The sequence below is a fragment of the Capsella rubella genome, unplaced genomic scaffold (assembly GCF_000375325.1).
Source record: "Capsella rubella cultivar Monte Gargano unplaced genomic scaffold, Caprub1_0 scaffold_2, whole genome shotgun sequence".
NCBI classification, from domain to species: Eukaryota; Viridiplantae; Streptophyta; class Magnoliopsida; order Brassicales; family Brassicaceae; genus Capsella; species Capsella rubella.
The window spans coordinates 11,986,174-12,090,119 of NW_006238922.1; the positions used below are offsets into that span (position 1 = coordinate 11,986,174).

General features: G+C 35.0%; 28 protein-coding genes and 2 non-coding genes across 35 annotated transcripts; 18 read left to right on the plus strand and 12 right to left on the minus strand.

Annotated features, from left to right (window-relative positions):
- The first annotated feature begins 3,324 nt into the window (after positions 1-3,324).
- On the plus strand, positions 3,325-4,907 carry LOC17896318 (V-type proton ATPase subunit c2). Its single transcript, XM_006302857.2, has 3 exons — positions 3,325-3,441; positions 3,551-3,836; positions 4,551-4,907. Exons 1-3 carry the CDS (start codon positions 3,363-3,365, stop codon positions 4,681-4,683), a joined length of 498 nt encoding a protein of 165 aa, XP_006302919.1. The 5' UTR covers positions 3,325-3,362; the 3' UTR covers positions 4,684-4,907.
- Positions 4,908-6,429: 1,522 nt separating this feature from the next.
- On the minus strand, positions 6,430-10,283 carry LOC17896558 (probable LRR receptor-like serine/threonine-protein kinase At4g36180). Its single transcript, XM_006300602.2, has one exon. The coding sequence runs from the start codon at positions 10,089-10,091 to the stop codon at positions 6,660-6,662; it is 3,432 nt and encodes a 1,143-aa protein (XP_006300664.1). The 5' UTR covers positions 10,092-10,283; the 3' UTR covers positions 6,430-6,659.
- A 1,784-nt stretch (positions 10,284-12,067) lies between these two features.
- Positions 12,068-12,140, plus strand: TRNAE-CUC. Its single transcript has one exon. It is a non-coding gene; the product is annotated as a tRNA-Glu (tRNA).
- Positions 12,141-12,304: 164 nt separating this feature from the next.
- Positions 12,305-19,149, plus strand: LOC17895962 (5'-3' exoribonuclease 3). Its single transcript, XM_006300239.2, has 23 exons — positions 12,305-12,644; positions 12,878-12,980; positions 13,068-13,144; positions 13,370-13,561; positions 13,694-13,813; positions 13,951-14,013; positions 14,210-14,359; positions 14,466-14,630; positions 14,774-14,851; positions 14,961-15,047; positions 15,546-15,797; positions 15,913-16,008; positions 16,117-16,212; positions 16,295-16,365; positions 16,747-16,875; positions 16,960-17,036; positions 17,129-17,169; positions 17,258-17,332; positions 17,433-17,590; positions 17,721-17,825; positions 17,912-17,987; positions 18,101-18,222; positions 18,321-19,149. The coding sequence occupies exons 1-23, from the start codon at positions 12,441-12,443 to the stop codon at positions 18,856-18,858; spliced, it is 3,075 nt and encodes a 1,024-aa protein (XP_006300301.1). The 5' UTR covers positions 12,305-12,440; the 3' UTR covers positions 18,859-19,149.
- A 139-nt stretch (positions 19,150-19,288) lies between these two features.
- Positions 19,289-21,248, minus strand: LOC17895479. Its single transcript, XM_006302620.2, has 7 exons — positions 21,106-21,248; positions 20,723-20,870; positions 20,211-20,362; positions 19,952-20,061; positions 19,776-19,861; positions 19,581-19,685; positions 19,289-19,498 (listed from the first exon to the last, which is right to left on the minus strand). Exons 2-7 carry the CDS (start codon positions 20,830-20,832, stop codon positions 19,471-19,473), a joined length of 591 nt encoding a protein of 196 aa, XP_006302682.2. The 5' UTR covers positions 20,833-20,870; positions 21,106-21,248; the 3' UTR covers positions 19,289-19,470.
- Positions 21,249-21,428: 180 nt separating this feature from the next.
- LOC17896302 (endoglucanase 10) lies at positions 21,429-23,880 on the minus strand. Its single transcript, XM_006302072.2, has 6 exons — positions 23,420-23,880; positions 23,002-23,285; positions 22,476-22,910; positions 22,249-22,387; positions 22,003-22,169; positions 21,429-21,912 (listed from the first exon to the last, which is right to left on the minus strand). The coding sequence occupies exons 1-6, from the start codon at positions 23,637-23,639 to the stop codon at positions 21,580-21,582; spliced, it is 1,578 nt and encodes a 525-aa protein (XP_006302134.1). The 5' UTR covers positions 23,640-23,880; the 3' UTR covers positions 21,429-21,579.
- A 1,761-nt stretch (positions 23,881-25,641) lies between these two features.
- On the minus strand, positions 25,642-26,820 carry LOC17895896 (protein disulfide-isomerase LQY1, chloroplastic). The gene is made up of 5 exons (XM_006302887.2): positions 26,591-26,820; positions 26,426-26,509; positions 26,279-26,330; positions 25,969-26,125; positions 25,642-25,866 (listed from the first exon to the last, which is right to left on the minus strand). The coding sequence occupies exons 1-5, from the start codon at positions 26,741-26,743 to the stop codon at positions 25,845-25,847; spliced, it is 468 nt and encodes a 155-aa protein (XP_006302949.1). The 5' UTR covers positions 26,744-26,820; the 3' UTR covers positions 25,642-25,844.
- Positions 26,821-27,168: 348 nt separating this feature from the next.
- On the plus strand, positions 27,169-28,655 carry LOC17895830 (putative HVA22-like protein g). Of its 3 annotated transcripts, XM_023788377.1 has the most exons (7): positions 27,169-27,259; positions 27,400-27,446; positions 27,527-27,625; positions 27,731-27,787; positions 27,871-27,934; positions 28,020-28,226; positions 28,410-28,655. In XM_023788377.1, exons 3-7 carry the CDS (start codon positions 27,528-27,530, stop codon positions 28,482-28,484), a joined length of 501 nt encoding a protein of 166 aa, XP_023644145.1. In that variant the 5' UTR covers positions 27,169-27,259; positions 27,400-27,446; position 27,527; the 3' UTR covers positions 28,485-28,655. The 3 variants fall into 3 exon arrangements, with proteins under 3 accessions (XP_023644145.1, XP_023644143.1, XP_023644144.1); XM_023788375.1 differs by lacking the exon at positions 27,169-27,259 and having other exon boundaries at positions 27,329-27,442; XM_023788376.1 differs by lacking the exon at positions 27,169-27,259 and having other exon boundaries at positions 27,388-27,446.
- Positions 28,656-32,707: 4,052 nt separating this feature from the next.
- Positions 32,708-35,267, plus strand: LOC17896398. The gene is made up of 3 exons (XM_023788106.1): positions 32,708-33,399; positions 33,497-33,594; positions 34,476-35,267. The coding sequence occupies exons 1-3, from the start codon at positions 32,798-32,800 to the stop codon at positions 35,177-35,179; spliced, it is 1,404 nt and encodes a 467-aa protein (XP_023643874.1). The 5' UTR covers positions 32,708-32,797; the 3' UTR covers positions 35,180-35,267.
- A 2,561-nt stretch (positions 35,268-37,828) lies between these two features.
- LOC17894088 lies at positions 37,829-38,174 on the plus strand. The gene has a single exon (XM_006301232.2). The coding sequence runs from the start codon at positions 37,829-37,831 to the stop codon at positions 38,108-38,110; it is 282 nt and encodes a 93-aa protein (XP_006301294.1). The 3' UTR covers positions 38,111-38,174.
- A 183-nt stretch (positions 38,175-38,357) lies between these two features.
- Positions 38,358-39,149, minus strand: LOC17894136 (WEB family protein At1g75720). The gene is made up of 2 exons (XM_006300267.2): positions 39,014-39,149; positions 38,358-38,918 (listed from the first exon to the last, which is right to left on the minus strand). Exons 1-2 carry the CDS (start codon positions 39,137-39,139, stop codon positions 38,445-38,447), a joined length of 600 nt encoding a protein of 199 aa, XP_006300329.2. The 5' UTR covers positions 39,140-39,149; the 3' UTR covers positions 38,358-38,444.
- Positions 39,150-39,551: 402 nt separating this feature from the next.
- Positions 39,552-43,370, minus strand: LOC17894047. 3 transcript variants are annotated; one of them, XM_023787692.1, is made up of 11 exons: positions 42,945-43,370; positions 42,636-42,808; positions 42,456-42,516; positions 41,827-41,954; positions 41,418-41,710; positions 41,269-41,329; positions 41,133-41,187; positions 40,990-41,050; positions 40,495-40,897; positions 40,288-40,416; positions 39,552-40,185 (listed from the first exon to the last, which is right to left on the minus strand). In XM_023787692.1, exons 1-11 carry the CDS (start codon positions 42,997-42,999, stop codon positions 39,796-39,798), a joined length of 1,809 nt encoding a protein of 602 aa, XP_023643460.1. In that variant the 5' UTR covers positions 43,000-43,370; the 3' UTR covers positions 39,552-39,795. The 3 variants fall into 3 exon arrangements, with proteins under 3 accessions (XP_023643460.1, XP_023643459.1, XP_006302028.1); XM_023787691.1 differs by having other exon boundaries at positions 39,552-40,191; positions 42,945-43,369; XM_006301966.2 differs by having other exon boundaries at positions 39,552-40,191; positions 41,269-41,308; positions 42,945-43,368.
- Positions 43,371-45,387: 2,017 nt separating this feature from the next.
- TRNAT-CGU lies at positions 45,388-45,459 on the plus strand. Its single transcript has one exon. It is a non-coding gene; the product is annotated as a tRNA-Thr (tRNA).
- Positions 45,460-45,942: 483 nt separating this feature from the next.
- Positions 45,943-46,811, minus strand: LOC17895209 (gibberellin-regulated protein 1). The gene is made up of 3 exons (XM_006300511.2): positions 46,659-46,811; positions 46,522-46,561; positions 45,943-46,394 (listed from the first exon to the last, which is right to left on the minus strand). Exons 1-3 carry the CDS (start codon positions 46,731-46,733, stop codon positions 46,213-46,215), a joined length of 297 nt encoding a protein of 98 aa, XP_006300573.1. The 5' UTR covers positions 46,734-46,811; the 3' UTR covers positions 45,943-46,212.
- Positions 46,812-52,719: 5,908 nt separating this feature from the next.
- LOC17895785 (putative ER lumen protein-retaining receptor C28H8.4) lies at positions 52,720-54,780 on the minus strand. Its single transcript, XM_006302616.2, has 6 exons — positions 54,382-54,780; positions 53,934-54,133; positions 53,508-53,648; positions 53,356-53,436; positions 53,114-53,238; positions 52,720-53,007 (listed from the first exon to the last, which is right to left on the minus strand). Exons 1-6 carry the CDS (start codon positions 54,602-54,604, stop codon positions 52,959-52,961), a joined length of 819 nt encoding a protein of 272 aa, XP_006302678.1. The 5' UTR covers positions 54,605-54,780; the 3' UTR covers positions 52,720-52,958.
- Positions 54,781-56,523: 1,743 nt separating this feature from the next.
- On the minus strand, positions 56,524-57,681 carry LOC111832186 (F-box protein At3g07870-like). The gene has a single exon (XM_023788557.1). The coding sequence runs from the start codon at positions 57,679-57,681 to the stop codon at positions 56,524-56,526; it is 1,158 nt and encodes a 385-aa protein (XP_023644325.1).
- Positions 57,682-58,251: 570 nt separating this feature from the next.
- LOC17896299 lies at positions 58,252-59,447 on the plus strand. The gene is made up of 3 exons (XM_023788107.1): positions 58,252-58,627; positions 58,750-58,833; positions 58,930-59,447. Exons 1-3 carry the CDS (start codon positions 58,328-58,330, stop codon positions 59,266-59,268), a joined length of 723 nt encoding a protein of 240 aa, XP_023643875.1. The 5' UTR covers positions 58,252-58,327; the 3' UTR covers positions 59,269-59,447.
- Positions 59,448-59,664: 217 nt separating this feature from the next.
- On the minus strand, positions 59,665-62,302 carry LOC17894475 (tubulin beta-1 chain). Its single transcript, XM_006302194.2, has 3 exons — positions 61,712-62,302; positions 60,723-60,992; positions 59,665-60,641 (listed from the first exon to the last, which is right to left on the minus strand). Exons 1-3 carry the CDS (start codon positions 62,106-62,108, stop codon positions 59,962-59,964), a joined length of 1,347 nt encoding a protein of 448 aa, XP_006302256.1. The 5' UTR covers positions 62,109-62,302; the 3' UTR covers positions 59,665-59,961.
- Positions 62,303-63,713: 1,411 nt separating this feature from the next.
- LOC17895952 (monocopper oxidase-like protein SKS1) lies at positions 63,714-66,211 on the minus strand. The gene is made up of 8 exons (XM_006301028.1): positions 66,074-66,211; positions 65,864-65,973; positions 65,504-65,774; positions 65,102-65,204; positions 64,637-64,997; positions 64,173-64,538; positions 64,011-64,089; positions 63,714-63,923 (listed from the first exon to the last, which is right to left on the minus strand). The coding sequence occupies exons 1-8, from the start codon at positions 66,209-66,211 to the stop codon at positions 63,714-63,716; spliced, it is 1,638 nt and encodes a 545-aa protein (XP_006301090.1).
- A 1,469-nt stretch (positions 66,212-67,680) lies between these two features.
- LOC17895026 (thaumatin-like protein 1b) lies at positions 67,681-70,458 on the plus strand. The gene is made up of 3 exons (XM_006301825.2): positions 67,681-67,866; positions 67,961-68,663; positions 69,760-70,458. The coding sequence occupies exons 1-3, from the start codon at positions 67,809-67,811 to the stop codon at positions 69,998-70,000; spliced, it is 1,002 nt and encodes a 333-aa protein (XP_006301887.1). The 5' UTR covers positions 67,681-67,808; the 3' UTR covers positions 70,001-70,458.
- Positions 70,459-71,110: 652 nt separating this feature from the next.
- LOC17894408 lies at positions 71,111-72,830 on the plus strand. Of its 2 annotated transcripts, none has more exons than XM_023787054.1 (2): positions 71,111-71,748; positions 72,181-72,196. In XM_023787054.1, exon 1 carries the CDS (start codon positions 71,368-71,370, stop codon positions 71,746-71,748), a length of 381 nt encoding a protein of 126 aa, XP_023642822.1. In that variant the 5' UTR covers positions 71,111-71,367; the 3' UTR covers positions 72,181-72,196. The 2 variants fall into 2 exon arrangements, with proteins under 2 accessions (XP_023642822.1, XP_006301599.1); XM_006301537.2 differs by lacking the exon at positions 72,181-72,196 and adding an exon at positions 72,677-72,830 and having other exon boundaries at positions 71,112-71,748.
- Positions 72,831-72,969: 139 nt separating this feature from the next.
- LOC17894232 (receptor protein kinase CLAVATA1) lies at positions 72,970-76,483 on the minus strand. The gene is made up of 2 exons (XM_006300613.2): positions 73,619-76,483; positions 72,970-73,516 (listed from the first exon to the last, which is right to left on the minus strand). Exons 1-2 carry the CDS (start codon positions 76,236-76,238, stop codon positions 73,164-73,166), a joined length of 2,973 nt encoding a protein of 990 aa, XP_006300675.1. The 5' UTR covers positions 76,239-76,483; the 3' UTR covers positions 72,970-73,163.
- A 5,171-nt stretch (positions 76,484-81,654) lies between these two features.
- Positions 81,655-82,447, plus strand: LOC111831969 (defensin-like protein 14). Its single transcript, XM_023787813.1, has 2 exons — positions 81,655-81,829; positions 82,120-82,447. Exons 1-2 carry the CDS (start codon positions 81,766-81,768, stop codon positions 82,302-82,304), a joined length of 249 nt encoding a protein of 82 aa, XP_023643581.1. The 5' UTR covers positions 81,655-81,765; the 3' UTR covers positions 82,305-82,447.
- Positions 82,448-84,572: 2,125 nt separating this feature from the next.
- On the plus strand, positions 84,573-85,164 carry LOC17896057 (defensin-like protein 4). The gene is made up of 2 exons (XM_006303014.2): positions 84,573-84,710; positions 84,816-85,164. The coding sequence occupies exons 1-2, from the start codon at positions 84,647-84,649 to the stop codon at positions 84,992-84,994; spliced, it is 243 nt and encodes an 80-aa protein (XP_006303076.1). The 5' UTR covers positions 84,573-84,646; the 3' UTR covers positions 84,995-85,164.
- A 1,227-nt stretch (positions 85,165-86,391) lies between these two features.
- LOC17895216 (defensin-like protein 4) lies at positions 86,392-87,008 on the plus strand. The gene is made up of 2 exons (XM_006300862.2): positions 86,392-86,514; positions 86,607-87,008. The coding sequence occupies exons 1-2, from the start codon at positions 86,451-86,453 to the stop codon at positions 86,783-86,785; spliced, it is 243 nt and encodes an 80-aa protein (XP_006300924.1). The 5' UTR covers positions 86,392-86,450; the 3' UTR covers positions 86,786-87,008.
- A 2,347-nt stretch (positions 87,009-89,355) lies between these two features.
- Positions 89,356-89,945, plus strand: LOC17894270 (defensin-like protein 4). Its single transcript, XM_006303011.2, has 2 exons — positions 89,356-89,493; positions 89,592-89,945. Exons 1-2 carry the CDS (start codon positions 89,430-89,432, stop codon positions 89,768-89,770), a joined length of 243 nt encoding a protein of 80 aa, XP_006303073.1. The 5' UTR covers positions 89,356-89,429; the 3' UTR covers positions 89,771-89,945.
- A 1,845-nt stretch (positions 89,946-91,790) lies between these two features.
- On the plus strand, positions 91,791-92,421 carry LOC17895213 (defensin-like protein 4). The gene is made up of 2 exons (XM_006303008.2): positions 91,791-91,927; positions 92,035-92,421. The coding sequence occupies exons 1-2, from the start codon at positions 91,864-91,866 to the stop codon at positions 92,211-92,213; spliced, it is 243 nt and encodes an 80-aa protein (XP_006303070.1). The 5' UTR covers positions 91,791-91,863; the 3' UTR covers positions 92,214-92,421.
- A 1,715-nt stretch (positions 92,422-94,136) lies between these two features.
- Positions 94,137-94,701, plus strand: LOC17895393 (defensin-like protein 4). Its single transcript, XM_023787632.1, has 2 exons — positions 94,137-94,267; positions 94,367-94,701. The coding sequence occupies exons 1-2, from the start codon at positions 94,204-94,206 to the stop codon at positions 94,543-94,545; spliced, it is 243 nt and encodes an 80-aa protein (XP_023643400.1). The 5' UTR covers positions 94,137-94,203; the 3' UTR covers positions 94,546-94,701.
- A 1,812-nt stretch (positions 94,702-96,513) lies between these two features.
- LOC17895220 (defensin-like protein 4) lies at positions 96,514-97,074 on the plus strand. Its single transcript, XM_006303012.2, has 2 exons — positions 96,514-96,640; positions 96,740-97,074. Exons 1-2 carry the CDS (start codon positions 96,577-96,579, stop codon positions 96,916-96,918), a joined length of 243 nt encoding a protein of 80 aa, XP_006303074.1. The 5' UTR covers positions 96,514-96,576; the 3' UTR covers positions 96,919-97,074.
- A 1,748-nt stretch (positions 97,075-98,822) lies between these two features.
- LOC17895214 (defensin-like protein 13) lies at positions 98,823-99,367 on the plus strand. Its single transcript, XM_006301200.2, has 2 exons — positions 98,823-98,926; positions 99,032-99,367. Exons 1-2 carry the CDS (start codon positions 98,863-98,865, stop codon positions 99,208-99,210), a joined length of 243 nt encoding a protein of 80 aa, XP_006301262.1. The 5' UTR covers positions 98,823-98,862; the 3' UTR covers positions 99,211-99,367.
- Positions 99,368-103,946: the final 4,579 nt, after the last annotated feature.

The window sequence follows — 103,946 nt, forward strand, 5'->3', positions numbered from 1 at the left end:
TTAACAAGTCCCATGCGGATTCATTTAATTTGTGTCAAAGCCTGAAAAGTGATATTTTGCCATGTTTCATTTCTCTGTTTTTCTTAATTCCCAGTATTTCAATACTGAAAGTTATTTAATTAAAGTTGACTAAACTTATAAAAACCTGCGTAAAGTTTCCACAGTTCAAACTTATGTATTACCAGCTAGGTCAAATATTCCATTTTGTATTAATAAAACCGCGTTAGACAAAACTGTTATATGAAATTAAGATTCACTGAATCAAAAGCATAATTATTACTTAATAAACCTATGAGTTTTAGACATGTAAATGTAAAATTGGAATAGTTGGATCGGCACGATAGGGTTATCCCCAACGTTTTCAAAAAGGTTTCTTCTCTGATTTAAATTCCATATGCAACATTTTGTATAACTATTTACGAAGCCATATAAAGATTCCACCATCAAATATTATCACTTGCGAGAGGAATATATTTTAGTTATAGATGATTGTATATGTATATATTCACATCCATCAGTAAATAGTTAAGACCGAAGAGCATAAGCAAACAGTGATCTCATCTCAAGTAAAACAAATACTTAATACAGTATTTATTTCGGCTGAGTCAGTAACATTTTGGATACAATTAATTAGAATTATCAAGACGTGGTACCAACCTGAAATGAACTAATATTAAATGTTAATTGTCGTCGAAGGAACGGTTTCTATGATTGAATTGTTAACATTATACGTGAGGGGTTGAATAATTATAATATAATGTTATGTCAACATCAAACATTCCAATGATTAACATAATATATAATTAACCAATTAATAAGTCAATGTTCTGAATAATCTCCCAGGTGTAATTTTATTTTGATATTTTAACGAACTCTCCACCGTCACTAGAACAATTTCAATGAATCGTACATTATATAACAAAGTTTCTAATACACAAATACCACAACGTACGTATGACAAACAAATGCGTTGGGCGTGATTATAGAAATTAGAAAGTGTACCTTTTCAACTATAAGACCCGTGGTTTTATAAAATAAATATTTGATATTGAAAGAAGATTTTTATTCTCTGTCTCGTTGTTGGTCCAACTGTCCTTGATCAAGATAAATATTCAAAGCAGCAAAGAAGAGTTTTATAATAATCAAAGATCGCCAAAATGTATCTCTGAATAAATCAATATACTCGTCGAGAGAAAAAATTGTTTAATTAATGTTTTTTTTAACCCATTTGACAATTAGTGTATCGATCTAAAACATGTCCAAAAGCTGAGTTAAGTATATGTCTTTTGATCATATTACAAATACAAACTGTAAAGATATTAAGAATCTCTCCACTGGTATTACAGTTTATATGTTTTGTGCGTCCACATATATGTATCGAAGCGTATTGTTAACGTAACAGCTTACGTGTCAGATATCGTAGACTCACAAGTTTTTTTTTTTTTTTTTTAAATATAATATATGAGCATTCGAAAATCACCTTTGATATAAACAAATGGTTCCATTTAGCTAGTTTTAAAATTTGGTAGTATATACTATTTGATTTAATAATAATGTTTTCATTTTCTACAAATTTATTAAAATGTTATACTAATTATAAAAAAGTGACGATCGTGATTGCGAGTTGGACGAAGAAGATCAAATGATGCCAAGTTTAACAAAAAAAAAAAAAAGATCAAATGATGCCAAAAAGGGCAGACCAGAGAAATAGATAATGTAGCTCGATAGTCGATACCATAGTAATTAAAAATGAAACTTAGATATCACAGTAATTAATCAGAAAAAGCCAAATGTATAAGAAACATACTAGTTGGATCTCTTTTTATTTTTTTGTCATACTTAGCTAAGGTTTTACAAATGAAGTAAATACATAGGATAAAAAAATTAGAAGAAAAAAAAAAGATTTCAAGAGTCATGCAGAGAGATGAGGTATGGAACAAAAGGAATAATAAAGATTATGCATTTCTGTCTTTAATATTCATAATTAAAAAGCCGTCCACAAATTTTTTTGTTTCTCTCTTTTTCTTATTCTCTAATTCGTATATGAGCTGTATAATCTATATATATTTCATTTTTTTCTATATCCATCTATATACAAATTTATCGTATAATGAATTTGATGATAGTTTAGCCATGTGTGTGTTTGTGAATCTGTCCAAATAGTATCTTTTCAGGGAATGCATTCGTTTGATGGCTTAACATATTATATAGCAAAGAAATCCACGAAAGATTTGTAAATTAAGACAGAAAAGATTATACATTGTATGTGTATATTTATCCATCAAATTCAATGATTGACCTACCGTTGACAATTACATGACATTCATGAAACTATGAAAAGCCTCTCGTATATATATATATATATACATATGTTGACTCTCAAATGTTCATTGCTCTTTAGTTTTCTTGTTATTATTGACCGCAATATCTCAGTTTTATATAGACGTAAAAACGAATATCGATATTATGAAATCTAATGATTGAACGTCGCAGTTCCATGCACCAAAACTCTTTGCAAGCTGAGTCCCCTGATACATTCTTTTTTTTTTAAGTTGACATCGTGAATCTTATTATTTCCCTTATTATTTATTGAAAATTAGTTTTCGTTTTCAACACAACGAGGAAAAAATATGTATATCTTTAGACCGCCTGATCATTATATAACATTATCTGGAGTTTGTTTTTCTTGATTTCAAATGTTAATTTAAGTTAAGAACGTGACTTCAAGTCTTTAATGTGGAAAATAATGCATCAGTAGTCAAAATGTTAAAATATAGAACGATGATACATATTGATACAATAAAACTTTCCTGGTTAAGTATACACTAAGAGAGTAAAATATTATTTTGTGTTTCCAAAAGAGAGAGAGAAGAAAACTAAACTAGGTTGTGAAAACGTTTTCCTTAATTTAAGTTCTCTTAAATTTAAAAGACAACGAAATGCCTACTATATACCAAAATAATTGGTTAAGGGAAATAATAACCAATTCCTATGCACGTAGAGTTGCAAATGACCAAACTATGTACTTTCTAATATTTTGGATCGTCCATCTATCTTTTTTTTGTAAAGCTTTCTCGATGAATCTTTTGGCCTTAATGTGGTACAACATCAAGTCAGCAACATGTTCATGTAGTAGTCACGTACGTCTATCAAAACTAGAATCGCACATCTTCGTATGAAACTTGGAGGTTGTTCTAAGCCCACTTTGGGCCTTAGGCCTCTCATCTAAGCCCAATCAAGCAATTTTTAGTTATTTTAGTTTTTAACTCCCGTGAAAGATTAATTTCTCTCTCTCGCCCTTACAAACAAATAATAATTTGTGAAGAGATCTCATCAGAGCTACAATCATTTAACGAAGAGCCATGGCTTCAAGTTTTAGTGGCGATGAAACTGCTCCTTTCTTTGGGTTCCTCGGCGCTGCCGCCGCGCTCGTTTTCTCCTGTAAGAATCAGATCCTTCTCTCTCTCTCTTTGTCAATTTCACTAAATTGAATCACCCGTGGTTTTTGATCCGATTCGAAATCCAATCCGATACGATTTTGATGTTTCAGGTATGGGAGCAGCGTACGGGACGGCAAAGAGCGGCGTCGGAGTTGCGTCGATGGGAGTGATGAGACCTGAACTTGTTATGAAATCGATTGTGCCTGTGGTTATGGCTGGTGTGTTAGGTATTTATGGTCTCATCATCGCTGTCATCATCAGTACTGGGATTAACCCCAAGGCCAAGTCTTATTACCTTTTCGATGGCTATGCTCATCTCTCCTCTGGGCTAGCTTGTGGTCTCGCTGGTCTCTCTGCTGGTATGGCTATTGGAATTGTTGGCGATGCTGGTGTTAGGTAACAACTCAATCTCTTCAATTTCACGTGTAATTGCTTCTTCTGCATTTCCATCTTAAACTGTTCGATTTACGTGTTTACAAGTTTATGAGATAGTCTTAGGCAGGCTTGCTTTTGCTTGCTTTAACCGTTTGTTGTTTTACATCATAGAATAGGAAGGATAACTGAACTTCTTATGAAGTCTTGTTCCGTGATCGATCAATGGCTTGTTTACCCTTTTAGCTAGGAATTGTAGTTTTTTTTATGAATGGAACTGAAAGGAAGAGAATATCTTTGGTTGATAGTTTAGCTAGGACACATTTTTGTAATTTGTAAGACAGCTCTTGTGGACTAGAAATAGAGATTAGAGAGAAAAGTAAACATTTTTTGACCATTTGGTTTGTGAATACCTTTTGGCTCTAGCGGAGTTAGTAGTGCTTTACAACAGTTAGTTAGGGTTCTTTCTTGATTGTAAGCTGATTCAAAGATAAGATATACAGTTCCGTTACTTGACAATACTCATCCCAGTGAAAGTTCTTTATGATCTGATCTCATAAATTTATTTGACATTAGATGTGATGTTGGTTAAGAACTGCCTGGGTTGAATCTTTCAAGGAGTTTTGGGTAAATTTATCTAGTTAATATCAACAGTCTGCTAAACATAGGCGCTGCACCTGATGCTTCGTTAATTCAGAACTCTGTTTTGTTAAATTTCATGCATGTTATATTTTGCAGAGCAAATGCGCAACAACCAAAGCTCTTTGTGGGAATGATCTTGATTCTCATCTTTGCGGAAGCGCTTGCACTGTATGGTCTCATTGTCGGTATCATCCTCTCATCCCGAGCTGGTCAGTCTAGAGCTGAGTGAAAGCAGCAGAGACTTATTATTATTATCATTCCGCATATAGTCTTATGGTGAGTTTAATGTAATGTAATGTGTCGCTTCTCCTTTCAATTCCTTTTTTTCTTTCTCTGCATCAGAGTTGGGTTATTATTGGAAACGAGTTACTTGTATGAAAATTAAATCATATGACGTTGTACCAAAAACATTGATTTTTTCTTTTGCATCACAAATGCTTCAATTAAGTAATTGACTAGCACTAGCAATTAACATATACAGTATTTGTCTCTCTCAAAACTAATCAGCAATGATGTTGCTAAAAATTACTCAGCAAATGATTGTAGTAGCCTAAAACTCTAATAATCAGTCCATGTTCTTCTGAGTGTATGAGATTTTTAAATTTTGCTACATGAAACCTTGCCATTAACCGAGGAGTATATCGAACAAATTACGGATTCCCTCTGTAAATAATTATCTTACCATTTCGCTTCATATTTGTATATAAAATTTTGCATCGAACAACTATTTATAGTGCTATTATCCTAGTTATCATTAAGCGTCCAAGAATTACTACACAACTTTTTTTTGAATATATTAGTTAGGTTAGCTCATAAACAACGTATATAGGTTTCCGAATTCCTTAAGAGATAAGAGCAACATTATTGGTTAGATCTTAGCTAGATCTTAGATCTTTTCCTTCACATATCTTAGTCTAAGATCTAGCTAAAATCTAACCAATAATGTTGGTCTAAGAGGGAAGGTCCTCTTAAGAAAGTAATGATGGTGCATAAAATAATGGCAGTGGGTGCAAGAGAGAGCATTGCCAACACAAGCACAGTCAAAATTGTCATGACTCGTTATAAAGACAGCAGCAAAGAGAGAGAGGGCTCTGACATTTAATAATCCGATGAGTCGTTGTCCGCACAACCAAACATTCATTAAACTCTCTCACACAAATTTACAACTCCATTGCATTTATTCTCCTTCCCCTTCTTGATTACACCAATTATCTTCTTCACGACTACCATTCTTGTTTTAATTATCTTCATGAACAACGTATTTTCGGAAAATGTCATGGAAAAATAAATGTTATCTTCACGACTCTATATGCTTGATTTAATACATAAAGAGTTTTTTTTTTTTTTTTTTTTTTTATAACATGAGAAGGGTATAGAGTTCCTGAAATATATTCCTTGTAGAAGGAATCCAAAGACTGTAAGGCGGAGTTATCCATTGATTACACACACCTACCAAACATTAGAAGTTAAATAAATGAAAGAGAAGTAATGAGTTAACAAGCCAAAAGAAAAGAAATAAAAATGTACACTGGCTATGAACAGTGTAAAAGTCCGACGTCGCTTGAGGTTTCAGACAATATAGGCTCTGTTTTAAAAAAGCTTTTCGTCATCTGACGGCTTAACTTCGCTTTTCCCCAAACACAAGAATCCAAGCAACGGCTACTTTCATCTCACTAGGGAGACAACCACGTGTCACACACCCACTTGTCCAAACGTATTTGGCGCGAACTAAAACAGAACGAAGACACTGTGGAGGCCCCCACTTCTTCTCCTAACCCACTGACCAAATCACGGAAGACTGTCGGAAGAATACGCAATGCCCTTACCAAACGGCGCCGTAGGGTCGAGTTCAACACATTAATTTAGGTCTACTTGACTTACTACTACTAATCATATCTTGGACACTCACGTCATAACTAATTTTATATTGATATAATTTTCAGGAACATGAATTTTATTGAGGAAAACTTTTCAATATTAACACAAGAGATGACACATTGAACTGATTGACATGTCACTCTCTCGTTCCGTCGTGGAAAATTCATAGCTTTGACGACTTGAAACTAGATTGTGGTACCCGTGACATGTACAACACAAGAACAGTCACGGATCAATAAAAGTCAACATTAAAAAAAGAAAATGAATTATCCACAAAGGCAAAGAAATACAAATTAAATGATTAGAAAAAAAAATAAAAAAGCGATTTCAAGATGCGGCGGTGGCGGCGGCTGGAGGAGAAGTAGGTGAAGTAGGATCGGCGGACAAGGAAATCGCCGGACCGACTCTACACCCTTCGAGCATGAACACTACATCAGCCATTGACGGACGATCAACGACGTCTCCTCCGGTACACAACAACCCAACTTTGATCCCTAACAAGAACTCTTCCCACTCTGAACTTTCCGGGTCAAGCTCCAACAGACCCGGTTCAAGCAACTCCACGATTTGACCCTTTTGTAACTGTCTCTTTACCCATTTCACTATATCTTCATCCTCCGTGAACATCACTGCTTTTTTCCCCGTTAAGATCTCTAACAACACGATTCCGAAGCTGTACACGTCGCTCTCTTTACTTGTTTCCCCCGTTAATCCTGCTTCCGGTGCAATGTAGCCTAAAGACCCGACCGGAGTGGATGATGTTGACGGTTCTTCAGCCGGGGTCAATGCAGTCAATCTATCTAACCCGAACTCTGACAAATGTGCTTCGAAATCTGCGTCGAAGAGGACGTTTTGCGGTTTTAAATCGCCGTGAATGATTGTTAAAGAATGCAAGAAGGAGAGTCCTCTAGCGATTCCGAGGGCGATGAGATGACGCATTGGCCAGTTCAACACGTGTCCGTCTTGGTGTGATGCTTCTTGCAAAAGCGTGGACAGGTTTCCGTTGGGCATGTAGTCGTAAACAAGAAGTCTTAGATCGGGTGGTCCGCAGTAATAGCCTCTCAAGACCGTGATGTTCTTGTGCTTCACTCTACCTAAAGCCTCAGCTTGGTTACGGAACGTTGCGTCTGTTATCGAAGCACCGTCCATGAGTCTCCGAACCGATAGAACCATCCCGTCTCTAAACGTTGCCTTGAAAACCAACCCGTACCTTCCTCGACTCAATACGTTTTCTTCGTCGAATTGTCTCGTGGCTTCTAAAGTTTCAGCTAATGTGATCTTGTTGTTGAACATCACAAGTTTAGGTCCACCATTATTGTCTTCTCCTCTTGTCCCACCAGAACTAGCTCGGGATGTACGTGATGGTGTCCCTTTCTTGTCCCGACTTAAGCCCAATCTTAGTTTGTTACGCCATTTCCATAAACTGAACACATAACCACAACAACAGAGTAACAACAACAAAGCTCCAGCCACTGCTAGTGTCACTAGTATGATTAGCTTTCTCCTTCTTCTTCTCCGAACGTTTGAACATTCTACACGGAGCGGTTTGCCGCAGAGTCTCGGGTTATTGACAAAGCTGGACGGATTAGGAAAATGGGCAGCTAGAGCTGTCGGAATCTCCCCTTGTAAGCTGTTTCTTGATACGTTGAAGTAGCTCAGGGAATGAAGTCGAGAAAGACTAGATGGTATAGTCGAATTCAATCTGTTCGAAGAAAGATCCAACGCTGTTAGATTCACCAATCTTGATAAAGATTCCGGTATTCGACCCAATAAAGAATTCGAATTAAGTAGGAGAGATTCCAGAGACAAATCCTTAGAAATCTGATCAGGAATAGTCCCTGTCAAACTGTTGTGACTCAAATCAAGCTTCTTCAAACGAGACAATCTTGAAACATAAACCGGAATGTGACCCTTTAACCGGTTCCAACTGAGCTCAAGAACCTCAAGACTGGAGCAATTCCCAATCTCCGGCGGGATTGAACTAGAGATACGATTGTGAGACAGGGAAAGCACTTGTAACGACTTGAGAAATCCATAGGTGGAAGGGATATGTCCGGTAAATGAATTGGAACTTAGATTTAAGAACCGAAGACTAACCAAACTGCTAAAACCTTCCGGTACGACGCCGTCGAACGCGTTGCTTCCAAGAGCAGCCACTCGAAGATCCGGTAAACCAAATAGTTCGACTGGTAACTGACCGGATAGTCTCTGTTTACTTAAATCCAAGACCCGAAGCTTCATTAATCCGCTAACGCTAACCGGAATCCGACCCGTCAACCCGCATCCACTTAGGTTTAAAACACTCAAGCTCTTTAAATCACCCACATTGGCCGGAATTTCACCGGAAAATCTGTTGAAGCTGAGACTGAGGATACTGAGATTAGCTAGCTTCGTTATCTCCGACGGTATTGCTCCGGAGAGATGATTCTCGTTGAGAGTAAACGTTTCGAGTCCGTGTAACGTAAGAAGATCCGATGGAATCCGACCCGAGAACCCGTTTCTTCCGAGAGATATTGTTGTCAGGCTCCGTAACTGACTTAAAAAACCCGGAATCTGACCCGAGAACTTGTTTCCTTCGAAATCAACGACTCGCAGCGATCTGCAGTTTCCGATACTCGTCGGGATTTCACCAACGAAGGAATTGTTAGCTACTCTCAGCTCTTGAAGCGCCTCAAAGTTCCCAACTTTAGCCGGGAAACCGCCGGAGAACCCGTTACCAGATATATCCAAAACAACTAAAGAGGTCAAGTCAGTCAACCACGCGGGAAAATCGCCACTAATGCGATTCTCGTGAATGTCGAGAATCTCCAAATTAGGGTTCACGCAAGACGACGGCTTAGCTAATCCCGTGAAGTTATTAACTCCTAATTGAATGATTCGCATGGACGAATTGTAACCGTATGAGCCACAGAGAAGACTCGCCGGAACTGTTCCGGTAAGTGAGTTTTCCGATAATGAAATCACCTGGAGGCTTGGGATCTTCCCGAAAGTCGCCGGGATTAGACCGGTGAGGGAGTTTCCGGTTACGCTGAAGTGAATAAGCGACGAACAGTTGGATAATGCAGATGGTATTGTACCTTGTAACTGGTTTGAGTCTAGCCATAGATACTCCAGGTCTTGTAGTTGTCCCAATGTCGCCGGGATCTCACCGGAGAAACGGTTGAACGAGAGGTTGATGAGCTGGAGAGATGATTTCGCCGAGAAATTCGCCGGAATGTCACCGGATATTGCATTGGAAGACAAATCGACGTAACGGAGGCTCTTTGAGACTGTGACGCCGGAGATATCCCCGGTGAGTGAGTTATGAGCAGCGTTGAGGACTTGGAGATTCCTAAGATTCAATATCTCCGGTGGGAAGTCGCCGGAGAAGGAGTTGTAGTGGAGATAAAGCGCTCTAAGGAAGACGCAACGAGAGAGAGAAGAAGGGACGGCGCCGTTTATGTCGTTGGAGTGAAGACTGAGTTTGCGGAGCTGAGTCAACTCACCGAGTCGAGGACTGAGGTAGCCTGCAAGGCGGAGACGAGGAAGACGAAGCTCTCGTACACGGCCGGAGAAGCAAGAAACGCCGTGCCAGTCGCATGGAGCTGAGGGAGACGATTGGTTCCATGATTCGAGAGCTCCTAGAGGGTCGTGGAGTGAGAGTTTGAATGATGTGAGTGCTTGAATCTCTGATGAGACGGCGGAGGTGTGGTGGAATCTGGAGAAGAAGACGGAGGTGAAGAAGGTTAAGTGAAGGAAGAAAATGACCGTTGCGGCCATTAGAGAGGAGAAAGGAGAGATTTTTATTTGCAGAGAGGAATTTAGTTGTTTCGTTCTATAATATAAGAGAGGAGCGTAGGGAGGGAAGCTTGTAACGACATCGTTTTCGATTACACTATATGGAACACTTTGGGATGGTGTGTGATATTTTTTGTTGTTCCCCAAAAAGCAAATTATATATCAAGAAAGAAAATGTTTACAATGTTTTTGTTGACTGGTAAACAAAAAATTACCTACACCTATGAACTATGATAAATCGAACCGAGATAAAAGTGCCAATACTGAAAGAGATCTTGTCCTACATTAAGGCTACTGTCTTCAAGTCTCTAGCTCGAACTCACTTTCAACTTTCAAGCAAAGACACCGGTTAATCTCATTTGGACACGATTTCACTTATACTAAATTCGATAAACTAAGAGATATCTCACCAAGCTAGCATGAGAAATATCTTCAAAGCATATAAAGCATTATGAGAAAACAATATCTTACGTGGGTATGGTTTATACATGTGCGTGTATGACACAATATCTGCATTATGTTTGTAGCTACCAATGTTGTGACAAATGTTACGACCAACTCTGCATCTCTCACGCCCAGTAAAATCACAAACTACCAAATCGTACATATTTCTCACCAAGGTTTGCATCTTTTACTTATTGAATTTTTTATGTACCGTGTACTTTTATGATGATTAGATTATGCATATCAATCACCATATACTTTTATGATGATTAGATTGTGCATATCCAATCTTTCATACCTTGTTGAGTAATTATTAATGGTGGTAAATGGGTTAATTAATTAGAGCATGATTTTTCTTAACAAAATCTTAGGTTAAGGGCATCCTTAATGCATGAGTTTTAAAACAAATCTTAGGAACGACGATCTATTTCCCCCCGGAAACTTTCGTATACGACCAATTCCACCCAAACTTTCAGCCTCTTTCTATGTTTCTCTCGGAAAATAGTTCTACAATTATTTCTCCCCAGATATAAAGTTCGAAACTTATTTATCCACGGAATCAAAGTTCGAAACTGATTTATACATCGAGCTGGGTTATTGTTGGATTACTGTAGACCAATCTCGTTTTAACCAACAAAAAACAAAATTAAACCAATCATAAACCAATAACTTAAATCTTAACCCGATTAAAACCTCAAAAACAAAAAAAAATCCTCAAAACAAAATCTCCAAGACTGGTTTAATTTTGTTTTAATTTTGTTTAATTGGTTTAATTTTGTTTTTTGTTGGTTAAAACAAGACTGGTTTACAGTAAACCAACAATAACCCAGCTCGATGTGTAAATCAGTTTCGAACTTTGATTATGTGGATAAATAAGTTTCAAACTTTATATCTGAGGAGAAATAATTGTAGAACTATTTTTCGAGGGAAACATAGAGAGAGGCTGAAAGTTTGGGTGGAACTGGTCGTATACGAAAGTTCCTGGGGGGAAATAGATCGTCGTTCCCAAATCTTAAGATAAGATTTAAAACCCATGTATTGAGGATGATCTAAGAAACCACCCATAAACATGGTTTTAAGGTTTGTGTTTCAACCTATGGTTTTGGTTTCCGTAAACAGAAAGCAGCTCTGGTAATTTATGCAACAAAACATAGAAAACCAATTACACTATTAACTATAACCACACTGAGTGACACTATGAGACATATAGATAACGTAAAATAAAATGGAGCATGGAGGAAACCCGATAATGTGGACAAATAGATTATTAGAAAAATGTATCACCAAGATTTTGTTTTCTTTTAACTAGTTTCATAATAAACAAAATGATCTTATAATCCAAGAATCATAATTTCTGCCGTAATAGATGGACCACAAGAAGAAGACATAAAGCCGAAAAGAGACTGCATAGTTTAATCAAGTACGAGTTCGCTCTTCGTGTAGTGTATACTCTAATTATTTTTTGTTCACTGTTATTACAATAGATTCATTTTTGAGCTTAAGGTAACATAAATTCCGTTGTAGTCTAGCTGGTCAGGATACTCGGCTCTCACCCGAGAGACCCGGGTTCGAGTCCCGGCAACGGAGTTGTATTTTTTTACTTTTGTTGTCTCACTACTCAGTTTTGGGCTTGCGATAAAGTTTCCTTAGGAAATATAAAAGCCCCAAATTATAGGCCCAATAATTTCCTTACTAATCCGAATATCCGGTTTTGCTTTGTTCCAAAAAAAAAAGGAAAACAAGTAATGAATAACTTGTGAGTTGTGACCTTACCCGCCGTCGGCAGACACCGTTGGTTTGATTCATACTCTCTCTCTCTGCTTAGGTCTCTGAGTTTTTATATAATTCCTGGCGCCGGAGATTAATATCTTCGTCATCGGGTGAACAATGGGAGTTCCTTCGTTTTACCGGTGGTTGGCCGAGAAGTATCCGCTGTTAGTGGCGGATGTTATCGAGGAAGAGCCTGTTGAAATCGAAGGCATCAAGATACCTGTTGACACTAGTAAACCTAACCCTAACGGTCTCGAATACGATAATCTCTACCTCGACATGAACGGGATTATCCATCCTTGCTTCCACCCCGAAGATAGGGTAACGTTTCCTTTCGATTTTGTTTCATCCCGTTCACTGTTTTAATTTATTGTTTTTTTTTTTAGATAATTAGGTTTTCAAATTTGATTCTGCTTCATTCGTTAAACTGTGGCATCGATTGGATATGTTGGGGAGAGTGTTCGTGTGGAATGATGTTTTAAGTTAATAAAAGTTGTTGTATAGCTCTTTCTCTGCTTAAAGTCTGCTTTTTCTTCTTCTTTTTTTCATTGCAGCCATCTCCAACTACCTTTGAGGAGGTGTTTCAGTGTATGTTTGACTACATCGATAGGCTTTTCGTGATGGTACGCCCACGGAAGCTGCTTTATATGGCTATTGGTAAGTATTCTTTATCAGCCAACATAAAAATTTAGAAGAGTATGCTTAAAAGCTTAATACTTTGTGTATGTTTTGGTTGGGTCTTAGATGGTGTTGCTCCAAGAGCTAAAATGAATCAACAGCGGTCTAGACGGTTTAGATCCGCTAAAGATGCATCCGATGCAGTATGTTCCTTTTTACCCCATACTGGCATGGGGTTTCTACTGTGTAGTTCCTCAGCCAGAAAATTTTCGTATTGCTATTTACTTTCATCTAGACATGCTTCCAGTGTTGTATCGATGTTCTTGATTAGTTTCCTTATGTCTTATTTTCATTCCCTTAAACAAGTCCCCCAACTCGCTATACCATTCCGTTCTAATGGGTTTATGTTGACATTGCTAATCTTACAGGCTGCTGAAGAAGAACGGCTGCGAGAGGAATTTGAGAGGGAGGGTAGAAGGCTCCCTCCAAAAGTGGACTCTCAAGTGTTTGATTCTAATGTTATTACACCTGGAACAGAATTCATGGGTGTTCTGTCTATAGCGCTGCAATATTATGTACACCTTAGACTTAATCATGATGTTGGTTGGAAAAATATCAAGGTATCTGTGATGTTTATAGTTGTTTCTTCCCTACTAGTTCTTGAAATTTTCTCGTTCTTCACACATTTATTTAGACTTTCGTATTGAATTGAGTTTATGGCTAATTTTGCACCTAACTGTTGCACTGCAAAGGTTATCCTTTCAGACGCAAATGTTCCAGGTGAAGGGGAGCATAAAATTATGTCATACATTCGCCTTCAAAGAAATCTTCCTGGTTTTGACCCAAACACTCGGCATTGCTTGTATGGACTGGTATGATTCTTCATTTCATAACTTGTACTTGCACCAAAAACTATCCTAAGGTCTTAATTGCTTATCTATTGTCTTGGCCTTAGCTTTTGAGTGTGCTATTAACTTATGTGGCTCATTATCACTGCTTTCTTTGACAGGACGCTGACCTGATTATGTTGGGCTTGGCGACCCATGAAGTTCATTTTTCGATTCTTCGAGAGGTTTTTGATTTACTCTTCCGCATATTTTTTATATTCAGTTCTGTGTTGAAGGGATTTTTCATATTTCCTTCTGAACTAATAATAAAAGTGGGTAGAAAAAAATAGCGGAGGATACAAATGGAGTAAAAACTTAAATTTCTGTTTTCTTCCTGGGTATCTAAGCTGAGTTCTAAAATTTCATCCGACAACTTTTTAGGTAGTCTACACTCCTGGACAGCAGGATAAATGCTTCCTGTGTGGCCAAATGGGCCATATGGCTGCCAATTGTGAAGGAAAGGCAAAGAAGAGGGCAGGTGAATTTGATGAGAAAGGCGACGGAAATGATTTTGTCAAAAAGCCGTATCAGGTTGAAATTTATGACCAAGTTCATAACAAATGATCAGCAGGTTCTTGAGATACAGCCTTTTAGATGTGATATTATTGTCCACTCAAATCTTTGTTTTTTTTTTCAGTTCCTCCATATCTGGATTCTTAGAGAATACCTGGAGTTTGAGATGAGGATTCCCAACCCGCCATTTGAGATTGATCTAGAGCGCATTGTTGATGATTTTATCTTCATATGTTTCTTTGTGGGCAATGATTTCTTACCACATATGCCAACACTGGAGATTCGAGAGGTTTGTGTTGCCTAGATATGGATTTAATTATGATTTTTTTGTTTAAAGAACCTTCAATGGTAATAATCTGTTTAATGTCTAAGGCATTTGTCAACTCCATTTCTTGTTTGATGAAACGTTTCTGTAAATCTTCATTTCTCCAGGGTGCTATCAACTTGCTTATGGCTGTTTACAAGAAGGAATTTCGGTCACTTGACGGCTATTTAACTGATGGGTGCAAGGTACCTGTTCGCTGTTGATATTAGACTAGTTTACTCAAATATTTCCTAATCCATTTTCCCTTAGGTGACATATTTTTGACTTTTATTTTTTGCTGTTATCCCTCTCCAGCCAAATTTAAAGAGGGTGGAACAGTTTATTCAGGCTGTTGGATCGTACGAAGATAAGATATTTCAGAAAAGAGCCAGGCTGCATCAGGTACATAAACTTCTAAGAAAGTGTACTTCTTTTTGGCCTTGTAGTGAGGCACATTACCTGAATAGCTATTTATCTGCTATCAATATATCTGACTTTATGTTGGCACGAAAGTTCTTTTCCCACTCAATTGTAACCATCTTAAGTTATAAATTTTAAGTACTAGAAGTTATAGAGATGTTAATATATCACCATAGTCTTATAAAATTAATATAAGTGAATTTTCATGGTATAAATATTGGCATCTATGTGTATCTTCAAGTTTCATAGAGTGTACGTGAATCTTGTTTGCTTTGCTAGTATATTTAATTATTAAGTGATACATTATGGTAATTTGGAAACCCTTGACTAGATAAAACCTGCTGGATAAGTGGTGATGTTGTAACTTATTCCATTTAAATAGATGAATCCATATTTTTTTTGTATTTCGATAAGATATGGATAGAACTTATCTTTCTGTAGTGATGTATTGATGGTTCTTTTGGCTCTGGTTTATATTAGAGGCAAGCGGAAAGAGTAAAGCGAGATAAAGCTCAGACAAGAAGAATGGATGATGCAGCTCCTACAGTTCAACCAGATTCTCTTGTTCCGGTTGCACGATTTAGTGGTTCTCGACTTGCTTCTGCTCCTACACCTTCCCCATTTCAGTCGAATGATGGAATGTCTGCTCGGCATCAAAAAGTTCGACGCGTATCTTCAGGATCAAGTGTTGGTGCTGCTATTGTTGACGTCGAGAACAGTCTTGAGTCTGATGTATGTATTCTTGTACTGGAGATGCTTTATAAGATTTTAAATCCTTCACTGTCTAGTTGAGAGTGGATGACCTTATAGAATTGAACAATTATTTTAATTTATTAACTTATTTCAGGAACATGAGAACAAAGAAGAGCTAAAGACAAAACTCAAGGAGCTAATCCGTGAGAAATCAGATGCGTTCAACTCAGATACTACTGAAGAGGATAAGGTTCTTCCTAGTGAATTATGATCAGATTGACAATATATATTGGGAATTTCTTTGTTTTTCAATCTTTGGATATCTCTTCATTTCTGAAAGTAGTTTCCATTTGTATAGGTGAAGCTAGGAGAACCTGGATGGAGAGAAAGATATTATGAAGAGAAGTTCTCAGTAGTAACCCCAGAAGAAATGGAAAGAGTGCGGAAGGATGTTGTAAGTTTGAGAATGTTATATAATAAGTTTTGGTTTTACTCCTGGAGAGTTTCTTCTAATTATGAATCGTACTTTTTTACAGGTTTTGAAGTACACAGAAGGCCTTTGTTGGGTCATGCATTACTACATGGAAGGTGTTTGCTCCTGGCAGTGGTGAGTTCCTAGCCTCATATTTTTTCCCCGAGCAACTTCTCCTACTGATCTTTTTGGATTGCTTTCTTTGATGTGTTCTATTTCTATTAATGTTTAAGCTTTCCATTTGTAAGTGCCCTAAATTTTTGCTTGTTGAGTTGACTTTTGTTTTCTATCTAATTTCCTTTTAAACAGAACGCATGAGTAATTTGAAAGAAAAGTTGATGATTTGGTTTGCTTTAATAGTTATTTTGTATTTAGGATTGGTCTGATAGAGTTTACTATGGTATATCTATATTTTTAAAGTAGACACTATATTTGCTTTTTAGATTCGGAGGTCTTTATTGACTGAGAGGAGGTTTTAGCTGTCACTCCTGATATAATTGTACTTTTCTGCTTCAGGTTTTATCCTTACCATTATGCACCATTTGCTTCTGATCTGAAGGATTTGGGAGAGCTGGATATTAAGTTTGAACTAGGAACTCCTTTTAAGCCTTTCAATCAACTTCTTGGGGTGTTCCCAGCTGCAAGGTATTTACCTTGGGTATCAATGCTTTTTCTATATTATTGTTTCCTTTCTATGCTATATGTATAATCATTACTTCATTTGGTCAGTGCACATGCACTTCCAGAGCGCTACAGGACCTTGATGACTGATCCCAACTCTCCTATCATTGATTTTTACCCAACTGGTAATGCTTCCTTCCCTAAAGATTCCATCTTTTTCGGAGTGTTAACTGTTGTAACAAACTATATTTACATTGCTTTCTATTGTTTCTGTTAGATTTTGAAGTCGACATGAATGGAAAGCGTTTTTCGTGGCAGGTAGCCTCTCTGTCTTTCTTGATCGCTTCCTTATGTATTTGGAAACACTGTCACTATATTTTGAACGCACTTAACTTTTTCATCAAAGGGTATTGCTAAGCTGCCTTTCATTGATGAAAAGCGCCTACTAGAAGCTGTTTCCGAAGTGGAATTTACATTGACGGTATGTGGCCCTATACTTTATTTCTTAGTATGATTTCCGTCACATCAAGATGTGTGCTTCCAAAAGGATCGATTTGAAAGTGTTTTTCTCTGATCTGCAGGATGAAGAAAAGCGTAGAAACAGCAGGATGTGTGATATGCTTTTTATAGCAACGTCTCATCGCCTGGCTGAACTCATCTTTTCACTTGACAACCACTGTCGGCAATTAAGTTACAGGGAGAGAGTAGACTTTAAGGTTAAGATCAAACCTGAGCTCAGGTTTGTAAAACATAACTTTTTTTATATGTTTTTATGGTGGATGAGTATGAAGTACTTTGGTTGGTTGGATATCTCTATAAGGCCTACAAATATCAAATCTGTTTCCTGATATTCTTACAATTACTTGCAGTGATGGAATGAATGGCTACTTGACTCCGTGTTCAGGGGAGACTCACCCGCCAGTATTCAGGTCCCCAATGGAGGGTATGGAGGACATCTTAACCAACCAAGTCATGTGAGATCAGGGACCTAATTTTCAGAATATTCAAATATTAAATTTGATTAAACATGCAATACTGATTTAATTCTATTGCTTCTCAGATGTTGTATTTACAGACTTCCAGATGCACATGAACACATAACCAGGCCTCCTCCTGGTGTCATCTTCCCTAAGAAGGTAATTGATCTGTGACCGTCATATCATTGCTCAAGAAGAAACTTATTTTGTGTGACCTATATGGGTAAATCGTGTTGGTAGCTTAAGTTGGTTGTTTTCTCTCGTCTGTTCAGATTGTGGACATAGGAGACTTGAAACCCCCACCCGCTCTGTGGCACGAGGATAATGGAAGGAGACCGATGCATAATAATCATGGGATGCATAATAATCACGGGATGCATAATAATCAGGGGAGGTAATAAAATCATCAAACCATTAAAAAAGAGGGCATGTGTTTGAATTAATAGTGCTGGATATCAAATTTGTGATTTGTTTTTTTCCTCAATTTTGTAGGCAAAACCCACCTGGAAGTGTATCTGGGAGGCATCTGGGAGATGCAGCTCATCGTCTTGTCTCCAACAGCTTACAGATGGGAACAGACCGACATGGATATCATACTCCCACAGATGTACATGCTCAGCATCCTCCTGGTTACGGCTACAATCCTCCGCAGTATGTTCCACCAATACCTTACCAACATGGTGGCTATGTGGCTCCACCTGGCGTGCAAGGCTATGCTCAGCCGCCTCCTTACCAAAGTCGAGGAGGGTACCAACCTCGTGGACCCAGTGGGAGGTTCCCATCAGAGCCTTACCAGAGCCAATCACGGGGAGGTCACCATAACTCTAGAGGAGGAGGGTATTCTGGTAATCATCATAATCAACATCAACAACAATGGCATGGTCAAGGTGGCTCCGAGCATAATTCGCCACGAGGGTATGGTGGTCAACATCATCATCAACAAGGTGGTGACCGCGACCGCAGAGGAGGAAGAGGAAGAGGAAGCCACCATCATGATCAAGGCGGGAATATCCCTAGACATCGATACTAAGCAAAGTGGTAATATTCTCTCCTAACCGTATCAATCATCAGGTGTAGTTGAACTCGTTTCATACAGTTATAAACGGTTTGTTGTATCATTAGAATTGGGGGCTCTTGGACTTTTATTAATGGGAATAAGAGCAGCTGGGATACTATAGGTTACATTAGTTTTTTCATACCCTTTTGAACATTTTTATTTATTAACATTTGGTGTATCAGTTATATACAGATGCTTTGTATTGATTGTTTGTTTCTAAACGATTGTTTTATTCGGTTAAACTTCAACACATCTGCTTCTTTACTGGTTTGATCTTTAAATTTTCTCTCTGCAAAACGTTTCTGGCAAAGCATCATAGACTCATAATCGTTAGCTCCTTTAAAATAGGAAGACAGAAGAGCTTGTTCTAACTTATAAGCATGACTAACAATGACATCACAAATGATTGCATAACATTTTGATTATGATTAAAACGAATATTCAGATTCATAAATGAAGAGAAACAATAAGACATAAGTTTGATGAAAAAAAAAGTGTTAATATCATAGGATTCAATACAACAAAATTAGAGCATTGCTGCTTCTCCATTTTAAGCTTCTCTTGTTTTGGTATGTTCATATTTCCTCAGGAGAGTTTCCTCCTTTTTCGATCCCTGAAAATACAAAAGAGTTCTCTAAGCAAAGATGATGATGAGAGAATTAAGTAAAGGGATGCATAATAATAAACTAACTAACCTATCCGTAGGCAAAACTTCTTCAGAGTGCTTTTCGAGCCACTTAACGCATCCTGTGTTTTCCGGAAGTAGAGATCCAGCTATATGCAATACCTCTTCATCAAAACTGCACAATCATTTCGATTCAATTAACTAGGATTCAAATCACAAGTTTGATTTGACAAATCAGTAGAGTAGAGAAACTAAAAGTTTATACCTTTGGACTTGAAGGCGTAATATGGTTCCAAGCTTTAGTGCATGCCGTTTATGCGATCTGCTCACAAAACAACCTTCACCATCTTTCTGAACAGAGCAAAGTTTATAATCTGTTTTAAAAAGTTTCTCGAGAAAGAAAAAAAGTACATTCAAGATTTGTAAATCAGTTATACATACCACTCTAAACTTGAATTCTTCACGGATATCAAGGTCTGTTACAACTGCAGCAGAAAAACCAAGAACAACAACATGGATTGACTCAGGAGAAATCTTCACAATTTCCCCTTCTGCACAGGAAAAAAAGAAAAGAAATTAACGAACCATTATTGCTTCAAACACATTAGATCACTAACAAGAGCCTAAGCAGCAAATGAACCGATATAATAATAAAAAGTTGCAGAGGTGAATGGAAAAAAGTTGAAATGAGATCCTTTACCTACAAGACTCTTGGGCTTAGGGTCAAATAGGAGTAGTCTAGTGTTAACCCTCACACCAAAGTAAGGATGAAGTCCGGAAAGGATTTTAGCTTGTTTGCTTTTCACGGTAGCATCATAAGCCAATAGTACACCATCAAAGGTTTCAGTATACCTTCAGAACAAAGAGTGATACTCAAATCATAAAAAAAACAAATGATCACCAATAAACATTGCACCAAGAAAGCTCAATTCGATAAAGCGCTATTAATTGTCATCAAGAATGAAACTAATCTCACTAAGAAACAAAAAGCTTTGCACAAAAAAAAAGCTATATAAGGAACATCTTAAAAGATGTGCTAAACACCCAAAGTAACGCATTTGGTTATTTCCATCATGTAATGAATCAACTAGCAAAGCAACAACAGTGATGTATTGTAGTAAAAGTTAAGATTCACATCCTAAGAAAGCAAAATATTTGATGTCAAAGAAGAAAACTTGAAGATAGTGAAAAATGAGAAGGAAACGAACGAACTGGAAAAGAAGAGAACTGAGCTCGCGACAAATAGCTTGGAAAACGTTTCTGCTCTTCGAAGGATGAATGTAAACCATCAATTCCGCTTCTGAGAGCTTTAACCCCTCCATTGAAGATCCTATTCCTCTTGATTTTGTTTTCTTCAGTTCTGAGAATTCATAAAGGCCATCAAAAAATGAGCGGCGGGTCTATTGAGCTCGGTTTTAAGATGATGAGCTTAGGGCTTCTTAAAACTAAACATAAATCCAAAGTTTCAAACGAATATCTCAACGCAACTAAAAAATACAAGACTTCATGAGACGTTAAGCTCGATGGAAATCGAATTTGACACACAGGATATGATTGAAGTCTCGAGCAGAGGTGGATATAGAATCGAATCGAACCTGAGAGAGACGAAGCTGTACACCGTAACAATACCGGCGATTTGCAATTCTGAGCAGGAGCAGAGGACAAAACGATAAACTGAAAAAGATGCCTTCGTCTTCTTGAGGAGACTACTAGGGTTTTTGTCTCACGCGACAACAAAGGGTTTAAGTTCAGAACCCAATAAACCAACCATACCCAGTTCTTTGATTGAACCCGAATATTCCGGTTTAATAATCTAACCGGTGTATTAATTAGTGTGTGCATTATTGAGTTCTTCTTTTTGGGGTTAAATTGTCGCATGCCATCAATTAATGTATGTTGTGTATTTGTAGCTTTGATATTTTGATTAGAAAACTAAAACTGTTTATTTAACACTCATCAACATATCAACCAATACACAGCGTGAATAAACACACACACATTTAAAAAAAAAAAAAAAATACACGTAAAAATGAAGCAATGTGATTGCAATAAAGAGAAAAAAAATGCTCTCACTTCAACGACTGTAAAGCAGAAGAGGTAGTGACGAGACTAGACAAAAGACCAACGAGGAGTGCATTGTTGTAAGTGGTTGGCTCGTTCTGCATTGGGTTCTCTCGTGAGTCAGTGAACGTCTCGTTCAAGAAAGGCCCACCTACGAGTGCACCATATGCTATGTTTGGGTTTGGTTTCGTTGAGTTGAACCATTTGAACCCATCTAAACACCCTGTGGTTGCATCTGCGGGAATTGAAGCTCCTCTATGATGCACAAATTGTGGGTATTTGTCTCCATAACCAACCACGAAGCTTGTTCCTAGCGGATTCTTCCCTAGCATGTAATCAGCCTGCAGAGATAAACTCAGTGAGTCTTATTTTTTCAGTTGTTTGATTTAGTTGATATTTAGTTTTTCATATGTTGTTTCATTGTTTGGTACCTGTGATTTGGCGAAATCTCTGAGCTCTGTTGCTTTGAAGATTTTCCCATCGCAAGATATTTTATGGATTCGGGAAGTGAGCATGTAATCACTGAAAAGCGAAGCTAAGAATGCTGAGGACACGGACTGTTGCATCGAGTTCCATTCACTCACCCATATAAGACCACCTATTGAACAAGATCCAAGCTTTATAAGAAACTTAGTCAAAGAGACTTTATGTTCTATGCAAGTATATAGTGCTATTACCATTTGTTCTACTAGCTGTAGCTGTTGGAGACTTTGGTAAAAGCCCACACATGACAGATTTAGCTGTATCCCTGTAACTTCCAAGTCCCTTGCTTCCTGATAAATCCTTTTTAAAGAAGAGTAATCTTGATAACAGTACCTGCAATGATTAGGAAGCATAAATGTTATGCAACCAAAAAAAAATACAGAAATGCTTCAACAGTTTCTTCTTCTTCTTCCAATCTAACCTGTGTTCCTGCAAGCTTGTTGTCCCAACTAAACCAAGTTGGATTTCCAAAACTAGCAAATTCATTTCCATGTTTAGACACATAGTCAAGGTAAGTTTTGTCCTCTGTTGCGTGGTACAACCAACTAGCAGCCCATAATAACTCGTCCCCATATCCCGTGGAATTGTAAAACTTCTGAACCTCAGGTATGTTAACACTGTACGAGCCTCGTTTAGTGTCTGCGAAATCAAACAACTGCTTCGCATGCTTCAGAAGCGTGGCTGAATATTGAGGGTCACTATCCTTAAACACCAGAGACGCTGAAGCCATAGCTGCAGCAGTTTCCGCAGCAACCTCTGTCCCAGGAGTGTCTGCATCAATTTTAGTGAGTGGTCTCTTCTCTTTCATGTCCTCTGGTCTCTCCCAGCAAGGATGATCTACTTTTGGATCTCCCACCTACACATCACAATACTAACAAGTGAGAATCATTGCTTCCACAAGTTACATCCTCTGAGCTACAGTAACATAAATAGATAAAAGTCCAAACCTGGATATAGAGCACATTATCAGAAGGATGAGCTTTGATGAGATAGTCCGTAGTCCACCTCAGCGAGTCCTTAGCAGGATCTAATGAGTTCACAGCATCCATTTGATCACCATACTCAAGAATCGACCATGACAACACCGTGGCAGTGAAAGCCATTGGGAAACCAAACTTAATATGATCTCCAGCATCATATAATCCTTTGGAAAGATCAAGATCCGCTTCACTTCCATCTTTAAGACCTGAATCTCCTCTCCAAGAGATCTTATTGTTCACCAATTTACCAGCTACAGTCAAAAACATGCACCAAAAAAATCATATCATTAGAGCTACTAAAAATACCAATCAATAACTTGTGAGGAAAGTTAAAGTGATGAATCTGGAATTGGAAACACGATTATGAAGTAAAAGGAAGGATTACATTTCTGGATATCGAAGAACTGCAAAGCCATCTTGAGAGCGTCGGCGTATTTCTTATCAATGGCGCCGGGAGGACCAGGAACAGGACCAGCTCCTTCATCGTCACCGGATTTCTTCATTCTAGATTTGACGGTGTAAACGACGGCGAGCACAACAGAAGCTAACACAATAATGGCGATAAGCCAACCACACCAACCTCTAGACTTCGATTTCTCTCCCATTCTTATCGGAATTCAACAAGAGATTTGACTAGATCCGAGGTCAATGCAACTGCATTCACCGATTAAACTAGCTTCCCCGTAGATCTAATAGAAACAGTGTGTAGTAGTGTAGGTTTGATGAAGATGGAGCAAAAGGAAGGTGGAGAGAGGAGTCACTGACACACTTAAAACTCACAAATCTCTCTCTCTTTAGTTAAGTTGTTTAAAGTCGGTGGAGTATCAAGCGGGATTTCAGATCTGTTTATCTTATTTTTCCTTGCCTCTTTAAGATCTTCCCTTTAATTAATTTTTAAAAATGATTCTTGTTTTCATACATTAATCAAGGTTATATTATCATTATTAATGTATAATGTGATTAGTTTACGGCTTTACCCCATTTTGCTTTAGAGGAAGCGAATAAGCCGAGTCCAACTGTAGTCAATGTCACTGTCACAATTGTCGGTCGCTATATACTTGTCCACATTTATTTGCTTGTAACATTTAAAATATAATAAAATTAGTAGGCAAAATTTTCTGTTTAGAAAAAATTAGGTATCTAAAATCTTATATGAATGATTTTTTAAATATATGGTAGTAACAAGTTGAATAGGACCAAGTGGGGGCTAGTGGTGTTTCATTAATTTTTCCCATTTGTAGCTAATGAAGACAAAAGAGGAAAATTTGAGATTATTGGGCCTGGGCTTTACCAAGTATTTTAACTAGCCCGTTAGCGCGCCAACTCCGGAGAACGCCTAAATCCGGATTTTCCTCTAGGTTAGTCTAATATTAACAAGCTATTAAAAAGTTCCACACTTGCGTTTTTTTCTCTTCAGATTTGAGCTGAAATAAGAAATTGCGCTAAGATCTTTTTTATTTTGTTTTGCACTATAAAGTAACTGGTAATGTGTTAACGTCATTTTGATGAGTGTAACTGTGTTAGGTTTAAAGTCTTTGTCTTGTGTTTATCTTGTGATTAGTATGGCTGATGTCGTATTATTTATTTAGTCTCTGAATCACAGATGATGATAGCTAATGAACAACTACCAAAGCAAGATCGTTCGAGAAAGAGATGATGGACTCCGTTTCTTGACAAAAGCTGACTTGGTGGTTAAACAGATGCAATCAGGAAACAGACATGATAACGTCTTCGATAGAAAGACTTGGAATTACATACGCCATGAGTTCAACGAGCAGACGGGGCTTAACTTTGACAATACTTAGTTGAGAAACATCTTGACGTTCTGAGACAACGTTAAAATACCCTTAAATCATCCCATGTTCAAAACGCTTTTGTTGTCGAAGAAGATACAAGATGTGTCTTGGGGTTTGATTTGTGGGAAGAAGATTCCTGTGTAATTTTATTCTCTCTAGGTTCAAGCATTGTGTTTTATTGAAGGAAAGACTGGTTTTTCTCACACATAGATCACAGGTACAGTTAGGATCGGAGTGAACCAACTTAAATTTAGGACTGCCCCATTTATGAGCAGCTTTGCACTATATTTGGTGATGATTAATATTTCGTAGATGGTGGAGATATGCTCAGTCAAGTCACTTTGAGGTGTTGGAAGAAACCATGGCAAATCGATCCTCAGAGAATTTACCAACACCAAGTGTAGTTCAACGGAGCCATATTGATCAAGCAGCATTGGAAAAAATGACAGGTGCTTTGTGGGACATGGTAACTGCTTTCAGGTCAAGGATGGCTGATTCCGAAACCCATGAGGACAGATTCAGTATTACAAACTGTATTAATGTGCTTGACGAGATAGAGGACGTGGATGAAGGCGTCTACTTTGCAGCTTTAGACCTTTTTGAGAGCCCTGTTTTTAGAGAGACTTTCCTATCTCTAAGGTAACAAGTTACGGTTGACATGGTTACAGGGCAAATGCAGGAAACTTTCTCCTTCAGTTGCACTGGTAGGTTGACTTCAAACTATAAGTAGCTAAGCTCATTGTTCTTGCAAGTAAAGCAATAGATTGATGATAGATAGTTCAGGAGTTGTTCAGTCAATCTGTCATGTTACTTAATTACAACAGAAGAAACATTTGATTGATCTCTTTGATACAATATCCATGTTATGATTTCTCTCACATGTTTGGTGAACAAAACAGTATTGTACTTCTCTCACATGTTTGGTGAACAAAACAGTATTGTACAATGTAGACACACAATGAAGAAATGTGAGAAGGGAAGAAAAAGAGACCTGTTCTCTCTAGTGCAAGACATTTAGTCATCGTCCTTGAACTCCCTGACCATACGACAATAGAAGAGTATAAAAGTGTGAGTATCTCTACTAACAATGGAGCAACAAAAGAAAACAGAGTAGCTCTGAATTTATTAAGTGTAATACCTTCGATCAAGGTATCGAGGTTGAACACCAGAACCTTGACAAGTGGTACAAGTTAAGGCACCAGCACCATCACAGTTGATGCAGTTGGAGACTTCTTTCTCTCCTCCACCAAGCTCTACGGTCACACTACCACTTCCCACACACAATCTACATTTCTCTGCTCCATAAAATAAATTATATCTCTTCAGATGGCATTGTTCATATTAAACAGCACATCAATCAGTTTGCTCTTCTTATATAGTTCCCACCAAAATGATAAACAAAAACAACTTGACAGTATAAGAAAGAGTAAGAGAAGCAATTAACATACGAGCTCCAGTTCCATTGCAAGGGAAACAAGGTTGAGTGTTCTCTCGCTTAGCCTATGAAAGTTGTGTATAAAACGAAACAATGTTAAACTACAATTCACACCAATATATAGCATTCAAAATCGATTAAAGTCTTACTGAAGACTCACTGCATTGTCGATTTGATTCTCGTAGAACACGGGGATTCCGATTCCTAACGCGACGCTTGCTACGCCCACAGATATCGCGACTACCTATATATTACGAAAGCAAAACTGATAATCAAATTGAAGTTGTCAGAAAATAGAGAAAAGAGAGAGATGAGAATCAAATACCGTGTTTGGATCGAGTTCAGCTTTGATTCGGGGATAAGAAGATGTTGACGGCGACCGGAGATTCTTGGCGGAGAAAGAAGACGGAGTGAAATTGATGGGACGGTGGATGAAAGGAGAGTGAAGACGAGGCGGAGATGGAGCTGAAACTGGCATTTCGATATACTTGTCTTTGCTCGTGTAAAAAGCTATGGAGAACAATGGCTCAAGCGCGCGAAGATGAGAGGAGGAGGAAGAAGAAGAACCAGTGGTTTTGGGTCAATCTCAGCCATTAGTTGAATAATCCACTAGCGGCTAAGATTTGCTCACGTGGCTTTCTCCGATTTCAGTAAAAAGGAAATTTTCTTTTTTTCCAATTTAGTATTTATTTATTTATCTACTTTCGAAAAGACTACGAGATCGTAACCGTCAAATAAAAATCCAACGGCTGATAAAACTTAAAGTCGATGATATGTATCATCTGGAGCCCGCAACGCACTGTTTCAAGTTAAAAGTGACAAGGCAGAGAACAAAACACAAACATATCTATAAATTTGGTAGGAGAAAAAAGGATTCGCAAGTCACTATCCGATTCCGATACGATCATTACCGTTTTGCTTCTTCTCCTTTCCTACATCCTTTGCTTCTCCTTTCCCACAAGTCACTATCCCTAACCGTCGTCTCATTCATTAGGTATGTTTATATATAGTTCAATAATCGTTGTTGCATTCGGATATATATACTTCATCATATCATACAAACTTCAAGTGGTTGACAATATATAATTCTGATTAGGCAGATTCGTTTGTTTTCTTATGTATGTTTATGTTCAGGTTTGATCACAATGATTGGATCGTTTCTGACAAGAGGGCTTCTGTATGTAAACTCTATATGACTTTGATCTCTTCTTTTTTTCCGATAGAAAAAGTTAGTTGTATGAATATTTCTATTATTTGACAGAATGGTGTTTGGATATGCGTATCCTGCTTATGAGTGCTACAAAACGGTTGAACTCAACAAGCCTGAGATTGAACAACTTCAGTTCTGGTGCCAATATTGGTATTTATGACCATCTTCTCGTTTTGTTCTTTTCTTCATCTCTCTACCCTCCTTTTAGGTCCCTAAATCTTTCTTTGGCTTCCTTCTCTTACAACCTCTTTGCAGGATTATTGTAGCTGCTTTAACGATTCTCGAACGAGTTTGTGATGCTCTTGTTTCCTGGTATGTTGTTATTGGTTTTAGGTATATTAGTTAGTAAGAAACAAAGAGTTTCAATGTTGTGTATTTATGTTTTCATTGTGAAGGTTACCAATGTATAGCGAGGCAAAGTTGGCATTCTTCATTTATCTCTGGTTCCCGAAGACCAAAGTAAGGAAAAACATTGAGATAGAGAGATATAAATTATATAGTGGCTTTCTCTCTAATTTGATATCCTCTGTGTTTACCATTTCAGGGAACTACGTATGTGTACGATTCTTTCTTCAGGCCATACATCTCAAAGCATGAAAATGAAATTGACCGCAGCTTGGTTGAGGTACGAACTAGAGCTGGTGATATTGCAATGATATATCTCCAAAAGGCAATTAGCCATGGACAGACTAGATTCTTCGAGATCTTGCACTACATTACAGAACACTCTACACCAAAATCTCACTCTCAGGTAAATTAGTGAATTCATTTCACCTCTCTCTCTCTCTCTCTACGCATATATAATAATACGAATAATGATTGTTACTGGTGACTCCACGCATGCATGATCTTGTTCTACTCTTCTCTGACTCATTTTAAACACATGTGAGTTTAAAGTTCATTAAAAGGTCTACTTTTTCTAATTTGCTAATAGGAAAAGAAACAGACAACAACACCTGAAGTTGATAAACCAATTCTTCAGGTGAAAGAAGTTGAGGCCACTAAGTGAGGTAGAGGCGACTCATCCAATAGAATAACAGCTAAGACTGACTTGTTGAAGTACTAACTATGAATCATCTTCTTCCTTTCTTTACTGTATCATACATATGTATTAGTGTTAAATTCATATCTCAAATGTAAATTGCTTCGGAAAATAAATAAAGTTGTACTTTGTAATCAATTGAAGTATTTATAATGTGGCATAAGTACATGTACATAAACCCAAATGCTTCACACGCCTTTGATGGTGGTCCAATCACTTACCAAGTACATGTCTCCATTCTCTTTAATCTAGCGGGCCGGAACCCACAAAATATCTCAGTCCGTTGTGGATCAGGAGGTTAAATGGGACGGGTAGCGAAATGGTTTCATCCGCATACTTTATTTTAAAATTCAAAGAAACTATATATACTTGGTCTGAGTTGGTCACATTTTGTTACTCAAAAAGAAGAAAAAAATAATAAAGAAGAAGACTCTGCAAAGTAATTTATAAAACGAAAGGGGTTATACATAAAAATAATACATAACCATATATAGGACCACACACGGCTACGAGTTGTGTGACAACATATCATCATTTTTTATAGTGTTAAATGTTATAGCATCATTTTCCATAGTGTAATATGTTATATCATCACATGAATATTTTACACTTACGTACAAAATAACCAAATTGACCGGATAATACGTGTAAAAACGAATACAGAGATTCATAATGAGTTGTGTGTAGAAGACCAATAATTGAAGAAAGGATATGAAACCGAATGATTGATGAATCCACTATTAAAAAATATTAGGGACCATTTTTGAATGATAGTTGTTGTACATCTATCTACTTGCATTTATTGATATGAAGCTTAGCTTGTTGTTTATATGATCATCCAGTGTGAAACTAAAGAGTAGTGTCAGCAAAGAAAAAACTCATCTTCTTCTTATTTCTTTCACCACTTTGTTTCATTCTCATCATCAAGACATATCCCTGATGCGACATCCTAATTTGGACTCTACTTCTAACTATAAAGAGGCAACACAACAAACAATAATACAAATTTAGGTAGTAAAGACCAAAACCAACGCTCGTTTTCACGCATCTAATTTTTCTACAAGTTATTTGTTTACAGAATGAGTGTGTGGAAAGAAATACATTGCAGTTGTTACAAGTTTTCTAGTATTAAAATAGACCTCAATGCTTTTCGTATAATACTGTATATCACAATGTAGTTCACACTAAATTTCGTGACACTTCTTTAAGCATATGACTAATAGTTGTTTTACTGTCAAACTTTTACAGTAGAAGTTTTGCTTTATGAGATGGAGCATGATACAGTAAAGTACTTTCAAGGTGATGCTGCAAAACAGTAATGAATACAAACAATCTGTTTTAGCAAAATGTAATAACAAACTTTTTTTACATACTATATCCAAATGTATAAATACGACGAAAACTTTTAAGTTTTTTTTTAAAAAGTGTACTAACTATATATTTTTAGCTTTCTTATAATAATTTCTTTTTCCTTTATTTTATAAAAGACAAAGGATAAATTATTTGATACTAATGATATGAAGTTCATATTATGAACGTTTAAGTTTTCAATATTTTTGGGTGGGAGATGTAATAGCATAATCTAACTACAATCAGTACGTGAGGGGATCAGCTGCGGGGCTTGTTTTGATTCCTCACATAATTATGATTACATGAAATGGGGACACAAATTGTCTCCAGTTAAGGTTTTCATATATTTTAAACCATTTTGTCAAAGCAATTTTATACCCTAAATCACACGTGCACTTTATAACATGTACATGGTGGTAAACGAATAATAACACATTACTAAAGAGTAACACACCATTTTGTATCTAGAGAGATATACTCCATTCTTCTTGTGTTTTTCACAGAACTAAACTCTTACAAAATTTTCATGAAAAGATTCATAATTCACACTGTAATTGTATTATATTCAAAATATCGTGTACGTTGATCAACTACAACGAAGCTCTCTATGACTCTATCAATCTCTCTCTCTGTCGGTGTTTTAAAAATCTACAAGCATTCGTGGCTCAATATTTAATGTCATATTCAAAGCACTTGAATTTATACAACTTGGGAATTGGAAGGTTTCTCTTTACTGCAGATACAAGATGGGTAAATTACTAATATAAAACTTTTATAGTATCGATTTTTTTTTTGGAAGTTATAAATGAGTAAACATTTATTAATCACAAACCAATACTAACCAGCCACGTTTTGCAGTAGAGAGACTTTTTATTTTTAATATTTACTACTATACTATGCAAGCAGATGATTAAATTTTTCTGTCAGTCGAATAAATTCCATTGTCACCGGACTATAACAATTAGTATTTAAAACGTTACGTACGTAAAAACTTTAAAAACTTTAAAAACTTTTTCGTTTTCGTTTTTGAAATTCAAACTCGTTTTAAGAATCAATATATCCAACACCATTCTCAAACATCTCGCGCTCATTTTCTTCCTTTGTCTCTCAATGAAACCTATAAAAAATTGCAAAAAACACAATTTTGAAACGAAGAGCTTAGAATAATGACCTATGAATGCTTTGTTAAACCAAGTTTATAAGAGTGAAAAACAAAAACAAAAGAGAGGGACAAATGTGGAAACACGACAAATGAGAAGGCCAAAGCTATCTGCGTGATAAAAATCCAAGTATTGCGGCGAATGTGAAGGACTTTTAATCTTAATAGTATAGATTTTTACATCCGGTCAATGGTCAACCAGGTTGACTCAACCTTAAAAAACTATGTATATTATGATTGCTTCAGTTTTCACCTTGATTATGATTAATTTACTTTACGTTACTTATATTGATGACTGGTTTAATACTATGATTACTCATATTTATGTATTGTGTGCGATTGTGTGTGTTTAATACCACAACCTTAATATAGAGACAATGTGTTGTGGATTTCTCAAATTTTTACCATTTATTATACAATAAATTATTTATTTATTTAGTGCATTAAACCTTTTTATGATAATCAGTATTTATTAATAAATGAACTCACCACCCCCATACCTATTTACACAAACTTCAAGTAGTGCTAACTCCACCACTTTTTACTCTACTGAGATTAGTTTATGACATCCCCTAGCAAACTTAATACTTTGAGAAAGTAACAGTCTACCAGTCTTATCCAACAGTATCAATATCGTACAAATAACAAAGGAACGCATTGCATAAATCTCAAATACTTCACATTTGTACCAAAACATCATACATACTACAGAAAATGAATAAAACAAAAAAAATACAGCATAGTTTAGTTTATTTATAAGAAACTAGTAATAGCGAAAAAAGGCATTGAAAAATTCAACTCGAGACAAATAGAACATTTGGAATCCGTAATCACAGTTCCAAATACGAAGTTTCCAAAGACCTTGTCTCCTGTTTAACGTGTAATCCTAGTTTCTGTTTTAAACTATTGTCTTGACCATACATCCAAAACAATTATTTTTTAGATTAATGAACACAGATTAAGTATTTAAACTATATATACTTCATAGCCAATTGTTTTTATGTAGTAGCGTCTAATAAGAAAGCGATTTCAAACAAATCTATATAGTAAAATAAAGAGTAGAGAGATGCTTTTCTAGTTTTTCTTACGTGGCATATATGTATGCGTCGCTTACCAATGGAAGCTTCAGTGACGTTAACTACAAAGTCAGCCCCTTAAGTAGGTCAAACTGTTTAATTGCAGATTATACAGATAGATAGATGCATGCAGTTAAAGCACCTATTTTACAAAAAGCCAACCAAACTCGTCCAAACAAATTTAATTTCTAACTAATTTCTTATCACCAGAAAAATAACTCACTATTTCAAAATTCCATTGCATACTAAACACTGTTTTTTTCTTTTGAGGAAATAATATATACAAAATTAACTGCACTGCAAGCCTATACAACTAACAAAGCAACCAGATGCCAAAATTAATTACATAGATTTTTAATTTCTCTGACAAAATTAACTAGATATCTGAATATAGTTAATTTAAGTACCCTATTTTTTTTTAATTATAATCTTTAGTAAATTAAAATTCGAATTGAGAAGAAAGGGTAAGACAGTAAAACTGTAAAATAAAAGAGTTAAAGAAAGATATAGAGCCCACTACTTTAATCTTCCTTCCCTCCTTATTTACCCATCTTGGATCCATCTTCGATTTCAACACCTAAACAGAAAAAAAAAGCTTATAATTAAAGAAAGAAGCATAAAGAAGAGCACAAATAAAGAAACTCTCACATTCTCTCAAGAGTTTTTCTTTCTTTCTTTCTTTCTTTCTACTTACAATGGCTTTACTAACTTTCTTGCCGGAAAACGCAGAGCCTCCTCAAAAACACAACCCACCGTCGACCAAACGCAAGAAACGCGAGAATCCCACCGACCAAACTCAACCTCAGAAACAGAAACCTCACAAACCGCAGAAACCGAAGAAAGCAGTACTTCCGAAGCAGCCTTCTTCGTGGGACCAAATCAAGAACCTGTTGACTTGCAAGCAAATCGAAGGGTCAAGAGTCCATGATCCTTCCAAGAACTCTAACCAGCCTGGCCCGTCCATAACTACTAACTTATCTCCTTCCAAGCTCGGCTCCTCGTGCAGCTCCATATGTAGCTTCAGAGACGTGGCTCACGGCAACACTCGTGTGGTTCATAGAGCAGACCACTCTCCAGACGTAGCTAACTCAAGTACTGCTCCTGACTCGGAGACTCGGCTTCTGACTCGGAAACCTGGTCAACACGGTTCTTCTTCGTCTCGGTCTCTTACATCTGCCTCAACGAGATCTAACGCCAGCGGGAGTTACACGTCATCGTCAACGACTTCGTTTAGAGCCATGCAGTTCCGTAAACTCTCCGGATGTTACGAATGTCACATGATCGTTGACCCTAGCAGGTAAATGGCTACACAAATTAATGATGAGCAAACAAACTTAGTTGTTGTAATCTTATGTTTCAGTAAGTTCATTTGTTTTTGTTTATTAAAAATATAGGTATCCGATTACGCCTAGGGTTTGTGCTTGTTCCCAATGTGGAGAAGTTTTTCCCAAGCTTGAAAGCTTAGAACTTCATCAAGCTGTTCGTCACGCAGGTAAAGGGTTTTACTTTTTACTATTTTCTGTTTTTATAATTTACTAGTATTTAACTTTATCATTTTAGCTCAAAATATTTAATTACGCTCTAGCTTTTTGTCTTTTGGTGTGAGACTGAGTAGTCATATTTTTTTCAAGTTAACCCCTATACTATAATACTATCTAGTTGAGATTTCCTTAAATACAAAACTGCAATTTGCTTGGTAAGTAAAGATTATGTTCTGTAGCCGCTTGGAGAAATGAGATCTTAGTCCATGATTTGACTAGTGATTGATGCTATAATTATAACCTTAACTTGTTTGATTGAATTATTAGCACTAAGCCACTAACACATGTTTTGCGGTGAATTAGCACTTGGATTTATCGATAGATTTACCATAATGTTAAGCAAACGAACATGCTTACATTTTGTAGCTTAACTACTATTTGATCTATTTTAATGGAATCAAGATCTCAATGTTATTGTCGGTGATATCGATCAAATAAGTTAGGATGATTTGGCCTTATGTTGCAGATTGTTTTCGGGATAGAAATCAATACGTGTTTTTAGAGAAGATTACAAAAAGAGAATAGGAATATATAAAGCTGGAGAAACAATATATTCTATGGTATCCGTATATGTCGTTTTGCTTTGGAAAACACTTATCATGCTTGCCATGGGACCAAATTTTGTACTATAAAAAGAAACAGCTGTCTTCTCTGCTCTTAACTAAATTCATTGTCCCCCTGGTATTATTACGTGTCTTTATATCATTCGACAGTATCAGAATTACAACTCTGTCTTTAATGTCTCCAAACCAAAACTCAGATTTTTGTTTTGACTTGTGTAATAATAGTTCCCTGATTTGATGAGTAAAAAACGCTGCCGTTTTAATCGCAGTTTCGGAGTTAGGCCCGGAAGATTCGGGTCGAAACATAGTGGAGATCATATTCAAATCAAGCTGGCTTAAAAAGGACAGCCCCATCTGTCAGATCGAACGGATATTAAAAGTCCACAACACTCAGCGTACGATCCAACGGTTTGAAGACTGCCGAGACGCGGTGAAGGCGCGTGCTCTTCAAACCACCAGAAAAGACGCTCGTTGTGCCGCCGACGGTAACGAGCTTCTGCGTTTCCACTGCACCACTCTCACTTGCTCTCTCGGAGCTCGTGGCTCCTCTTCTCTCTGCTCTAACCTCCCTGGCTGTGGCGTATGCACCGTGATCCGCCATGGTTTCCAAGGAAAAGGAGCCGCCGCCGCAGCAACCGCTAACGCTGGCGGCGTGAGGACGACGGCGAGCAGCGGAAGAGCTGATGATTTGCTGAGGTGTAGCGATGACGCGAGGAGAGTGATGCTTGTGTGCCGTGTGATCGCTGGGAGAGTTAAACGCGTTGATTTACCGGCGGGGGAGGCTCATGCTACGGCGGAGAAGAAATCTCCGGTGGAGGATGGTTCGGCGGTTGGAGTTGCGTCGAGCGGAGGTGTGTTTGACTCGGTGGCGGTCAACGCTGGGGTATATTCGAACCTGGAGGAGCTTGTGGTTTATAACCCGAGAGCTATATTACCTTGCTTCGTGGTCATTTACAAAGTTTTAGAATCTTGAATTTGTAATTTTTAACTTAAGAAATAATGTTTGTTTTTAGTACTTCTAACTTTTAAATATAATAGGGAGCTGAGATTAGGTTAATTAATCATCAACCTGATAATCATAAAATCCCATCTTATATTATTGACTTATTTTTTAGTGTAATCCTTAGGGTTTTGAAGCTAATATGTTTGAGATTACATATTTTTATATCATTGAACTCATGATTAGGTTAAGAATTACTAGTAGAGTGGGTTAAAATGATGGTCATCATTAGTAATTATATATGGTGAATCTAATGTGTTATTCTTCTTCTCAAATTAGGCTTTTTGACCAGTAAATGTAACATTGTGTTAAGTATAGTAAAAATCATAGCTGGTGGGCATCAAATAGTGTGGGAGTGGCAGAGTGATATAATTGCTACCACATGCGTTATCAGTAAATTGTTTTATTCACCCGAGTTCTTTTGAGTTTTCCTTTTTATTTTATAGGGAAAGCTGATTTGATTTTGTATAGTTTTTAGCTGAGAGTGTATGCATTAGTAGTAAGGTGTTCAGATAAGTTCAAAATGAACCCATAAATAATAAAAAGGGGGTTGCAATGCACGCTGAGAGGGTGCACCATTGGAACTTTCCTCGTTGTCAGAAGCTGCTACATTGTTTATTTGTAAAATAACTCGATTTCTCCTTGAAGTTGCAAATGAAATCAGAGGAGGTTTAAAATATTGGAGTTATTGCAACAAATATGTGGAGCATAAGTTTCTTCGATTCAGAAGTTTTTCTATTAAAAGATGGATTTAAAGTTGATCCAACTGTAACGAGCAATGTTTAACAGTATACCAATTAAAACCACATCTAAGAGCATCCTCAATGCATAATCCTTAAAAGTGGATCTTATGTCTTTACTTCCAATTTTTGACCTTATATAAGGTACGTACCTTATAAATTTTGTTGAATTATGTATTAAATTTTAATCAAAATTAGCTTAAGGATCAACTTAAGGATCAGCATTGAGGATGGTCTAAGCATATGTCTTTTATATATATGCTGTAGTTTGTGTCTTTGTAAGAGGTTTGTTGAGGAGTACTGTTTGGAAATAATTTCAGATCCATCATTGAAAAGTAACCAGTCTGATTTATATGTAATAACTTCCTCAAAAACTCGGGTTTGATCAAAAGAAATAATCCCTCAAGAGAATTGAACACAAAAACTTGATTCAGAAGAGAATGCGAGGCTTGAAATTAACCAGTGTATGTATTCTGATGGGCTACAGAGCCGCATGAATGTTACCTTTATCTGTGACGTGCCAACACAAAATGGGCCTTCACGACATGTTAGCACTTACCCCATTAGTTTACCTTAAAAACACTTTTGAGCCCAAGGTGTTGTATATATCCTCCAGAGTCCATTACTCATATAGGTTCTTAACCAATTCAATTCGACCCAACTCTTTTTTTTGTTTTTAAAAAGTAGAAAGAGTTATATCCCCACACCCCCACACCCCCACACCCCCACACCCCCACACCCCCAGGTTCAGGTTGTATTAGATTTTAAAGAAGAAGTAAAGTACAAGACATAATCATAACCGTCATTAAACCTTATATTATAAAATAAATAAACCTAATCCAAACAATCATTTCACCAAAAGCCTCTTAATTCTTTTCTGTGCTAACTGCTCATTTATTTCCCTCATTACCTGCCTTTTAATATATGTTCTTTTTCTTTTGTTTCTTTCTTTGAATCAAAACTCTTGTTTTGTTCTTATGTACGAATTATGTTTACTGGTCCCAAAATTAGTCCATGGTACCCTAAAACTAGGTCAAAAGTCTCACTTGTAACCGCAGGACCACAAATCTCCTTTTTCTGAATATAATCACTAATTACAGCTTTAATTATGTATTCATTATACGGCAAATTCAACCTATGATTAATCGTACGTTGATTACTTCCTTTGTTTCTCCTCTTTTCATTGAAAGCTTTAAATCTAAAGAAAATTTCAGTCCAAGTCTATGTCACTACTATGTGGTATATTACGTTGGTATACTACTAAGTGTTGCTGATGTTGTACAAAACTTCAAGACAATATCAATACATTTGTAATGCAGCCACATTTACAAGAAAACACTTGATTTATATAAGTTATAGCCTCTGCACTAACTAATTAATGAAAATCAAAGGTTGCATATAATGGGCTCAAAAAAACTTATGCATATGCAAAATATGTTTTTGTTATCTGAGCAATGCGTAGCGGTAATTAATTCTAGCTATATATGAGAGTCTATGACACTGGTCGGAACCATTTGTTAATCTTTATTTTTGTTCACTCCTGAATCATTTAAAACAATAATTTGGAGACAAATAAAATCGGATAAAGAGCTAATTAAGATACTTAAGATGGGGGCCTACATATGTTCATAGGATAAAACACATCTCAAGAAATTCTTTGGTGGTTTAATCATTGAAACACTCTTCTTCCTGTTTTTCCTCCTTGACGAATCATTACAAATTTTACTTCGGGAATTTTTTTATTTTATAGCAAAATTCAATGCTAAGTTGTATATTAAACCATATATCAAAACTATGTGTACACGAGCTTTTCACCATTTATATAGACAAACCCTTCTCAAGATCCAAATTCATTTTAAACGACCAGTTCGATTTATCTTTCATGAAGCTCTTCCACGGGCTACGTAAGTTTCTCATGAGGCTCATCGATCTCACTATCCCTTCCTCCTCTCACCGGCGTAAGACCTCCGCTGGTCATTCCCGCGACAGAGAGAGGTTTGATCCGCCTAAGATTTCTTGTAGTAGTTCTTACTATTCGTCTCAAGTACACTACAGTGAAGCTATCGCAGATTGCATAGAGTTCTTCAACAAGTCGTCGGCTATGTCTTGTGATGGAAATCATCATGAAGCTCGTCATGTAGATCATGACTGCTTTTACGTTTAGTGATCAACATCTCAACACTCAAAACTCACTCTCTTCTATTTCTACCTTTTGCTTGAACATTTGATTCGAGGCTTTGCTTTTTTATTTGAGTTCTTTGTGATTTTGAGAAACTTATATTATGGTCATTTATATAATTATTCACATTTTTGACAACTGTTTTCTAGGTAAATTTCTACTCGAGATACAAAAGTTTAATTTTTATTTCAAAAATTAAGGAAAATATAAGAAGTATTTACGAAGCCATACATACATGAATACATGTATGTAACATTATTATGGAAAAAAACACACACACACAAACATAGCAAAAAAATTTTTTAGAAACCAAACTGTTTCATTGCAAAACCTTTTTCTTAGAAAATATCCCACCAATAAACAAAGGGATCAAACTCTTCTTCTTCTTCTTTGTCTTCGTCTTCTTCTCCTTCTTTTTCATCGAAGGATGTCTCTCAAGAAACATCTCCACCACAGAACCATTATTACCATTCGGGTTTGCGAATTTCACGTATCTCTTCTCACTCATCGATCTCAACGTCGGACTTCTGATTGGTTCATCATCAGCCCGAGGAACTAACACTTCGAATTTGGTTTTGAATACAGTCTCGTCGTTTCTTCTCTTATCTGGTTCCTCAGGATCTATTCTCAGCTTCTGGAGCTCTTGTTTTGTACGTTCAAGCTCTTCCTTAAGACAAAACAATGAGTTTCTCATTTTTTTGCTTTCTTCCTTTGCCCTTTTGAGATCATGTTTTGTCTCTTCAAGCTCTGTCTCAATCCCTGATGAATCTTCTTCCCATTTCTCATCCTGCATCTGAACATTTACTAATGGTTACTACAAGAATCAATCTCGAAATCAAAATAATCATATGGTCATTAATTAACTCGAATTTATTAAAAGAGACTTGCCACTTTGAGATGGTTGGAATAGACTTGGCTCGCTAAGACTCTTTCGCCAAACAAAGCAACAGCTTCTTTGACAGTTTTAAAAGGTGCCGTTGTGTCTATCTCTGCTCTCTTCACCGTCTCCATCATATATGTCTAGTTAGTGCCTAGCTCCCTGTGGTGAAGCAAAGAGTTACATAAGCTTGCTGCTTATAGCTATGTGACTTTGGGATTGAGTGAGAGACGGACGCAAAGCATATTATTTTCTTCATCTCCACTTCTTCATAATACTCTTTCTTTCTAATTGTTTTAATATGTAATAGTCTTTCACTCTTTTGTAATATATATTGTTAATAAAAATATTATTAAACTGATCATATGAAAAGACACTCTGGTTTATTCATTTTTTTCCTTTTCAATGTAATTAGCCTCGTTCAAATATCATGTAACATTCTCTAAAACCGCCAAAAAAAATTAATCAGATTTTTACTACATAAGTAATTGGAGCAATTCGCTTGCGGCACAAGAAACTTAATGCTGCACCTTAAAGAGATTTAAAAAAAAAAAAAAGAGTGACTGTCTCACTTTGAGAAAATTTGCTCCTTTAGACAACTCCTGGATCATTTACATAAAAAGACAATAAATGTTTTTTTCTCAAACGAGTGGGATTCAGTCATCTCTCACTGACAATCCTTGTATATCCGATTCCGGCGAGGACAGAAACAGATCTCTGTTTTTTTTTCCACTCAAACCATCTGTAAAAGCCTTAAGAGAACTATTTAACTATAAAGCAAAGCAAGGCAGCTTCACGACTGCTCGTTGCAGAGTAGTTGCAATTGTGTCCTTGTATCCTCATAGATATGTGGCATATGGTGTTCTTGTCTGTTCATCATCGTTCGTGAAGGATTGTTGTTATGGTGATGGCTTATTGACATTGCTGCAGCAGCAGCCATGAGACGATGTTGCTGTTGAGATACATTGTTGGTGTACCTTGGGGAGGAAGCAACTTGGAGAGGCTGTTGAATACTAGTCAGGTTCAAGGAGAGGTTTGGTTTACTGTATTGGTTTGATTGCATGGTGTTCCCATTTGTTGGTCTGTACTGAGCAGCCCATAGCTTTTTTTGAAGCTGTTGCTGCTGCTGCTGGTTTGCATTGTAAGCGATTTGGAATCGACTGGCTAGATATGGAGAAAGCTGCTGCACCTTACAAGATGAAATAATGTTCTTGTGTTACATTATGTTACTGAATCCATTAATCTTTGCTAGTGAGGAGAAAATTTGGGTCAGAGCATAAAAAACCTGATGGCTAGAAGTTGCAGGTGAGAGTTGGCTATTGTAAGCTGCTGAGAGATACTGTGGAAATGAGTTTGGAAGTGGGAAATGAGATTGTGTTGCTCCAGAAGATGCTAGAGTTAGGAAATCATAGCTCTGTCGTTAAAAGAGAAAAGAGATATAAGAATCAGAGAGAAAACGAATTAACCAAATAAGAACAGTGATGTATATTACCTGTTTCTGTGAAGTTTGTGGACCATTGAGATCAAGAGCAAGCTGAGTCCTGTCTTCTGGCATAGGTTTCGGGTTATGTGTCCTGTGTAGCTCGAGAAGACGTAGATGCGGGGTTTGGTACCTCTTCGCTGGAGATTCCTTTGTTTTAAAGTCACTAATGGTTTTCACCGGATCAGGGAGTCTGCGTTCTGACATTTCTGAAGATCTTTGCTCAATTTGGTTAAGTGTCGTGGGACTACTCTTACTGGTCTGTAATACTTTAATGAGACGGGAAATGTAAATGTGAGAGGCACATTTCTTCAACTTTCTTGGCTGGACTCTTAACGGTTCACTCAAGAGTGAAGCAGTCCTGGAAGGAGAAGCAGCTTGACCCATCCAGGGTGGAAGCTTTGTAGATGATGGTCTGATTTAAGAAAGAACAATCCGCATGTGTAAGAGAAGAAACCGAGCAGCACAAGAACAAATTAACATACAAGTTAAAAGGTTAGGAGTTACTTTGAAAGAACTTGAGCTCCTGAATGAACAGTTGAAGATAAGCCAGGCCACAGTGCAAGACCTTTTAGAAACACAAAAGTCAGTATTAGGAAAACGGTTCTTAAGTCAAGCTGTATATGTGATACAGAAGTAGTTTTTATTACCGTTGCTCTTATAGTCCATGTCACTAGTTGCAACCTTTGTTTCAAGGGTTTTTGCCTAGGAATTTCCAGTGTAATCAGTAAAACAATATGCATCTAAACTAAGAAAGTAAAATTCAGAAGGAATCAGAGCGCTTACAGGTTCATCAGTCACATTCACTGAGTTGATTTGCTTCAATCTATCAATAAAATCAAACATTCTGTATAGTTAGACAATTTAAACCACCAATCAGATTAAATAACTGACAAAATCAAAAGACAAAACTTAAACAGGAACTGGCTACAAACCCTGTTAGGCTGAGCTGGTTATCAGATTGCACCAATGGCTTTGCATCATCAGTCTGCTTAGTTTTGGCTGAAGAGAAAACTGAAACCGCCGGTTCACGCGATTCAGCTTTTGCATGGTTAGCTTCCACAACCAAAATAGAGTCAAGTTTGGTAGTTTCTTTCTCATGATCACTAGTCTTCCTATCAAAAGAGACAGTCTGAGTAAACATTCCAGCTAAACCGTATAAAGTCTCTGCAACCTCTTTCTCATCTTTCGAAATCATCATTGACTCATGAACAATAGCTTTTGCTTCCTAACAAAAAACAAAAAAAACAAAAAAACCATAACTCCATCTTTTAGTAAACTGTTCTTCTATATATGTCTTACAAAAAATTTGAAGTCATTAAATAAAAAAACAACCAAACCAACCATTTCTTGATTCTCCTTCTTTACTAACTCCTTGTTAAAAGAGTCACTACCGGTTTTGGACCGGTTAAGTCTCTTTGAGACAGAGGATGAGAACTTAGACACAGATTCAAGATTCCGCTTCTTCATGGCTGCAATTGAAAAGTGCACAAAAACAGATAAAAAGTGGTAAAAAAAAAAAGTTAGCAAAAACAACAAAAAAAGCAATTGCAGGTTTAGAATTCGAGATGAAAAAAGGAGAGTTCGTTCCACAATTGACAAAGACAAGCTAAAAAGAAAAGAAAGAAGATAGAGAAATAATAATAATATAAGTTGAAGATTGATGGCTTTTGATTTTTTATAAAGTAAGAAAAAAAGAAAGACATGTAAGCAGAATCTTGCGTCCATAATAAGAAAGTGAGAATGGGGAGAAAAAAAGCAAAAGAGTTTGCTTGAAAAATAATCCAAAATCTCCACACAGAGATTCAAAAGCCAAAAGAAAAATACCATAATCTTCCCAACTACTCAGCAAGCAACTGAGTTTTTTTACTGACACATTAGCAGGTCATTAAAGGAAACACACCAAAACATATTAAAAAAAACAAAACATTCGAGTTTTATTTTTAATATCATTGGGGTCACGAACAACGCACCTGAACGAAGCTTACGTGGTACAGAGGCATGATCCACACCATTAGTTGTGTCTTTCAAATTCTGAAGGATGAGAGAGAGAGAGAGAGAGAATTAAATGTGAAAAGACTTGAGAAAAAAGATGAGGAAATTAAGGGATAGTGGTGGAGAAAATTAAGTTTGCGTATTGATGTAGAAGTTACCTTTTTTGGAAGCTTAGATTTCTTCCTAGAAACCTCGTTTTCTAAATCTGAAGGATGATGATGATGATGATGATGGTGAAGAAACTTGTAGTCATAGCTCATCATCTCTCGTTTCGGTTTTTCATCAGCTAGTCCAAGTTTCTTCAACATTCCTTTCTTCGATTTTGCAGATCCTAAACGAAACAAAAAGTGAGACAAAAAAAAAAGAAACAAAAACAGAGCAAACGAACGACGACAAAAGAAAAAAAGATTGGATTTTTATTTCTTCTTTTGTTGGTTTCTGAAACACAAAAGATCAAATCTTTTTACCAGATTGTTTAGTGGTTCCTCCACGTCTCATCACATCTCGCCGACCCATTTCCATTCTTCTTTTCCAATTACTATCTCCACTCAAACCAGAGGTGAAGAAGAAGAAAGAAGAAAGAAGCTCAGACTCAGATTGAGAGAGAAGAACCAAAAAGAGAAAAAAACTCACTTGTTCCACATCTCTGCAAAAACAAAAGGAGAATTCACACACTTGGATTTTAAGATTACAGAAAGAAGAAAAGAGAGAAAAGTAAAAAAGAAAAGAAGGACGTTAAAGAGAGAAAAGTTGTAAAATCGTTTCTCGTGTCTCGAAGAATCAGGTTCTTCGTGAGAAAATAAAGAGATGAGACAAAAAGGCAACCAAAGAAGACTTAAAGATGAATAACCCCAAAACCAACACACAAAAAAAAAAAAAGGAAAGAAGGGATTTTTATTAAAGTTTGTACATTACAACCCGTGAATAAAATAAAAATAAAAAAGGTATTTTGTAATTAGTAAGAAAATAAAGAAGAAGAAAAGTTCATTAATTAATGGAGTCACTGTTCTTCATTCAAATCAAACATTGATATGTATGTAACTGACAGAAGAAGAATCAAATTATTAAAAATAAAGAAAAAAAACGTACAGAGTGTACGAATAATATCGGAAAATAAAAAGAACACAGAATGCATAGAAAATGTAAAAGAGATCAGTCCAAAACCTTTCTTCTTCCAATATTTGTAATAGCTCAAGCTCTGTGTATACTGTATAGTGAAGACGGATACACCGAAGCTGTCGTTTCGCTTTTTTATAAATGTCACAAATCACAAATGTGACACAAACCCCAAATAAAAAAACGCTCTGTTTGGTTATTATCTTCATCAGTGGTGATCCAACGGTATGTAGTTAAGGGAGGTAACGAGAGCCGTCCGATTGTAGTGACACGTAGTGAAACTATGAGAAGATCAATGTGTCAGACACGTCAGCACCCAGAGCTGACAAAATAAATAAAATGGTACAACAAAAGTATTATTATTATTATAATAGAGATCTCCATGGGTTTCCTATGGTATGATATATAATCCCGTACCACCCCCTTTGGATATTTTCTTTCTTTTGTTTCTGTGCCTAACAACAACCAATTGAAATTGGAGTATATGTAGAAAAAAAAAGTCAGTAAGTAAACAATACTCTAATCAATTTGACTTTTTCGAAATTTTTGTAACGTTTTCATTTATTAGTAAAAAGGTTTTAATTGAGATAGATGTGGTTTGATCAGATGACCAGTTAATTAATTAATTAATTATAAGTGGCTAAACGGCTAACCAGTTAAATTGGGTTTGTTGGACATCTAAATTCCCTTATGTTAATACACACACTAACTACACTACTATTGAAACTAGCTAGGTGGCTATTTATTTTCCATACGAAAGGACCAAAAGTACAATTACTTCAGAAAATTATTATTGTAAAAGTTGGAGAACCGGGTCTCCATAACGCAAACGTCTGGCTGTCTTCCATAAATACAAGAGAATGTCACGGCGTTTTTTACATAAAATCTCTTCTTCTTCTTTAATGATTGTATCTGTTGTCTCGTCCAATAAGAAACGGCATGGCTTTTTTCCTCTCCTCCTAACTAGAATTTTTAGACTTTTGGTATTGAAGTGTGATGTTGAGATCGAACTTACTAGAGAGTGTAAGATTTATCATTTCACCATCAGTCATCTCTCACACACTGAAATCGACAAGTCTGGTGACTTCTTCTTCTTCTTCTGCCAACTGTCTCTCTTTTCATCTCTACTGTCTACCAAAAAGATTTTTTTTCTTCTCTTTTTGCGATTCTTTTTTTCAAAAATCTTCAAGTTTACTTTTCGACTTTTTATAAGTTAGCAGAATGCGATTTTGGGAAAAAGGCCCATAAAATACGAGTTGAGTTTTAAGTGTAAGTGTGTGTACCTAAAATAATGTATCCCAAATCAAAAATTTGGTTCCAACAATAAGATCCACACATGTGTCAAACTAGGCCCATATAACGAACAATTGTCCAAGAAAATATGATAAACTTATGAATTTTAGAATATAATGGTCTCGAAAAATATTGGTACTCTTTTTCTGAGGGATGATAAAACTGATATTATTTCCAAAGGTACTCCCGATGACCTCCACCATCCAGTCACGTCGGCGAAGCCATGACAGGTTGTCGTAATTTTCGTACGTTCATGGCGGAATTAAAGCCGCAACATGCCGCCAGAGTTATAACTAAATCCTCAAGCTTCACTCATATTATATAAGCTAGTAACTTACTCAGTCTGATAGAGATACTAAACGAACAAAAACGTATAAAACGTGACAAGGGAATTTCACTAACATCAGCCAACCAAACGTGTCTGTATGCTGTCTCCCATTTCTTATGAGATTATTAATTATTAATAAATAAATAACATTAGGATTCTTCCAATATTCGAAGGCCTCCGTAGCATAGTGGTATTGCGTTCGCTTCGTAAGCGAAAGGCCGCGAGTTCGATCCTCGCCGGGGGCTTTATCTGTTTCCTTCTTTTTTTTTTTTTTTTACGAACTTAAATATGCACCTCTTCACATCTATGTGTGGCCCAAGTTTTGGAATATATATACAGTAGCTGTCGAATAAACAATATCGATGTTAACCAAAAATCTTTAACCAAAATTCCATCTAAAATGATTAATAATATGACATATGCTCTCGGTCCTCCACAAATGAAATTACATTCTGATTCTGGAGTACATGTATTTAGTTTACTCTATATATCGCTCTTCTCTAAACCCAAACTCATGTATATATATATGATGTAGAACGAAACGAAGCATTATTTTTACATGGTCGTGATAAAATGATATGATGTAGCAAAATAAACCAAACTAAGACCCTTTTACAGATAAATAAATAACATCAATACACAAGCTGTCCAAATAGTTATCATCTTGTATCCATATCTTTCCAAAAACCCGCTTAACATAGAAGAAGAAAAAGGATGGTATAAACAAATAACTCAACAAAAATAACATAATTTTATTGCAACATGAAATAATACAATGAGATTATTGCACGAATCGATATACAAAATAATAAAAAAAAAAAAACTCAAAAAACCAGGAAAAAAAACACTTACACCAAAGATAGACCAATTATAAATACAGTACACTCACTCACAACGACAACGTACGGTTCTCGTTTATTATTCGATCCACATAACAAAGACTAACAAAACGACATATATAGTCGCATTATCCGAAGAGCTTTAAGTTGTCCAGTTCCTTATGGGCACTTGCGGCGGCCACCGTGGGTGGTGAGGCTAGCGTAGCACAAGCACTTGTCGTAGTTTCCGTACGTGCCAGGTGGTACACAGTTGCACCTGGAGCAGCAAGTCCCGCACGCTCTGTGACACAGCCTCGGCCTCCTTGATAGCCTGCACCGTGCTTGACACGCTCCTCCACAATCTATACACAAATAAATTACACACGCACACAGATTTTTATTCATTTTACTACTCAAAATCATACGTTAGTAACTTCTTTGATATAAATTTTGATCTATATGGACAATATGTGGAATAAATGTAATTACCGATCTTCTTGGCGTAACCATCTTTTTTCTGTGAGGTTTCCTGCAAGAATATATTGTCGTATAACATGTGAGAAATATGTTTCTAAAAAAGAAAAAAATATCATACCGAGTAAATTTTGTGATGAAACAAGACGTACCAAATCAGCCTGAACGAGTTGAAGAACAAGAAGAGATATGAGTAGAGAAGCAATAAGGGCTTTTGAGATAGCCATAATTCTCGAAGGAGAGAATATGAGAACTTAGAGCTCAAGATGAATGTGTGTGTTTGTAGTTGTTGTGTCGAGATGAGAACTTGGAGGCTTCTATTTATAGCCCTCCTTAGGATGGGCAACCGACCCCATTGTTCGGTCTAGACTATTCTTTTTCATTTTCATTATTTCTTATTACTAAATAGTTTTCAGGAAAAATAATTGCTTTCTGAAGTTTCAGAATATAATTATGATAGCAAGTAAGCACTTTCCAAGAGTTGATGATGATGATGATGATCACAACCTAAAAAAATACACATACATAATTATTCAAGTCGAAACAAATATTTTCCATTAAATTCTTTTTTACTATTGATAGTATGACGAACATGGTTAATAGCAATATAGCATATAAGATATAATTTCTCTTTTTTCTCGAATGGGTCGGTTGGTGCGTATAAGAGTTTTGCGTACGCGGAGTCGAGAATATTGTGGTGGGGAAAACAAATATATAAGGATGTTATTATTATTAGTGGTCTTTGGTTTTAATTTGATCTAAATGCATTCGGTATATTTTCTTTTCCAGCGAATCTGTGATTAAATAATATCCAATGTTTTATGTGATACTCGTTAGATATATGTATTATTATTAGACTTCTTTTGATGTACATAAACCTAAACTCTATTATTGGTTTCGCTTGGGTTTGGTAAGTTTTGGTTTTAGTTCTACCAACGAATCTTAATACAACGACAATAATTTATTCGAACGATTTTGACTTTTTTTGACTTCCTTAGTGAGTATTTTTACGTTAGAGATTGTTAAATTATACATAACATAAAATTCATAAACTAATACGTTGACTGTATATACAATATACTTCCGGGTTTGAAGTAGTAATATAGATGTTCCTCTTTTTACGATGTATATGATTCACTGATTTATGAAAAACGTGGAAAACTATTTAGTTTTTTTTTTGTTTTTTTTTTTTTTTGCTAAGCTTAAAAATCGTTGAGTAATAATTTGTTTTGGTGAATCATATAACAAAATTTGTTGACATTTGAGAGAACACCACATATATATTTTTAGAAGTCCAAAAGTAATTAGGATTTTGGGGAATCCTACTAACAATAGTTTGTGGAAATTAAGAAACAAAAATAGAAGCAAAATGAAAGAAAGTGGAAGGACACAGTAATTGTAAGGAATTAGCTAATGATGGAAAATAATGAGTTAGAAGAGTTTTGATGAGGTTGATCAGACAAGAAGGATGAGAAGATGTAGACGTGAGTGGTCCTTTTTATGAAATACTCTTTTAACTTCATCATTCACAGCTTGCACTTCCTTCCTTCTTATGACCCACCTTTTCGTCTTTACATTATTTTCCTCTTTTCAATTTTAATTAAAAAAAATATAAAATCGATTTCTAGATCAATCGTTTATGTTTTGTCTCAACAATACCATTTTCTTATGGTCCACTCTCTGTATCTTTTTATTTTTCATTTTACATACTTTAGCACATACAATACCATCGGGAACCAGAGCTGATGGACTAAGTCTATTCTCCAACACCAATAGAGTTTAGAATATATATAGTTCATTTCTATTGTATGATTCGACGTTGTTATTCATTTAATCAAAGACCATGCATAGGTTTTGGAGGAATCGACGACATATATATATATAAGAAAAACAAAAAGGCTTTGGAGACACACGACATGATGTTGCAGTCTTACAGATGCAATTGGCCACTACGCTTGAATTATATTCTCAGTGTAATTTAAGGCCAAACAAATCTCTAAAACAACAAAAAGGTTTAGAATACATGGTTTCAGATTGTTGCATGCACTTAACCAGTGGACTACTTTTTTTTTGTTTTTGCTTTCTTAAAGGAATCTTTAGGACCAATATATTTATATACATGAATGATGCGGTCCAAAACAAACGCTATACTGAAAATAAAGCGAGCACAACTTCGTGTATTGCTGTACGTAGCTGGAAAATATACCTCATTTTATAAAGATCACTTGCTTTTCATTCTGCATTTCAACTAATTAGCGTCGACATAAAATAAAAATAAAATATCAATAGAAAATAATAAATGATTGAGACATAGGTAGAGAGACGTAGAGTAGATGTAAAAATGTGACAAGTTAGAAATTGAAATTTCGAAATAACAGAGAAACTGGGAAAAAGGTAAAGAAAGAGAGAGGTCACTGTCCTCACTGGTCGCCTGTCTTCAGTGTTTGGCTTTTTCACCAACCTTATCGAACTCCAATCCCATCCACACGCACACACGCAACACACTTTTACATAGAAAACATCTTTTCTTATGCATGAAAATGTCACTTCAGTTATAACACACATATGGTACTAGTCGTTTCATTGAACTCGTCTACGTTACGTCAAATCTCTATTTGCACCCAAACTTGGACTGTTTGAAGTGTACGATGATTATTAATTTTACTGTTTTCAATAAGCACATTCGTTTTCTTAAAACGAATAAAACCCAAAAAATGGATATACCGTATGCCGTATGGTTAATTAAGAAAAAAGTGAAAGAGAAGTGAGATTCTAACGACAGCTGTGAAGTGTTGTTTATTCACAAATTAATAGCTGTTATATAGCTAAACGCCAACCTTTTGATCTCTCTTTACTTTATTATGTTTTCAAGCCCAAAATCCATTTACAAATAGATATTTTTATACTAGTATATAAACTGTTTGATTGATATTGCTCGAATTACTACTATTCGATGATTGATATTGTACGAAGTTAATGTAATTTTTGTTTTATAATGTGATTTTGAAGGTTCAGAGATTGTAATCTAGTGATTCAAAATCATATAGTTGCTGTGTCATGATCCAGATTCAACTTTAATCATATGCATGTGTCGTAGTACGTAGTATAGTAGTGTTTTTACCAAAACTAATGTGATTTTGGTTATGATTCTTAAAACAATCATTAATACAAATAGATATGATCAAGATGGAAATATAAACAAATTGAAGAAATTGGATTTTGACGTTATTTTGTTACATATTTTGCCTCTTTATCGCTTGTTCGACAGACGAAACAGTAGTAAGACGAACTCTATGGAGTTTTAAGTCAGAAACTTGGATCCCTTAAAGCAGACATAGAGAATCCCACCGACCAAACGATTGTCCACATGTGTATTATGTTTGGATTGGCATCAAACTACATCTTCAGCCAACAATATCTAGATTAATATTCAATGACATTATTATACATGAAAGTGTAATATCTTTGGTAAATTATACAAAAAAAGAAAAGAAAATGGTGGAATATTAGGTGAGATGATTACAGAATCCAGCTGTAGCCGCCGCCAAAAGAGTCGAATCGATAATAAAATACAAATTTGGATAAGCTCAGACTTGAGAGACCTTTTCAGTTAAAAAACAACTCACAAATGAAGAGCTAATACATAGCCATAGAGAGAAAAGAACAAACAACTGCACCATCAATCATCATTTTGCTCTTTAATATTATTGTACGTATGTATTTCGTTTGTAGAAAAGAAAAAATCGAGAATAAAGAACTATTACACCAAAGAGATATGTGACATTCTGAACCAATATAAAGCATAGTCTATCTCTGTTCTGCCTGAAAACTTGTTTTTTTTTTTTTTCAGTACGAATAGTAACATCCGAATCATTTATGTAGTTGGTAGTTTCATGATATAGAAGAAATGCAGATGATTATTAACATAGATTCAAACTTACTTTTTAACCAAGTTATGAGCGTATAAATTTCTTGCAAAGTCTTCCTTAGCAATTGTTGGGTTTAGTCGTTTATGTGGTTGATGTACTGTATATATAACTTGGTTATACCATACCTGGGTATCAGAATGGTTGTTAAGAGTGTCACCTACCTTTTTGTTGTTTTGGCCAAAGTACAGATGGATTCTTCAGCAGACTAGCTAATCTTTCTAGCAGTACTGGTTTGAGTGTACAAGCACGAGGAACGTTTCCTTGTTTTCAATCTGTTCAGTCATCTTATCTCCGATATTCGCATCTGCAAGATTACTGTTAAGAGAAAAAAGCATATTGAAACGGCCCTTCATCTCACTTAACTGCAATACCATCGCCCAAAAAAGCGATAAAGAACCTGGCGCATGCTGTCTTGATGTTGTACTTTGTGTACTCGAAATTGTTGGGAAACGGCTTACTTGTTAACTTTTACTTATTTCTTGCTCTTAGAAGGCTGTGATTGGAAAATATAGTTGCAAGAAGAGGATTTTTTTCCATCATTGGGACATATAATTGGATCATCTAGCTTTTGCCTTAGGATATCTCTTGCCATTGTTTGAAGTTGAAATTTTCTGCAACAATAAGAAATGAGATCATTGTAGATTAATAGAACAAGATTCATGTTAAGCTATAAATCTGTTATAAAGTGATGCTCTGAAAATGTTTATCTCTGATAAAGGGTATTTACCTGAAAATGTGGCAGATGTGTGGTGTACTTCTTTGATGGGTGCAGTGGACGCAAAGCTAGAGCTGCCAAAATCTGTAATAAATTACAGAAAGCATCATAATTTTATTTAGTTTTCTATTTCTGAAGTACAAATAAACCTCAGTGAAACTAGATGAATATTACCTTCTTGTTCATAGTTCTAGCTTATAACTTGGATATCTTTGCCAACATCTCTTCCTCAAGTTATTTACTGCTTCCTTTTTTGTTCACAATTCTAGGACATCTTCCAATAGGCTGCATTGAATATAACCAAAAACGAATTATTATTGGCTGAGTGACAATTTATTGTTAGTGATACAATTTATTAGTGATACTGACCCTTTACGGCTTCCTATGGTAACATGAAGCATTTGCCTTTCAATACAATAAAAAAAACATTATGTAAGCAAAACAGACATAGCGGAAGATAAGAAGATAACAACTAAAATAACTAAAGCACAATACAAATCTACGTACCTGCAGAATTCCTTTAGTTGTGATGTCAAATGCAGCATAAATCTGTCATGTGCCATCGATACAAATCTACGTATCCCAACTCTCTCCAACCGAGAATAACAGTTAAACTGCTCCAATGTATTCCTTCACATAGTTTGCTGAATAATTGCGTCGATTATATTTTCAAATTTCATAGATTAAGGACTCCATAAACATACAAAAAAATATATCTAGTAATTAGGTACTACAATTGTTTGTCCAAATTCCAAAAACAAAAGTAGTACTACATAAACTTTACCATATATCTAGTAATTATTTAAAGTTACTGATATTAAATAATTATATTTATCATTTTCTTAAAGAATAATATAACTTTGGGTACTTCCTCATTATTTTTCTTGTTTTTTTTAACACTATTTTCTGGAGTTCCTTTATAATTAGGAATTTTGTGCAAATAAACCCTTTAAGTCGCCATTTTTTACAATTTTACTCTCAAATCCAAGAAAATGCAAGTTAATCATACAAAGTCAAAAATAAATACGCACTATAACCGTTTTCACTATTATCATATTCTAAAAAAATTTAGAAATAATATATCAGATTGAAGCCTTCGTGACTAGAATTTCAAATATATCTTTAGAATTTTCAAAAAATAAATATATATGACCCTAAAATCATTTAAAAAACAAATTTTTATCTGGTATAAGGGCTGTATTTCGTGTTATTCTTGACTTAGTATGATTGTTTTGCATTTTTTTGGATATAGAGAGTAGAGTTGCAAAACCAGACTTGAAAGGTTTATATGCACAAAACTCTTATTGTAAATATGTAACCTTTAAAACTATTAAATCAAATTTGATCAGTATATTTACGATGAGTTAATTAAATGATCAAATATAAATGTATATCCAAATATATATATTATATTTTCTAAAGTTAAGGTCTCTTTTTTTTTGTTCTAACATACTATATTTAATTTTTTGTAAAATACCCATAAAACAAGCAACTTAAATTTTAATTTTTCTAAGTTGTTTGAAGCATCAGTGCATTATATTTGGTTGCTACTGCCAACAATTTATGTAATAAATTAAAAGCTGAGAGGCTAACTTTAAATTAATATGTCAAAATCTCTAATCAATTCTCTTTTTTTCTTTACAAGTCCTCCAACAAAAGAAAAAAAAAATACATAAAGGGAAGAGAAAACAAAAAAGAGAGTAGAGAAGACTCAAAACGATTAGCATGCGCCATATGGAGCATTACTCCACAGTATCTTCTTCTTCTTCTTCTTCTTCTTCTTATTCTTCTCTCTTTTCCATCAAATTTTACACAACACCTGAAGGGAGACGAAGAACGAGCTGACCACCCATTAAACTGCCCAACACCAAAAAAAAATCGAATCTTAGAACACTAGAACAATGTCATTAGATCATCCATCATATACGCAATAACAAGCAAGCAAAAACATTTTATGATTTACCTCTTCACATAGTAGTAGCAGAAGTCGGCGAGAATAAAGGTTTGGACGATTTCAGAGAGGAGGACCATCATAGGCCAGAAACCATATCCTAAAGCAGTCAATAACCGCCCTCGAGTGTCCAAAACCTATACCATCGTCAATTTCTTCTTATTATTGTATATTACAATAAAGTTTGCAAAACTGCGTATATATGTATGAAGCTTTATAGTTAAGAGGCCAAAAAAAAACAAAGAAAAAAAAACCTGAAGGACCCAGTGTGCACAACTCAAGAACCTAGCTATCCCCAAAGCAAATACATAATGTGCTGTGAATGGCTCCACGATCTGAGACAAGACATGCGTTACTAGTTTAAGCTGGTGAAGGATAGAGACTGGTTTCAAGCTTTTCAATGTACCTTAGTGTTTTGCATGACTCTAAGTTGAGGAAGAACTGAAACAGCTTCAAGGTAAACGCAGAAGGCCCAAGAAATCTTGTTAAGTATATGGTGATGTGTTGATGGGTGAACGAGAACAGATAGAACAACACATGGAATAACCTGCAGCCATGTATATATAAGAAAAAAAGCTCAGAAATATAAATGGACAAAATACACTCTTCACAACTAGACAACATGTCACTACAATGAAACTCAAACTGATAGTAGCAAAGGAAATCTAGCAAAATGGTCTGTGTTCAGTAAGAAAAAAGTAGCTCTTTAGGTGATCTAATATGGAAACAAAATGTTACTACTTTAACACAAGTTGAGATTTCAAACAAAAAGAAAAAAGAATCAATATGAATGAAATTCCAAGAAAGGAACAATAAAGGATCAACAACTTACGACGTAGTAGATAGCAAAATTGTCTTTGTCTTCCATGTAACTAGCTTTGAGAGTAAAACGGATCATATAGATAACAAAAAGAGTAGTCACCAGTGTAGCCGAATCAAGCAACGTGTGAATATCAAACTCCATCACAAAACTACAATACAGTCTCACCGCCAAAAACAGAGCCGTTAGCTCTTGTGACTTCAAAGATAATCCTGCAAACACACACAAATAAAGATTACAAAATTACAAAATTAATCTAATCAGGTGTTCATCAAACAATTTAAATCTCATATACATCTACACGCAATCTAATTTAATATCTTCCTGGGAAGATGTATCAGACAAACCCTAACTTGAAATCAATTTCAGAATCACTCGTCCTAATCAAAGCCTAAACCAAGAAATCCAAAATATCAAAATCAAGAAATTTCGAAACTTTAGCATAGAAATCGATGATTACCAGCACAAGTCTTCTCCTTGGTGAGTTTGTAGATAAGGACGGAGATACCAAGGGCATGAACAGCCTCAGCAGCGACAAAGAGATTGTCGTGGTCATGAACAATCATCCTCAACAAAACCAGAGCAGTCATGGCAGAAACAACACCGAGAAAAGCTTTAACCTTTGGTGGTTGCCGGCGAACCCATGTCGTCACGGCGTGGATCGGCCTCTTCGCCGCCTTCATCTTTTTCGATTCGTTTCTTTTTCACTTTTCTTACCAAAAATAGAAACGGTGTAATCGAAACCTTTAGGACCAGATCTGTCTCTTTTCTAGGACCGGATTGATTATGTTGGACGATCAGGTGATTTTTATTACACTGTTTTTTTTTTGGATGTGGAGTGGGCAAATTGGTAACGCACCCACCCAGCAAAAAAGTTACTCTTTTTTTCTTCTTCTTCTTATTACAAAAGAAAACAAACAAAAAAAAAAGTCGAAAAGTTTAACACTTTGAGATGATGACACGTGCAAGGTTAAGTTTGTTTTAGGTGAAAATTAGATTCGTGGTAAGCCAACGACTGCATCTTCTCTTTGTATCCATTAATTTGTATTGAATCGTGTTTTTTCCCCTATGATTGTTAATATCACTAGAGAAAACGAAAATGTTTGGCTGTTACATTGGAAAGCTTTTGGCTTTTGAATCGTTTTTTATTTAATATATAGACTAATGTACGTACTTTCATTTTAGAATATTTGTTATGAATTTGTTAAGTGATTTAACTCGATTGTGTAGTATTGATCTATAATAATTATGTGTGTTTTGTGTAAAAATGTCTGGTTCTCCAAGTATGCATGTATTTAAAGATGTTTCATGATTCCATATAAATGAGTATACCTTTTTGTCATCTATTAAAAGAAGAAAGCAAAAAAGCTCAAAATCATGGGGAAACATGAATATATTTTTGGGACATTTTTAAAAATGTACTAAATTTTATACAAAATTTGACAACTACACTATGTATTATTGTTATTTGAAAACTATACTTTTTAATATTAAAATGGACGAAAATACCCTTTTATTTAATCACCAATATTAAATAAATTAATTAAAAAATAAAATTTTAGTTTTAAAAATACTTTTAAATTTTAAAATTAAAAACGTATTAATATTTTTAATAACTAATAATTATAATTCTATAATATATTTTTTAAAAGTAATAATTATATTAATTTTTTGGTCAATACAAATATATAAAAAAAAAAAGATGGCCAAATTTTACTTTATTAAAAAATATGTATTTTAAGATTATGTAATCAATAATATATATATATATATATTATTTGATAGACTTATTTTATTCAATGTTGATTTATTAATAAGGTTGATATTTTGAACTATTGATTTGTCTATTTACTTATGTTGACTTAATTTTTGTTGTTGTTGACTTATATTACAAGAGTCGACTTGTTATTTATTTAATTGATTTTTTACATTGTCAACTTTTTTAAACTGTTGATTTTTTAGGGTTAACTAGTTTAGATATTTAGTATATTAAAGTTAAAAACATTTAAATATCGTTTTCAAAATTTTCTATTAAATGAAAATTTATGAAAATTATTTTTATATTATACTTATTTAAAATTCGAATTAAATTTTAAATCCAAAAGTTTATAAATATTATAAATTCTTATTTAATTTTAATTATTGTTATTATTATCTATAATAAATTAATTTATAATTACTACAATAAATTTTAAATATTTGAATATTTAATTTATAACCAGTAATTTATTTTAAATGATATTCTTAAAAATAAATTATTATTATTTTCAGTTGTAGTTACTAATTAATATTAGCTATAATAAATATCTAAAATATTTTTTAAAAATTCGAACATAATTAATTAATTTCTAATAATTTTTTTAAAAGTAATATTGTAAAATATATTAATTTTGTTTTTTGGTTTTTGTATTATTAACTTTTAATTATTAATTAAGGGTAAAATAGTCATTTTTAATCATACATAAGATACATTTCAAATATTTAAAAGAGTTGGTGTAAAATTCAAATTTCTACTTAAAATTAGGATACAACTACAAAATAATCCTATATTTTTTTCTTTATAAGATAAATTAAAGCTTTGAATTAATCTCACAAGAACAATTTAGAGAGACAAAAGGACATCATTGTAATGACAAAGCTGTAACTCTCCGGATGATAAACCCCCAACGTCCTCCACTTCATTCTTGCTCGTGTAGTAAATATGTATCTCACTTGGAAACAGAACCTGGAAGATCACACAATCAGATTGTATATCATGAATCCTAATCGGAAACGTTGGATAGTAACGGGTGAATGTCTTTTCGAGCCCGATTCTGTGCGTTTTAGTCCAAGCAGATCCATTTGAGCCACTCATCATCCAAAGCTCCATGTTTGGTGCAAGAGAATTGTAGTCTGCTACCCAGATATTCCCTCTGATTCCACATAAGCTAAAACGGTGATCAGGGTTGTCTTCAAAACATGGCGGTGGAGGCAGAACAGAGAACTTCTCTTGTTCTAAAGAGAAAGACACGATCTGTGGAACATGTTTTGTTATCCAGTAAAGGAACCCATCAGCGTGAGATGGAGGGTACGGTTTTAGAAGATAAGGGCATTCTATTTCTTGTGGTTTCCATTGTGAGATCTTGAGATGATGATCGTAATTTGCTCCTGTGATTGTGAGAGTGAGTATCTCGAATTTGCAGATTGGGTGATAAGGAAGAAGAAATCTGATGATTTTGTATTGTAATGTTGAGGAAACAAAACCGAAGGAGATAACAAAAGGCGAAGAAGAAGAAGAAGAAGAAGAAGTGGAAGATTGTGGTATTTCTAGGAGTCTTTGGTTAATAGGGTCGAAAAGAAAATGTTCCTTGTCGATCAAGATACAGATAAACTGATGGTTAGAAGAGAAGACTCTGATTCTTTGTCCAAGGAAACGTTTTGTGATGGGTTTTAGTGTTTGCTCATTGTTGCGATAAGTCTCTGGAAGGAAGTCTATCAAAAAAGATTTGCGAGCGGTGAGAACGGCGTGAGCAACGTCGTTGGGTTTGGTGAAGAGGAAGAGTTTGAGATATACGGATTGGGATCCGTGGGAACCGGTGAAGGCGGTTAGGATAGAGAAGGAGTCAATGAGAGCATGGCGGTGGTGGAGACGGAGGAAGTAGGGTTCAGAGACTAGGGAGTTAAACTGCTTTGAAACTAATCGGAGTTTTCGTAGTGTTTTGCCCGGAAGATGAGACAAGATTTTGAGAATAACTTCTGGAGGCAGAGAAGAAGAAAACATCTTGTTTACAAGGTAAATGGAGAAATGAGAGAACACATGAATGTGTCGTGTATATTATTTGTGTATATGCTTGTTCGCCAAGACTTCATGTTTGGAAGTTAAAGAGTGAGAAAGTCAAGTATTCCCAGTTAATTTTATTTATGTTTCCTTAAATTTTAGATTTGATATGTAGAGATTGAGAAAGAGCTCTCTTTTGTAGACTGTAAAGTCTGTAAATAATAGTCCAAGTCAAGCGAACAGGTTTGCTTACTAATTGAAAATATGCATATTTCATGAACAAATATTGTAAAATTAGCATTTTTAAAAATAACAAATTGGGGATTAATTCGATTTTTTTTTTCTTCCTTTTTCCCCAAAAATGACAGAAATTAAATGTCTAAAAAGGTAATTAAGACGAAAACAAGAAACCCGAGAATCAAAAATAAGAAACTAAAAACTGTATTGACACGTGTCATAAAACTAGACCATCAACCACTATGCGATATATGAAATAAATAAATAAATAAAACGAAACAAAATCTTCAGAGAAAGATTTATCTCATATTAAACCCAATCGTTTCAAGCCAAAGAGAAGAGACTCCTCCCCAAAAATTTATTTTTTAACATTCGTGTCTCTTCTCCGATTCATTACTCAAAAAAACCTTCAATGTTGAAGAAGAAGAAGAAACAGAGTGTATCAATGGAAGATCACGGTGACGGCATAGGCAAAAAACAAGAAGTTTTCGATATGATAGAATACGAAGTTTCTTCAGCCTTATTGGAACTTTCGCATCCTGTTGTATTCTCTTCTGATTCTTTTCCTTTGTTCCATAAATGGGGTCGCACTAAAAAAAGGTCTTCTTCTCTTCACTCCCATCCTCCGCTGATTAAATCGGTCGGCGATATGGGAAGTAATTCGAGTTCTTCTTGCTTAACCGGTGAGGCCAAGAAACCCAATTCTCAAACCGTAAGTCTTATTGTATTATTTCTCTGTTGACTTGTTTGTAGCATAGTTTATGTATTTGTTTAATTATATTGGAGTTTGTTAATTGTTTTGTTTGTGTGTGTGTTTATGAAAAAATACGACAGATTAAAAAAGGATTAGAAGAAGAATTTTGTACGAAAAACCAGACATCTTGTTATCAGCCAAACACATCTTGTTCAGTTCTCGAGGTCTGTGTTTTTTTCTTTTTTTTTAATGGAAAATGTAAAGCTTTTTTAATTTTATTTCCATTTTTTGATCATATTTGGTGAATGAATATACTACAGGCGGAGATGGGTTTACTTAGGGCTCAAGTTGGATTAGTAGCCCAGCCCATTAGTGATGGTCATTATCTTGTACGTCATCTGCAACCGTTTATTTCTGTTGATCGTACGGTTAACGTGAGAGATGTGGAATTGCGAATGGAGGAGCGACGTGGCTTTGATCTGAACCTTCCAGCTGCAGAGGAAGGTAACCGAATCGTCCCAATGGTTGGTTTTCAGAGAGTGGCCGCGGCGGCAAGTAGTAAAGTCCAAGCAGCTGCTCAAGCAAGACAAAGAAGATTAGGTTTGATTCGATCCAAGAAGCTCTATACTAGATTCATCTCCTCTTACCAACTCAAGTAGCTCTTTTTTTTTAATGTGTTGGTGGCTTTTTGTTTTTCTACCTAGCTAATAATATGTAGCAGATATCATATAATGTAGGGTTTTGATACGAATATTCAACCTAAATTGCTAGTTTCCATTGGGAAAAAAGGCAAAGTGTTGGTTGTGTATAATTTTTATAAATGGAAACTCAACAAGGATTCAGAGCATCATTACTGGTAGGTTTTTAGTAAAATCTTAGGCTAAAAAAAATTAAGAAAAGGTAAAAAAAGTCTCTTATACAAGAGACATATATTAACTTTTCTTAGTTTTTCATCACTTTTCTTAGCTTAAGAGGTTTTTAAGAACCCCTTGATAATCATGGTATTAGAATCCTTCTTTTTATTATTTATGAGAGAAAGGCTAAAAACAGAGATATGTTGAAGAATTATTATTACAAGGCAATGGAGAAGAGAAGGAAAGAACAAACCAAAATGGCAAATACAATAAACTCAAAAGACTTCTTTAAGAATACTAATAGCAAACGAACACATCTTTGTTGATAACAATTCTCAGATTTCAACTTGATATGTATATATAGTAGTAGTAGTAGTAGTAGTAAGCATAGAGAAACAGAGCTTTCAAGCATTAAAAGAGAGAGATGCAAAAACAGAGCTTCTTTTCATAATCTTTTGGGGTTTGTGTATCCTCTCAACCATCCTGAGAGTTTTGAAATCAAGATTCGTAAACTTCTTCTTCTTCTTCATCCTCGTACTCGCCTTCTTCATCAGCAGTAGCATCTTGGTATTGCTGGTATTCAGCGACGAGATCATTCATGTTGCTCTCAGCCTCGGTGAACTCCATCTCGTCCATTCCTTCTCCTGTGTACCAATGAAGGAAAGCCTTTCTCCTGAACATGGCAGTGAACTGCTCGCTCACTCTCCTGAACATTTCCTGGATCGAAGTCGAGTTTCCCACAAACGTTGAAGCCATTTTGATTCCGGTTGGTGGAATGTCGCAGACGCTTGACTTGACGTTGTTTGGGATCCATTCAACAAAGTAGGATGAGTTCTTGTTCTGGACGTTAAGGATCTGCTCGTCAACTTCCTTTGTGCTCATCTTTCCTCTGAACATGGCCGAGGCTGTGAGGTAGCGTCCGTGGCGTGGATCAGCTGCGCACATCATGTTCTTGGCGTCCCACATTTGCTGCGTCAGCTCGGGGACTGTGAGAGAGATGTACTGTTGAGAGCCACGGGAAGTGAGAGGCGCGAAACCAACCATGAAGAAATGGAGACGCGGGAATGGGATAAGGTTCACGGCGAGTTTCCTTAGGTCAGAGTTGAGTTGTCCAGGGAACCTTAGAGAGCAAGTCACACCACTCATTGTTGCTGAGATCAAGTGGTTCAAGTCTCCAACTACAAAAATGTACACATATGATTTAGAAACCAAGAGAACTTTAACTTTTTTCGACACAAAACTTGGTGCTTAGTACTTACAGCTAGGAGTGCTGAGTTTGAGAGTGCGGAAACAGATATCGTAGAGAGCTTCGTTGTCGAGGACCATGCATTCATCAGCGTTCTCTACGAGCTGGTGGACTGAGAGAGTGGCATTGTAAGGCTCAACGACTGTGTCTGAGACCTTTGGTGATGGGAAAACAGAGAATGTGAGCATCATCCTGTCCGGGTACTCCTCACGGATCTTTGATATCAAGAGAGTTCCCATTCCTGAACCTGTGCCTCCTCCGAGAGAGTGACATACTTGAAACCCTGTAATAATGAAATGTGAAAGTGAAACAATGTCACTTGAACTGCAACTAAACATAGTCCAAATGGCAGGTTTCCATAAAGCTAGATTCCCGTTAACCAAATCATCAATTTATAAAATACTCAAGTAACAAAGGACTAAAGGACTTGTCTTTTTATGTTCAGACCAGATCCAAAAGTTATTGATATGTGATTTTCTGTAAATTAATCATGGTCTGAACATGATATGTTTACACCTCGATAGTATCAACACAACAATATTCTCCAAAGTGCTATTAAACAATTCGATATGGTTTAAGGTTCACGTGGTAATTTTGATCCACTGTCACAAATCTGGAACAAAACATTAGGGGCCGCAATAACACTACAGCCAAATTAGGATATTGTTTTTAGATTCAATGACGCTAAAAAGTTAGACAAAATCTAATTGCTTGGTCAATCATTAAGTGTTAACAGCTCACTCTCAAACAGTAAATTAACATCTGATTCTTGAAAAAATATGCATTATTTAAGACACAAGCACCGACTCACTCCATGAGCAAAAGAAGGATCATGTTCACGTAATTCATTAATCAGAACCGTGATCTTGACGAGATCAGTGAATAGAAACAGTGACCAAGTGCAATGCGAGGATGATCAAGATTCTCAAGATCATTGGTTACTAAACATGAAACACTCAGAAAAAAATGGATATAGGGAGAGAGAGAGAGAGAGAGAGAAACCTTGAAGGCAATCACAGTTCTCAGCCTCCTTACGAACAACATCAAGAACAGAATCAATAAGCTCAGCACCTTCGGTATAATGACCTTTGGCCCAGTTGTTACCAGCACCGGACTGTCCGAAAACAAAGTTATCAGGACGAAATATCTGACCATAGGGACCGGATCTGATACTATCCATAGTACCAGGCTCAAGATCCATGAGAACAGCACGAGGAACGTATCTACCACCGGATGCTTCATTGTAATAAACGTTGATACGTTCGAGCTGGAGATCAGCGGAGTCACCGTTGTAACGTCCGGTGGGATCAACGCCGTGTTCGTCGCAGATGACTTCCCAGAATTTGGAACCGATTTGGTTACCGCATTGGCCACCTTGAACGTGAAGGATCTCTCTCATGATTGAAGGTTTGTGAGATCTGAGATGACAGAAGAGGAAGAGAATAAGAAGAAGGAGAGAAAGAGAGAGAGAGGCGGGAGAGTTTTATGTTTGGTTTGGGGTGTAGTGACAAAATTGACAGAGTGGGGAAGATGGAAGATGGATCTTGCCAGCTATAACCGTTTCTTCTTCCTCTGTTTTTCTTTTTTATTCTCTGTTTTTTTAACTGCACCCTACATTTTTTTTTCCTTTTTTTGATTTTTATTGAAAAATAGATTTACTTACCAATTTTATCTCTTCAACAGAAATATATATTATAATTTTGGAAAATTTTGAATAATACATCATACCAATATATATTTAATTAGATATTTTGAAATTATTTAGCCTTTTAAATCAATGTTATAGCTTTATATTTAATAAGATTTAAATAAATGTGATAGCTTTATATTTAATTAGATTTAAGTCAATGTGATAGCTTTATATTTAATTATATATTTTGGAATTATTTAGCCATTAAAATCAATGTGATGGCTTTATTTTCTTCTTATATAGATTATATCATTAAATTTTACTATTGACTATTATAGATTTATGAGATTTATAGAAAATGGAAAGACTATTGTAAATTCAATTAATATTGGTATTATTGTTTTAGCCCTTTTTCTTTGTTTTGGATTTTTTTTTTGTTCTTTCTTTCTTAAAAATCCAAATAAATCATGGTCTGAAATCTACACTAACATTACAAATGAGAAAGAGCAAATAATCAATATTTTCACTAATTAAGATATGGTTCATATTTAGACTCGTCTTTTTACATTTTCAACTATGTAATCATGGAAACAGTAAACATTTACTTACGCAATTACAAGATGGGGTGCGAAGTGTATTCAATAACTTGTCTTTAGTCTCTTAGTTGTTTTAGTGACATTAGCACATGTAGCTAGATGTAATAAACGATCTGGAGATCTTGAATACCTATGTCTATTTCTACGTAAACGATAAAACACAATAATTGAAATCGGTTGAATTATTCTTAGTATAAAAATATCATCACAACAATTGCGTTTGGATCTATCGAGCAACACTGATAACAAAAAAAATTATATATAGAGGTACTCATATAGAAAAATAATAATGTCATAGCACATGTAGGTAGATGTAGACTGTAGTAAGATCTGAGATTTGATCCAATTATTTTTGTTTTATTTTTATGTCAAATTCGATCTACTGTTTATTACGTAACGTCAATATCAATAATTGAACTCGTAAAAAACGATCCTATATTTTTTTTAAAAACATATACTTGTAACTTGTTCCCAACCATTTGTTCTTGGTATTACACTATTACTTGCTCCCAACTTATTGTGAAACAATGTCACTGAAGAGAACATAGAGATAGAGGAGGATATGGGAGCACGTTATTAGTTCATTACATACGGCAACAATATTAAACGTTTTTAAACATTAAACGTCATTTAGTTAGTAGTAGTCAATCACGACCTAATCCCAAACCTAAGATCCACATTAGTAATCTTTAAATCATATTACAATAAACCCGAGTTTAATTTTGTTTTGTTTTTTACTAATACCATTTGATTTTAATTATATAAAAACTATTACTTATTAAAGAACTCTGCCGCAACGGATGACATTTTCCGGTATCGGATTTTCATCTCTAACCGGAATATTCGAAGGATCTTCTTGTCCTTCACCTTTAACTCTCATATAAAGCTCTTGACCAAGATACCATTGCTCTGCTTTTTGTGATCTCACGTTCCACATTCCTTGATTATCCATAGCTATTAGTATTGCTGCCCATGAATATGGATAAACCTATATACACGAACAAAATTCAGTTAACCAAACCTAATTAAATCACTGGTTTATTACTTTCCTTACGAGATTATACTACGATTTTACCTGGATTGTTGATCGTGAAACAGCATCCACTAAGTTATATCCAGCTCTTTTGCTCTCAGACCAAGCTCCAAATCCATATCTAACATCAACTCAAATAAGATTAGTACCTAGTGTATAATATGGCTATACATGATTTCGATTATGATTGTAACTTTTTTTTACCCGACAACGAAGAAATTGTAACCATCGATGTGATAACTCTCCAACTCAAACAGAGGATTCTGGAACACGATGTGGACGAAATCTTTGTAATGTATATCGACCACTGAAGTGCCTAAACTCGGTGTTTTGTTGGAAGGGTAATTCGGGAACATGTCGGGTATGATCGTGTCATTTAGCTGGAAATGATCAGCGAGCTTTAACGGAGTTTCGGGGTAGACAAACGAAACCCCGTTAATTGTGTAACGAAGTCTGCCCGACGATAACATGACGTCGTTATGTAATATTATCGTTCTGGTTACGTTTATACGTCCGTAGTGGTACGAACCTTGTGGGTTTGATCTTGCCGCTCCAACGTTTAGGTCCATTCTGTGTCACACTTACACTTAGTTATTAGTCAAGAATTTTAACTTAGACTACAAAAATGAAACATACCAAAAAGGTAAAAAATGAGGATATTTATTTACCGGATGGATAGGGCTTGTTCCACCGAGGAACTGTAATCCCACGAAGCAGGTGCGAGTGGAACTGATCCGACCGGGTCGATGGGGGAGTTGGGATATTGAATTAACGCTATACCGCCAAGGTAGAAATCAACGAACCGGGCTGTGGCTAATATGTAGTAGGAGCGGCTAATTCCGACCGGGTCGGTTTTAGCAGTGACGAGAACAGAGTATGATTGACCCACGTGGATGTCGAGGCTGGAGTAAACACGTTTCTGAACGTACGTACCCTCTGTCTCAACTAGAAGCATATCATGGTCTTGGATCCTAAAGTTTAAACATGTTTTGAGACCCACGTTTGATATTCTTAGCCTATACATTTTACCTGTCATTACGCACAAAACAAAACGAATATTTGTGTGTTATTAGAATATTATTAGAGATAACATGTGACATGTTCTGTGTGATAGATTAAGAAAACGAACTCACCAGGTTCAAATGCAAAAAAGGTCTCTTCAGGACCACGCCCGTTAAAAAGAATACCATCAGGATTTGGCAAACTGTGACCAGTGTCAAGTGAAGCTCTCATATCCTTCATCAACCCATTTGCAAAACAAATTACTCGTGTTATATATGCAAATTAAATCAACCCAAACATTTTTTACAACAAATTAGCTACATAAAATTCAATAAAAATGCAATATCATACTCATAACATTTTTATTGTCATCAAGTACACAAATGATCAATTCTAGTATAATTATATTTGTTTAAATTAAACTTATAATAGTCACCTTGCTTGATAATTAAAAGTACATATATAGCCATATAGGAAATCACTTTGGATGGTAATGCCGATTAAGTATACGGTAAAATAAAAATAAAACTAACCGTATGGTCGGAATAGAACCAATCTCCGATCAATATGTCGTATTCATAGTCGGGCGTTGGGAATGGAACTGGCACAAGTTCGGGGGTATTGATTCTAATAGCACCGTAACCTCCAGCAGCTTTCTGAAGTAGAAGCGACGGAAAGTAAAAGTAACTTCCGATCTGATCCTTCACCTGAAAACGGTACGTCCAATTTGTCCCCGGTGGTATGGGACAATTTGTCCCTCGAACTCCGTCTTGCCACGAGTTCTTCCGCAATTGTAATCCATTCCTTTATATTGTATATATAGATTTCATAACAAATATGAAATAACCAAAACCAATACAAAGAGACACCTAATTGAAGTGTGAAATATTTACCAAGTCATAAGAAAGGGTTCATTCAAATTGTTGAAAATGTTGACGATTATGATATCGTTTGCTGTTGCATTAAGGATTGGTCCAGGAAACATGTCATTGATCACTATGATCTGTTGATTGATCATGTAATAAATGATTCAATATATTATGTCTTAACTGCATATGTCTTTTAACAAATAAAAAGATAAAGCGAATCATCAATATTGGAACCTGCTTGTTGCCTCCAAGAATGGAACGTTGAGAATAAGATACGACCCATTGATACAATACGATTGGTGCATACGCATAGCTCAACTCCAAGACGAACAAAAAGGTCAGAACCAACACCTCGACAAGGACATGTCTCATTGCGAAAGAGTGATTTAAGCAAAATATATATGTAAATCAAAGAAACTGTGTGCTGTGAACAAGAAGTTTAGAGGCAAAATCAATCAGCTACATTTTTTTTCTTACGAACGATCTATTAATTTTGATGATAATGATCATAACGCTTGTTTTGTGCTCCGAGTATGAGCAAGAGTTCATGCAGTCTGCATTTCGAACCTAATTTATGGGCAGCACATTTGTGCTTTTTGATGAAATTCTGCTGGGCTTATTCATTATACTAAACTTTACAGGCCCAATAAATATTTTTTATCGTATCTTCTTTTTTTTTTTTGTGGATTTTTATCGTATCTTCTAATCAATAGGCAAACCGCATAATGTACATTGGTTTATTGTAATTTGTCATGTGACGGACGAATTAAAAAAAACGTGAGTGAAGACGATAGCTTACGAAATATTGTAAAGTGGACGTGACCTGTCTGAATACAAAATTACAAAATTGGTCGCTACAAAATAACATAACGCAACGCAATTATTGAATTTTTTTTTTTTTTTTTTTTATCACGTTTATACCTTCTGTTTATCGTTCACAGTTCACACCACCTTTAAAAACAGTAAAAGGTAACAACAGTTTCACTTTTGACCACAACAACAAAATATCTAACAAGATACTTTGTGTATTACAAAGATGTACAGTACACATTTTTTTGGTGTGTCGACATTGCAATTGATCAATCAAAGGCAAAGAGATTGCATTGGACAAAACACTTTTTTTTTAATAACGAAGAAAGATATTATATGGATCCTCCAATATATAAATTTACATGGCCCGCGACTATCATGATAGACGTTGAAACGTCCACTATCGTACCTAGTTGTTCGGAAAATAATATGATTAGTTGTATAAATTATATGGTTTTGGACTCTTGATGCTCGTCATCATTTTCTTACTTGTTGTTGTTGTTACTTGTTTAGATTGGAAACAACAATGCTACAATGAAACCATATATGAAAAAGTAATACTGTTTTGCACTGGTTAGACAAATCCTAATCGCGTAATTATACAGTAAAGCTAAAGAATCTTGAAAAATATACAAATTACTTTACGTTTTGTAGATAATTTTTTATATTAAAAGTGATTTGTGAAAACTGAAAAGGTACTTGGATATTTTCTTTGTAAATTATTTTTAATCAAATGGCGAGACAACAATTAGTGGTATGTAACCATTTTCAAACCAGACCCCTAGACTAACCCATTATCGCCTAGTTCTAATCATGAATCGACTAAACATAAAAGATTAGCTCAGTAACTCTATTTTAATTAAAGTGTTGTTTTTTTTTCTTTAATCATAACGGTTAAAAAATAAACCCAATTATGTGTACCCACGTAAGCAAGCGTACCATAAGCTACCAACCAATACCCACACCTGAATTTTACCAACAGAGGAAAAAAGGCTGCTTCTATAAATCACTCATCGTCTTCTTCATCTCTCTTTCGCTCTCAGGATCCTCTTTTTATTAAGCTCTCTGTTTATATACATAAATAAAACTAATAAAGAAGAAGAAGAAAACGAAACAACAGAGCATAAAGATCCTTAAAATCTTCTTCTTCTTTATTCCAATGGCTCTTCCGTTGCCATTGATCTTATTACTTGTCTTCTCCCATTTGTTCATTTCTGGTACGATTCTTCTCCGATTTTTATGGATTAATTAACTTAAGAAATGATTAAATACTGTGACTATGTGATGATTTGATTTTGGTAATATAAACAGGAGTTAGATCAACGAGCTTCGTTATGGTGAACAAATGCGATTACACAGTCTGGCCCGGACTTTTATCAAACGCCGGAGTTCCACCACTTCCGACGACCGGATTCGTACTCCAAAAAGGCGAAGAGCGAACAATCGACGCTCCGACTTCATGGGGAGGAAGATTCTGGGGGAGAACTCAATGCACCACCGACACCGACGGTAAATTCACTTGCCTCACCGGAGATTGCGGATCCGGTACCGTCGAATGCTCCGGATCCGGCGCGACGCCTCCGGCTACGCTTGCGGAATTCACACTCGACGGATCTGGTGGTTTCGATTTCTACGACGTGAGCCTCGTCGACGGTTACAACGTCCCGATGCTAGTGGTTCCCCAGGGAGGCTCGGGGTTGAACTGCAGCAGCACCGGATGCGTTGTGGATCTTAACGGATCGTGTCCGTCAGAGCTGAAGGTGACGAGTTTAGACGGCGGAGGTAAACTGTCCATGGGATGTAAAAGCGCGTGTGAAGCTTTCCGTACGCCGGAGTATTGCTGCAGCGGCGCTTACGGTACACCGGACACGTGTAAACCGTCGTCGTACTCGTTGGTGTTCAAAACCGCGTGCCCACGTGCTTACAGCTACGCTTACGATGATCAGAGCAGCACCTTCACATGCGCCAAGTCCCCTAATTACGTCATCACGTTTTGCCCATCTCCTAACACCAGGTGATAATTCCATTTATACCCTTTAGTTTTTGATAAACAAGGTCTGATTAGGGAAGAGTCATTTCGGATTACACCTTCTTCACTGTTGCACCGAATTAGCATTATTAAGGTTAGGTGAGAGAGAGTGACGCTTAATTCTGTGAGGGTTATTTAGTCAATTACATTAGACAACATATTTACTAACCATTAATTACCTTTCGCTTACCGTGCAATCGAAGTAACTACGAACTTCGATTTTTTTTTTGTTCTTTTGTCAATTATTAATATACGTAGCTGGAAATAAACTAAGAATCTACAACTGTAGGATTTTGCTTTATTCCGCAAAAAGAAAATGTGTGTTCTTTACGATTTATTTTTAATTTTGTTTTATAGCCTAAATTTTAGGGTGTGTTGGCAAACTAGTACGTTTTTGAAACATAATTATAAAAATAGTACATTTACTATTAACAATTAGCAAAATAGTACAATTTTACTATTTCAGATATTTGTACCGACAGACAACTGTACAGTAACATATTATTGTACATCAAATATTTGTACAAAGAAAAACAACTACGTATAAACAAATTTACACATAAACAAATATACATATATAGACCAGAAAATATCTGTACACGTATAATTATACGTATATATAGACCGCTGTACGGATAATTTTCCGTATATCGACACACAACTGTACATAAGAATAGCTGGACGTATCAAAATTTATTTGAAAAATATCTGAAATTATATTTAAAAAAATGCATATCAAATTATAGAAAAAAATATATAGATTTTTATGTAATTGAAATTTTATAGAAAACAAATATATTTTGATGAATATTTTTAGTTATTAGATTTAAGAGGGTTTTTAATAGGTTCTAAATAGTGTCCAAATAGTAAAAATGTATTAGTTTGCTAATAATGAATAGTAAATGTACTAGTTATACAATTATGTTTTATCCTCGAGCATAGAGATAGATTTATTGCGATGTGGATCTTTAACGGTCCAGTGAGATTTTTATAATATGAGCGCCAATCCAGAGGACACGTGGCAGAATCACATACACATGTAATGAAACGGCTGTGTTTTTTTTTTTTTGTTCCTTGGCAGTCAAAAATCATCTCAAGATCAGAGCCCAGATCCGAAACAGACAACGCCATCAGGAACTTCGTCGACGACGAGTCCTTCCGGAGGTAGTGGTACGTCGTGGTCGCCGGTGGATACGTCAATGATATACGAAGGAGCTTTGGATCAGAGCAAAGGATCACCGTCCACTTGTCATGTTTCTTCGTTATGTGGAATCACAGTCACTCTTGCGCTGGCCTTTTGTCGGATGTGGCGGCTCTTTTGACCTAACTTTGTCTCCCGCGTAAAACACTGAATCAGGACGTTGTGGGCCATCACTGACTAAAAGCCTTATCTCGTTCAGGCCCATGTAACCTTTTTAACCTCAGAACGACGTCAGATTGAGTCAGAACTGAGAAAAAAAGAAGGTATCAATCACTTGAAAAAAAGCTCGTTACACCAAGTAAACCCTTCATGGGAGGATTCTTAATTTTGGGTGAGGAACACGTGGGAAAGAAAGTGGGCTGATGGTGCTGGTGGAGTTCATAAAGGCCGGGGAATGTTAAATTTGTAAGGTCAGGATATTTGCTTGATTTTTATCAATATAATTAGGATTAGGAGAATATTATTATATATGTACACTATATGTTAAAGTAATCTATGTAGTTTTAAATCCATAAATATTGGAGAAAGATGGGGGAATATTTCATTTGTTTGTTATCTGATTGATGCCTGCGTTGGCCATTCCGAACATTGAAATGATTAAAAATACTATCACTACATTTCTTGGTCATATCTCAACCACTGTATTTAATAATAATCTGACTTTACTAAACGCATATGAGAGCCATAAGAAATTCTCTATTATGATGCATGATACATTTCAAAAGTAATAATAATCGAAAATAGTGATTTGTGCTGACCACTAGCTGAAAAAATAAAAAGAAGATTAAATAGATAATATAAATTAAGGGATGAGTTGATGATGAAGATGCCTTTTGATTTATAGTGGGAGTAAACCTATAAATATTAACCAAGTGTCTATTTCACTGCATATGATTTGACAAAAATATCATAAGAATAAAGCTATCATGGAATATGAAGACACATTTCTTAATCTCTCTCTTATAGTTAGGAAAGCACTGTTCGTATTAGAAGAAAGCTTAATGGTAGTAATATACTAATATCAATTGCTGGTTCTAAAATTGGAGCCTATTGTTAATCTTAAAGGCCCATTTTGAAGCCCACGAGCATTTATATTTTGAATTTTGACCACAGGACATAAAAGACAATGACATGCGTGAAATTGTCATACACCCATTGTTTGCAGTGCGTGGCAAGTCTCACCAAACTTAGATACGATGTCGTTTTTTGTGCGGAGGGTAAGGGTTACTCATCACCGAACTCTTGTCACTGATGATGATGATGAGCCCATAGAATACAAAAGGGCAAAAAATAATATCTCAACAAGGGGTATAATAGTAAAATAATCATTCCCCTACATTGAAACAAGGATGAGTTTTTCAACATCGACCACAATTTCGCTTTTCTTCTCTCACTTTCTGTTAAAAAGCTTTCTTCTTCCCACCGCAACCGGCAACAAAATTTCACGGCGACGGAGGATATAAAATTTCGTAACAAAGCCCTGTATCTATGTGTCTCATGGCGTTATCCGACGCGGTTCTCGGGAATCTCGCGACGATCTACGTGGCGGTGATTATCGCGATTAAGGCCTACGGATTGATCACCGGGAAGAGTTTCAGCGCTGGATTCGTCGTCGTGGTTTCGATTACCGCGGTAGGCGTTTTGCTGGCGGTTACGCTCGCCTGGGATGTGTCTCGCAGAGCAGCGGATGCGGTTTCGCGGTACAATCGTGTTGGTGGTGAGGAGGATCTTAGTCACCACCGTCACCATCACGACGGCGGTGGGAGTAGTTGTAAAGGAGGGATTTGCTGGCACGGTGTTGCGGTTCGGTCACCGGCTTCCCAAGTTCGATTTAGACTTCCGCCACACATTCCCTACGGCGCTTTCTGAGTACATAAAACTTAATCTTCCCCTTTTTTTTTATATATAATTGACTTTTTTTTTGTTTTTTGCTTGTTAAAAAAAGAGTTGCAGGTGAAGTAGATAACATATGTGTTAGATATAAATTTCGTGTATAATAGATGATGATGAGGAATAAGTTTGAATGGTGTTGTTCTTGTTACTCTGAAGTTGGGGAGTTTTTCTTTTTCTTTTTGTAATATAATTTGATAGTAATATGATGAAAGATGCTTCCTTTTTCTAATAAAATGGAGTTTGAATCAAGAGTTATGTACCCGTTCCTTTAGATTTACAGTGTATATGCTTGTTAATGCACGCAGGATCTTGTATTTTACCTTAATGTATTTGTTAAAACCTGAATTTGTTGCGGATGAAGAATGTTTTGTGAGCTGAAATTAGAGTGTATCTCTCTAATGTTGTCAGACTTGTGTGTCTCCTCTTCTTCTCACCTCTGCTACCTTGCAAGTGAAATGCAAATCCATCACTTCTTTTTATAAATTGGCCATGAATGGAGGGAATTAAGAGTTTTGTATGCAGTTGGTTCTACAGCATCCTACTCGATCTGTAGCATGTGTGTTTGCTCTTGTGGATAATAACAAATTATACAGGTTGACCTCTGTTGCTAATTACCTTAAGCTTGAGTTCTTGGTTTTTGGTTTTTGTGGGCTTTTCGATTCTCAGTTTATGTGTGTTTTGCTACAAACTATGAGGTGGTTTTCTTTGCTTTTATTGGTAATTCACATCTTAGAGAGGTGAGAAGTGAATGAGCACCAAGACCTCAATGCAAATAAACTTGGCTATTTGTCTAAATACAGAATAATTCTCTGTACAAGTTCGATCGTATAATCTTTCCATGACTCTGTTGATTCCGTGTTTCATCAGCTACATTTTTCATTTTTAAAATTTGTGCCATACGCAGGTAAAATACATTGTAGGTAAGGTCACATGACGGCATTTTGGAAGCTAAAACAAACATGAATTTTGACAACATTCTAATTCGCATAATTATGGATTCACATAAATATGGATTACTGTAAACAATATATTGGGAGAATGATTTTTAAAGATATATTGTTTGAACTTGTAACCAAGGTCGAGCTCTCACATAAGTAATCCATATTGGGATTACTGTAAACAATATAATAGTGTTGGAACTTGTAACCAGAGGTCGAGCTCTCACCATCTTTTATTTTATACACTTTGAAAGAAGAGTCAGCTCAAGTTTAAAGCCATTAGCAAAAAGCATATTGATTACATTACATACTCGGTGAATAAGAGTAAGAACACATAAAAGAGGTAATATACAAATTGAAACACAACAGATATACAACCCACAAGTATTTAAAACCCATTTTATAAGAACACCCAAAAATTACAAATCTTATTGTTCATTTATCTTGCTTGGGTCAGAACGCAATCAAGTTAGCTACGGATTTAGGAGGGTTAGTGAGCATGTGCACAACCTCCCTCATCGTAGGCCTTGCCGCGGCTTCATCCTCCACACACATCATTGCAATCTTGAACACATGAACCACACTGGTCAAGGGATAACCAGTCAACCTCGAGTCAACTATCGCAACAACAATAGCAGCATCGGACGGCTCAGATATCTCTTCTTCCGTGTTCCTCACCCACCTAACTATATCCACTCCTTCTCCAAATTCACCAACCGGTTTTTTCCCGGCTATTAGCTCCAATAACACCACTCCGAAACTATACACATCACTCTTCTCGTCCACTTTCAAGGTATATGCATACTCTGTCAAACAAAAGAACATGTGATTAGAGCATGGCTTGTGAATACAACATCTTGGTTCGTACTAGTGTTATCGATATGTCATAATCCAAATTAGTAACATACCTGGGGCGATGTATCCATAAGAGCCAGCAATTGAAGACATACACTCAGATGCAGCACCGTCCACTAAGAACTTGGCAAGCCCAAAATCAGCAACATGGGCTTCAAAATCAGAGTCCAAAAGAATGTTATTGGACTTAACATCTCTGTGCAAGATCAACGGTGAACAGTCATGGTGAAGATAACACAAGCCCTTCGCTGCTTCCACGGCTACTCTATGTCTCGTCTCCCATTGGAGATGACCACCTTTAGATCCATGCAAACGCTCTCCAAGGCTTCCATTAGGCATGTACTCATAGAGAAGCAAGTTCGTGTCCTTGTTCGCTACGTAACCGAGAAGTCTAACGATGTGACGGTGTCGAATCCTTCCCAAAGTTTGAATCTCCGCCGTGAATCCATGATCGCTTCTCCCAGTGCCACGGCCAACGAGTCGTTTGATTGCGACGTCCACGTTGTTTGGCATGGATCCACGGTAGACGATTCCAGCTCCGCCTTTACCGATAATGTTCTCTTCTTTCAAGCACTCGAGGACGTCTTCGGATTTGAAATCTAGTTTCTGGAAGGCGGTTAGTTTCCAGGCGAGAGATTTCTGGTTCTTCTTCTTGTTCATCTGACGAATCGCTACGCTGATTAGTACTAACGCTGTGATCGCTGCGATTACTGTGATTACGATCCTTGACGGTGAGAACAACGCCGTCTGGTTTTGATCGGAGGTTTGCCCTGGCCGTGTTGGACATGAGACGCGGTGTGGTAGACAGAGATAGGTATTTCCGGCGAAGGAAGTGTCGTTGAACACCATAAATTGACCGCCGAGTGGTACTCTTCCGGAGAGATCGTTGTAAGAGAGATCTAGAGTTGTTAAACTCGTCATGTTTCCGATTCCGGTAGGGATTGAACCGGTTAATTGATTACCGGAGAGATTTAGAGTTCCGAGGTTAATCACGTTGTTGATCTCTTTAGGTATTTCTCCGTTGATTCGGTTACGGCTGAGATCGACGGAGATTAGAGTAGTGCAGCGTGAGACTGAATCTGGAATAACGCCGGTGATGTTGTTCGCACTTGTGTTGATCTTCGTCAGATGCTTCAATTCGAAGATCTCCCTCGGAATATTGCCGCGAAACCGATTCCGATCTAAGAACAGAGTCTGTAAGCTGGGAAAATTTCCGATTGCTGGTGGAATCTCGCCGGAAAACCAGTTGTTGGAGAGGTAAATCTGATCGAGAACATCGCCGGACATCTTCGCCGGAAGCTCACCGGAGAAGAAATTATCGTTGAGTTCGATAATCGTAACTAGGGGGAGATTGAAAAGCCCCGCCGGAACAGTTCCGTTGAGAAGATTCTTGACGATTCTGATTTTGTTTAGCGACTTGCATTGACCAAGCTCTTCTGGAATCGGACCGAAGAAGAAATTGTTAGAGAGTACCAACATCTCCAGTTTCTCGCCTCTGCATAAATCCATGGGGATAAGCCCGGTGAGATGATTAGAAGAGACATCAAGCTTTTTCAGATTCCCGTTCCGGCCAAGGTTCGCCGGTAGTTGTAACGTGAAGTTGTTCTCCCACACTTCGAAGACTTGGAGTTTTGGTAATTCTCCGATGAAGTCTGGTATTGGACCGTAGAGGTTGTTTCTGAAGAGATTGATGAGAGTGATGTTTCCGAGATCGATGAAGCTTTGAGGAATCTCTCCGGTTAACTGGTTGATTGATAAATCGAGAGATTTGAGGCTGATTAAACCGGAGAGCTCCGGTGGTATGTGTCCGGTTAGATTGTTGATGTGGAGAAACAGAGTGTGTAAATGCTTCAGGTTACTTAAACTCGTCGGGATCTCTCCGGTGAGGGTACAACTCGCCATGTCAAGGATCTGAAGCTTCGTTAAACCACCGAACTCTGGAGGAACACCACCGGTGTAGCTGTTGAAGTATCCAACATACATTTCTCTCAAGTTCTTGAGGCGGGATAGAAACGCCGGAGATTTACCGGAGAGTCCAGCTCCGTTGAGTCCAAGATACTCTAAGCTTTGGATATCTCCGTAACTCTCTGGAATCTCACCGGTGAAGAAATTTCCACCGAGAGAGAGATGTTTCAGGTTCTTGAGCTCTGGAATCTCCAGTGGTAACGTACCGGTGAAGTTGTTGTTGTAAGCGTCAAGAACTTCAAGATCGACCATGGCTTTTAAAATCTCTCCAGGGAAGCGTCCATTGAGGTTTGCATTGTTGGAGATATTCAAAACCTTGAGTGAAGTTAGACTCTTCATCTCCAACGGTAATTCACCGGAGAAATTGTTGGCAGCTAAAGTTAGATTCACCAGGCGGTTTAACATCCCAATCTCCGGTGAGATGGTACCAAACAAAGGAGTGAAGGAGACGTTGAGAGAGATAACACGACGTTCACCGTCGCATGAAACGCCGGAGAAAGAGCAGTGAGCGGCCGGAGAAGGGGAGTGAGTCCAGTCGTGGAGACCGTCGCCTTTAGGACCAATCATAGAGGATTTGAGAGTAAGGAGAACATCCATGTCAGTGTAAGCCAAGCATGGTGAGAAAAAAAGAAAGAAGAAAGAGATAACGTAAAGCTGATGAAAGAGATGCAGAAACAGAAGATGAGTCTTCAAAAGTCTCATCGCCATATTTGTTATTTTCTTTAAGATGTCCTCTCAGAGAGAGAGAGAGAGAGAGAGAGTGATAGAGAGAATAATAAGTTAGCGTGAGTGTTATGCGATAGGACACAGAGAGATGAACAATGGCACATTATGAAGGAAGAAGATGAAGAGAATCGAAGTGGTACTGTTCTATATACCCTCCAAGACTTTGAAAGAGAGAATAAATACTTTTATCTGACTTTATACATAAATATCATTATTATATAAAATAATGCGTCAAATTAGAAGAAACCTTATAGTTATTTATTTTTTTCTTCAAATTATCGGGTAGTTTTTGTTATGATTACTACAAATTATCGGTTTATGAATAGAAATTATACGAAAATGTAAGTACAGTTGAAGCCTTAATAGAGAACATCTGCAGGTAGATAAGATTACGAACTACACGACTTGTGTGGTCAAACATACTTGCGTCAGTTTCTCATCGTCATTTCAGATTCATATTTTTTTTCATAACGAGTGAACAGTAAGATTTCGGAGAAGTTGTTGTACAAATTTGGTGACTATTCAAACCCAAAAAAATTTACAGGAAAATGTGTAAATTTGGGATTATTGACACACTTATAAAAATGCACTTTTTACTGAAAGAAAGAAAAAACTTTACAGTTATGTTTTTGTCAAGAAGCCGTCACTACTAGCACTACTACTATACTTTAGACATGGGAAATTAGGGAACGTCGTCGTTTCTTCTTCTCTGTTAAGTTTTTCTGACACGACTTTCTTTTGGGTTCGTGAGACTTAAAAATTAGATAGTGATAGACACATTGACGGATGATTAAGTAAATGCTACGGACAAGACCCTTAAACGTTAGTACGTTACGTTCCCTATAGAGAGAGAGAGAGAGAGAGAGAGAGAGAGAGAGAGCCTGTGGTGTAGTTTTCTTCTTCTCTCTACTGTCGCCGTCTTGTCGACGGCATCCGACGGCGTTTTTTGGGCATCGTCACGTGATAAGGAAAAGGAGGAGGAGAGGAACAAGAAGACAAAAAAAAAAGAGAGTAAATGGGCTTTAATTAGAAGTAGGGCCTAATTTGGCCCGTATAGAAAGTTTGTCTCTGTCCTTTTCCTTAATAATAGAGACAAAATTGCTCCTTGTGTTTTTGGCGTCAACCTCCACAAGTCAACGCTCTTCATTGTATTTGTCTTTCTCACTAACTCAGATTACTCACTCACTCACCGGTCAGTATACTACAGAGACCTTCTCTTCTCTGCTTCACGGGGTCCCCACGCTTCACTGGTTCAATTTAAAAAAGAAAAAATACTATTCGTTTTGTTGGTGCATGTCACCACAAAACAAGATCGATTCGATCAAACGATAAGAAATGTGAATTATTGGTCTGCGTTTATACAAACAAGCAGAGTATAGTTTCTTTCTTTTCTTGACGAATATATATCTTCATTCATCGCGCTAATTAGAAAATATCAGGTGCTTTTAGCAACAAAAAAGTGACTTCTAAATCTTTTTAAAGAATTGGGTTGACATGATATTGTCTAGACACATTCGCTTTGGGGACCAATGTTCTTCTATGTATTTGCGGTATATTATTGTTATACAAAGGTCCTTTCTAAGTAATGGCAGCGAATTTCTCATTTTTACTATTTTTTTTTGTCTTATATTCTCTCTTTTTAGATATGATAAACATATAATAGATTTAACAAGTAAACGCTGAAAATATATAGAATTTGACAACAAGTATCTATGTGCTTTTTTTTTCCACGTGTCTGTCTATGTTTAGACGAATCTTAACCGGTTTAAGGTGATTGATTGAAAATCAGATCAACCGGGCGGTACACAGAACCTTTGAAACGTAATGAGATGTCAATTTTGTGATGGAGAAGGGAAGGGAAGAGAAGCATCTCTTCTATGATTCGCTGAAAATGCCCAAAACTCATATGCACACTTTGGGAATAAAGTTTTAGGTTCTCTTCTAGTATAAAAGAGAGCTTCTTTTAGTGAGTGGGAAAATTTTATTTTATTTTCAAGAAAAAAGAATCTCAATACTTTGTTGGATGGATTATTTTCTGATATAAACTTAAAATATACATATATGAGAATTTTTTTTTTTACGACATAGCTAAAGATGGGGAGGAACATTTATCACCAAATATCATCATGTCATCTTTGTCATCAAATTATTCACGGCTAATGAAACTTTGGATTCATTTATTCTTTTATGATATGAATAACTTTCGTTATACATAAAATACGAATTTGTTGAACTTTATAAGCTTAGTTCACTTCACGATTAGGTTGTACAACTGTTGAATCTTGTTTACCTCTATGGAAGCTTAGTTCACATGTTTGATTTTCAACAAGCAATTTGGATTTTTTTCACTTGCGATGATGGTACAGTTTGCATCATATGCTTCTTGAAAATGGTTTATTTTATAATGGAATCGTCTCAAAAAAAATTGATTGAAGCATATATTAATTGAAACTGTTTAGAAAGTTAGTGACCCAATTGCACTAACAAAAATGGGTCATACTTCATATATTGTGTCTCATCCTTCTAGAAATATTTGTATGCACAAATTCTACTAATTAATAATAATAAATTAGCATAAGATTATTATTTTTTAGTTGTGCTCTGCTTGTTTCACATATAATAAACTAATTATATTCACATTTGTCACATATAACGCACTAATTATATATTGATTTACTAATTATATTACTGACTTAATTACAGATAAACATTTGGAGAAAAAAGTAATAATAAAAAAAAACAAATATAGAGAGAAACGATAAAATAAAATAAGATATTATAGGTCATAGTCTTGTCAATCAAGTTATGATAAAATCGACAAGGCTACAAAAGTAGCAGTAGAAGTAGAAGAAGAAGATGATGATAGTGAAGACAAAGTTGTGTGTCATAATTAAGTAGTGGTCTTACACTATCTGTCTTGGAAACTGGTGATTTGCCTAATGGCCTGCTCTGCTGCTGGGCTTTTGCTTCAATCACTACCGAATCCTCTGTCTATATTGGCAGCTTTAATCCCAAATCTATTCAACTCATGCAATGATTCTGGACGAAGAAACTTCTCAAATCCCAAATGACCCCTTATATATTGCCTTTCACTTTCTGTTCTATCGTACCTCTTTGATTTGCACTTTTTAGATCTTATGAAAAGGCAACATAAGAAGCAAGTAACAAATTAAAATCAGAAATTAGTTTTTTTTTTTTTTTTTGGTTTGCCATCCAGTCCCCTATATATGTAATAGCTATACATACTTTTTTGTAAGAAAAATAAATGTAATTATTCTTATTTTGTAAGAAAAAAAACCGCAATTTCAGACAGTTATGATGATTTGCAAATAAAAGATGTATAAATTAATTTAGAACTAATCATTAAAGAATTCGGCATTTTATGGGTTTGATACTCGGCTTTGGATGATGCATAGAGTCCAGAGTTAGTTAGTTGGGCCCTTGGGCCTTCAGTTACGTTGGTGATCAACAGCATTCACTTACCCATTAGAAACATTGGATCAAAGAGCCCAATACTAACTCACTAATCCAAAGACCCAACCCGGTTAATTTCTGGCCACTCAAGCGAATATATTAATCTCAAATGGAAACGTACGTTTCATATAATGGACGATGGCCAACGGGACAGATGGCATGCATCATGGTTCGTTCTTCCACGTGTTCTTTTCAAACGCTGATTGGAACGTTGAACCACTTAATCATCTTGAGATTCTTGACCAAGTCCAGTTAAACCAGCCGCTTAGGTTAACAGTAGCTAGACTAGAGAGGCAAGCCGTCCATAGGTAAGATCTTGACTAATCAACTATAGATGGGTCACCATCTTATCATCATCTATAATTAGCTACTTGCGTGTTAATATTGTCTACAAGATGACCGTATATGTTTGCATTGTGGGGTTAACACATTTATTATACGTTTTGACATGTAGTAAAAGACTAACCCACCACCATGCTATATACATATATATGTACACTCAAGTCCAAGTATAGTAATAGGCATGGTAAGTTTGCTTCCATCGTCACCCTTCTCTTCACCGCCCCTGTCCTCTTTGCTATGCTTGGTGAGTATTGATCTTTATCATATGCATAGTAAATGACATACTAAGATTTATTTGACAGGAACAATCATAATCAAACCTTAAGTTGTATGTGAAGAAATATAAGCAATCAAGTTGTGCTGGAGGCCAATTGGGACTTGGTGAAAGAATTGTTTAAACAATAAAACTTAGTGTAAGTGCATTGGACATGAGGGAGCACGATATGGATTTAGCTTAATTCCTGCAACTAGATGTGTAACAAATATTTGAGTTTTGATTGTTAAAAACTTCTTAATTTCTCTCTGATTGAAGGTAATTAATTATATAAAAATTAACTTTAACTATTTCTCACAGTTGTACTACCTTAGTGGCCCTAATGTCTCGACCAGGTTTTAATTTTCTCAGTTCTTCATAACTTTACACATGGCCTGCATCGGCTGATCTTTTCGGAAAAAGATGAATTTAATTTTGACCAAGTCAAATATATTAACCAGCCGCCCATGTAGAACAATGTAGTACTGACTCCAATCATTTGCTTAGGTTACATTAGACAGAGAGGCAGCCTGATCAGAAATATGTGATTGAGAAACCAGCCATGAACTAGTAGTAAACATCGTATATTGTATAATTATTAGCTACTTGCGTGTTAATGTTGTTTTCTACTGGAAGATGGTGTGTACGTGGTTAATTTGTAAGGTTACCACTTACCACACTTTATAACGATGACTAGAAAAGTAGAAAACGACCGACACACCACCGTTTCGTTATATTAGAAGTTTTAACTTAACTTAATACTTCTTTCCTTACACTTCACACTCATACATCTGAAACAAAGTAATCATAGTCATGGCTAAGTTTGCTTCCTTCGTCTCTCTTCTCTGTGCTTTTCTTGTTTTCTTTGCTGTACTTGGTGAGTAAATTTTTCGTTTTATAAATTACTGTTTATTCGACAATAGTTTATTAATAAATATTAATCTTGAGGTATATACATGTAGAAGCACCAACAATGGTGGAAGCACAGAAGCTGTGTGAGAAAATTGTTTACTTGGCTATTCAACTAAAAAAAAATTGTTTACTTGGCTATTTAACTAAAAAAAAAAGAAAAAAAAAAAGCAAGAAACAAATAGTGGTGCTTTCAAACTCTGATTTGCAGCTTTTGAACCATTTAATCATCTTGAGATTCTTGACCAAGTCAAAATAACCAGTTTCTTAGGCAACATTTGATATAGATAAGTCTAATATGTGGTTGAGAAAGCAGCCATCGTCAACAGTTCATCAACTTATCTTTTTATGATATTATCTACTTATTGCAAGTTAATTATATATATTGTCTACTAGCTAGAAGACGTTGTATGTGTTTAAATTGTGGGGACAAGTAATATACTAACTCCTCACCATTTCATTACAAATATTGCTTGATCTTAGGCTTGCTTCCTCAGGCTATACATTGAAACAAAAGTAGAAATAGTCATCATGGTTAAGTTTGCTTTCATCATCACCGTTCTATTCGCTGCTTTTTTCATCTTTGCTGCTATTGGTGAGTAAATGATCTTATGATATGCATAGCAAAATGACAACTTCGAATTTATTTGACAACACTTGTATATGTTACTAATAAGTTAATAACTAATCTTGAGTTTCTCTATGGCTAAGTTTCCTTCCATCTTCTCTCTTCTCTTTGTTGTTCTTGTTTTCTTTGCTGCACTTGGTGAGTAATTATCTTATCATATGCATGGCAAAATGAGGCTATAAATCTTTCTTTTATAAATTAAGATTTATTCGACAATAGTTTGTAATAATTATTAACCTTGAGGTATATACATGTAGAAGCACCAACAATGGTGGAAGCACAGAAGCTGTGTGGGAGGCCAAGTACTGGGACTATGCGAGATATTTGTAGATTTAGTAACTTTGCGTGCAGGGATCATTGCACTCGAGTTGAGGGAGCAAAACACGGATCTTGCAGTTTTGTCTTCCCAATTAACAAGTGTTCCTGTTTCTTCCCATGTTAATCGACTAGAACTTTGTAATGAATGATTAATTGTGGGTTTAAGTCACATAAATAAGTCTGTATCACTCCATGAGTTAAAGTTATGACATGTACTATATATGATTATGTTGGTTTTTCATAATAGTATAAACTTTGATACCCTTGCCCAGATTATATTATTCATGGCACACGAACATCATTTGCAATAATAAGGACTGAGAACTTATCTAATAAGGGCACACAATAAAGAGCATTCAACCAAGAGGAACACAACATCATGCATCTCCAATTTACGGTTTACTTGGAGATTCGACTAAGTAAAAAAAAGTAAGAAACAAAGAAATGGTGGTGCTTTCAAACTCTGATTTGAAGCTTTGAACCATTTAGTCGTCTTGAGATTCTTGACCCAGTCAGATTAACCAGTTTCTTAGACTACATTAATTTGATAGAGAGATAGTCTTTTAATATGTGGTTGAAAAACCAGCCATCCATCGTCGACTGTGTTCAGCATCTTATCTTTCTATTATGTATTGTCTACTACTAGCTAGAAGACCCTGTACGTGTTTAATTTGTGGGGACAAATAAAATTCTAGCTCCCCACCATTGCATTACAATTATAGCTTGATCTTAGGCTTTCTTCATCAGGCTACACACATATACGTTGAAACAAAGTAAATACTGTATACTCAATTAGTCATCATGGTTCTTAGAATTTATTTGACAACACTCAATATTGAGTTATCTTGAGTTATCTTGAGTTACGTATGCAGAAGAACTGAAGATGGTGGATGTTGAAAAGGGATTCAAAGCTTCCAATAAGTGGGGGTGTTTTAAACTATTTAATCAGTTTTTATTTTCTAATCAATTTAAGGATTTCCTATTTCTGTGGTAATTATAGGACATAATGAGTCCATGGAATTAATGGGTCTCGGTTACATTTGTAGCTTGTCTATATAATTATTATAATCTCATTATGAGAAAATAACAGAGATATCAAACTTAATCAGAGTAAAATATCATTTAGCAAAAGTGTTCTGTTTTCTATTCAACATCTCGCGATCTGTTTTCACATATGTTCTAACAACAGTTTGGTATCAGAACTCTGTTTCCAACATTTGAAGCGCAGAATTTGTGCCAGAAGCCAAGTGGGGAATGGTCAAGAAATTGTTTAAACTGCAAGGATAAATGTATAGTTGAGGGAGCAAGACATAGATCTTGCAACGCTGCCTTCCCAATTAACAAGTTTCTCTGTTTCTTCCCATGTTAATGTACCAAAACTCTTTGGTGCTTAACTTAACTGTATGTGTTATAAGGACTGTGAACTTCTTCATTCTTAATTATGAGCAATAACACATGAGTATATATGAACATGAGTTTTAGAAGTTTTGTCCTTCTCCATTCCTACACTGGGATAAGAATAAGAACCTTCTCCGTAAGAATTGTTGTTCATACTCATGTTTTTTCCTTGCGAATCAAGAAAATGCCCAATCAAGAAATAAAGTACCCTCTTTTAGCTCTATTACCTTTGCAATGAGCCTTCTAATTAAAAACAAAGAACAAGAACATTCATATCCATTTTAAAAACAAAATCCAATTTATACCATCTTCTTCAACTCTTCTGAACGTCGATAATTAAAAAAATTCTGTAACAATTATCTTTATAATTATATATACACGAACACTAATTTTTTTGTCCCTAGATTTTTTTTTCATAATTGTAAGATATTATGTTAGAAATCATTTTTCTGTTTTGGTGTGCCTGCCTGCCTGTCATATAAGAAAAATAAAAACAAAGGAAAAGGGATGCTGACTTGCTGAGTATGAAGCAATAACATATAGAAGTTTGAAAATAAAATTGAAAAACAATAGATTTACCACTAAAAAATGGAAATGTCAAAACTGTTTATGGACAATGGAACGAGCTTTACAAATGGTCCGCATCAGTGTCGCTAAATGCATCATGGTTCATTTTTTCAAACATTAATTGAACCGTTTAAACTACTTCTTGACCGAGTCAATTTAAGTAGCCGCCCATGTGAACGATGTGACACTTGACTCAAAGCCAAAGCAGTCGTCACTTAAGCTACATAGATAGAGAAGCAAGCCTTCCATGGGGAAAGATCTGTGGTGGAGAAACCAGCCGTCAACTATGAATAGACCAGAATGTTATCTTTGGTTGATATTCGCTACTTGAAGATACATGTGTTTAATTTGTAGGGTTACCACCAGACTATCGAAGGTACAAGTCGAAGACTAGCTCACCATCATATATTTCACTATAAATAGAAGTTGCTCTTAAGCTTTTTTCATCACACAACACATACAAACATACATACATTGGAAAAAAAAATACTAATAATCATCATGGCTAAGTTTGCTTCCATCATCACCCTTATCTTCGCTGCTCTTGTGCTCTTTGCTGCTTTTGGTGAGTAATTAATCATCTTATCATATCAATGAAAAATGTGTTTTTAGATGATATTTTCATATATTTCGATAACTAACCATGAGAAATAAATACATGCATCTGTAGAAGCACCGGCAATGGTGGAAGCACAGAAGTTGTGCGAGAGGTCAAGTGGGACTTGGTCCGGAGTCTGCGGAAACAACAACGCTTGCAAGAATCAGTGCATTAACCTTGAGGGAGCAAAACATGGATCTTGCAATTATCGATTCCCATACCACAGATGTATCTGTTACTTCCCATGTTAATCATATCAACCAAAAAGTCCGTGGTGCTTAAACGTGTGTATTTTACATATATAAAATAAGTCTGTGTCACTTAAGAGTGACTTGATGACATATACATGTGTTTATGTTTTAATGTTTGGTTTGGTTTGACTTTGTTGTTATAATGATATAAATATAATTTATGTACGACTGTTTCTTTCTTGTTAATATTTGTCTACAACAACCAACAGAACGACTGATTTTTTTTATTTTTCAAAAACATAAAGAATAAAAGTACACACGACCATTAATATGACCGAATTAGAATATGTCAAAAAAAGAAAGAAATCACCATTAGATGAGACAACCAAATTGATGCATGGTGGAGTAATGAAATGATAATTAATTGAGATCGTTGAATGACGGTAAAAGAAGTTCCAATATTTTTTCCTTAAAACAATAACTAATAGCAATAATGAATGGAAAAAATACATGTTTGGGGTGAAACAGGAACAAATAATCAAACACAATATATAGCATTTTGCTTATGTACCCTATTCAATTTAAAATTTAAAATCATGGATTTTAAAAACTAAATCCAAAACTCTAAAAATTATATCTAACCCAAACAAAAAAAGGTTCTAAACCCTGCAATGTATGCATTTCCTGAATTTAAAAGATTAGACTATATTTTTAAAATTTTAAAAATCTTGATCTCTTATCATCTTTCGGTAATTTATTTATGATTACCATTACGACGAGCAATTAAAGGTGGTTTAGGTATTTGATTCCCGTTTCGCTTTTTCAGTACGTACGTATATTCCCATGCATTACGTTCAAGGCCATGACTAAATAAAGAATATTTTGTTTTGTTTATCCATACCCGACTAAGCTAATTTCCCAGACCCTGCCTTCTCCGACGCCGATCGTCTCCTTCTGTTAGTAGAGAACCATTGGAGAATCATCTAGTTTACGGGTTATATGTGTTTCCAGGTGAATTCTAATGGCAAAAATCTGGTGAGAACGGTTTCTTGTTCTGCAAGCTTGGCGTAATGATGCTGCCCTTGAGATCAGCCTTTTACCATATCAATAGACAGTTACCCTAACTGTGAAAATATCTGACTTATCAAAATACTCGTGTAACTACGGCTCGGTTAAGATCTTATTTTCTTGAGCACATCAGATTAGCAGCCGCCTATGTAGATGATGTATCATATATATTAGCTCAAAGCCAAAACAGCCACTTAGATATTATCAGAGAAATATATGTGGTGGAGAAACCAGCCTTCAACTATGAATAAGTCAAGATCTTATCAGTTAGTCAGCTACTAGCAGACACTTAGTGATTAATTTGTGGGGTTACGATCCGTGATTATAAGATGCACAAATAGAAGACTAATCCACCTTCACTTCCCTATAAATAGAGGCTGTTCTAAACTTTATTTCTACACACAACACAATACATACATACATCGAAAACAAAGTAGTACCAATCATCATGGCTAAGTTTGCTTCCATCATCACCCTTGTTTTCGCTGCTCTTGTTCTCTTTGCTGCTTTTGGTGAGTAATCATCTTATCATATATGAAATAGTGTTATAAATCTTGTTTCATTTATTTTGATAGTTAACCATGAGATATGTATACATATGCAGAAGCACCATCGATGGTGGAAGCACAGAAGTTGTGCGAGAGGTCAAGTGGGACATGGTCCGGAGTTTGTGGAAACAATAACGCATGCAAGAATCAGTGCATTAACCTTGAGGGAGCAAAACATGGATCTTGCAACTATCGATTCCCATACCACAGATGTATCTGTTACTTCCCATGTTAATCAACCAAACATCTTTGGTGGTTAATCACGTGTGTATTTTACATAAAATAAGTCTGTGTTACTCTATGAGTAACTTTATGACATGCATGTTTATGTTTTAATGTTTGGTTGGACTTTGTTGTTATAATTCATGTACCACCTAAGACTGCATGCAGTTTCTTGTTTGGTTGGACTTTGTTGTTATAATTTATGTACGACCTTTTTAAGACTATATTTTCTTGTTCGTATTTGTCAGCAGCAGCCGTCACCCAACAGGACCACTCATTTTTATGTATCGAAATCGAAGTCATAAAACTAAAGAACATAAAGAAAAAAAAAGACACACGACCGTTAAAGACCGAATAAGAATATGTCAAAAGAAAAAAAAAATCATCATTCATAGAAAAAAATTTATATTCTAGGACGTTCACGTTATATCACCATAGCCACGTCAAAACCCCAATTTAATAGTTTGATCAGACAATTAATAGAGAGGGTTTTATGACGGTACGTGGCAAGAGTTAGACATCCATTATTTTTTGGATTAATAAGAATTATAGTACATTTTCAAAAAATAATTGGGAAAATAGTACATATATTATTTATAATTATAAAAATAGTCATATGGACCCACAATATGAGATAGAAGAAAACATGAGATAGGAAAAACGAGAGAAAATAAAATGACATGAGGGGCAATTTTTTTTCTCTGGATTTTGTTTTTTTTTTTCTTTTTTTTTTCTTTTTTTCTCTTACTTTTATCACCCCAAAATTTTTATAACTAACATACTAATTTTTGTAAAAATAATATCAATAATATTTTTAACACATAAAAATGTTTTTTTCTCTATAATTTGATATGCCTTTTGCTAATAAATTTTAAATTTTTTTATATATAAATATTTATTTGTATAGTTTAGCATATGTACAAATGTTTTTTTTACAATAGTATGTGTACAGACGTATGTACAAAAATATCCATACATAAATATGTACAAACATATCCGTACAACTTATTAAGTGTACGAATATATGTAAAAATTACTCATTTTTATCCGTACAGCTAGTATAGTATACCAAAATATGCATATTTATATATATTTGTACACTAATATGCTGTACGGATGATATTGTGTAATAATATTATTATTGTACAAAAACATAATTTTGTACGTATGTACAATAAATATGATGTACGAATTATATTATATAATTATTTTAATGGCAGACTCGTAAATACTATGTTTTCTGAGTGTTTAAATGTCCATAAAATAGTAGCAAATAGTGATAATGTACTAGTTTCCTAATTGTAAATAGTGTTTGTACTAGTTTTATAATTATTTTTTAAAAATGTAATACTTCTCCAACACACCCTTATTTTTTTAAAATTATATTTTATTGTAGTTTCTAATATTGGGTAGAGATTTTCATAGTCTCTCAGTTATATTATTTTAATAGATATATAATTTACTTTTTACTATTTATTTAAATTTTAAATAACAAGAAAAGATTAAAACCGATCACATGATCTCTCGAAAAGTCTCATTTGAGAAGTGGTTCTCATATCTCTTTTCAATTTTTTGTTTTATATTGTTAAAAAAAATGGGTGAAGCAATTAAGAACATATAAACAAAATTATACTCAGACTCAAACGGAGGTGTCTAAATTGCTATAGAGAATACTGGACGAGCTTTTACATACAGCAGCCATATATCGTTCTTTTACTTACTTCTTTTATTTTTTGGTATTCATATTTGTTTGTATTTGGACTAACTTGTGCATATCAAACTAACGTAACGCACAATATATAGCATTTTGCTTAGGTACCCTGAATTCAAAACTAAAAACATGAATCCTAAACTCTAAGAAAGTTACATCTAATCTAAAAAAGAGTTCTAAATACAACAAAAAGATGTATTTTCTGAATTTTAAAAAATGGATCGCTTATAATATTTCCGTAATTCCTTTGTGCTTTTATTTTCCTTTGTAACGAATTTACAGATTATACCTTAAGCTCTATATCCTCTAATTTTTGATGAAATTCACCGTTATGATGATAGTTAGAAAATCTACCGCCGATGAGAGCAACGCACTGATGAATCACATAATTTACGGTTAAAGGTGTCTCCCGGTGAAATCTAATGGCAAAAAAACTAATAAGAACGGTTTCTTTGTTCTGCAAATTAACTTGGCGGAACGATGCTACGTACTCTTGAGATCAACCAAACAATATGTTGATACATATACACTTGCCTAACTGTCAAAATATCTGACATGACATATATCAAAGTACTCTTGTAACTACCGCTTGGTTAACATCTTATTTTCTTGAGTCTTGACCACATCAGATTATGCCGCCTATGTATAAATCATTTGCTCAAAGCCAAAGCAGCCTACTTAGATATTATCAGAAAAAATATGTGGTGGAGAATAACCAGCAGCCATCAACTATGAATAAGTCAAGTTCTTATCTGTTAATATTAGCACTAGAAGACGCTTAGTGTTTAATTTGTGGGGTTACGATCTGTAGTTATAGGATGCACACATATACGACTAACTCACCATCATTTCATTATAAATAGACTCTGATCTTAAGCTTAATTAGTTCATCACACAACACATCAATACATACATACATTGAAAACAACACAGTTTAATAATCATCATGGCTAAGTTTGCTTCCATCATCCCCCTTATCTTCGCTGCTCTTGTTCTCTTTGCTGCTTTTGGTGAGTAATCATCTTTTTTTTTTAATGGAATTATGGAAATAATGTTTTAAATGTTATTTTGATAACTAACCATGAGAAATATATACACGTATATGCAGAAGCACCATCGATGGTGGAAGCACAGAAGTTGTGCGAGAGGTCAAGTGGGACTTGGTCCGGAGTCTGTGGAAACAATAACGCATGCAAGAATCAGTGCATTAACCTTGAGGGAGCAAAACATGGATCTTGCAACTATCGATTCCCATACCACAGATGTATCTGTTACTTCCCATGTTAATCAACCAAAAATCTTTGGTGGCTAAACGTGTGTGTATTTTACATAAAATAAGTCTGTGTTACTCTCTATGAGTAACTTTATGACATGCATGTTTATGTTTTAATGTTTGGTTGGACTTTGTTGTTACAATTTATGTACGACGTTATAATTAAGACTCTGTTTCTTCTTGTTCGTATTAGACCAGTATTAATTTGATTACAGCAGCTGACACCCAACAGGACCACTAATTTTCATGTATCGAAAACATAAAGAACAGAATTTTAAAAAAAAAACACACGACCGACCGTTACCTGACCGAATTAGGATGTGTCAAGAAAAAAAGAAATTCCCATTGATAAAACAAAATAAAACTTCTATTCTAGGACGTTCACTTTATTTCACTATAGCCAAGTGAAAACCCCAATTTAATAGTTTAATCAGACTACCAAATTCATGAATTGTCGAGTAGTGAAATGTTAATTAATTGAGATTGTTGATTTTTATTTTATTTTTTTGTCGTACGTAGTTTCTGATATTGTATAGTAAACAATAATAGCAATAATGAATAGAAGAAAAAAATGATTGGGGGTGTTACAAATAAGAACATCTGAATATATAAACAAAATTATACTCTTAAGCGGAGGTGTCGGTAACGCTATAGAAAACGGGACGAGCTTTTCCTTTTACTTCCTTCTTTTACTACGTACTGCTGTTTTTACGTATTCAATTTTTTTGTTTTTTTGTCTGTATTTGGACTAACTTGTTCATCAAAATAACGCACAATATATATATAGCATCTTGCTTACGTACCTTGAATTCAAAATTAAAAACATGAACCTTAAACTCTCTAAATGTAATCTAATCTAAGAATAGTTCGAAACCATACAAAAAAAAATACGATTTTCCTCAATTTAAAAGAATTCAATCATTATTTTTAGTTCAAAAACAAAATTTGATCGCTTATATAATCTAATTTCGTAATTACTTTATAAACTTTTTTCTTAGTTAGTTGGTATTTTCAGTTATTTTGCCAATTTCTTTGTTAACGAATTTACGAATCATACCTTAAGCTCTATATTCACCAATTTTGTATGAAATTCACCGTTACCTTCTTCTGATAGTTAGAAAAACTACCGCCGGCGAGAGCAGCGTAATGGATCACATAATTTACGGTTAAAGGTGTTTCCTGGTGTGTTTTAACTTGCGAAAAATCTAGCGAGAAGAGTTTCTTTTGTTCTGCAAACTTGGCAAAACGATGTTACTCTAGAGATCAACCAAAACATATCTTGATATACACTTTTGGTTCAAAGGAGCAGTTCCAAAACATGCATTTATGATATGGTTTACACATCTAATTATCGGCTTCCCACTAAAACAAGGCTCAAAAGTCTGGGACTGCAAATTGAGCAAACTAGTTGCTGCCTTTGTGGTTTGTTCCCTGAAACTTGAGAGTTGAGACCATATGTTCCCTTCATTGTGAAGTTAGCGATGGCCTCTTGTCAAAACCACCAACAAAGATTTGGATACAACTCGTTTATTTTCCACACTTGGAGTGCGTTCTCAGCTTGGTTAGACTTTAAAGACTCAACATCACCTCTTTTTTTTTTGGCAGGAAACAATTAATCTTTTGTAACTTTTACAAACTTTTTCATCTAATGAAAATTCACATTTCTGTTAAAGGAAAAAAAAAAACTGTGAAAATATCTGACACATCAAAATAATCGTGTAAATTAACTACCGCTTGGTTATATTACGATCTTATTTTCTTGAGTCTTGACCACATCAGATTAAGCAGCCGCCTATGTAAACGATGTATGATTAGCTCAAAACCAAAGCAGCCACCAAGATATTATTATTAGAGAAAAATATGTGGTGGAGAATAACCAGCCATCAACTATGAAAAAGTCAAGTTTTTATCATGCTAATACCAATCAGCTGCTAGAAGACACTTAGTGTTTAATTTGTGGGGTTACGAAACGTGATTATACGATGCCCAAATAGATCGACTAATTAACTCACCATCGTTTCACTATAAATAGAAGTTGATCTTTAGCTTATTTCATCACACAACACATACATACACATACATTGAAAACAAGATAGTAAAAATCAACATGGCTAAGTTTGCTTCCATTATCACCCTTCTCTTCGCTGCTCTTGTTCTCTTTGCTGCTTTTGGTGAGTAATCATCTTATCATATCAATGAAAATGTGTGTTTAAATGTTATTTTCATTTATTTGGATAACTAACCATGAGAAATATATGCATGCATGATGCATCTGTAGAAGCACCGGCAATGGTAAACGCACAGAAGTTGTGCGAGAGGTCAAGTGGGACTTGGTCCGGAGTCTGCGGAAACAACAACGCTTGCAAGAATCAGTGCATTAACCTTGAGGGAGCAAAACATGGATCTTGCAATTATCGATTCCCATACCACAGATGTATCTGTTACTTCCCATGTTAATCAACCAAACATCTTCGGTGGTTAAACGTGTGTGCATTTTACATAAAATAAGTCTACGTCACTTTACGAGTGACTCTTATGAGTATGACATGCATCTTTCTGTTTTAATGTTCGGTGGTGTGACTTTGTTGTTATGATAATATAATATTTTTCTTCTTGTTTAATTTGTCTTCAACACGGTCAGTAATGAAATATACATGTAATCCAACTCGACCCCTTGTATTGAAAAAAAAAAAAAACTTGTGTGTAAATGAAAATGATCCACGACAAACTATGAATTGTCCAATTACATGACCGAATTAAAATATATTGTAGCTAGGAAGTTCACGTTAAATCCCAATTATATTGGTCTACCAAATTCACGTTGCAGAAATGAAATATTACTTACGAGTAAAAATTACGATAAACAAAAAATGATTTTGAACTTAGAAGCTTTTGTTTCAAACAAAAGGTTTCGCTTTCAGGTCTTGATCTAGATCTTGTGTCCAATTAATAATTTAAATTTATGTTTGGGATCGGTTACAGTTACAATCTTGGTTGAGTTTAATTTTATTTAAAACTTGACTTATATATTTATTAGCAGAAACACCAACAATGGTGGAAGAACGTACACAAGTTGTGAAGTTACGTTGTGCGAGTTGGACAGTCATAGAAACAATAATGCAACAAAAATAAGTGCATTATAGCCTTGAAAACGTACAACATGGAAGACTAGGCCCGGCGTAAAGGGGGTGCGGGAGCACCGGGACTCTTCAGTTTTGGTAATTTTTTAAAGGTTTTAGGACCCTCAATTTTTGATATTTTTACATACAAGGGCCTCAAATTTCTGAAATTTGCAAATAAAACCCTAACTAAAAGAAGAAATTTTTTTGGCACAAGGTCCAAGAAAAACTTGAGCCGGGCCCTCCATGGAACTTGCAAGTTGCAACTATGTCCCCAGCTCACAAATGATCTGCTACTTCCCATATTAAGTTATCTATATGGTCATGTGTCTGTATTTCCAATTTTCCATAAACTAATAAGTCATATGTTCTGCTCAAAAATCTACATGTGTCTGTCACTCAATGAATGAGCGTATTACATGTATCCATTATGTTTATGTTGGCTTGTTTTAATTGGATTTTACTACATACTACTGTTTCCTTATCCATATTTGTTTTTCTGATTAGTGCACTTTCCCTAACTGTGGACAGAGATTCACCGAGGCCTGAGACAACCATTTCCAGCATCATCAGGTCGATTAAGAAGAACAATTAATTAACTTTGTTTTGAAATGACCAGCTGCCATAGTTGAAGTTGATTAAGATTTTTTAAGTTATGCGGTTAAATGAACTAATAATGTTATACAATTAATCACTTCTTAGGAAGTTAGGGGGTGGGAAGGGGTATTGGAAGACGGATTTAAGAAGATTTTGGGTTTTTCTTAACCAGCTCAGAAGATTCCCCATATTATAAACCGGTGACAATGACATACTATTATTGGATTGAGGATATTTCTTGCGATTCAAGCAAATGACCAATTATTGTATCATTGATCCCATTTTCTCCTAGCTCTATGCTCATGTAACGAACGGTCTGCAAAAATTTCCGACAAATCATAACTACTTGTGTAACTCGGCTTGGTTAAAAAATGTAAAATCTTATTTTCTTGAGTGGTGACCAAATCAGATTAACCAGCGCTACCAAACTGAACAATGAATATGTAGCATTAACTCAAATCCAAAGCAACCAGTTTAGATATTATCAGAGAAAGATATGTGGTGGAGAAACCAGCCATCAATTATGAATAAGTCAAGATCTTATTACTACAACTAGCTATACTAGAAGACACTGCGAGATTAATTTGTGGGGTTGCGATCCGTAATTATACGATGCAAAAATAGAAGACTAACTCACCACTATTTCATTATAAATAGAGGCTGATCTTAAGCTTATTTTATCACACAGCACAATACATATATACATCGAAAACAAAGTAGTAAAAATCATCATGGCTAAGTCTGCTTCCATCATCACCCTTATCTTCGCTGCTCTTGTTCTCTTTGCTGCTTTTGGTTAGTAATGATCTTATCATATATGCAAAATAGTGTTTTAAATGTTATTTTCATTTATTTTGATAACTAACCATGATAAGTATATACATGAATCTGCAGAAGCACCAGCAATGGTGGAAGCACAGAAGTTTTGCGAGAGGTCAAGTGGGACTTGGTCCGGAGTCTGTGGAAACAACGGCGCTTGCAGGAATCAGTGCATTAACCTTGAAAGAGCACACCATGGATCTTGCAACTATCGATTCCCATACCACAGATGTATCTGTTATTTCCCATGTTAATCAACCAAACATCTTTGGTTGTTAAACGTGTGTGTATTTTACATAAAATAAGTCTCGGTTACTCTATGAGTGACTTTTATGACATGCATGTTTATGTTTTAATGTTTGGTGTGACTTTGTTGTTATAATAATATAAAATATTTCTTCTTGGTTTAATTTGTCTTCACACGCGCGGTCATTGTTTTCAAAAGGACTAATTACTTCTCCTAGAGGTACCCTAACAGCATCACGAGTTTCAAGTTGAGAATAAGAAACGTAGTGGTGTATTCAGTAATGAAATATATATATGTAATCCGACTCGATTCCTAGTTTGTGATATAAGAAAAAACTTGTGGGTAAATGAAAATGATCCACGAAACTATGAATTGTCCAATTTCATGCATGATCGATTTATAATATGTTAAAAACTTTTATCTACAAGTTTTTGTAGGAAGTTCATGTCAAATGATTAATAGAGTTATAAGTCAATAGATTTTGCCCGATTTACTATATTCGCGTTGCAAGAATGAAATAGTATTTATGTGTTAAATTTCGGTAAAAAAAAATGATTTTGAACTTAAAAGCTTGTGTTTCAAACAAAAGGTTTCGATTTCAAGTCTTGATCTAGATTTCGGGTCAAATTAAAGTTGTTTTGGTTTAAATTTTAATTTTAATCGCGTAATTGACTATAATTATCTATAAGCAGAAAACACCAACAATGTTTGAAGCACACAAGTTGTGAAGTTGTGCGAGAGAAGCCAAGTTGAACAGTCATATAAACAACAATGCAACAAAAATAAGTGCATTAAGAAATAAAATAAACAATAATGTATTTTCATAAAGCTAATAAGTATTGTCACTCAATGAAGGAGTGTATATATTACATGTATTTATTATGTTTATGTTGGCTTGTTTTAATTGTATTTTTTTTTTTTTGGTAATAGATAGGAGACAAAGGTCTCCTACTCTTTATTAAGTTCAACCCCAAATGTATCCTCCGACAAAACTGAAGTACACTCGTTCGGGCATAAATCTAAAACTTTAAAACCAAGCGGTAATGAGAACGCATAAATCTAAAAATTGTTTTAGTTGTATTTTACTACTGTTTTATCTTCTTATCTATATTTGTTTGCATGTATTGTCCATAATAAGAACTACCCACAATATAGAGAGCAGTTAGCCTATGTATTTGTTTATCCGATGCTTTTGGCAAATTAAAGGTATTTATTCGACAAAGTACAGACTACAAATTAGGACACTTTCTCTAACTGTGGACATAGATTCACCAAGGGTTGAGACAACCATTTCCAGCACCATCAGGTCGATTAAGAAGAACCATTAATTAACTTTGTTTTGAAATGAGATATAGTTGAAATTGATTAGGATTTTAAGTTATGCGGTCTAATGAACGAATACACTTCTTAAGAAACTTAGGGGGTGTACTGGAAGACGGATTTGAGAAGATTTCGGTTTTTTCTTAACTCGCTCATCAGACGATTCTTCATAAGATAAACAGGCGACAATGACATCTTATTATTGAAGTGAGGATATTTTCTTGCTATTCAAGCAAATGACCAATTATAGTATCATTGGTCCCGTTTACTCCTAGTTCTATGCTCATGTAACGAACGGTCTGAAAATTTCTGACAAATCATAACTACTTGTGTAACTCGGTTTGGTTAAAATTTTAAAATCTTATTTTCTTGAGTGGTGACCAAATCAGATTGACCAGCGCTGCCAAAGTGAACAATGAATATGTAGCATTAACTCAAATCCAGTGCATTCAGTTTAGATATTATCAAAGAAAATATGTGGTGGAGAAACCAGCCATCAAATATGAATAAGCCACGATCTTATTAATATCAACTAGCTATACTAGCTAGAAGACACTGCGTGATTAATTTGTGGGGTTACGATCCGTAATAATACGATGCAAAAATAGCAGACTAACTCACCACTATTTCATTATAAATAGAGGCTGGTCTTAAGCTTATTTCATCACACAATACATACATACATACATACATCTAAAACAAAGTAGTAAAAATCATCATGGCTAAGTTTGCTTCCATCATCACCCTTATCTTCGCTGCTCTTGTTCTCTTTGCTGCCTTTGGTTAGTAATGATCTTATCATATATGCAAAATAGTGTTTTAAATGTTATTTTCATTTATTTTGATAACTAACCATGATAAGTATATACATGAATCTGCAGAAGCACCAGCAATGGTGGAAGCACAGAAGTTTTGCGAGAGGTCAAGTGGGACTTGGTCCGGAGTCTGTGGAAACAACGGCGCTTGCAGGAATCAGTGCATTAACCTTGAAAGAGCACACCATGGATCTTGCAACTATCGATTCCCATACCACAGATGTATCTGTTACTTCCCATGTTAATCAACCAAACATCTTTGGTGGTTAATCACGTGTGTATTTTACATAAAATAAGTCTGTGTTACTCTATGAGTGACTTTTATGACATGCATGTTTATGTTTTAATGTTTGGTTGGACTTTGTTGTTATTATGATATATAGATATATAAATTTAAAGTACTATTGTGTAAGTAATATATACATTTAAACTATTGTGTAGTGATCCCCCGACAAAATTATATACGAAAATTTTCCAATTAAATGAACATAAAATATGTCAAAATAAAAGTTTAAACAGGAAGGTCACGCTCAAATTCACCAGAGAAAAACCCTCAATTTACTAATTTGATCGGACTACCAAATTTAAGAGTTGAATTACGGTTATAAAAAAGAAATTAAGATCCGGATACTATTTTGTAGCACCAAATCATTTAAAAAAAATATGTCTTATGATAACAAAAATAATTTGCATAAAAGGTGCGCATGTTTGAGGTGAAGCAAGAAAATATACAAAGTTTCGAATAAAAACAAAAATGATACATATAAGATATCTCAAGAGGAAGTAATGGCCAACATGACGAGCTTTACGCATAGCCTACACCAGTGTCGCTAATGCATCATGGTTCCTCTTCATCTCCACATGCTCTTTCCCAAATCCACATATTAAAAAGTCAAATTTTTGTAGCCAAAATCGTAATTCCCTGGCTAGTATGGTAGTCTAGTAGCCCATAACGTTCACGTTATAGGAAAAATGTAAGTACTTATTCGTAATCTCAGAACATTTAATTTATATTCTATCTAATTTAGTAATTTTAATCTATCATAAAAACCTTACCATTCGATTCCTAATGATCTAATTACAAACTTGCCTTTCGATTCCAACTTGTCCGTGGCTAGTGCTGGACTGCTGGGGCTCTCTTAGTAGGGCAAGAATGCAAGCTGTCGGCACGTGTCAGCAGTTGACAGAGAAAATGTTTATAGAGGAGACAGGTTCTTTGTCAAAGTTTGCGGATGACGACTATGAAGTCGAGAACGAAAACGATTTTTCTTTCGATTAGTTTTTTTAGATTTTACATTGAAAATAAAACAAAAAACAAAAATTGAAATAAGATTTTGCTTCTCGGTTATTCGGATTTGGCAAAGCTAATCCAAGAAGTTATATGTGTGAGGTGGGAACTACGAAATTACACATACAATATATCTATGTGTGTGCTTTACAAATTTGTTAGTCCACACCCTCTAGCAAATTAGCTAGTTTGCTGATTAATATGAGATCAATACCAAAAAAATAAAAAAAAATAATAACTGAAGCATTCTTTATACCCATAGTTTTTGAGTGAATAAAATTTTACACTCAATTCAAAACATTAATAATAACAAAAAAAAAAAAACAAGTGAAAGAGAAACAACATTATTTATAAGTTGTCAGCTAGTGACAGTCCTTGGGGGTTTCAATGAATGGAGAAGAAAAGTCCATAGAGAATATCCAACTTCATGGTGTAATACAAATTAAATGCGATGTGGTCATGACTTATCACTACCACTTGTGTAAACGTACTTGCTAGAATTTGCTGAAGATATTTGAACTTTTGACCAAGTCAAAATAAGCCAACCAACGTGAAACAGATAATGTAATAGCCACCGAATCAAACTTCAAATGAACAAATGTGCCACAAGAAACTAGCCATTTAATCAGCACACTGTTTATGAATAGGTCAAGGTCGACTCAAGATATTACATATCATTAGTTACTTACGTGTTAATATTTTCCAACGACTGTATGTGTTTTTTAAGTCTCTATGGGGTGAATAACACTAATCGTCCGATATATGTACACGTAGCTAGAGAAAATCGACCTTCCCATCATCTTTTTCACTATAAATAGAGGTTGATCTCAAGCTTATTTCTTCAAACTAAAAACACATTATACATTGCAAAAAAAAAAACAAATCTAAGCAAACAACAGTCATGGCTAAGTCTGCTACTATCGTGACCCTTTTCTTCGCTGCTCTCGTCTTCTTTGCTGCTCTCGGTGAGTAATTAATATGGTCTTATCATATGCATGCGAGTTTTTCATATTTTTCTTGTATTTATTTTGATAACTAACTTTGAGAGACAAATCCATGCATCCATGCAGAAGCACCAACGATGGTGGAAGCGCAGAAGCTGTGCCAGAGGCCAAGTGGGACGTGGTCTGGAGTCTGTGGAAACAATAACCAATGCAAGAACCAATGCATTAATCTTGAGAAAGCGCGACATGGTTCTTGCAACTATGTCTTCCCATATCATAGGTGTATCTGTTACTTCCCATGTTAATCTGCAAAAAAACTGTTTAGTACTTGAGCGTGTGTATTTCTATAATTTAAAATAAGTAAGTAACACTCTATGAGTGGTCTTACACATGTACCAGACATCTTTATGTTGTTGGTTTGTTATAATAAGATCATAATTAAGCTTTTATAATTATGTACGACGTCCTACTACTGTTTCTTCTCGTCCATATTTGTTAGCAAGACTGCAACACAAGGCGCACACAAAAATTAGATATCCGATATAAAATCTGAACAAGGATCACTTTCCATAAAATTAAATTAATTGCTATTAGCCTATTACCTAAAGAAAACAAAATAATTGCTTACAGTTAAGAGTATATCCACCAATTTAACAATAAGCTATTTAGCTAACTAATAAAAGTTTTATTATAAAACTTCAGAAAAGAGGTGGTGTTATTAGTAATGAGACTGATAGAATCTTCATGCTAGCAACTTGTTATGTTGTTATAATTAAAGAACTTCCATGTAAGTAGGTTTATATAAACAGAACTGTAATATGGGTGCGGGATATATATGCCATGCTGGTTCATAATCATAACCCATCTAATATATATTAGATGGGTTATGATTATGAACCAGCATGGCATATATATCCCGCACCCATATTAAAATTTCTCAAGCTAATATCTGATGTTGGATTTGTACTGTGTACCACACACCGTATGATACTCATTCCTCAATTTGTTTTTTTTTTGTCACCGTGTTTTGATTGTTAAATAGTTTTTATTTTTATTTTAAACTATTTGATTGTTAAAAAATGTAAGAAATTGATATTATTGTTTTATACTGTTAAATGTTTTGTGAATTATTCCTCTCTGCGTAAATTGTAACTAGAGTTAGTTACCTTTGAATTTTCAGATTGAGGTCAATTCAGAAAAGTAATCAAATATCTCATAAATGTATTACCGTACCGTATGGCCCTATAACATTACATATGTCCCAAAGTCGCGACCATGTTTTGAATGAATATCAGTACTAAGCAATGGCTGCTCGCTAGACGCAATTAACTCTGCGCCATCTGTTATTGGCACTGTTTGCACTTGTCGAACTTTAGCAATATGCTTTTAACAGATGTTGAAAATTGCAATAAGCCGAAAAACTTGAGTCTAAACCTTATCTACATACCAATTCCGTAGAGAGTTTTTGGAAAATATATTTATGTTATTTATAAGAGTATAGTTGCTCTCCCGAAAACTCTCTCACGTTCCGAGACTTATATGTTTACATGCGGCGCCGGCTTGCCATAGGTTTCAGTTTAGATATACTAGGTAATGTCCCGCGCATATGCGCGGGTTGTTGTATATTTATTTAATTATTTTAATTTATTTATTACTTATAAAAATAGATTAAATAAATTTTAATGCTTATGACATTTTTACATGTTATTTATTTAAATCATACAATAGAAGCATACATCCATATCTTTTGAATTTATTCGTTGATTAATTGTTCAATTTTGATAGTAATTTTCTTTAGTGCTTTTAAGTATTTTTTGATAAAATATTTTTAATGATAAAAATAGGAATGATATTGGGAGAATTTAAAAAATACCCTTTTAAAAATACCACTTTTTAAATTTACCCCCTTTTCAAACTTTATCAAAAGAACCACTAAAAGTGTTAAAATTTATCCATATATGTGTGTAAACTTATAAATATAGACAATATGACTAAATGTCTTAGATATTTGGTTTAGTTAAAAACAAATATTATAATTGAAAAATAAATGCTAAATGGACCAATAAGGAGTAACCTTAAAAAATTCCCAAAGAATAATTTTATTTTTAATTTGTTTTTATATTCCTCTTAATTTAAGCTATATCTCTAGGTTTAATTATATTTTTCATCGTTGTAGTATATATAATAGATAGAAAATTGAATATCAAATTGTTTTTTATATAGGAAATCAAGTATAAAATTCAAAGTTAACAAAAATTATAATGTTGTTTATATTATTACATGTTGAATCACAAACTAAATATAAGGATCAGTATTCTTAAAAGAATGTCTTACAAATTGGTTTGATAATTATATAACAAAAAGTTTATTTTGTTAAAATATTACATACTTTTGAAATTAAAATAAATATACATGAATATGTGAGAAAGAAACAAACATCCAATGTAAAATAATGAGGAGGTTTCTTTAGCTTGATTTTCTTATAACCATAAAATATTATTATATATATGTATTACATTTAAAAATATAAAAAACAATGAAGACATAAAGAAATACATAAAAACAAAAATAAATAAAATTGAAAACAAAAGTTTAAACTAAATAATTAATCAAACTCTTACAATGATATTTTAAATGAGTTTTCACCCCATGCAAGAACTTTAAAAAAAACAAAGAGAATAATGAAGATATGAGATATGGTAGAAAAGGATGTGAGAATGGCTATTTATATGATAAGAAGTGATGTAAGTTACATTTTTAGAATAATTAAATTAGAGGAGTTATAATTAAAATTCATAGTGTGTTTAATTGGAATTCAATAAAGAAAACCAATAGTCTTTGGAAATTTATATAATTTTCAGTTTCATTTTAGTAGTAAAGTGTGAATTTAAAGTATGAATTAATATATATGATTAAATATGTTTTTTTGGTTTAATTAAAAATAAATATTATATTTTAAAAAATAAATACAAAATAGAACAATAAAGAGAGTGAAACCTTACTTTTATATATATGATTTTAAATAATTTTCCACCAATAAACCTTATAAAGTGTGAATTTATTCAACCACTAAAATGTTGAAATTAATCCAAATATGTGTGTAAACTTATAAATATACACAAAAATTACCTTTATTTGTGTATAAAATTTTATTTATTTCAATGTCTTACAAATTGGTTTGAATATAACAAAAACATATTTTGTTAAAATAATTACATACTTTGAAAATAAAATGAATATACATGAATATGTGAGAAAGAAAAAAACATATAAAGTAAAACAATGAAAATGGTTTATTTAGCTTGATTTTCCTATGGTGCGATGGTCAGAAATCAATATTTTTGAATCCCATCGATAAAGTCATTTCCTTATAGCCATAAAATATTATTATACATATGTATTATACATTTAATAGTATAAAAAACAATGAAAAAATGAAGAAGTACATAAAATAAAGAAGAAATATAATTGAAAACAAAAGTTTTAACCAAATATATAATCAAGCACTTACAATGATATCTTAATTTAGCTTTCAACCCATGCAAGAACATTAAAAATTAAACAAAGAAAATATTGAGAATATCATATATGGTGGAGGAGGATGTAAAAATGAGTATTTATAGGATAAAATATGATGTAAGTTACAATTCTAAAATAATTAAATCAGAGGAGTTATAATTATATTTTATAGTGTGTTAATTGAAGTTAAATGGAGGAAACAAATAGTCAATTGAAAGGTTATATAATCTATATTAACATTTTTGAAGTACCTTTTGGAAAATAACCTTTTATTTTGTATTATTTGCATAATAAATCCTTGCCATTAAAATAAATAACAAACTTTTAAGATTAATTTTGTAATTAAATTACACCAAAATCGCAAAATTAGAAACTAATATTTATTACATTTAACAAAATTTCCTAAAATGTCTCCCTAATAAATTGATTATCTCTCCAATATCTTTATATGATCTTATTTGTTTTAAAATTTACATTATTACATAAAACATAAGTATAATAAAAATACAAAAAAAATTCCGCATATGTAGCAATTTGAATTTTTGAAAACGGACGTATATTACTCAATCGATAAAAGAAAAAACATATATGTATAACGTCCCACATCGGGTAGAAAATTTTAGACAATGGTTCGGAACCATTATAAATATGACTAAAACTTAAAAATCTAAAATCTTGAATGGAAGATTACAACAAAAAAAAATTACTAAATTTTAGGGAATCCAACATTTTAAAATCTTGATTGGTTAAAAATGAGTTTTTGGAAAACAAAAACCAAAATCTCTCTTGAAATCTATAAAACATTCAAGGTTTATATTTTACATAAATATGATTTAACGGGTTTTAGTTTTATATTTTCTTACGGGTTATCTTACGGGTTAACAAAACAAAAAAAATAACAAATATAACTTAAACATAATTTTTTAGTCCCACGAGTTATAAAAAAATATCCCGCGAGTTAAGTAATAAAAATAACAATCAAAAATACAGTTACACAATTTTAAACACTAAAAAGATGATAAAATTAACAAATATAACTTAAATATATATATATATATATTTTTAGTCAAAACAATCGTCCCGCGGTGTACCGCGGGTTAAAACCTAGTTTAAGTTACAATTTAATAGTAAAGTGTGGATTTCAAGTATGGATTAAAGTATATGACTAAATGTGTTAGATATTTGGTTTAATTAAAAATAAATGCTAAATGGACCAATAAGGAGAGAGTGAAACCTTAAAAATTCCCAAGAAATAAACATATATAACTACCCAAACCATAAATCAAATTATAATGTTCTTTGTATTATTACATGTTGAATCACAAACTAAATATAAGGATCATTATTCTTAAAATAATGTCTTACAAATTGGTTTGATAATTATATAACAAAAAGTTTATTTTGTTAAAAAATTACATACTTTTGAAAATAAATTAAATATACATGAATATGTGAGAAATAAACAAACATCCAATGTAAAAGAATGAAGATGGTTTCTTTAGCTTGATTTTCTTATAATCAT

Coding starts and splice junctions, on each gene's coding strand:
- LOC17896318 (XM_006302857.2), top strand. CDS start 3,363: ATGGCTTCAAGTTTTAGTGGCGATGAAACTGCTCCTTTCTTTGGGTTC. Junction 3,442..3,550: donor CGCCGCGCTCGTTTTCTCCT/GTAAGAATCAGA, acceptor TTGATGTTTCAG/GTATGGGAGCAGCGTACGGG. Junction 3,837..4,550: donor GTTGGCGATGCTGGTGTTAG/GTAACAACTCAA, acceptor TATATTTTGCAG/AGCAAATGCGCAACAACCAA.
- LOC17896558 (XM_006300602.2), bottom strand. CDS start 10,091: ATGGCCGCAACGGTCATTTTCTTCCTTCACTTAACCTTCTTCACCTCC.
- LOC17895962 (XM_006300239.2), top strand. CDS start 12,441: ATGGGAGTTCCTTCGTTTTACCGGTGGTTGGCCGAGAAGTATCCGCTG. Junction 12,981..13,067: donor GCTGCTTTATATGGCTATTG/GTAAGTATTCTT, acceptor GTTGGGTCTTAG/ATGGTGTTGCTCCAAGAGCT. Junction 16,876..16,959: donor GGGGTGTTCCCAGCTGCAAG/GTATTTACCTTG, acceptor TCATTTGGTCAG/TGCACATGCACTTCCAGAGC.
- LOC17895479 (XM_006302620.2), bottom strand. CDS start 20,832: ATGGAGGGGTTAAAGCTCTCAGAAGCGGAATTGATGGTTTACATTCAT. Junction 20,062..20,210: donor TAAGCCCAAGAGTCTTGTAG/GTAAAGGATCTC, acceptor TTTCCTGTGCAG/AAGGGGAAATTGTGAAGATT. Junction 19,862..19,951: donor AAGAATTCAAGTTTAGAGTG/GTATGTATAACT, acceptor TGCTCTGTTCAG/AAAGATGGTGAAGGTTGTTT.
- LOC17896302 (XM_006302072.2), bottom strand. CDS start 23,639: ATGGGAGAGAAATCGAAGTCTAGAGGTTGGTGTGGTTGGCTTATCGCC. Junction 22,911..23,001: donor ATAATGTGCTCTATATCCAG/GTTTGGACTTTT, acceptor TGTGATGTGTAG/GTGGGAGATCCAAAAGTAGA. Junction 21,913..22,002: donor GAGATTTCGCCAAATCACAG/GTACCAAACAAT, acceptor TTATCTCTGCAG/GCTGATTACATGCTAGGGAA.
- LOC17895896 (XM_006302887.2), bottom strand. CDS start 26,743: ATGCCAGTTTCAGCTCCATCTCCGCCTCGTCTTCACTCTCCTTTCATC. Junction 26,510..26,590: donor CTGAACTCGATCCAAACACG/GTATTTGATTCT, acceptor CGTAATATATAG/GTAGTCGCGATATCTGTGGG. Junction 26,126..26,278: donor TTGCAATGGAACTGGAGCTC/GTATGTTAATTG, acceptor TTTATGGAGCAG/AGAAATGTAGATTGTGTGTG.
- LOC17895830 (XM_023788375.1), top strand. CDS start 27,411: ATGATTGGATCGTTTCTGACAAGAGGGCTTCT. Junction 27,443..27,526: donor TTTCTGACAAGAGGGCTTCT/GTATGTAAACTC, acceptor ATTATTTGACAG/AATGGTGTTTGGATATGCGT. Junction 27,626..27,730: donor CAGTTCTGGTGCCAATATTG/GTATTTATGACC, acceptor ACCTCTTTGCAG/GATTATTGTAGCTGCTTTAA.
- LOC17896398 (XM_023788106.1), top strand. CDS start 32,798: ATGGCTTTACTAACTTTCTTGCCGGAAAACGCAGAGCCTCCTCAAAAA. Junction 33,400..33,496: donor ATGATCGTTGACCCTAGCAG/GTAAATGGCTAC, acceptor TTAAAAATATAG/GTATCCGATTACGCCTAGGG. Junction 33,595..34,475: donor TCAAGCTGTTCGTCACGCAG/GTAAAGGGTTTT, acceptor TTTTAATCGCAG/TTTCGGAGTTAGGCCCGGAA.
- LOC17894088 (XM_006301232.2), top strand. CDS start 37,829: ATGAAGCTCTTCCACGGGCTACGTAAGTTTCTCATGAGGCTCATCGAT.
- LOC17894136 (XM_006300267.2), bottom strand. CDS start 39,139: ATGATGGAGACGGTGAAGAGAGCAGAGATAGACACAACGGCACCTTTT. Junction 38,919..39,013: donor ATTCCAACCATCTCAAAGTG/GCAAGTCTCTTT, acceptor GTAAATGTTCAG/ATGCAGGATGAGAAATGGGA.
- LOC17894047 (XM_023787691.1), bottom strand. CDS start 42,999: ATGGAAATGGGTCGGCGAGATGTGATGAGACGTGGAGGAACCACTAAA. Junction 40,898..40,989: donor GGAGCTCAAGTTCTTTCAAA/GTAACTCCTAAC, acceptor TTCTTAAATCAG/ACCATCATCTACAAAGCTTC. Junction 40,192..40,287: donor CTGCAACTTCTAGCCATCAG/GTTTTTTATGCT, acceptor TCATCTTGTAAG/GTGCAGCAGCTTTCTCCATA.
- LOC17895209 (XM_006300511.2), bottom strand. CDS start 46,733: ATGGCTATCTCAAAAGCCCTTATTGCTTCTCTACTCATATCTCTTCTT. Junction 46,562..46,658: donor AACTCGTTCAGGCTGATTTG/GTACGTCTTGTT, acceptor ATATTCTTGCAG/GAAACCTCACAGAAAAAAGA. Junction 46,395..46,521: donor TGGTTACGCCAAGAAGATCG/GTAATTACATTT, acceptor ATTTGTGTATAG/ATTGTGGAGGAGCGTGTCAA.
- LOC17895785 (XM_006302616.2), bottom strand. CDS start 54,604: ATGAAGGCGGCGAAGAGGCCGATCCACGCCGTGACGACATGGGTTCGC. Junction 54,134..54,381: donor CAAGGAGAAGACTTGTGCTG/GTAATCATCGAT, acceptor GTGTGTTTGCAG/GATTATCTTTGAAGTCACAA. Junction 53,239..53,355: donor GTGCACACTGGGTCCTTCAG/GTTTTTTTTTCT, acceptor ACGATGGTATAG/GTTTTGGACACTCGAGGGCG.
- LOC111832186 (XM_023788557.1), bottom strand. CDS start 57,681: ATGTTTTCTTCTTCTCTGCCTCCAGAAGTTATTCTCAAAATCTTGTCT.
- LOC17896299 (XM_023788107.1), top strand. CDS start 58,328: ATGTTGAAGAAGAAGAAGAAACAGAGTGTATCAATGGAAGATCACGGT. Junction 58,628..58,749: donor AGAAACCCAATTCTCAAACC/GTAAGTCTTATT, acceptor AAAATACGACAG/ATTAAAAAAGGATTAGAAGA. Junction 58,834..58,929: donor CATCTTGTTCAGTTCTCGAG/GTCTGTGTTTTT, acceptor AATATACTACAG/GCGGAGATGGGTTTACTTAG.
- LOC17894475 (XM_006302194.2), bottom strand. CDS start 62,108: ATGAGAGAGATCCTTCACGTTCAAGGTGGCCAATGCGGTAACCAAATC. Junction 60,993..61,711: donor GAACTGTGATTGCCTTCAAG/GTTTCTCTCTCT, acceptor TCATTATTACAG/GGTTTCAAGTATGTCACTCT. Junction 60,642..60,722: donor CAAACTCAGCACTCCTAGCT/GTAAGTACTAAG, acceptor ACATTTTTGTAG/TTGGAGACTTGAACCACTTG.
- LOC17895952 (XM_006301028.1), bottom strand. CDS start 66,211: ATGAGACATGTCCTTGTCGAGGTGTTGGTTCTGACCTTTTTGTTCGTC. Junction 65,775..65,863: donor GAACCCTTTCTTATGACTTG/GTAAATATTTCA, acceptor TACAATATAAAG/GAATGGATTACAATTGCGGA. Junction 63,924..64,010: donor TTTCACGATCAACAATCCAG/GTAAAATCGTAG, acceptor TCGTGTATATAG/GTTTATCCATATTCATGGGC.
- LOC17895026 (XM_006301825.2), top strand. CDS start 67,809: ATGGCTCTTCCGTTGCCATTGATCTTATTACTTGTCTTCTCCCATTTG. Junction 67,867..67,960: donor CTCCCATTTGTTCATTTCTG/GTACGATTCTTC, acceptor TAATATAAACAG/GAGTTAGATCAACGAGCTTC. Junction 68,664..69,759: donor TGCCCATCTCCTAACACCAG/GTGATAATTCCA, acceptor GTTCCTTGGCAG/TCAAAAATCATCTCAAGATC.
- LOC17894408 (XM_023787054.1), top strand. CDS start 71,368: ATGTGTCTCATGGCGTTATCCGACGCGGTTCTCGGGAATCTCGCGACG.
- LOC17894232 (XM_006300613.2), bottom strand. CDS start 76,238: ATGGCGATGAGACTTTTGAAGACTCATCTTCTGTTTCTGCATCTCTTT. Junction 73,517..73,618: donor TTATGGATACATCGCCCCAG/GTATGTTACTAA, acceptor TTTGTTTGACAG/AGTATGCATATACCTTGAAA.
- LOC111831969 (XM_023787813.1), top strand. CDS start 81,766: ATGGTTAAGTTTGCTTTCATCATCACCGTTCTATTCGCTGCTTTTTTC. Junction 81,830..82,119: donor TTTCATCTTTGCTGCTATTG/GTGAGTAAATGA, acceptor ATATACATGTAG/AAGCACCAACAATGGTGGAA.
- LOC17896057 (XM_006303014.2), top strand. CDS start 84,647: ATGGCTAAGTTTGCTTCCATCATCACCCTTATCTTCGCTGCTCTTGTG. Junction 84,711..84,815: donor TGTGCTCTTTGCTGCTTTTG/GTGAGTAATTAA, acceptor ATGCATCTGTAG/AAGCACCGGCAATGGTGGAA.
- LOC17895216 (XM_006300862.2), top strand. CDS start 86,451: ATGGCTAAGTTTGCTTCCATCATCACCCTTGTTTTCGCTGCTCTTGTT. Junction 86,515..86,606: donor TGTTCTCTTTGCTGCTTTTG/GTGAGTAATCAT, acceptor ATACATATGCAG/AAGCACCATCGATGGTGGAA.
- LOC17894270 (XM_006303011.2), top strand. CDS start 89,430: ATGGCTAAGTTTGCTTCCATCATCCCCCTTATCTTCGCTGCTCTTGTT. Junction 89,494..89,591: donor TGTTCTCTTTGCTGCTTTTG/GTGAGTAATCAT, acceptor ACGTATATGCAG/AAGCACCATCGATGGTGGAA.
- LOC17895213 (XM_006303008.2), top strand. CDS start 91,864: ATGGCTAAGTTTGCTTCCATTATCACCCTTCTCTTCGCTGCTCTTGTT. Junction 91,928..92,034: donor TGTTCTCTTTGCTGCTTTTG/GTGAGTAATCAT, acceptor ATGCATCTGTAG/AAGCACCGGCAATGGTAAAC.
- LOC17895393 (XM_023787632.1), top strand. CDS start 94,204: ATGGCTAAGTCTGCTTCCATCATCACCCTTATCTTCGCTGCTCTTGTT. Junction 94,268..94,366: donor TGTTCTCTTTGCTGCTTTTG/GTTAGTAATGAT, acceptor ATGAATCTGCAG/AAGCACCAGCAATGGTGGAA.
- LOC17895220 (XM_006303012.2), top strand. CDS start 96,577: ATGGCTAAGTTTGCTTCCATCATCACCCTTATCTTCGCTGCTCTTGTT. Junction 96,641..96,739: donor TGTTCTCTTTGCTGCCTTTG/GTTAGTAATGAT, acceptor ATGAATCTGCAG/AAGCACCAGCAATGGTGGAA.
- LOC17895214 (XM_006301200.2), top strand. CDS start 98,863: ATGGCTAAGTCTGCTACTATCGTGACCCTTTTCTTCGCTGCTCTCGTC. Junction 98,927..99,031: donor CGTCTTCTTTGCTGCTCTCG/GTGAGTAATTAA, acceptor GCATCCATGCAG/AAGCACCAACGATGGTGGAA.